Source organism: Phoenix dactylifera, chromosome 6, assembly GCF_009389715.1.
Source record: "Phoenix dactylifera cultivar Barhee BC4 chromosome 6, palm_55x_up_171113_PBpolish2nd_filt_p, whole genome shotgun sequence".
Lineage (NCBI taxonomy): Eukaryota > Viridiplantae > Streptophyta > Magnoliopsida > Arecales > Arecaceae > Phoenix > Phoenix dactylifera.
In genome coordinates this window covers 15,527,735-15,663,757 of record NC_052397.1, presented here as the reverse complement: position 1 = coordinate 15,663,757, position 136,023 = coordinate 15,527,735, and the positions used below count along the sequence as shown (strand labels likewise).

Here is a 136,023-nt window from a genome sequence, read left to right as displayed (position 1 = left end):
TCCGCTGCGGGGGGGTGTGCAAGTCCTGCAAGAAAAACCGGTGGCCGGGCTCCCCGGCGCCGGCCCTCCGATGCCTAAGTCAGAGGAGGCAAGTATGTGGAGAGAGCAGGGAAGAGAGTATATGGAGAAGACAGCAAGAATATTTGGATAGGATAAAGAAGACGAAGAGGATGATGTCCTCAATTGTGTCTATGCTTCCCGGCGGGTTCAGTCTCGGGGATCTGTTTCCGTTTTTTGTTTGTTTTTTTCCCCCCTTGGTTCTCCCAGCTTCCCTTTTATAGGAGGGGATTACGTTACCTGGGAGGTAACCGGGGGATTTGTCCCTGTCTGTGATAATTGGGCACGATTTGGCCCATTTATGGCATAGTGGAGAACAGGGCCGAATCAGACCGGAATCAGGGAGTTGTCACGGTCGATCGGACCTGTTGGAGTGGTTGAACCGCCGGCCGTAGCGGGCCTGGGGTCTGTGGATGGTAAGTGCATTTATTACCGAATGAACCGGCGGTCAGGTAGAGCCATGCGCTCTGATGGTTCAGTGATCCGGAGATCGTCTTGGGCCGTGTTCATTAAATGACTGAGTGCATCGGAGACTTGAGAGAGTCTCGTGCATTAATGGCAGGTCGTGCCGAATACCTGCGAAGATCTTATGCCTTGATGGCTTGGAGATAGTGGCAGGTCGCAAGCCGTAGGAGTTGTCAGTCCCTTGGACTTTAGGCGGAGGTTGAACATTTGGTTAAGGCATCGGCTCGGCAAGAGTGCCGAGCCGAGCTGGTCGCCCAATGGGGCGCCCTGTGGCGGGGTTGCTTCAAGTACTCCTGGTCGGCGCCCTTTAGGCGAGCACCTTCTAGCAGAGCGCCTTGGCGCTGTCTTTGGTCGGCACTTTCTAACCGAGCAGCTTTGGGTGGGGCACCTCTTGGCGCGCGCTCTGGTCGACGCCCTCTAGTCGAGCGCCTTTCTGGTCGGCATCCTTTGGCCGAGCAGCTTTCCGGTCGGCGCTCTTCGGCCGAGCGGCTTTCCGGTCGGCACTCTTTGGCCGAGCGCCTCTGTGGATATATGACTTAGGGTTTTTCCCCTAACAGCTATCTTGCGTTCAGGATGCGAATTCAAAGGGAGAAACGAGGATACAATTCATATCAATCGTGTGATTTTTTTGACTTTGCCAAACATTTTTCTGACTTACATATGCAGATGATCTAAATTGTTTTGGTCTACAAATCTACTGACAGGTGGAACAAGATTTAACCTAGCAGTTGATGGCACCTCACATTTAAAGGCATGTTTTCCAAAAAAAAATCTAGGATATAAATCCTAGATATTGCCGAATTAACGAAGGGGGTGGGGGTTAGCCAATGTTTTCCTAGATCAAACTGGTTCGACTCCGGTGAAGAAGTGTAGATAGAGAACGGACCATTGGTTACATTCTAGATTAATGGCCGAGCAGTACATTCAGAGGCCTCTTAATCAAAATTTATGGGACGGAAGCAGCTCCAATCACAGTTTCACCCAAAAGAACTACCTAGAAATCGTACACCTCCCAATCTAGCTACGCTTGATGGACACCAGCTCAAAATTGTAGCATTGGCACCTGACACATATCTAGATCCGTAGGTAAAATAAGTTGAAACTAAATGGGAAAATGAATTAGGCCAAGTCTTTTGCCTTTCTATAGTAAACCAAAGTCTTTTGCCAACATAATCCAACTAATTTGCACCCAAGAGGAATCTGATTTCCAACTGTACTGATACCTTGGGCTTTTGAGATGTTAATTATTGCATTGCCCGTCTAAGCGTCTTCTTTCCATCCTCGATTACAAACAGGCTAGGTGTTTTGGACTTGGCATGAGTACCTTTGAAGAGGAGGAGGGTGTTGTTCTTTCTTTCTTTTTTTTTTCTTTTTTTTTTTGTGCTAAAAATGAGAGTATTATACATAACGTGTACGGATATAATCAAGAAAATCAAAAAGTAGTACATTACGGAGTGTACCGGGCAACTCTGCTTCTCTCACCGAGAGATGGTCCGCCGAGTGGTTGGCAATAAAAAAGGCCACCCAATCTGCTGCCCCATTGATCTATCTAAACACGTGTTTCGCTTGGAGCACCATCCCACCACAAACCATGGCCTGGATATCTCTCAGCGGCGGATGGTAATCACTGACCCTCCCAGAAACCTGTTGGATTCACCCAATGACCGTCGCAGAGTCACCCTCCAGAAGGACCTCTCTCCTCTGCAAAGCACGCCGAACGTAGCATAATCCAGCCTAGGCCGCTCCGCCTCTGGTACCGAGGTGTTAAACAAGTGGCAGCCTCCCAGCAACAATCATCCTGAAGTCCGGACCCCTAACAACAAAGCCTGCACCACCCCTCCTACCTCCCTTCAGGCTACATCCATCAAGCTGCTCTTTTTAAAGCTTAGTTCAGCTATATATATACATGTTCAAGCATATCTTGGAAGCCACAAGGAAAAGCCAATTCCAAAGCTCAGAGGATAATTGGTTTTGGAAGATCATAATGGTCAAGGTAAAGCTATTTATATACATTATGTCTGATGGCTTACTGATTAAAGCTTGAATAACCTGGCTATTAGCCAAGGAAAAAGTAGCACCAGTAGCGGTAACACTACATGTTCGCATGTTAGTGTTTGATTTGTCATGCATTTTTTGAAAAGTCCAAATAGATCTCGTGCACTGCCAATCACATACTATTACACCAACACATAAATTTATGCATGTATTAAATTATCATTTAGCGAAAAGCATAAGTTGTTCATAAACCAAGGGCTAAAAGGGGTGGAGTCTCTTCCCTAGAGCCAACGGAGGTTCCATTTATTCTAATAGACATTTTCTTAAATGAGTTCCTTCCCTCTCAAGCCTATTGTTGGACAGAGGAACACATGCTTACTAATCTAGGCCGTCTATGCATTGCATGACGGTCATGATTGAGCGAGCCCTATGTAGTTTGGTTGCTGTGATTGGCAAACTGATCCTCTCTAATCCAACAAGAAGCTAGAGGGGACCTCAACACTTCTCAAATATTAAATATTATATTTTAAAGAGTTTTTTTTAGGAGGTGCAATGGTGGAAGTAAAGAAACACTTCCCCTAAAAAATTTATTGATGATAAAGATTATATACATAGTCGATACAAAGAGTAGCGAAAATAATAAACAATAAAGTGGACAAAAGTTTTCGGAGCGGACGAAAGTTTTCTCGAAGCTTGAAAGAGTGGAGCATTTTTGAAAGATGATTCGACGACAGTCATCGATTAGATCCAATGAAGTGTGAGTGGTATTGGCGATAGCCATCCGCTGCTCCGGAATATTTGAGCTATGGTGTGTGAAGAGATGGCCGTTCGGACAAAACATGTGTACCGTAAGACCAACGAGATAGTAAATTGGGCAGTCTTTTACGTGGCTAACCATTCTGGAGAGATTCTTTGATTGGAAAAGGACGATTTATTCGGAGAGCTGAAAAAAATAAAAAATAAAAAATAAAAAGGGTATTTTTTACGACACCCCATGAATAATTGAGTCCTTGTTAGAAAGATATGGTTGTTTCTTTCATGTCAAATCTGCCAGCAAAGTGCAACCCTAATCATCAGCTGGTCCCAAGATCTTTTAAGTGAGGGTTGAATATTCATAATTCTCCATTTTGTCCAAAGAGATTGAAGACTAGTTGGCCATCCTCTTAATTTGTGGTAGACTTTAAGAGAAGCAATACTTTTCGTGAAAAGACACATGAGAAATAAATGAGTCGTATTCTCCGTTCATGCTTCACACAAAAGACATCTTGTACTTGCTGCCCCCAATCCTTCCTTGCTAAAATATCTTTTGCGTGTAATTTGTTTTGAAGAGCCAACCACATGAAGACTTTGGCCTTTTCCAATACTCCGGCTTTCCAAAGAGGGTTGTAGAATGGATATAAGATGCCTCCATTATTTTGAAGAGTTAATTAAGCTAAGTAGTCCATACTTTGAAAAGTTTATTAACATCCAATATATGATGTAAAATTAGACTATAAATAACAAACACTTGATTGTTATCTGAATAATAATAACAGCCTCAAATTGAAAAGATACATCTTATTTAAAAGCAAGTATAGATACCTAATTACCATTAAAAAAAAAAGTATAGATACCTAAATATGTTCTAATATGTTATTACTTTTATGTTTTCAATTGAAAAATATGTTCATGTAAAACTAGTACACATAAATATATACACACGCACACATGTATGCATTATGTATACTACTAGCAGCATGTATGCATGCATGTAATACCAGATAATTTAGCAAGCAAAGATTGATTTTGATGAGGTCTAGAATAAGAAACTTTATTCTCACACCTAACTAGAAAAAAGTTTCACAATTTTGCCTTTGATACCATACCTAATCCATTAATCGTTGGCTTGGAGTCGGGTTGAGGATGAGATCTAGCTGAGTTGGATGCTAATATAAAAATGATATCTTTAATTTGACTTCAAAGTCAATTGGACTTTCAATTTGAGATGCTTTGCCCCTTTCTTTTTAGGCTTGCACATGGGCCAGACCATGGATCAGGTTTCGCCAGGTCGCCAGAGGCCCGAGCCCAGCCATTGCGCCCTTGCCCCCGGTCAGAAAGACACTTCCATCAAAAGATTCTTGCGTATTGGAACCACAAAGTAAGAATACAAATTGCACCTACAACGAAACCCAGATTATACGCCCAGCCCCCATATGCGAACCATTCCACGGTCCACGCTGAGTAGCTCTACCCACCAAACCGTAGGTCCGACACAAATGTGAAGGTCGGTTATCTTTCAAGTCAAAGTCAGCTGTCTTACAAAAAGGAAAAAAAAAGGGGGCCAAAATCTCCGCCGTAACTTTGCTCTTTTTTTCTTTTTTTGGGGTAAATTTGGAACTTTGCTCTTTACCACGCGCACTAAATGGGTGGTTCTATATACACCCCCCCTATTGCTCAGGACACCCCCCAAAAATTAAAAAAAATTAAATACTCTCTACCCCCCCCCCCCCCCATTTGCTAAGGACACCCCTAAAAAATTAAAAATTCCTAAATTACCCCCCACCCTCCCCACCCCCTCACCTAAATTGCTCTCTACACCCCCCAAACCCCCCCCACCCCGCTCTTCCCCTCCAAAACACTCGCCGGCTTCTCCCTTCCGCCCAAAAAACCTCGCCTCAAGCACCTCGCCGGCGGCCAAACCCCCTCCGTCTCCCCCTTCTCCCTCTCGTCGTCGGTCGGTGCATTGCACCTCGCCAACGCCCAAAACCCCCCCGTTCCCCCTTCTCCCTCTCGTCGCCGGCATTCTCCCGATCTCCGACCACCTCGCCGGCTTCTCCCGGAACCACCTCCCCGGCCATCTCCCGAGCAACGAGCACCTCGCCGGCGCCTCCACGACCACCTCGAGGTAGCTCCCCCCGCCTCCAGTGCTCCGTTCGGCACTGGATCGCCGAACAGAACCCTTCTGTTCGGCTGAACAGTGCCGAACAGAAGCCTTCTGTTCGGCAACCCTCAACCGAACAGAAGCCTTCTGTTCGGCTGCACAGTGCCGAACAGAAGCCTTCTGTTCGGCTGCACAGTGCCGAACAGAAGGGGGTGTATGAGAAAATTTCAAGGGCAATATGGTAATTACACTAAAGGTTAGTTTGGGTATTTTTTTTTTGGTTTTTTGGGGGTGTCCTGAGCAATAGGGGGGGTGTATATAGAACTACCCGCACTAAATCCTTCTGGTCTCTGCGCGATTATTATTCCTTCATTTACGTTTTTTTTCTCAGCTATCGCCAGTGAAAGAATCCAGCGAAATAGAAACCAAAGTTTCGGATTTGGGGAGATTTTATTCGGTTTTATTCTCTGTCGATCGATTGCATCGATTTCTATCCTTTCTTTCGTTGCATCTTGAGGTACTGCATCACTAATTTTTCGTCTCATTTCTCAAATCCTTTCGAAATGATCGGTTTTTTTTTTTTTTGGGAGATTTGAGAACAGAATTATTGATGACCGTTAACCAGTGGTAGTTCGAATGGATTCTGTCCGTTATTTTGGTAGATTTGGTTCCACTTTTAGATAGATTTGTTGGGATTTCGGCAGCTAAGAATGTGTTCTATAAATAGAAATATCCAACTTAGGAAAAGGGAATTTAATTCATATGGGGTTTATCTTTCCCGTGGATTTCTATTCTTCTTCTTTTTCTAACTATCTTTTCTTTGCTCTGGGGTTTTTGTTCTCTGAATTAGGTATTTTTGTTTCTTTTTTGATTTTTTTTCTAATATCTTATATTAATTTATTTTTTTTTAAAAAAAAATATAACTGCATTTGTTCTGAAATGGTAGTTAAGAAGAATTTTCTTCCTTTGCTTACAGGTATCGGCGGAACGGGCAATTCTCTTTCAGCAAAACAAATTGTACTTTTTTGTGATTAAATTGTCATCTTCCGCAAACTGATTGAATTTTAAGGAGAAGAGAGGGTTCAGGGCCGCCGGAATCTCAGTTTTCTGCGATCAGAACATCCTCTCTCATTCGAAGTTTTGCATTGATTTCTTAGTACTTTAGAAAAAGAAAGGAAACAAAAGATATTCATAGCCAGTTTACAGAGTTGGAATTGGAGAATTGCTGCTGGAGAGATTGATTGGAACAGGGAAGGGAGTCCGGGGTTATGGGATCTGTTTGTTCCTGCTTGCACATCGAAGATTTCGAAGAATACACACATGACAATGCTTCAGTTTATAGACACTGCATCTGTTTCAGATGCTTGGCTCAGCAGTTGATACATGCAGTATGTTTATCCTTAAAAAAAAAGATACATGCAGTATGTTTATCCTAAAAAAAAAGAGACATGCAGTATGTTTGAAGTTTGATATCATTTCTTAAATTTCCTTGATGTTGGGGTTTTGCATGATATTGGGAACTTAGAAACCTTCTTGTCACATTTTAAGGAAAAAAATTAGCATTGCAATTAGCCTGCTGCCTGTTCTTTTGCCCTGAAAATTTACCAATTGTTACTTGTTTTTGTCCAGGACTTTTGGCTGAGTTTGACAGGATGACAAGTAGAATGACTGGTTGAAACTTTCAGACATTTAAGATGAAATTAGTATACAGTTCTTACATGCATAAACTTTATGGAGTATCATGGTTTGTTTCGTCATCTGTGTTCCAATACTTCTGCATTGTGATAAAAAGAATACAGGATTGAACTTAAAGCAAACTGGAACTATATTAGTTTGAGGGTCGGATACAAGACATGACCAACAAAGAATTTAATTATGTTCTGACGAGCAGTGACTAGTGGAGACGCTTTTATACTTGTGAGGTTTGGTCCCCACAAGCAGGTGAGGGTATACTATTATATATTTTCTATCTAGTTGCTTATGAAAACATCTGCATAAGCGTAACATCGTAAAACTTTCAAGAGCTATGAATGTAACCTCCAAATCTTATTTCTATGCACTTATCAATTTGTCTTTGTCATGAAAGTGTGTGGCATAATGTGGAAGATTATGAATGGTCCATCATTAGTTATATACTCTTCTTGTCATGAATCTGGAATCAGGTAGCAGAAGACTAATGTGGGTAAAGAGTTTCTTAAATCACTTAATAGTGTAGATTGTCCTTCGAACTTAGAAGAAGCCATTAGAAACTTAGAGGTTTTATTTTTTTCTAAATGCTTTTAAAGTTTGAAAGTAGTTAATCTATCCATTCTGATAGCTTTGTCTGTCAGAGATCTCTTGTCCCTATTAACTTTATGATATTCAGTTATAACACGCCCTGAGTTGCCTTCATTGTCTTTTCTAAAATTTTCTGTACGATATTTACTTGGTAAGATATGAATATGAGTTATTTATGGGAACGCTGAGGATTTTTTTGCTCTCTGATGTTAACATTTATGCTTGTTACAAATGCACTATTGGTATCACAAGGAGGCTGCTGTTGCTTACTACTCTGTAAATAATAGAATATGTGTTGTTGGGACAGTGAACTAAGTGAATTGTACGTCAGGACTATAGCAGTTTCAGGGGATGATATTCACAGAATTGGATATGCCTTTGTTCGGGACATGGGTGGAGTTGAGAATTGATTGAACAGGTAAGTGTTTTCGCTGTCTACATTCATTTTACAAAAGATAAAATGATGGTTGAGAATGCCTGAGATAGGAATACGTAGATAAATTTCACATGCAGATTGTTGGTGGTAACCATTCATAAATTATCCTTGAAAGTTCAGGTGATATCTAATAAACTATTTTCATTGCACATACTTGATTGCGGAGCTATAGAAGTGCTGACTAGGATATGCATTTCAAAAATGAGGATGCGAAGTTTTTCAGTAAAACCTGAAAATTGAAAAAGTGATAGGAGTCCTGCACAGGTGCTAGGGGTAGCAGTTGTAGAAAATAAAGTGAGTGAAATTATTAGAAGTTAGTGAGTGTTGGTTAGTTGCAAATTTAATTTGAAGGTTTTGAAAAAGAGGAGCAGACTAAAGAAGGCATAGATAGAAGTAGTGGGAAATGAGAATTTTATGCTTGTTGAAAGGAGTTGACCTTTGATAGGATTTGATATCCGTATACAACCTGCAGAGCCAATTGAAAACATTGAAATTTAAAACAAGTAAAGGAGGCCTACATGGTAGGTTGCACTGGATGAAGAAAATGTTTCACTATGACTAGTTAGAACAAAGGGAATATTTGTCATAAGGTGGATAGCTATTGAGGCAAATTTCCATGTTGGCTGAGAAATACTAGAGGTTAAGATATTGTGGGTGGTGCATCTTGTTTGGTGCTATTAAACCTGCTAAATCTGATATCTGCTTCATGAGCCAAGTTTGCTACTTTATAGATAGTTGGGCTGGTCTGTATGGTACAATCCTTGATATGGGGCGGTACACGTGCGCAGAACGCCTTGATATGCCTCAGTACAAATGCAAGAAAAAGGAAAATGTGTCAAGCATCACTGGGCGTCGATACATCCAACAAGATAGGCCATAATACCTGCCTGGTTTGCCTGGTACCAATGTGTAGAGGCCCCTGTTATACTGGTCATGGGGGGCATGGTGCTAGAATGCATGAGTTTTGAACCCTTGATTTACTATCAAAACTATGAAGGAAGCCATGGCCACTGCACCAGTGGAGTACTGAAGGCCAGAAGCATCATAATTTCTTATTCAAAGTAGGTGGGAGCTGCTAAGTGCCTAGGTATAGAGATGGCTATCCCCACCCTCTGGCTTGCCCAACTTTTGATTGAAGATGAGCCAAAGGGTCTTGTGAACCCAAACTGAAGGCAAAGCTGCAGAACTGGATTCAGACCTGATATGACTTGGAGTAACCAGTCATGCCTTTATATGTTTTTCCACTTTCTGATTATTATAAACTGTGTTGATATCTGTAGAACGCAAATGCTTATAATCTATAAAGTTTGCTCCTTTACATCAAACTAACCCCTTTGTATAGATATTATGAGAATTGATTATGTAATAATGCCCCCTAATTTTGGAGATGCCCATAAAATTTTTTTTACTAGGATGAACGAATTCTATTTCACATTTCAGTTGGTCTTGAATGCTCAGCAGAATATTTTGCAATATACAAAGCATACTGTTCCTGTTTTTTTGGCTATAATCTATCCAACTTTCGGTAATCTCTTCAAATTTTCCTTTTCTCATAATTTAGTCTTGGTTGACATGCAGTGGTTCTTTTTTTGCCTCCAGTTTTGTGTTTTTAGTACATCGTGGTTGACAAAGAAACCTGTCTTCTTTGTTTGGAATTTTGTTCATTCATCTATGATTGGAGTCCAGCATGTCTGATGCATGTGCAGTTTATTTTTATTTGCTGAGCCCAGCCTAGGAGAGGAGCGGGAATCTAAGTTTTTCTTTTTCTCTTATATTATATTCGTAGGGCCTGGCTTGAGACTTTGGGGCCGGCCTGCTCAAAGCCTTTCCTATTTCATATTAGTAGATGTGAGATCTATTATATATTGTTAACATAAATAGACTCTTTCAGATCGTGGCATTTGCAGGCCAAATAAGGGCTAATTTTATTGCTGCCTCCTAGTGAATTGTGACAGATGCGAAGAAACCATTACTGACATATCTTAAAGACATTTACATGACTGGTGATGCTGATTTGCTGGGTTATAAACATGCATGAGAAGAACAACTTTTGATTTGGGTTTATATGGACAAGAATAATTTTTCGTATTAGGCAATATGTTCTTGTTCTAGTCAAACCCATTATTACCATAGATATGCAGCATTTGTGCGAATACTTACTATGCTTGGGTGTCACAACACTTATGATGTTTCTATCATTACCTGCTGCAATCTACTTGTGGTAACCAGTGTGATTACCTTTTTTTAGAGAAGTAGCTAGTGTGCTTATAGATGTTTGTGGAAGTTAAACTTGCCTGGAGGGAACATGGGAATTATATCTATCCATTCTTGCAGGTCTTGAATCTCATGTTTGGCAGAATCCTGCATCATGATTGGCTACTGTCTATTTAAAGTTACACTTGCCATAAAATTCAGGCTACAACTACAAACATTCAATAACTGTCTATCTAAAGTACTTTACCTCATGTTTCCAATGGTTATTGAAATCATCATATTTTTATCACATATAGGCACTCCTTTTAAATGTTATAAATAGGTATACACTTGAAGAATTGTTTTTCCCTTTGCTAATTCACATGAAGGAAGGATACATTTCCACATTTTCACTTGAAGACCGTTATTGCAATTTTGTTTTATATCTTTTTGAGAACAAGCACACTTAATTTATTTCAACGGTGCTCATATTGTATCTAAATTTATGTACCTTTGTGTCTCCTTACATTTGTAGCGGTAGATAATAAATTATATCCTTGACGTGGACAAATTTAATATCCATAATATGTGAACTTGGGTGATAATATTATGGTAGTGAATAAGCTGGGCGGGGATATTACACAATCTGGTGTTGAATTTAGTGCCATACACTGTTTTTGATATTTAAAGTATCTTGAAAAATGGACTACTTATTTGAAATTTATGATATGCACGTGGTAAGCTGTCTTTTTCTTTCATCTTTGCAGTACACGGCTTTATTTCGAAGAGGGGAAGTGCGTGCTATCCCTTCGTCCAGGCAGGGGACTGCTCCTTTAGCTTCTGCTGCACTAGTCACAGATGATTCTATACCGGATACATACTGCGCTCCTCCAAGGCCTTTACCTTATGATGATCCTAGATGCTCACGGCCACAATATGATGGACTTATCTCAAGGCGTGATAAGTCTTCAAGCCATTTCCATGAGGAATCTGAACCACTGAGAAGAAATAGTAACGATACTGAAATAGAATCAAGGAGCAGACTAGACAAGTGGCATGGATCTAACTATGAAGGGGGGTCCAAGTTGTGCCATTCTGAGTCCTCCCTGAAGCACCCCTTGACAGAAGACACAAAGGGAGCGACTTATTTTTTTCCTTCATCTGAAGATGAAGATGTGTGCCCAATATGTCTTGAAGGTAGATAACAGCAACCCTGTATTATATGGTCTCTTTACGAGCTAAACTAAAGTTTTTCTTATGTGACATCTCGTTTGTCAGCTCTATCTGCCATGTCCAAAAGAACAAATTTGATTTTCTCTATTCTATTGATAATGCAAATTCAAGTTGTATTCTATAGGACTAAGCAGTAGAGTAATACATGGACTAAGGAAAATATATACGAAATACTGACATGAAAGGGTCACACAAGGAGCAGATCACACCATATGTCCCTAACTGTTTTGTAGTATGCTAGACCTCAGGATCACCGCACATATGCTGTTTTGTTGGGAGCTTTTAATCTCTGAAAAAAATTATCCTGTTTAGCTTTTTTCTTTATCTGGAATTCTAAGCTTCTTCACTAGATTTGTATTAATAAGCCCTTCAAAAATATTAACTCATTGTTCAGCAAAAAAATATTAACTCATTCTTGTGACAAAGGCAACATCTTACTCTAGAGAGACCTTGCTGATGAGATAAATCTTGCCATACTGTAATGATAAGGAGGGATTTTGAGATTCAAAATCAATTCATAGTGAATACTACAGAATCTTTGGTCAGGGAATGGCGTCAGAAGCTGCTACTATGTGTTCTAATTACTAAGTCCTAAAACTATTTAATGACAAGACTTATAATATTTATATTGTAATGAGTATTGACTTTATGGATTAGGATGTTATCCATCACAGTTTGAGAAGGTTTCATGACCAGCTCTCAACTTGATATCTATGCCTTCATTTGGTGTCCGGTTCTTGATCAAGGCAACGGTAGGCAAGAAAGCACATGCAGCTAACCTAGAAGGACAATCGGTGGATCAGACAAAGGTTTGTAGTCTCGGTATCAAACTGTGTACAAGTAGGAGACCGGTAAGGTATGGTACTATGCCATATTGTATTGTATCGGCGCACCAAAAAATATATTTTTTATTTCAAGTTTTAAATCGTTCTTTATTTACTTTTGAGTGCAAAAATAGTGTTCTATGAGTTTGCTTTCAATGTTTAAATATAATATACTTAATTTCTTATGTTACGTGTCTAAAGAATGGTGTGATTGTATAATAGACATGAAGAATTTTAAAAAAAAATTGTACAAATTGTTGAGGGGTGGCAATTTATGACTCGACCTAGCATCCTAACCTGCAATCGACCTACATTAAGCAGGTTTAGGTTTTAGCATAAATAGGTCCAGGTCATAAACGGGTCGCCCCACCTAGACTTGTTAATTAAATGGGTTGCTTTTAGGTTGAAACTTCTAACCTATTTAGCCCATTTAGACCCGTTTAAAGTGGGTTAGGTCATGAACCAACCTGTTTAATCCATTTAAGACTTGCGCAACTTGTTTAAAACCCATTTAAGCCATATAAGACTTGTTTAACCCATTTAACTTCTTTAACTTGATTCAACCAGTTTATTAAATAGCTTATGTGGATCATGTTGGGTTGCCTGTTTAATAAAAAGGTTAGGTTTGGAATTGGACTTTTGATCTGTTTAACAAACAAGTCGGGTTTGGGTTGGCAAATTTTTGACTTGACTTGCATCCGACCTGACTTGATAGCCACCCCTACCATTGCATAGATCTGACTAATGAAATCGTGCCCAAATATAACATCTCGTCATTATTTCTCTGTATGTTTCAATATCTGTCCATTTACAGGATGTGACAAGAAAAATGGAAGCGAGAAATATCTAGATCAGAGGAACAACTCACCCTTCCACTCTCTCCATCTCTTTCTCCTCTCCTCCTCTCTTTCTTCTCTCCTACCTTGAAACAGAGGGGGAAAAGGGTTCTATATTCCTTTCTCCTCCAATTATTGAGGCTTTGAACTGGTAAGGGGCCCTAACCATGCCAAACTGCTTGGAACCGAACAGTTCTGGGTAGTTCGGCTCGGAAAAAAACCAGTTTACACTGGTTCAGGCAAAATCCTGTACCAAGACCATTAACCATCCTAGTTCGAGGTTGGTATGGTATGATACTGACTGAACTGAGTGGTTCGCCATGGTATTGCAATCCTTGGATTAGAAACCTACTGTAGTGGCTACATATATCAGGTTGATTTTTTCTTGTAGAGGAGCATGCACTATCATTAGGACTTTCAGTCCCTATGTGGATATCCATTTACCACTTTGTTGCCATATTGTAGAAGGAATTACATCTTGTTTATAAATATGAAGTCCAATAAATATTTATGGACTCTTGCTGTGCTAGGATGTTGGGACTTATGCACATGCATTATTAGATTCCAAGATTTGCTTGGTGACCATGACATCCACTATAAAAACTGCTAGAGCGATTTTACTTGATGGCTCTCTTGCAAGTACTTCTGATGTCTTTTATGCCCTGTTGCTAAGCTAATTGAAATGGGTAACATGTTTGTGGTTCTTTTCTTAATGTTCCACATATGCAAGTGATAATGTATATCTGGTCTTTATGGTTCTATTTTGGAATTATTTGTGGTATTCATTTTTCAAACCGGTATGGCATACATTGTACAACCCAAACAATCCAAAACAAGAAAAGCAATGACATGTTTTTATTCCAAGATCTGCAACTCCATGCTATACATTTTTAGGTAAGCCTCTTTTCCTGCACTTAAAGTTTCCCCCTTTTTATCTATGACGAACAATCATGACCAAATTGAAATATATCTGAAGTTTAATTTTGTGACTTAATATAAGATCTTGATCTTCTATCAACTTGAACCTTTAGACTTTTGATAGCTTTGCATTGTCGAAAATCCTTTCATTCTTCTCATCCCAGATATGCCCGATGAAAGCATGAAGAACCCAGCTTGCTCTTGTAAATATGATATTGTCTTTAGAAAAGAAATTCTCCAAATCTTACCAAGACTTCCTTGAGCCGCCGCTTCCCGATCTTTGTAGTCTCATAAATAATTTTCTATTTTCTTAAAAAATTACAGTATTCTGCACTCTTAATATTTAAGATGTAAGCATCCAAGGAACCATTGTTTTAAAGTATATTAAGATGTAAGCATCCAAGGAACCATTGTTTTAATGTATATAGCATAATTACTCTGTTGAGAGACGATATGAGGCTTGTTTTACAAACCTTCCCTCGTGACTCATGCATTTGCTCTTGGTTAAACAATATTTCTGGCATCTCATGTACTTACTGAAATAATATAAGCCCACGTTGATCTATGCAATTGGTTATTTTCATGACTTTGTTGTCTTATTCATTTGATGTTGGCTTTGGAACATTCCATGGTACGATGTACCTATTGGTGTCGGTGCATACCAGGCGTGCTATGCCATATCGGCAGCGGACCCATACGTAGAATGAGGAGCGTATCGTGTCGGTATGCCAAATTGGCTGCCGCACTAGGCATCTCGACATTATATCAGGATGGTACCGGTAAAGAATTTGATATCGAGATGGCAAACCTTGGTACATTCCTTAATTTTCTTTTAGTTACACGTCAATTGCCTACACGTAGCACAATACTACCTCCAATTTTTGGGAACCACACCTTCATCTATTTTGATTTCTAATGCATATCTAATTGTGAAAGATGTTCTTCTCTCATGGTTCTTGTATCCATCCGTAAGATTTAGTAAGAAATGAACTAGTCTTATATTTGTTTCGGCTTGATATACCTGACATCAGCTGCCAGCAGGTTGATTTTTTTTCTAGAAGTTCCTGTGGCAGGTTAACCTCCGGGACCCCCATTTGACCCTCCTGATATGGAAACCATAAATTAGCATCATCTTCGTGTTTAAAAAAGATCCGAAGATTTGATTGATTCTTTATTGCAATGATGTCTAAGCTTTGTTGTATGCGAAGCTTTGATTGATTCTTATTGCAATGATGTCTAAGCTTTGTTATATGCGAAGCTTTGATTTATTCTTTATTGCAATGATGTCTGAGCTTTGTTGATTTTTTGTAGTTGTACCTACTGTTGATGGACTCAGAGCATAATGCAGCATCTTTTTGTTTCCTCCTTAACCAATGTCATTTGTAATAGATCTTACAGACCTATTTATGTTTGTATATTAGTGATACAACATGTTATATGCCTCCCCTGTATCTGATCATTTTATTACTTTTGTTTAGAGCTTCAATTATGCCTGTTCCATAAGCTATTAACCAAATCCGCAGCTGGTTTCTCCTGGGTTGGCTTGCATCTATAAGGGTTGCTACTACTAATAGTATTAATGTGTGTTTTCTAGTGATTTTTATAAAATTTCTTTTTAAATTTGTCCAAGTCAAACTGAAGCCTACAGGTACTGTGAGCCTCTTTCTCCCCATCATTTTGTATTTCTTTCATATGTTCCTTAATAAGTAGCTACCGTTCCGACGCGCCCCTGACCCTATCTTTATTAAGACGTCCCGTTCTCTGGCTTGTGAGGAAGGTGGATACCTATGAGTCTGCGGCAGGCTCTCTAATAGTATTTATTTTACAGTATAAGGCACATGTACTTTACAGCATTGCTATTGAATTGTCCAGTTTTATTAAGCAACCTTTACCTAGATGATTTTTTTTAATATTTAATATCTATTTTCTTCGTAGATGCCAATCCGGGTTGGCCAAGAAGTGGGGTTTAATTTTAACTGCTGAAAATATATGTGCTTTTGAAAATATAATATTTTGTTTCAGAGGATAACAAATTGCCTTTTGTAGCATGTATTTGTGATATTGAAAGTATGCTCATTTGTAACTTTGTCGTAATCATTTGTTTGCAGAATATACTTCAGAAAATCCAAGGATTATAATGCAGTGCACTCATCATTTCCACCTTAGTTGTATATATGAGTGGTTCGAGAGAAGTGATGCCTGTCCAGTCTGTGGCAAGGTAACTGCTTTCTTTCTAGTGGTGATAATAACTATCAATTCCTTCATCTATTTGAGCGGTAAAGTTGTTCATTTACTGCATTTAAATTTTCAGTCAAGCAGTAGTTTGTAAGTTGAACACAGTCATAGCGTAGTTTGTAAGTTGAACACAGTCATAGCTAATGTAGCATGACAGAGAGCCAATGTTGTGAAAGAAGACGGCCATAAAGAGATTGGGTTGTAGCTCAATTCATTTTTTCACATATCTGATTTTTAAAAAATTTATATGGGAAATGTAGAATACAAGGTGACCAATTGTATGCTTTATCGTGGCAAATGGGTGGTATTTGTCAACAAAATAATCTGTAGCAATATTATGATTTACTTTTAGTCTTCTAGATTACTTGTGTATTTTGGTACATACACCAATGGCTCTATTAACGATGTGCATTGAACTTTTAAATCCTGTTCTTTTCTTCATCCAAGGCAGATACAGATTGATGGAGCAATGTCTTTCTACTAGCATTCTCATAGTAATCATATTTTATATTACCAACAATTTTTTTGATTAAATAAGTATACTGACTTAGCAAAGTTTAAATAGAAAACTTGGAATCTTATTGTAAGCAAGATGATCGCATTGTAAATTTTATACATGCCTACTCTTCAAGATTTTTGTCGCGTGCATATTGGTTATACATACGGGATTGGCTTTGTGGGTCCCAGAAAATCCATCCATGCAGAGCCCCTTTTGGAGTTTGACATCCGCTTTTATTTATTTATTTTTAGGCTCTATCTCTCATATGTGTATATATGCATGCTGTATGAATTTCTGAGTACCCATTTTCGCATGACCAAGTCATTTCTGCCTTCTTGTTCAATCAAACATAAAAGTTTTTCAATATTGGACTAAGTGCTGCTGGGTGACTGTGCAGACAAATAGTCTTATGCTGTTACCAGTGTACTTTCTAGTGGGTGACTGACCATCAACATTGGTCGGATTTGCTCAAGTTATCCAACATGCCAATAAAATTAAACTTGTTTTCAGAATTGGCATGCATTGAATTTTTGAAAGCTGAGTGTCATTAATAGTAATATTTGTGTTGTTTAAACCTTTGGATTTACAATATCGATTCTTTGATTTGAGATCCTTGTTTGTGTTTGAGAGATGCCATCCTCCTGCTGGCATCATAAATCTTAAAAATTTGGAATATTCTATAACTACTGAGTATCCAAATCATCGATGTTTGAGGAAATAATAGTATTCCTTTGTCTCTTGAAGACCAAATATATTGACATAGTCACGCTCACTATGACTGACAATCATACGTAGATATTGTAGGATTGATTACAGTATCCTTAAACTGTCTCTCTTTATTCACTGTCCACATTATTACCTTTATCCTCAAATTAAATAATGAAATGGTGATAAATCCTACTAAAATATCCAGGAGTTCATAATGATGTTGAACTCGTCTATGTGGAAAGGAAATAAATCTAGATATAGAGAAGATATGGGCATGTTGTTGAGTGGAGATTGAATTCGAGTAGAGAGAAGCCTCGAGACCTAGGACATCACTGTTTGGAACTATAGGTTAATTGTTGAAGTCTGAGTTCTGTTACCAAATGGCAGAATTGTCAAGATAGAAAAGTGGAAGACCTCTTCTATAGAAAGGACCTGAGCTTCCCTTGAATCTGCAAGAGGAGACTCACCATAGAAAATTTTCAGATTACATAATGCATCACCATTTAATACTCTAGTTGACTGTATTCTATTGCAAAGACAATTGGCTCGACTCCAAGACTTAAAGAATCACAGGGAACATGTTCTTAGATTTGCTAAATGTTGATTAAACAAATTGGGCATTCGATATGTTTGCCTAGTTGTTTGACCATTGTTGATGATGGGCCATATCGGTTGAACTTTGGTGATTAGTGCCTTCTACATCATTGCAGGGGTTCTTAATGTTCACTGGAGCTCCAAACATGATGATGCTTGTTAGGTAGGCAAATTAGGCCCAAAGGAGAGGAGATCCTGGGCATATAGTTGCTAAAATAGAAATATTTAGAAAGTGGTTATCTTCAAAATTATTGATTCATGTTCAGCATTGTTTTGAGTTGGCTATGAATATAAAAACAGAAAGGAATTCAGTATCCGGCGTCTAACAGCCTGGCTTTCTAATAACTGATACGAAATGTCTCAAATATTCTTTTGTTAATGAGTGAAGGCACATGTTTCATATCATTTCATTCTGGCATGCTGTTTTGTCGATTGGTTGCTCCTAATATATTTGTGCACTGGTTGTTTCTCGACAGATGATGGTGTTTAATGAGACAACATGATGGCAAGGTCAAGTTCAGTTGACTTGGAGGATAAACTTGTATCTGTGGATCTGTAAGTATAGAGGTGAATTCTGTCATACCCCAAAGGCTGTGTGTGTCTATATTTCAAGTCTGCTCTTCATTCAAAGGGCAGGTGGAAGTCATCATGTGTTTGCTGATTTGGGATGTGTTTTCCCTACTGCCCCAGTATATCTATATGCACATAGAAGCATGTGCAGCATATACAGTGTACAGAAAAAAAAAAAGTTTCCAGAAAATGGTCTTCCATAAGGAAAATTTCTTCCAAAGAGTTTGTGCTTTATATTCTTCACAATTTGGATAGCCACGGAAATGAAGAACCTGGTATCGCTTGCAGGAAACTTGATGCTTTGAGGTTGCCTTCAGAGTATTCTACAGCACGTTTGGGATTGTCTTTGGGGGCCTGAGAGGACATATTTAGCTCTCACTGGCATTAGTGCAGAAGCACTCATCTCATGTGGCATTTCCATATTAATTACTATAATTTGAGCTACGCAATGCAGATAATCCAATAAGGAGACTGTTGGTGGTGGATATGAAAAGCTGGGGGTGGAGATCTGCAGACTTCCACCCCTTGTAGTTCGTGTTACATGAAGAGATTATCACTACCTCTAAGTTTGTCTAGGGCGATGCTTCCGATATCGCCACCTCCGTGAAAGATAATATCATTAAATGTTTGAAATGAGTATACTTTCAATAGGTTCCATACTATGAACAATAAGTATATTTCTGAACATTCCGATTATTTAAGCACCAGCCATAGATCCAAGCTAGGTTCTACTTTAACAGCAAAAAGCAGCCAAGCAGCGAAAGAGAACACTCTTGATGATGTCCTTGATGTGTTCTATGTTTGTGGTAATAGCTGACAGCCAGTACTGCCTCCTAGGAAATAAGAAGGATCTTATGATAAGGGCACTGGCTCCGGTTCATATTAGGTGTGCTTGGTGTTATTGGGCCGGAGGTGTAAGTCACCCACCAACTACAAAACTTGCATTTTTTCCAGAAAATGTGCATTGTATCTTGATGCCTTCCTAAACTATTACTAACGGTGACTCTAATCTTGTTTTCTGATGTCTGTGACACTGTATTACGAGCTTGCTTTGGGTTGGCAGCTGCATGTCCAGGTTATATGTAGATAGGTTACAGAGTATTGCAACCAGCTGCTGCTGTACTCGGCCATAAGTTTTCTGGAGATTCTCATGACCGATATGATAGGAAAATCAAATGATGCAAACATGAATAGGTCATATATTTCATGAACAAAAGGTTTCTAGCAAGGGATGCAATAGTGCAAAATATGTGCAGCAATCATGCAGATCATGGTGTTTGATGTATTTTTCAGACTAAACTAGGAAAAAAACGGAAATCATCATATTTTTCATCTACATAACTTAAGGGAAGTTTTTTTACAGTGCAACACAGAATGCCCCATGAAAATGAGAACAGAGTAAAATTATTTCCTTGCATGCTCTGGCATATAGTATTTTTCTTTTACATTCTAATAATAGCAGTGATTCCTATACTCCCATTTATTCTGGTGAACATATTACACAAGAAACAATAGGGTTTAATGACTTATACATATCATACATGGATACCATAATTACATCCAGCTTTGAGTCCAAATTCCAATAAAGTTCCACAGCTGACTGGTATAATATCTTTTTGGAGAACATTGGAGCAGATTCAAATCTCAGAATAGCTCATATGGGATATAAGCTTACGTCCTATAGCTGGAAGGTCTCACACCATCATAGCATAGAGAGGTTTACAGGGGGGGATAGAATGGAGAATTCTCTACCCACTGACGTGGCGAAGCATCCAGCCATGCAAACTCCTGTTGTTCTCCTGGTCAAGCAGATGTATGACTTGCCCTCCAGCAGTGTCTAGCACATTTAGAAGAAAAAAGAAAGCTGCAAATTAAACTGCATTCAATGTATTCCATGCTTGCTTTTGCTGTGGTGAGAATTTGGTGGGCATCTTGGGGACGGGCAAACTTTTTCCTTTTTTTAATAAACAAAGAGATGAGAAGCATGAGTTGCATGTTCTTCTCGATGATCCTCTATTGATTGATGAAGAGTGAACAGGAAACTAGTCGACTTCCTTGCCTTCTGTTCCTTGGGTTTCAGGTGGTATTCTATTTTCTTTGTGCATGCAGCACGTAATCTTGTTCTTGGGTGGGTATGTTATGAGAAGCGCATCATCTTTTCTATAAGATTTGATGTAGCTCCTATATTTTCTCTTAGCCATATCTTAGGACAAGCAGTTTTGAGTTTGTTTTGCTCACAGAATGGTTTATCTGCCACCATTTTCTTAAAAAAGAATAACAGTGAATCTCTTAAACTGCATTTTAGATGCAAAACCAAATTCGCATGCGGATTACAACAGTTTCTACTTTCCATATCAAGTGTACCTACAGGGTAGAATAAACTGATTCCAACTATGCCATTTAAATGATGAACATACATCAGTGGTACTCACAGGCCATTGTATATATAGAGGTTTCAGCGCCCAAATGTTAAATGCAACATTTGTTGTGCATATTAGTTTGATCAGATAGAACGTCATTCTAGAGAATATTTGCCAAATATAATGTCACTTCCTCCTTTAGATCAAAAGAACTAGGCAGCATCAACAACTTAGATGTAAGATCAATGTCCCAACACAAAATATCAAAGACAGGGCGGGGACAAGATCAAAGACATCTCTCTTGTCGTCATAAGATATATGCAAGGAAGAATGCAAACACCTAGGAAATTCATGGCAATTTAACACCTGAACTCAACTGTATATAATATCAGACTAATGTTGTTTATTCTAAGTTGTTTCTTTATATTGTTTCAGTTAAGCAGTCATGCTTCTTATAACTGCTGTTTTAAAAATATTTCAATGTTCTTGAAAGGAAATGCCGGGATCTCCATATTTAAAATGTGCACAGAACTTTATCGTGGTTCTCTGTTTGGGATGAAGTTGTAGGCAATGCGACAGTTCGAGGCATGAGAAAGATTGGCTTATAGAGGTCAGCATCCGAGTGAAACAGATATTAGATTGCTGGATTCGGTATTGAGGGGATTCAAAGGTATGTGGGACTGCTACTCGTTTGATACCAACGGGGTGTGAGATGGGCTGGTTTTGATGTGGGATAGGAAGCAGAACTGAGTTGGTTTTGATCAATTGGGGCGAGAGATATGGGAGCGTGCCGGATGCAGTGCCGGATGGGAATGTTGCCGAGTTCAGTGATGGAGACCAGGATCATAGCTGGGTTAGATGGGTGAAGGTCCCATTCCCTTCTCTCACCTTTTCTTCTACACTTTTCTCTTGCTTTATTTTTCCTTGTGGGTGAAGGTCATTTCCTTTACCCTATTTGACTCTCTATATTCTTAATGAAATGATGGTACATATGTATCCTCTCTCTCTCTCTCTCTCATAAGAGGATGAAACTAACATTTCGAATAACATCCTTATGCTACCTTTAATAACATAAGACTACTAGCAGCTGATATGCATAATATGAAGGCAAACTGATTGCCTTAGTTATTAGGCCATTTTTTAAAAGCAAATCTAATAAAAAATACCCGTGATCCCAACTTATGGTCACTGTATGAGGTAAAACTTTGTAAACAAGCAGATGGTATTGTAACTTTTTTTTATTTTAAGTTTATAGCAAAACTATGTGAAAGCATGCCAGAATAAACAAGCTCGTGTGAGCAATGGACATTCTTTTTTCCGGTCTTTAAAATCGAGAACTTAGTCGAAAAAGTACCCGATGTTTAGGGTGGGAAGCGAGTCTGTTGTTAGGAAGGGTGGCGGTGACGAGGAGCTTGTCTGGGGTTGGCTTTGTGGTTCCCAGTGTGGGTGCTCGGTCAAAGCCATCGCACCATTACCCTCCATGAGCTGCTCAGAAACATTGCAGAAATCTGATGTCAGATCTTATAAACATAATTGTGTTGCAAAAGGAAGAACATCAACATGTAGGACCAGGTAAATGACAGCATACCCTCTTCTCCAGTATGCTGTTGTGCTCATGCAACGTCTTCGCCTGGTGTCAGAACTAATAGATAGTCAAATCGCATTTGGAAGACTAAAAGAATGGTAATTTCCAATGCTTTATCAAAATATTTACAACGTTGTCGCATAAGAAATCTTACATTCCAGATATTTTCATATATGCATATGCATAACAAACAATAAAATAATTTCAGAACACATTATACAATATTGATGAGGGCTTATTTTATGTCACATGTTGTGGTAATGGGAGAAATGTCATTGGCATCCATGATAGAGTTAGTTTGGGGACATGAAGGTCCATACTTCCCAGTCGGCCGATATGGATGTCAATTTGATTTGATCACAGAATTCCACGCAGTAGAATCTCCAGAAATCCGAAAAAGCAAATCATAAAACCTCCAAACAGATATTTAAATGTTGATATTGGAATCTGAAATTAGTGAAATTTAAATCATATAGTTTCATGTTTCCAACTCTCATGTCCCAGAGTTCTAGTCATAAAATTGAAATTATGAATGATTTTCATGATTAAAATTCTTTTGAATTTTCTTCAGGGATTTAATTCTAGAGTTCTGATTCTAAGGCTCTAATTATAGAGTTTCTGGTTTCGAATCTCTTCCAAGTTTTAGGACGTCAACTTATGGCTCTAATGGACGCATAGATCCCAAAACCCTAAGACATATTAGAAGACAAGACTTGATGGTTTCAGGAAATGAAACCCTGAAGTCTGGAAGTCCCAGAAAGAGTTAAAAAAAAATTGATCAAGAGCTCTGTTAGCTGAGAATTTAACGAGTTTGTTTTACATAAGACTTACCAAGTTACTAGTTTCACGATCTAGAACCTTAAAACTGAAAAGAAAGAAAAAAAACAATCTTCTAATGAAAACTTCACGAGTTCTGAGAGTTTCATATCTGTTACTCTGATTCTAAGGCTCTAATTATAGAGTTTCTGGTTTTAAATCTGTTCAAGTTTTAGGACGTCAACTTATGGTTCTAATGGACGCATGGATCCCAAAACCCTAAGACATATTAGAAGATAAGAATTGATGGTTTCAGGAAATGAAACCCTGGAGTCTGTCCCAGAAAGAGTTCAAAAAAAATTGATCAAGAGCACTCTTAGCTGAGAACTTAATGAGTTTGTATTACATAAGACTTACCAAATTACTAGTTTCGCGATCTAGAACCTTAAAACTGAAAATAAAGAAAAAAAATCAATCTTCTAATGAGAACTTCATGGGTTTTGGGAGTTTCATATCTGTTACTCTGGGACTGAGCAGGCGACATCTCGGTCTTAATTGAGTTTTATGGTATAAAAGAGAAGTGAAGAAAGAGAGTACCAAACTCATTCCATGGACCTAGAAATCATTTGCAAAGATTGCAAGTCTCACACTTATTCTACAATACCACAAGATTTGAGAAAAGGAAACCCACAAATTCCACTAGTCTCACACATAAAATCAAATTAGATAAAAGAAGTGTCTCTCATTAAGCAAAAACAAAGAAGAGTTTCCCTCTTCTCCTTTAGATTTATATTCCAACTTACTCAAGTTAACTTTTCTATAACAGCTTAAGAAAATCCAAAAATAGCAAAATTGGAATTCCTGTTTAACTCCTGGTGGAAATGTAAAGGCCTCCTAATAAAACATTCTTAAAGAATTGAAAGGATTACATCCCCAACTTATGCATAAAATAGAAATTGTATACGTCAGCCCTACAAAAACTAAAGAAAATTCTAAACCATTATTGTTATATTTTGGAGAAGAAGATAGGCAAGGTTTATTCAAATTCTAAGTTACAAGGCCTGTTGGGTTGGTGATATCAAGATCAACGACGTGGCCCATTACCATGTCTCATGTTGGAAAGTTAATTGGGCTCATGTTGGTCTTTACCAATTAAGACTTATTCTGTCAAAATGAAATTGAAGGGCCATATAAGGAAGATGCTAGTACTAGTCTCAAACATGAAGAAGAAAGGGCCCTGTACAAAAGAATATCCTTTACTATTGGAGTTTAACATTTTGAGATCGAACAATCTATCAGTACCGTATCTCATTGATAACATAATCTCCCGTGTAAGAAGTCTCCAGTCTCCACCGAAGTGGACTTTTGGTCATAGAAAAGGGCCAACAACCCTTTCTTTTGTTTAACATTAGACGATTCTATTTAATGGAGTCAAAAGCCCCTTAAGGAAGGAAATTCCACTGGAGTTTCCTTTTTTCTTTTTAAACATACATGAATATAGGGTGTAAAATGAGGATTCACACCTGCTGTCAAATTCAAAGGCTTACTGCAAAATAAAAAGAGCAAGTCATTTGTCATGTTTTCCAAGGTTTAAAATGCCAATATATATGAAATCGTATCTTTTGAAGATTTGTTGCCTGTACAACAAGTCACTCAAAATATATAGTTTAATATATTCATTTTTGGGACAATATGATGGTATGCAACAACTCTTGATAACATGTTTTTCTTTTCTTTTGTATCTAGCAATTTTGACTTTATAGACTGCATCAAGAAGTCTAGCATGAGAACTTATGGGAGCATGCGTTTAATTCCATATTGACTATACACTTGATAGATCTTGGGCACTTATAAAAGGCCAAAGAACCCAAATAATACTTTCTAGTTAGCATTTTGGGTGAGATCTTAAGTTGCTACAAATGGTATCAGAGCGCAGCTTATTGTACATCACAATGTTTGTTAGTCATGTGGGGTTTTTACTAGAGGATACCAGCATTGAGGAGAACACGATAGGATCGAGAAGGATTCAGTCCATGCATGGGCCTCCCTTATTCGAGTAGGAGCTAATCGTGATGAGAGCATCACGAGATTGGATAGTAGAGATTATCATAGTTTCACATTGATTAATAAAAAAGGTGTCATATGAGTTTATTAGATTGGGCCAATCCTTTTTCTAACACCTTAAGCTTTTGGACTTTGAGTTTGGGACAAATGGTATCAGAGCAGATCTGTCCTTGACTTATGTGAATTAGGAGATAGTGTAGCGCGGGCTCGGTTGAACTGTCCGCGAGCTGATCATGATATTTATGATTAGATTTGTGGTACTTATTGAATTTGAATAGATTTGGGCCCTTAGCTTGGTAAGGATGCTAGGGCTTAAATGAGAGAGCATGTGAGGACATATGTGGGCATGTCTTCAGTCCAACATCAATTATGTACTAGGTAGATCTTAGGTGCTTATATAGGATCAAGAAATCTAAATAACACCTTCAAGCTAGCTTTTTTGGGTGAGGTTTTAGGTTGTTACTTCAGCATTCTTCATTTTTTTTATTTTTAAATTCCGCAATGGCATTATTGAATTAAGTATGTACAAATCCTCTCTTTACAATATGTATGCATCGTAAGCATCTCCATAGTTGTGTGTGCTATTTATATATACATGCATGAGTCTAGGTATATATGCATTTATACACATACACATATATATAGATACAAACACACACATGGTCGGCGGAACCATCCCGAACTGCCCGATTTAGGACATCCTAAGCCGTACCGGCGGTGGATCGAAATGATTTTGGTAACGAAATCAAGATTGAGGAGGGAGAGGGAGAGGGAGAAGAAAAAAGAGAAAAATAAAAAGAGAGCAGGGGAGGGAGGGAGAGAAAGGGAGAGAGAGAGAGGAAGGAAGAGAGAGGCCGGCCGGAGAGCCGCAGAGGTGGGGCTCTGCCTCCTCAAAGCGCGGCTCCCCGACGATCCGCTGGCTCTCCGCCGGCCTTCCACGGCCTCCCCCTTCTCTTTTTTTTTCTCTCTCCAGTTCTCCCTCTCCCCCACCTCCACTATGTCGGGTATTGGGCCGACATGGCACGGTGTAGGGCCGTATCGACCCGTGCCACCGGGCAACTGGTCCGAGGTCTGGTACCGGCACAACAGATGTTGGACACACACATACATGTAGATATATACATATTTTTTCCAACATTTTAATGTGACCTTGCCATGATAATAGATGCAGTTAATAGAAGTGGGTCTAGGTTCTTTATTTGCCTCTAATTTGTCAAGCGACTAAAAAGATAAAGAAGAAAGAAATAGAGGAAAATGAAATTCATTGCTTGATCAATATAAATAATACAATGCAAAATATATAGCACATTCTTTTGTCACCTAAACCTCAAGTGGAAGCAAGACTTAGCCTGCTCCTTTAGAGATAGCAAGATCTCCACCATGTTTAACTTCTACTGTATGGGTCACCAGACATCTATCACAAGTAGGTTGAACCTCCACTCTATGGGTTAATCGGACTTCATATATGAGCAAGTAGAACCTCTATTTTCTGGGTTCCTTGACCTTCATGCATGAGTAGATTAAACCTTCATTTTAATAACTTTAATCATATTAGAGCGTGAATTGGAATGATCTAAAAAATTAAAACTTTTTAAATTCAATCTATGCATGTCTTCGATGTGTATATCATGATCAACAAAAAAAATTCTGAAATTTTACTCAAAGAAGAGGATTCTACATTTAAATATCCTAGCATATATTTTAGCATACTAGCATAATGGACATATTCGTTTTTACATCCATACGATGTATAGGTTAGAGATAATCAAAGATATAATTTTATTTATAAGTACTCCTGCAAATGTAGATTAGAAGCAGCAATGTAGATCTTTGATTTAAAACCATTAAATCTTTCATCGAAGATTTACCTTTAAATGTGTAGGACCGATCAATTTAAATTCTCTAATAACTTTAAAAAAAAATTAATATATTTTCTTTTGTATTGCATAGAGATATGTTCCTATACTCTTTCACCTTCCATATTGACTAAAATCTCATAAACCTGACTATATTTACTGAAGGCATACCTAATCAATGTTGTAGATAGTAGTGAAAAATAAGATGACTTGCTAGACCATTTCAAAATTGTCAGTGATGAATCTCGAAACAAGACCTAACAAACTGTATGGGTCAGGTTTGCCGGTGACCACATTCAAACAAATGACAACTAATGTAACACACATAAAAGATTGTATTTTGTACAAATATGATTGTGTCAAAATGTACAGTTGATTATTACATATTACATGTTGGTAAATAATAAATACCAATGATCGGATGCCGGAAAATGGAAATGGTAAAACAAAATATAACTTAAACCAAAAAATTGCATGAAAGATATGATAATAGGTGAAACTACTTAAGAGTATCTTTTCTTTGGATCTTGGAAAAAAAAATAAACTGCTGAAATTCTTTAGAAAAGCAAGGCACCAATTATGAAGAGCATCCGTTCTGTTTATGAATATTAGCATTATAATACTATGCAAGAACATTTAATATGATGAAGGAAAGTAAACTTGAACTGTCGTACGGAGAAAATAGTGCAAGCACTGTATAACCAAATCAAATAGCATAATGAAACGTCCAAGTTTTAAGAACTTGCATGATAAGCACCATCCTCATTGTTAAGGTAAGCATATTGGTTTAGATTGCCAGTTTGTGTTGGCAGATCGTGACCAGGTGAATTTTAATTATTCTGAAAACCCGGAGGAATAGTTTAGAGACATGATGAAGCTGCAATGTAAAATTCTATGAAACCAAAATCATCTAAAAGATATCTAACAAAGGTAGTGGAGCTTGCCTTTCTCTGAAGCTCAGCAATTGAATCAAATAGAAGCTGGTTCTGCAAAATAAGATAAAATAAAAGAAGAAGATCTAATAGCATTGACAACACGTATTCATCAAGTAAAATCATTAAAAGGCATTCTCCTACTGGCAGAGACATGAAATGCATGCATGGAAATCTTAAAGGTTCTGGCATCCACAGCCATGGTAGCAACTGAGAAATAAAGGATGAAAGGGAAGGAAGCAGTATTTATTGGAAATTTTGGATGGCTGTTACAATAAGATTAGTAAAATGAGAAAGATTAATTCACCCTTCTGGATCTTATATGTCTCAAAGCATTATCAAGCTGTAGCTCCAGTTGTTGAAGCTCTTTAAATGTCAAGGATTCAAGTTGTTCTCCCATGAGATGCCTGAACATATCACAATATGGAAACCCATGTCAGATGTTTGTACTACTGGTAACAGTGTTTGATGATCACCATCACCATACCTCTGACTTTTTTGTAGAGCCTCAGCCTTATACCTTAGTTCACCATAATCATGGCGCCATCTTCCCTGTTTAGCATATCCACGATGATGTTAGATATCTTGCAAATTTGATGGTTCTAAAGGAGTGAAGCATTAAGATAAAGTATTCCAGTCCACTCAATTTATTTCTCTTACCTCTGACTCAGGATCTGCTTCCACAAGGGCTTTTTCCGCATATGAATAACGCTGGTAGCGTTCAAGAATATTTTCCATGCTGTTAGGGGGGAAAAAATCAGCTCTTGGCTTCTATTTCTATTATCTGACTACAGATTTAAGATGTGGATTCAGTTCATCTAAGTGTCTGAAAATTCTTAGTCATTTCTTCCATAGATGCATTATACATATCATTTCTTAACAAGGTTGGCATTTAAAATGCACCCATGAAAAAAACTCCAATCATCAAAGATTTAACATTGTTGTTAAACTTATCCAAATGTACCAAGGTAGCAAGAAAAAAGAATAACAATATAAATTAAGTTTAAACATGGAATAGCCTCAGAGACATAAGCTGGTTATGCTTCCTTTCTAATGGTTCTCCATGATGATATCAGACAAACAAACTTGCCCAAGAATTTACAAACAAATACTAAGTTCAATACTTGATAGAGGAACAACTTGTTTGTATTCTTCATTCCATCATGAATTAATATCTATGTTGTTTCTATCTTCATTATGTTGCAGTGGTGGAGCAAGAAAATAAAGACAACGGAAGTTGAATAAAGATGCACCATAATAGAAAATTAAAGTTATAGTGCTTCTTGCTCGGTAAAGTGAAAACAATAGCTTACGTATGTGTCTATACTTATTGTTAAGATATATGCTATTTGATGTAACGTCCATATATATAATTATTGTAGAAAGTCAGCATACACTTTTCCATGAATAACACATTATGAGAGCAACCTCTCAAGTATATAGAAGAGAAGGAACAATTTGCGGACCGGAAATCAAGCCCTTGTGTAATGTCATACTGATCTAATAAATCAAACATATAACAAGCACAACAAATATTCCTCAATCAGTTACATATGGACCTTAAAAGTTCAGATATAGATAAATGACACAGGCAAGCCAATAAAGAAAAACTTCCAGCAAAAAAAAGAGAGAAAAAACAAAAGATCTTTAAATTTATCTTACCGCATAGGACCCTGGACAATCCAAGAAAGACGATATCCACATAACATCTCCCAGCAACACACCAACGCTAGGTGCCTTACAAGAAAAAGAAGATCTACAAGGAAGAGCCTCCTTAAATCTTCATTGTACATATTCGTACTATAATTTTCTGTCACTTTGTCCTTAGTTCTTGCAACTGCAACAACTCCTCTAAAATATTAATAATTTACTTTATCTAGAAACAGATCTATCTTAACATTCTCATTTCTTTTAGTTGAACTTATTTTCACGTACTTTTTTGTTGCCCAACATTCTGAGGCACACAACATGACAGGCCTTATTGTTGCTTTACAAATTTTTCCTTCAGCTTCATGGCATTCACTTATCACATAATAATCAAGATACACCGTTTCACTTCATCCGACAAACTCTAGGTCATTACTATATCTTTATCCATCTGTCCATTTTTCTGTATAATAGATCCTAAGTAACAAAAATGGTCATTTTGAGGTATCTTTTGGTCATCAATTCCAAATGGTATCATATTTTCATTTCTACTCTTACCAAATTTATATTCCATATACTCTATCTATGTTCTATTAATTTTTAAGATCTAATCCTCTAGAGTTTTCTTCATAAATTCAATAGAGTGTTTAAGCTAATTCTCCTTGGTGAATACGATATAGTTTGGAAATGATATACACTATGGTACATCTTCTTGAATACTTGTAGTTAGTTCATCCATAATTCTTGCAAAATATAAGGATAAAATGCACATAAGTTTATTATATGGATTTGGATATTGTGCTTCAATGACATTGAGATTAATTTTTTTAGGGAAAATTAATGGCTAGTCCGTCCTTGGACCGGACATTAACTTTTGCTTCCTGTGGACCGGTTTTATAACAACCGGTCTAGAGGGCTTTCGATATTTAACTATTTTCATCCACAGACAAAAATACCCCTCGCTCGTCCACTCTTTCCCAATTTCCATCCCTGAGTTCGACTCCTTTTCCCACCGGCAATTTGTTCTCATCATCGGACGAGATAACTGTTCTTCCCTATTTTCTCCTCAGAAAAAGTCGGCCACCAGCATCCCTATTTTCTCTTTTTTTTCCACCGTTAATCCATTTCTATCATCGGAAGAGAAAACCCTTCTGCTCTCCTACTCTTCCCATTCTTCCCTAGTTTTCCACCCCATTCTTCCCTAGTTTCCCACCCTTATCAGCCGAAGTATCTTTCCGACATTGGCTTCAACTTTCTTCTCCTGCAATCCCTAGTTTTCCACCCCAATTTTTTGAGTTCGACTCTATTTTCCCACCATTATTTCGACTGAGAATTGGGACTCTACGACATTCCGTCGACGGCTCTTTCAGAAGATTTCGCTAATGCTTCTGACTTCGCTCGACTCAATGGCAGCCGAAGCTTCACTCGACATAACTTTCCAAACCGTCCCTGAGTCGTCTTTGGAGCCCTTCACCAGGTATGTCAACCGTTATAGCATAATTTCTCTAATTTTATATCAAACACCAAATTGTTATACAGTATTCTAGATCATTTGTTTTAAAAGTATAAGAATGGTCAGAATTTGAGACAATAATAAATAAAGAGGTTGAGATAGCACATTTGACATATTTATTATGAAAAAATCATGATAATTCTTCATTGATAGCTATTTAGTGCTATTTCTGTTCTTTATTAGAGTTATAAAGATCATTGATTAACGCATGATGTTTTTCTCAAATATGTATTTCTAATTTTGAAATAATATTATTGAAAATTATTGTTTGAAATTTGTGATGTAGACATCTAAGATGGCTCCAATTCAAAGGAGAGGCAAAGCACCTTTTGTTGGCCCAAAAAATATGGTCAATGGAAGGTGCTACTTCAGTCACTTTGTCCATTTTACCGTCACCTTTATCGAGTTTATGTCTTAGGAGCAGAAGGAAAGGGTGACGACACTCCGTTTGAACATATACTAGCTTTTCCATATATCAAGCAGAGTAGGTCAGCCCTAGACACATTGCTTTTCTTCTGGAAAGACGAAGAGGAGTGTTTTTGGTTTGGTAAGGTGCTAGTGCATCTTGTAGGGAGCGATTTTGCACTCATCTTAGTTTGAGTGCTACGAGCAATGAAGTCGACGTGCATAGGGAGAGGAGGGTTAAGTCTGACCTCATCATCCGGTTTTTTGAGGGTGACCACTAAAAGATTGATAAAAATGCAGTAAAAAATAAATTATAATATCTTGTTGGAAAGAGTGGACGCTCAAGATGTAGAAGATTTCACCAAATTATGGGTTCTATATTTCTTTGTGACTATCCTCTTTTCAACTATACACTACTATATTCCTAAGGCATTATGTTCATATCTTGATGATTTAGACTGCTTAGGTTTATATAGTTAGGGTCTTGCTATTTTCGCTTTCCTTCGCTAGCAGATAACTAGTCTAGCCAAGAGTATGAGGATAAGAAACATCACCGGCAAGGGATCTACTAGGTATATGAATGGCCGCACGGTCGCTCTGGTGGTAAGCATTTTAATGTTTCTTTGTAATTTTATTTTTGAGATATATACTGACTTTAAATGTGATGCTTACATTGGTTTTTGGCAGCATAGGTTGTTGAGCATGCGAACAACCTTCTGAAAAGCCACCAGCCACCGTTCATGTATCCACATCTCTTGCGTTGGAGCAACGCCCCATTTCCTCACAAGGTGGACGTGATCGCCGAAGTTATGAAGAACTTAAAAAATTTAGGTTTGAATGTTCATTTCTAACATCATAACTATTTTAACTCGATGCAAAACTTAAGTTTTTGCTTGCATCAGATGATCGAAAAGCTCGAGCTTAGAGAGGAGTTGCGCCTTCCCTCGTGAGAAAGGCCACAAGTGTAGGCTCCGATAGAGATACCGATAGATGAGATATTGCAAAAGGGTGTGCATGAGATAACTCAGGTCTCTACATACTCTTACTTCTATTTGGCACATTTACAACCACTTGGCATGCACATATCATGTCTCTGCACATCATTAGTTCTTGGTAACACATACTTACAACTACTTGGAACCCACCCATTTCTATTTGGCATGCACCTTTCACTTGCTGGCATACAGTTAACTCCAAATAACACACACCTATCATGACTCTGTACATCACTAGTTCTTCGTAGCACACACTTACAACCACTTGGCATACACCTATTTTCATTTGGCACACAGTTAAACACTACTACAGTTAAACCTATAGTAGTTAGTTATTTCTGATAGACACTACTACAAGGTTCATCATCTCAGTACTGGATCCCATACCGGTACCAAATTAGCATTGTATTGGTATGATACGATACAGAATTTTTTCAGTATACCGAGTATTGGTATGCCACCTATAACGGGTACTCATATTGAACCAGTACAATATGGTATACCTTATACCATCTAGTTCGGGCCGGTACAGCAAATCATATACGATTGTATATGTATAAAATATATTATTTTCTACATTATATTGGGTTAATTGATAGATAGAATGCCTTGCATGCTTATAGGGTCAATTTCTATAAGTATGCAACTACTGTTCACACCCTCATATTGTGAATTTACGGTCAGAGACGTGACACAAGTGGAGTGCAGAACAACAAGCAAAGCGAGCGGTTACATGAATCCCTTAGCAGTGATTAGATGTCTCAAATAACAAGAAAACTTTAGGCAAAGACTATCCCTTGAAGGGAAATAAATGATGAAATATACGAAAGGGACATGAGTAGAGAAAACATGTAGGAATATGCCAAAACGATATTAAGGTTGGGGGAAGAATAAAAATTAAGTGGCACAATTGGACAATTAGATGTGTCAATAGTTGCTCACAGATGAAAAGAAATAATAGTTCTGGGCCGTCAGTTTCAGTTCTGAGCAAATGAACAGATTTAAACATATAGGAATTATTGTATTAGTAACATAGAAGAGTATGCTTTCAGTTAGGAAGAAGAAAAATAATGGAGAGAACTAATCTAACATAGGGTTTGATGAGAACATGAGAGAGAGAACATATGAAAAGATGATCACCAATAAACAACATCTAATTGAAGAAAGGGTTCTCATAGTTCCAATACCAACAAAGTAACTCCAGACGGGATATCAAGGATTATCTTTGAAGAGAGATCATGGAGGGGTTGGCTGGAACATTACAAGTGGCCTTCATTTTGCCTGCTATAATACTACAGAAAATTAGGGGTCTCGGTTCACTATTATAGTTCACAAGTATACCAATAACGGTCATAGCAGACACCGATACATAAAAGCACATTTTCTCATGATATGATGCCCTAAATGGAATCAGTCTCTCAAATTCTAAATGTCATGGTCGTTGTCACCTTATGAGGCTACAGTCCCATGCATGAAAACATGCCTCACGAACTGTGCTGTTGTTGTAGCGCGATGCTGTCACCTAAATTTATGAGTTCCAAGCAATATAAGTCGAGTCCCATGCATTACAAATAACTCAGTTACTATGTGCTGTAATGCAGCTACTATAGATGCTCCTTCCCATTTTTTTTAGATAATTACAAATGCTTTAATAACTCAAAAAGTCACTCACATGCGTGTAGTATGTGAAGACCAGAGTTGGGCCCGTCCTAGGGCCCAACATACTGAAGTCGGCAAGGGGTGCCGACTTCAGTTGAGTCATCGTGGGGGTGACCACGATGACCATGCCGGCCGAACGGCCAGCGGGATCTCCGCACACCCCCCTATCAACTCTCTCCCGCTTCTCGTTAAAAAGAGGTTGTGTAAGAACCTATATTTTTTTTTTTTGGGCTGGGGCCGACCCCTAGGCCACTGCGCCCGGGCCAGCCTAAGGGCCCCGGCTATTTAGCCATGGGAGTCTTCCTCTCCTCCTTCACCGAACTCCCCCAAATCCACCGGAAAAGAAAAAAAAAACAGAGAAAAAAGGGGGATCAAATCTTACCAAAATTGAACCAATTCTCTTCTATAAAAGATCCCTTTCCCCTCTTTCTAGGGCATCAATCGAGAGCTCTTTCAAAAAAAAAGAAGAGAGAGAGAGAGAGATCTGTGAGAAGCTTGGGTTGTTCGCCGTCGGGCCGGCCGGAGGAGTTCGCCGGAGGCGAGGTAAGGTCCTCCTCCTCCTTCTCCTTGTCTTTAGGCCACTATTTTTCTTGGGAATCTGGCCGGCAAGCCGCCGGATCGATGTGAACCGTGTTCTCCTATTTCGGTTTGCTTTTCTCTTCCATTCCGGCCGGCCATCGCCGGTCGTGGCGCACCGCCCGCACCGCCGGCGCCGCCAGTCATGGGGCAGTGTCGACCATGGGTCGCCGCCTTCAAGTTTCTCTGCCAATCGGGAGAAAGGAAGAGAGGGAGAGAGAGAGAGAACCATCCACTTTCCTCTTCTTTGTTCTTCTCCCTCTCTAGTTGCTCTCTTTTATTGCTATGATTTCTCCCTAGTTTAATTTAGGGAGATCATGGACTGTTGGTTAGTCCTGGGGTGATAGATACTGGTGGACCCTTAGAGGATCCATAAAGATTTTTGGGGTTGTCAGATATTTTGGATAATTTTTAATGATGACTTGATTCTGTAGGGGAACAATCTATTGGACGAAAGGACGCTGAGCAGGGTTCTGCATATCCGGATTTATAGATCGCCGTGAGGGCGGGTGATTAGTCTGTCTTAGTTAACAAAGGTAAGAATCCTTGTACGTCAATCCTGCATGATATAAATATTTTTGCATCATATATGTTTGATATGCTATGATCCAGACAAAACAAAATAGTTTTATATTTTATTATATTTTGATCGTGTTGGCTTGTGATTGGTAGTATGATGGATGCATGTATGTGTATATCTTATACCTATATAATTGAATTTATGAATGTGGTGGTATGAACTAACCATGTTATATTGGTTGCCTTGTCACGGGCCGGAAACGTGACCATGGTTAGTCTAGGCCGGATATAAGATGGAAAAAGGAATTGATGTGTGTATGTGAATTGGTTAAATGAGTAGGGACTTTGGGCTTATCTCGTTAGTATTGATTGCCCCATCACAGGCTGGAAATGTGATATTATCGATTGCCCCGTCACAGGCTGGAAATGTGATTCTATTGATTGCCCCGTCACTGGCTGGAAATGTGATACCATCGATTGCCCCGTCACAGGCTGGAAATGTGACACTATCGATTGCCCCATCACAGGCCGGAAATGTGATACTATCGATTGCCCCGTCACGGGCCGGAAACGTGACCGGGATGTAGCCCAAAGTCGGAAAGATAATTGATCCGAATCAAGTTAATAGAGAATGGAAAGAAAAAGCATTGAAAACATTAATTGAAGATTTTTGAGATATCGTATGGCGTATCACACTTGGGTGGCTGGATTTTTGTTGACATTTGACTTGCATATTTATACTGATTATTCGAGCTTTTGATAGCCGGTATATGATTTTATGATATGTGCATTGATTTGTCATGGCTTTCAAAATTCATATTATTATTGTGTTGGTATGGATGTGTAGGAATTCTTACTGGGCTGTAAGGCTCACCCCCTTCTTCTTTCTCTTTTCAGAGTTGCAGAATGCATAAACATGGATGGGTTGGGCGCGGAGCGCGAGTATCAGAGTTATTAGTTAGTTAGTTAGTTTATCTTTCTTTGATGTCGATGAGCATTTGAAGATCTTGTAATTGAACCAATTTGATTATCTGGACATGTTGGATTTGTCAATTTGAATTAATTAATTAGTTGTGGATTTATTGGATTTTTGTTTATCTTAGGCCTTGCATGATCTTTAGGGCACTGCTCTAGGGCTCATGCGGCCGGTCGCGTACCGGACCCGGGTGCTGGGTTCGGGGCGTGACAGAGTGGTATCAGAGCTTAAGGTTAAGGTATCCTAGGGTTTAGGCTTAGGTGAGTGTGAGTGGAAAATTATGATAGGAAAACTATCAGAGTCTTGGTTTATAATCACTTGAGATTGTAATAGAAATGATATTATAATCTAAGGTTTAAGACCACTAGGGACTGTGGCCTTAGTGGTATTAGAGTTTGAGGTTTAAAATCATTGGGGATAGTGACAAAATTAGAACCAAAGTGTAAGTTTAAGATCACCAGGGACTGCGATAGAATTGTGTCAACTCTTGAGGTTATGATCATTCTAAACTTGACATAAAGTAGCAGAATTAAATTCAATGCTTAGGTTTAAGATCCCTAGGCATTGTGATAAAATATAAAAGTACGGAAGGATTGGATAAATTGTCTCTGATCATGATACGAGAGGTTAGACCTAACGTAAGTATATGAAGGTTAACCATGGCATAGCTGTTATACCATATTTAGATATTGTGTCAATGATTTGGAAGTTCAACTTGATATGGGTGTAGATGTAATAGCACTTTTAGTTTTGCTGCTAACTTTTGGGATAGACTTTGTGCATGGATCTGTCATAGTATTGGAGTGAGCTAAGACAGATTTTTTTTTATAATATTAAAGCAGATTGTTTTTCGAGGTTAAATCTGTATGTGGATTATATCTGGTATTGGCATGTTGGATATTGCAAATAGGTCTATTTTCTATTGATGTATTTGATTATTTTGAGGCCATAGAGTATGCATATTGACGGAGAATTTTAATTATTTGAATTCTCATCTTTGGACTGGGCTACTGGATTTTATTTATAATTGTAGAAGACTATTTGATGTGTTAAATTTAAAACTCAAGCCTAGGTTTAAGATTTGAGCAGGGATCTTTTGTCATTGTTGATGAAGCCACTAATAAATGTCATATTGAGTAGAGACTTCGGTCATAAATCATTTAGAGGCTTTATAGTATTTAATGGATTAAATCAGAGTGCGCAGCGGAAGTGTGGTGGTTTGAGTTATTTTGAAACTGGTGAAGGACATTAATATTTGATCTAAAAGGTATTATGATGGAACACTTGAGTTAGTTTCTAGTAGAGGAGAATGTTGTTGATTCTATGGATGATCGAGAGGTAGCTATGTAATTTTACCAGTGGGCTCTTCTATTGCTGAGAACTTTTGGGAGAATCTTGGGCATCTTAAATTTAGCATTAACGGTTGATGATTCCTTGGTTGGTCTTAGACCTGAAATGTTTTAACATGAATCTCGTACTCCTTGATCGGTATTGTCAATCTAGCTAACTGAAAGGGGTTTGAGGTTTTCCTAGGATAGAGGTTGATCATTAAATTATGGGCAAAGTTAAGAAAAGAAAGAGGATTAAAGATTATGAAGACCATTTGACGATAAAGCCTTCTTCTATCCTTGTTAAGCCAATTATGATCTTTATGCGAAATTAATCAAGAGTAATTAAATTCTCGGGAAAAGAATTATGACATTGGGAGGTGGGCCTTCTTTTGAAGGAGATCAAAATAACCTGCTGTGTTATAGATGGAAAAGATCAAGTTTTGTGATGTCATGATTTTGTATGTCAAATCTTGTGAGCTTCCATTTTGAGAGGGAGATTGTTTAGGAGTTCGAGGATTATGTGACGGTTGCAATCTCTCAAAGTCTGAAACTTAAGTATGGTAATTTCGAGGACGAAATTTCTTTTTAGGGGAGGAGAATGTAAGAACCCATTTTTTTTTTTGGGGGCTGGGGCCGACCCCTAGGCCACTGCGCCCGGGCCAGCCTAAGGGCCCCGGCTATTTAGCCATGGGAGTCTTCCTCTCCTCCTTCACCGAACTCCCCCAAATCCACCGGAAAGGAAAAAAAAAACAGAGAAAAAAGGGGGATCAAATCTTACCAAAATTGAACCAATTCTCTTCTATAAAAGATCCCTTTCCCCTCTTTCTAGGGCATCAATCGAGAGCTCTTTCAAAAAAAAAGAAGAGAGAGAGAGAGAGAGATCCGTGAGAAGCTTGGGTTGTTCGCCGTCGGGCCGGCCGGAGGAGTTCGCCGGAGGCGAGGTAAGGTCCTCCTCCTCCTTCTCCTTGTCTTTAGGCCACTATTTTTCTTGGGAATCTGGCCGGCAAGCCGCCGGATCGATGTGAACCGTGTTCCCCTATTTCGGTTTGCTTTTCTCTTCCATTCCGGCCGGCCATCGCCGGTCGTGGCGCACCGCCCGCACCGCCGGCGCCGCCAGTCATGGGGCAGTGTCGACCATGGGTCGCCGCCTTCAAGTTTCTCTGCCAATCGGGAGAAAGGAAGAGAGGGAGAGAGAGAGAGAACCATCCACTTTCCTCTTCTTTGTTCTTCTCCCTCTCTAGTTGCTCTCTTTTATTGCTATGATTTCTCCCTAGTTTAATTTAGGGAGATCATGGACTGTTGGTTAGTCCTGGGGTGATAGATACTGGTGGACCCTTAGAGGATCCATAAAGATTTTTGGGTTGTCAGATATTTTGGATAATTTTTAATGATGATTTGATTCTGTAGGGGAACAATCTATTGGACGAAAGGACGCTGCGCAGGGTTCTGCATATCCGGATTTATAGATCGCCGTGAGGGCGGGTGATTAGTCTGTCTGAGTTAACAAAGGTAAGAATCCTTGTACGTCAATCCTGCATGATATAAATATTTTTGCATCATATATGTTTGATATGCTATGATTCAGACAAAACAAAATAGTTTTATATTTTATTATATTTTGATCGTGTTGGCTTGTGATTGGTAGTATGATGGATGCATGTATGTGTATATCCTATACCTACATAATTGAATTTATGAATGTGGTGGTATGAACTAACCATGTTATATTGGTTGCCTTGTCACGGGCCGGAAAGGTGACCATGGTTAGTCTAGGCCGGATATAAGATGGAAAAAGGAATTGATGTGTGTATGTGAATTGGTTAAATGAGTAGGGACTTTGGGCTTATCTCGTTAGTATTGATTGCCCCATCACAGGCTGGAAATGTGATATTATCGATTGCCCCGTCACAGGCTGGAAATGTGATACTATCGATTGCCCCGTCACTGGCTGGAAATGTGATACCATCGATTGCCCCGTCACAGGCTGGAAATGTGACACTATCGATTGCCCCATCACAGGCCGGAAATGTGATACTATCGATTGCCCCGTCACGGGCCGGAAACGTGACCGGGATGTAGCCCAAAGTCGGAAAGATAATTGATCCGGATCAAGTTAATAGAGAATGGAAAGAAAAAGCATTGAAAACATTAATTGAAGATTTTTGAGATATCGTATGGCGTATCACACTTGGGTGGCTGGATTTTTGTTGACATTTGACTTGCATATTTATACTGATTATTCGAGCTTTTGATAGCCGGTATATGATTTTATGATATGTGCATTGATTTGTCTTGATCCGGATCAAGTTAATAGAGAATGGAAAGAAAAAGCATTGAAAACATTAAATGAAGATTTTTGAGATATCGTATGGCGTATCACACTTGGGTGGCTGGATTTTTGTTGACATTTGACTTGCATATTTATACTGATTATTCGAGCTTTTGATAGCCGGTATATGATTTTATGATATGTGCATTGATTTGTCATGGCTTTCAAAATTCATATTATTATTGTGTTGGTATGGATGTGTAGGGATTCTTACTGGGCTGTAAGGCTCACACCCTTCTTCTTTCTCTTTTCAGAGTTGCAAAATGCATAAACATGGATGGGTTGGGCGCGGAGCGCGAGTATCAGAGTTATTAGTTAGTTAGTTAGTTTATCTTTCTTTGATGTCGATGAGCATTTGAAGATCTTGTAATTGAACCAATTTGATTATCTGGACATGTTGGATTTGTCAATTTGAATTAATTAATTAGTTGTGGATTTATTGGATTTTTGTTTATCTTAGGCCTTGCATGATCTTTAGGGCACTGCTCTAGGGCTCATGCGGCCGGTCGCGTACCGGACCCGGGTGCTGGGTTCGGGGCGTGACAGGTTGAGAGTTCTCAGAGGAGTTCCCATACCTCACAAGCCTTAGATCTATCCTCCCTTTTCTCATTTCTTTTGTTGTTAAGGACCGCCGGAGCCACCGTCGTCGCTGGAGCCGCCATCGCCGCCGGAGAACCCACTCGTCGACGGCCGGAGGTGAGAAAGACTATCCATTTACTGTTTTATGGATTTAAGAGGGGAAAGAATAAGGTTATGTTAATCAATTTCATGCCCTGTTTCGGAAAGACATTTTTTTTTTAGATCGGCCGGCCGACGGTGGCCGGTCGGGGTCAATCCGGCCGAAACCAGTTCGGCCGGAGGTGGGCGAACGGGAGCCGGGCTTCCCAGCCCCGGTCCCTCTCTTTCCTCCCTTTCTTCCTCTCCTTCTTCTCTTCTTCTTCCTCCGCTCGGCTTGTGACAGTGGGATGGCCGACGGCGGCGGGCCGAGCGCCGCCGCCGAGGGCCACGGTCGGCCGCCGAGGGCCGATCGGAGCCACCAGCCAAAACCCCCCCTTCTTCCTTTCTTCTTCTTCTTCTCCTTCTTCTTCCTCTTCTCCTTCTTTTTCTTCTTCTTCTTCTTCTTCTTCTTCTTCCGGCTGGGTGCTTTCCTTGCATCGTTTTCCGTGCCCTGTTGTTGTCTCAAACCAGACACAAATGAACTTTGGGTGTTTCCCCTTGCATCGAATTCCGTGCCTGAATTGTGAACCGGACTTGGACCGGGTTCAAACTGTGAACCGGTTTCATCTATGCCGTGAATGAGGTTTGATCCGAGTTGAATGAATGGGTTTTGTTATGGTCTGATTGAACCAGTGATCAGTAGGATGGATTGAGTTTGAGTTGAATCCGATTGGATCTGTGGGCTAGTTTGGTTTGGGTCTGAGATCTGATCTGGACCTGTAATCTGGTTTGGTTCAATTGGGCCCAATCTGTTTTGGGCCACAATTGGCTGTGGGTTTAAAGGGTTCTGATTTTGGGGTTTTGGTTTACCTGTTCTTAGGGTTTATGTCTGATCTTAGGGGCCCATTCTTGGATCTATGAACTTAAGGGTTTAAGAAATTAGAAATAGTTTAAATTATATTTCTTAGTTAATTAAATAATTAAAGTTTGTGTTTTAATCAGGGGTTCGTGATATCTGTGGCAAAAATTTTTAAGCGAGCCCAGGTAGGTGACCTATTGCTTTAAAGTAGAATTTTAACATGTATCTTGCATATGTTGATTTATTGATTTATTATTGGCAATATGTGTTAGAATTAGAATTAAATATTTAATTTCATAAATTGTTATGTGCTTTACTGTTGGGAGTATGATTATGACTTTGATTTGGAAAGTTGATTTATTGATTTTTAAAATCCGCGTGACTATAGTCTAGGCCCCGCCAATGGGATGATACGTTGGCCCTGTCGACTTGTGCTGAGGAACTAGTTCCGACACCGCGACCACCGGTGATAGAATAGTGGCGGCACAGGGGTGCGTTTTGCTCTTCGGAGCGGCTCGGTGGAGCGTGAGTTTGGCACCAGGGGGTGCGGCACAGTGGTGCGTTGGCTCAGTGGAGCGGCTCTTCGGAGAGTTGTATTGGCACTTCGGTGTAACCATGCCACTGGGTGATGTGGCCGTAGTCATGCGGTTGAGTTATTTTGAGTCTCGGATTGGGTTTACAGATTATTGTGTGGATTTTTGGATTTATGTGTTTAGCTGCTTTTATATGCATTATGACATGTTATATGATGACTTTATTGCATGATGTCGCCTACTGAGCTGTTAGCTCACTCCTACTATTTACATTTTTGCAGGTGATGATATATGATTATGGGGATTACGGGATGGAGTGATCATGATGTAGTTAGCTAGTGGATATTGACTTTCTCTTTTGACTTATGTATATATGGACATTTGATTTGAAAACTGGAATTTATTTTTAATTAGTTATTGATAGTTGATCTGATTTATCTGCCTTGCGTGCCTGCGGGGTCCGCCCTGTAGGTGCGCGGCGTCTGCTCGCGCCCCGGGCCCCGGGTTCGGGGCGTGACAGATCTATTGGTATCAGAGCATAGGTTAAAGATCACTAAGGACATTAAAACAGAATCATAATAAATATAATAATAAATAATAATAATTAAAAAAACTTAGGAATATAGGGACACATGTGAAGAAATGAGAGTGGGGTAGAAAATCTTGTGGGTGGGTGGATCTAACACTAATGATGTGTTATTCGGAAAAAAAAAAAAAACTTAGGAATATAGGGACACATGTGAAGAAATGATAGTGGGGTAGAAAATCTTACAGTGGATGGACCTAACCCTGATGTTGTGTTATTTGTGTATGTATCAGCATGCCGCCCCGCCGTGCACGTGTGGCACCTCGCCGCCTGATCGAGACTATCGGGAGTGATCCAGCCACTTCTCATCCGACTGAGAGAGTCCAGGAGGACGAGACTGATCAGACAGTACTGGATGGGCCAGATCATGGTCAGGAGAGCAGGATGGGAGGACCGACCCGGATGATGGAGCTGATCAGAGAGGTTGTTGGGTTTGTTCGGCAGCAGAGGGGACCACAGCAGCTATTTCCCTCTGCTAGTTCTTCAGATCAGGAGAGGAGTATAGCAGAGTTCAGGAAGTTGGCTCCTCCGGCCTTCAAGGGAACTACCGATCCCCAAGAGGCCGAATGTTGGATAGATGAGATGGAGAAGGCCTTCAGGGCCATGGGTTGTACTGAGGAGGAGAAGATCAGATTTGCCACCTATATGCTTCAGGACCGGGCTCATCATTGGTGGGAGTCTGTAGAGAGGACCATGATGCAGGATGCAGGATCTGTGACCTGGCCGGGATTCCGCATGGCCTTCTACTCCAAGTATTTCCCTTCCAGTCGTATCAGAGAGCTGGAGAGGGAGTTTCTGAGCCTCTCTCAGGGGAGTATGACTGTGGAAGACTATGAGGCTGAGTTTGATCGATTGTCCCGTTTTGCACCATCTCTTGTCCAAGACCCTAAATCTAGGATAAGCAGATTTGAGGAAGGACTGAGGCCTCGCCTGCGTCAGGGTTTAGCTGCTGTTCACTCGACTGATTATGATGACCTAGTTGACAGAGCTAAAAATATGGAGATCATCTGGAAGGAGACACAGGATGCTCAGAAAGGGAAGTCGAAGAGGACCAGGGACTTTGATTCTGACGGTGAGTGGCATCTGCGCCGACCTATGCAGTTCCGTCCAGGAGCAGGGCAGCGAGTTCCATATGGGAGGACTGCACCGGATCGCAGGGGGATATCAGGAGTGTGCTTCAGGTGTGGCCAGACTGGACATAGAGCTGTTGAGTGTCGTCAGACACGGCCTGGTATTGGAGCATGTTTCAGGTGTGGTCAGCAGGGCCACCGGATAGCTGAGTGCCCTCAGACTCAGACTGTTTCTAGAGTTTGTTTCGGGTGTGGTCAGCCGGGTCACAGGATTTCCAGTTGTCCTCGTACTAGATCTGCGCAAAGGCCACCGAGTTCTGTAGCTCCTCAACGACAGACTTCCTTCACTCCAGTACAGGCTACCCAGTCAGCTGTCCCCAGGCAGCAAAGGGGAGGAGGATCTCGTACCCAGGGACGAGTTTATGCGCTGACTCAGCAGGATGCTCAGGCATCCAACACTGTAGTGACAGGTACACTGTTGGTATCTTCCACTTATGCTTATGTGCTATTTGATTCTGGTGCTACGCATTCTTTTATCTCATCTTCATATGTGCATAAGTACGATTTACACTACTCTTCCTTAGAGAGGGAATTATGCATTAGTACTCCAGCTGGGGGTACGATGACAGTTAGTCAGATCTGCATTTTCTGCCCAGTACTAGTTGAGGGTAGAGATTTGAAAGCTAATTTGATTGTTATGAATCTGCATGATTTTGAGGTAATCTTGGATATGGATTGGTTGACCGCATATCACGCTACCATAGACTGTTTTCTGAAGAGGGTGACCTTCCGGATCCTGGGTATTGATGAGTTCAGTTTTATGGGTGATGACTGGGGTGTCTCTTTTCAGGTAGTGTCTGCTATGCAGGGCATAAGATCTCTTAGAAAGGAGTTTCCCATCTTTATGGCCGCAATTGCAGATTCTGGACAGTCTGAATAGAAAATTGAGGATATACCAGTAGTCAGTGAGTACCCTGATGTCTTTCCTGATGATCTGCCTGGCTTACCTCCTGATAGAGATGTCGAGTTTGCTATTGATATAATCCCTGGTACTGCACATTTGTCTAAAGCTCCTTATAGAATGGCCCCTGCTGAACTAAAGGAGCTGAAGGACCAATTACAGGAGCTATTAGATCTGGGTTTCATTCGACCTAGTGTCTCTCCTTTGGGTGCCCCAGTATTATTTGTAAGAAAGAAAGATGGTAGTATGAGACTGTGTATTGATTACCGGGAAATCAATAAGGTGACTATTAAGAATAGGTACCCTCTACCCCGGATTGATGATTTATTTGACCAGCTTCAGGGTGCTCAAGTATTTTCCAAGATTGATCTTCGATCTGGATATCATCAGCTGAGGATAAAGGAGTCTGACATAGCCAAGACTGCTTTCCGTACCAGGTATGGACACTATGAGTTTCTTGTGATGCCTTTTGGTTTGACTAATGCGCTAGCAGCATTTATGAACCTGATGAACAGAGTGTTTAAGCCTTTTCTGGATAAATTTGTGATAGTATTTATTGATGATATTCTGATATATTCAAGGAGTCAGGCAGAGCATGAGCACCATTTGAAGATTATTTTGGAGACTCTGAGGCAGAATCAGTTGTATGGTAAATTAAAGAAATGTGAATTTTGGTTGGACAGGGTGATGTTTTTGGGGCATGTTATCTCTAAGGAAGGAATTATGATTGACCCAAAGAAGATTGAAGCTGTGGTTGACTGGAGCAGACCGAGTAATGTGTCTGAGATTCGCGGCTTCCTTGGACTAGCCGATTATTACAGAAGGTTTGTGGAGAGCTTCTCTAGTATTGCCGGACCCCTGACTCGACTCACTCGCAAAGGAGTGAAGTTTGAATGGTCGGATCAGTGTGAGAAGAGCTTCAAGGAATTGAAACACCGTCTAGTATCAGCACCTATTCTGACCCTACCAGTTACCGGTACTGATTTTACCATTTACAGTGATGCTTCCAAGAAGGGTTTGGGTTATGTGTTAATGCAAAATGGAAAGGTTATTGCTTATGCCTCCCGACAGCTTAAGCCCTATGAAGAGAATTATTCCACTCATGATCTTGAGCTTGCAGCTGTGGTTTTTGCCTTAAAGATCTGGAGACATTATCTATATGGAGAGACATGCCAGGTATTCACTGATCATAAAAGTTTGAAATATCTCTTCACTCAGAAGGAGCTGAACATGAGACAGAGAAGGTGGCTGGAATTGCTGAAGGATTATGATTTATCTATACATTATCACCCTGGGAAGGCAAATGTGGTAGCAGATGCTCTAAGTAGAAAATCTTCAGAAAATGTTGTAGCCTTGATTACTACTCAGAGAAATATCCTGGAGGATCTTAGGAGGGCAGAAATAGAGGTATATCTGCAGGATGCTACCTTGAAGTTGGCAAACTTGCGAGTCCAGCCTACACTCATTGACAGAATTAAGGCAGCGCAAGTGGATGACTCTCGGCTTCAGAAGATCAAGAAAGATGTTGAGTCTGGATCTCAGCCTGATTTTCATATACATGAGGATGGCTCATTGAGGTTCATTGGCAGAGTTTGTGTTCCAGATGATCCTAGTCTGAAGAAGGAAATTATGGAGGAGGCTCACAGTACGGGATATACAGTGCATCCTAGTAGTACAAAAATGTATAGAGATCTGAAAGTTGTGTTCTGGTGGAACAATATGAAGAGAGAGATTGCCCAGTTTGTATCTCAATGCTTAACTTGTCAGCAAGTTAAGATTGAGCATCAGAGACCAGCTGGTATGCTTCAGCCCCTGCCGATCCCAGAGTGGAAGTGGGAGCATATTACTATGGATTTTGTGTCAGGGTTACCTCGTACCCTCAGAGGTAATGATTCAGTCTGGGTGATTGTAGACAGATTGACCAAATCAGCACATTTTCTAGCATTTAAGACTGGGATGACACTAGAGAGATTTGCAGAGTTGTACATTGAGCAGATCGTGCGGCTGCATGGAGTTCCAGTGTCTATAGTGTCTGACAGAGACTCCCGATTTGTGGCTCATTTCTGGGGCAGTTTGCACAAAGCTTTGGGAACCACTCTTAGCTTCAGTACAGCTTTTCATCCACAGACAGATGGGCAGTCCGAGAGGACCATTCAGATTCTAGAGGATATGCTGAGAGCCTGTTCTATTGATATGAAGGGTTCTTGGGATCATCATTTGTCGTTGGTAGAGTTTGCTTATAACAATAGCTACCAGGCAAGTATTCAGATGGCTCCTTATGAGGCGTTGTATGGTAGAAAGTGTAGATCACCTATCTGTTGGGATGATGTGGGGGAGAGAAAAATTCTGGGTCCAGAGATTATTCAGCAGACAGTGGAAAAGGTTCAGCTGATCAGAGAGCGACTTCGGGCAGCTCAAAGCAGACAGAAGAGTTATGCCGATATCAGGAGGCGGGATCTGGAATTTCAAATCGGAGATCATGTTTTTCTCAGAGTGTCCCCTTCTAAAGGGGTAATGCGATTTGGAGTTCGGGGTAAGCTCAGCCCGAGATATGTGGGACCATTCGAGATTCTCGAGAGAGTTGGAGCTGTTGCTTATAAGCTGGCACTTCCACCTGCCTTATCGGGGGTCCATTCTGTTTTCCATGTCTCTATGTTGAGGAGGTACATTGCTAATCTCAGTCATGTGATTGAAGTGGCACCTTTGCAGCTCCGCGCAGATCTTTCTTATGTTGAGCAGCCTATCCGTATAGTGGATAGGAAGGACCAAGTTTTGAGGAGGCGCACGATTCCTTATGTAAAGGTGCAGTGGAGCAATCACAGTGAGAGAGAAGCTACTTGGGAGCTGGAGGAGGAGATGAGAGAGAAGTTTCCTGCCTTGTTCTCGGATTGAGGTATGTTTTAATTTCGAGGACGAAATTTTTTTTTAGTTGGTTAGAGTGTGAAGACCTGAGTTGGGCCCGTCCTAGGGCCCAACATACTGAAGTCGGCAAGGGGTGCCGACTTCAGTTGAGTCATCATGGGGGTGACCACGATGACCACGCCGGCCGAACGGCCAGCGGGATCTCCGCACACCCCCCCTATCAACTCTCTCCCGCTTCTCGTTAAAAAGAGGTTGAGAGTTCTCAGAGGAGTCCTCATACCTCACAAGCCCTAGATCTATCCTCCCTTTTCTCATTTCTTTTGTTGTTAAGGACCGCCGGAGCCACCGTCGTCACCGGAGCTGCCATCGCCGCCGGAGAACCCACTCGTCGACGGCCGGAGGTGAGAAAGACTACCCATTTACTGTTTTATGGATTTAAGAGGGGAAAGAATAAGGTTATGTTAATCAATTTCATGCCCTGTTTCGGAAAGACATTTTTTTTTTTAGATCGGCCGGCCGACGGTGGCCGGTCGGGGTCAATCCGGCCGAAACCAGTTCGGCCGGAGGTGGGCGAACGGGAGCCGGGCTTCCCAGCCCCGGTCCCTCTCTTTCCTCCCTTTCTTCCTCTCCTTCTTCTCTTCTTCTTCCTCCGCTCGGCTTGTGACAGTGGGATGGCCGACGGCGGCGGGCCGAGCGCCGCCGCCGAGGGCCACGGTCGGCCGCCGAGGGCCGACCGGAGCCACCAGCCACCCCCCCTTCTTCCTTTCTTCTTCTTCTTCTCCTTCTTCTTCCTCTTCTCCTTCTTTTTCTTCTTCTTCTTCTTCTTCTTCTTCCGGCTGGGTGCTTTCCTTGCATCGTTTTCCGTGCCCTGTTGTTGTCTCAAACCAGACACAAATGAACTTTGGGTGTTTCCCCTTGCATCGAATTCCGTGCCTGAATTGTGAACCGGACTTGGACCGGGTTCAAACTGTGAACCAGTTTCATCTATGCCGTGAATGAGGTTTGATCCGAGTTGAATGAATGGGTTTTGTTATGGTCTGATTGAACCAGTGATCAGTAGGATGGATTGAGTTTGAGTTGAATCTGATTGGATCTGTGGGCTAGTTTGGTTTGGGCCTGAGATCTGATCTGGACCTGTAATCTGGTTTGGTTCAATCGGGCCCAATCTGTTTTGGGCCACAATTGGCTGTGGGTTTAAAGGGTTCTGATTTTAGAGTCTTGGTTTACCTGTTCTTAGGGTCTATATCTGATCTTAGGGGCCCATTCTTGGATCTATGAACTTAAGGGTTTAAGGGATTAGAAATAGTTTAAATTATATTTCTTAGTTAATTAAATAATTAAAGTTTGTGTTTTAATCAGGGGTTCGTGATATCTGTGGCAGAAATTTTTAAGCGAGCCCAGGTAGGTGACCTATTGCTTTAAAGTAGAATTTTAACATGTATCTTGCATATGTTGATTTATTGATTTATTATTGGCAATATGTGTTAGAATTAGAATTAAATATTTAATTTCATAAATTGTTATGTGCTTTACTGTTGGGAGTATGATTATGACTTTGATTTGGAAAGTTGATTTATTGATTTTTAAAATCCGCGTGACTATAGTCTAGGCCCCGCCAATGGGATGATACGTTGGCCCTGTCGACTTGTGCTGAGGAACTAGTTCCGACACCGCGACCACCGGTGATAGAATAGTGGCGGCACAGGGGTGCGTTTTGCTCTTCGGAGCGGCTCGGTGGAGCGTGAGTTTGGCACCAGGGGGTGCAGCACAGTGGTGCGTTGGCTCAGTGGAGCGGCTCTTCGGAGAGTTGTATTGGCACTTCGGTGTAACCATGCCACTGGGTGATGTGGCCGTAGTCATGCGGTTGAGTTATTTTGAGTCTCGGATTGGGTTTACAGATTATTGTGTGGATTTTTGGATTTATGTGTTTAGCTGCTTTTATATGCATTATGACATGTTATATGATGACTTTATTGCATGATGTCGCCTACTGAGCTGTTAGCTCACTCCTACTATTTACATTTTTGCAGGTGATGATATATGATTATGGGGATTACGGGATGGAGTGATCATGATGTAGTTAGCTAGTGGATATTGACTTTCTCTTTTGACTTATGTATATATGGACATTTGATTTGAAAACTGGAATTTATTTTTAATTAGTTATTGATAGTTGATCTGATTTATCTGCCTTGCGTGCCTGCGGGGTCCGCCCTGTAGGTGCGCGGCGTCTGCTCGCGCCCCGGGCCCCGGGTTCGGGGTGTGACATAGTATTATCATTGTCCCCTTTTAATTAGCATCGTGAAATTAATGTGCCTCGTAATGAAGCAAAGTGAACGGTGTAATACAGCTGAGTGAAGTTTTAAAGTGAATTTTTCTGAGTTACCATCGCATTGCTTTGAGTGAATGGCAGGCTCCATAGAAATTACATTCCAGATGCTCAAACGATCTGTATAAAGTCATTTATCATTGGTGAGCATCATTAATTATGCTTGTGATGCCAATCTATCAAATGTATGGATTGTTGTTTTGACATATCCTATGAGAAGATTTCCCTTTATATAATACTTTAAAAAGATAAAAAATTCCTGTCTTGTTCAATGCTTTCTGTAACAGTGGCAATGATTTCTTGCAAAGGGAAACTTATAAAAACATCCATATTTAAAGTACATCCAAAGATTCAACTCCAATTTTTTGGCAACCCTTTGAATACTTGTGCTACTGGCTTAGTTCAAAAATTGCTGCTACTATTGTGAATTTATAGACTATGATAGGCTTTGTGCTTCTCCACCAGTCATAAAACCGCATGGAACATATCACATCTACTTTGAGGTTCATAGGGTGATTCTAACACATTTTCCTGAATAGATAATTATAATCCAGCTTTGTATTTTCCTAAAGGCACTTCATCATCATAAAAAAATATTATACCACTCTCGTAGCCAACTTAGATTTTTCCTCGGACATACTGATATCCTCTTCCACGTTGAAGATTCATATCCAATGAAATTACATGCCCAAGTAAGAAACCTGCTGACAGCCGTAGACCTCAGATATCTTTCTGACTTTCTCAGATTGCTACTCAATCTTGAGCTTATGCTTGTTGAATAAATGATGACATAACCCCATCCAATTTACAAAATGAATCAAGAACTAATTGATGGTTTGTGCATTCTCATTCATCCAGTTTGTCTGCTACTATTGACATCATATGTAACAAGATCCTTGATATCATGATGCAAGGTATCTTAAAGATGATGTAACACTTGTTCTTCAGCCTCGAGAAATATCATCTTTCATCTAATCAAAGATACAACTCGAAACGCTGTCCTGATATCCAGGCTTACCATTCAAAAAATATGGCATGGCCAGAATATGAGTTCCCTAAGCCAGCCCTCCACCCATGATCATCATCATCCCCATCAATGCTTCTAGTTATCCAATGGGCTGATACCATGACTTTACTAACAAAGAGAAAAGGAGCCATAGTTTAGGGATCATGCTTTTGGGGGTACATTCCAACCATCCCTCGCCCCCTTTTTGTATTCTAGCAACGGCAAGTTAATGAGATTCCTCATGCTTTGCAAATGGCGAACTATCATCATCTCTCAGTTACTCAAGACACCTACGTCATCAGTAAGATACCTGGATCAGCTGAAGACTTGTCAAGAAAGGCATACTCTAAACCATGACATCTTAAATTACTAATATGCAAAAGCTAAGCTGCTAAGGTTTCACGAGCACTTAGAGATCCAGCTAGAAGAAACATTTATGTGAGGATGTTTGCTACTGTTCCCGGTTATGGTGATAGTCACACTTATGGTGCTCTAAATCTTCAGAAATAGGACAGACAGTCAAAGTTTCGGATACATTTTATTAAGCTGAATTTACCCTTGTCGATCTACCTAGCACCACAAAGAGCTTCAGTTCAGGAATTGATTCCGTAGCCATTGCCACAGTCGTTTCAACAGTAAAAGACTGGATACATGAATCCAAAAACTGGAAAGCAAGATGTATCTGAAGTTGCCGCTCCGAGGATTTCATTCGGAGTAAAGTAGTGCGCTCTGAAGATGCCAAAAACTAATTTCCTGAGCGAGCAGGTATCAGGAAATGAAGCCCCCAACTGAATCAGTGGATCTGAACTGGAGATCAGAGGCAAATTGATGAAGGAAAAGCACAAGAATATAGGACTAGCCAGGGTAGAATTAAGAAGATTGCCCCCAACTGAATCAGTGGATCTGAACTGGAGATCAGAGGCAAATTGATGAAGGAAAAACACAAGAATTAAGAAGATTCAAAGAAACACTCCTTGGTCGCAGATGCACCAGTAAATCTGGACCACAGTCACGAACTGAAAAGCCTATCCAAAAGGATAATTCTACGACCGTATCCCCCCACCTTTAACCCTAACATTTTTCGGGCTGTAAATCAAAGCCAACCAAACCATTAAACCACTCTTATAGGGGTATGGATAAGAAAGCATACCTCGATCATCATATCCAAATGTCAAACGAAAGATCGGTCACAATCTCAAAACCTGGAAACTGAAAATCTAGGACAGAAATAGTAAGTTCTGCAGCCTTATCAAAGTATTCACCTAGTATGAGCAGCGCGAATCGAGCGGCCTCTCTCTCGCTCGGAACTGCACCAGCGCCAGCTACCCGTGCTAAAGTGAGAGCCTAGAAGCGACCTACGCTAGATTACTAAAAATATTCATTAGCTATCCGTTCAAAAACTCGATTGGTACTTTCCGAAATTAGGAAACAAAACGGAAGCCAATAGAAATTGGAGAATCGAAGCACCCATCACTAGCAACGCGAAGGAACAATAAAAAATAAAAACAAAAATGAAAATAATGAATCAAGTTTTCCTGCACCTAGAAAGGATTTTTCGTATGCCGCTGCCAATTTTCCTCCAACGGCTCAATTTCCAACGCAGTGTCTTTTTTTGGTCCAAAGAAGCAATGAGACCCACTTTTCTCCCCATTTCTCCCCTCGCTTTTCCCTTTAATCGTGTAGGAAGATCAAATGCGATAGAAACTAATTGGTTCCTTAAAGCGCTTCAGATTTCACTCCTAAAAGAAACAACACCTTTCGCTAATCATCATTATTTCCCCCAAAATCCTCCACTATTTCGCCTCCTATTTTTCTCATCCTTAAATCTAAAACATCACGAACGAGAAGCAAGCATATCGAAGCAATACTACCACCCAAGATCAAATAGATAGCAAGAACAAACAACGATAGAATAGGAGAGAAAAAAAAAAAAAAGAACCCGGGGGACGATCGGGGGTGGGGCGTACCCGGAGTTGGTGGAGTATTCGTAGAGCTTGCCCTTGGTGGAGAAGACGATGAGGGCGACCTCGACATCGCAGAGCACCGAGATCTCGTGCGCCTTCTTCAGCAGCCCCGACCGCCGCTTAGAGAACGTCACCTGCCGGTTTATCTTGTTCTCGATCCTCTTCAGCTGCACCCTCCCTCTCCCCATCCTTCCTTCTCTTCTGCGATCGATCGCTAGTGAGAATAGAATCCAATATAAAGAGAAAGAGGAAACGGAAGAGGGAGAAGCATTCGCCTTTTTTCGTTGCTGCTCCGAGGAGGGCGTGTTAGATCGGGGGGAACAGCGGTTTCGACAAACCGGGGTGGTTTTGGCGGATGCGCTTTCAATTTCTGATTGGTAGATGGCCCAACGAGCGACACCCGTCCATTTCTCATTGGCTCAATTGCTGCACTGTCGTTATTGTCGCCACGGATTCGGCGCACGCCTCCCGATTCCGTACCAAGACGCCCTCGGATTCGTACGGCGCGAGTCTTCCCCTATCATGGCTACCAACAGCATAACAAATCCCCGATCATGTCCTGGGCCCACCTTCCGAGGTGGCGGAATTCTCTTCCGTGAGTGAAATTATCCGTTGCGCTATGGGTCGTCGTGCGGGGGGTCACGGCTGTTTGACGGCGGGGAAGGGAACCGCCCCTGTGGTTGAGAGGTTATTACGAGTTTGCCATCCCACGCACGGGAATCACAGGACCGAGTGGAGCTTTGACGGGTCCGCCAATGATGAGGGCGCCGGACGAGGTCGCCACGTTCACATGTCGCGTGTATTGTGATGTGGGGCCCGAATGCGGGAAAGGCCCCTGCCCGGGCGACAACCAAGGACCTAAACCATGTGAAGGGGAGGGATGGGTCGTACCATGAGCGAATGGCTACCTGTGCTCCCTTATCTTCTTGCATGATCTATGTGGTGCTCGGTGGTTTGACGTGGACAAGTGTATAACGCACGTATACTGCATCACTGGCTGCAATTTAATCTGAATCCATGGGCGTCCTGCTGCCCTTTTGGCTGTTGTTGGTGCTTTAAATCTGCTAATTGAGCTAAATTTTAAGTCACCTTCCTATTTTGACATTATATAAGAGCATGGGGTTTGATCTAGGAAACAATGAGCAGCAAATTTGACCATAATTTTCCGTATCATAAGTTGCAATGTTGCGTGCTTATCTATATGTATGTATCTGGGTATAGGTTTTATGACCTGGATCCCTCTTGCTTGAATTTAACTAGATCGGGAATTTGGCATCAATTTTAATGGTTTATGTCGGCCAAGTGAATCTTGGATATAGAATTTGCTCGATTGTACAATCCTACCATGTAATGTTCTCATCCTTGATTTTGTGTTATTTATTTATTTGAAAGGACAATGGATTGCGGAATTTTGCTCAATTCGATATTTGAAGGGAAACTTGCTTAAAATTTTCTATATAAGAGTATACATAGGTAACTCTCTCTCTCTCCATCCTATTCCTAGAACTAAGTAACCATGTGGCTTTGTATTCTGGGACCCATGAGTCAAATGATATTTACATGAACCACCTCTATCTAATGTGTTGAATATATAAATGGGACCATCAGCTTATGGTGTTGTATTAATTTGAAAAGATACGGTACCTCTCATGCTTCTTATTCAACTAATGTTGTGATGTAGTATTGATTTTACAGTACCTCTAATTGATGCTCTTTTTGTTAGTAAATTAAGTTTTATGAGCAGTCAATTATGCCACTACTATACCGCGCGCATCTAAAATGTTCTGCGTCCATGCCCTTTGCCAATAGAGACAATTCTCTAGTAAAAGTGGATAATTGGTATGCAGACACATCAAAAAATAAGATACTGCTTAGTTCACATCCTAATGCCAACATCAGTGGTAGGTGAAAGCCATAAAGGAGCATTAAGCAACACCCATTGGCCAAGTTGTGCTTCCATTATAGGCCTAGTTAACCAACTCGTGGCTTTGCCTCATGCCTCCATATTGCCTATTTGTCACTCCATGAAATTGGCATATGCAAGTTAAGCAATGGTTTGCATGACCTTATTTTGAAAATATTTCTTGTAAAATGGAATCTTGGATTTTTATCCTGTAAATCTTTCCCAAACAATAATACTACAATTCAGCATTGCCTTTGAAGATTCTAGTTCTTGTGGACATCGCAGTGCGCTGCTATAGTCAATATTCATTTGTCGTGAAACATGACGTAAATGGATTGATGCAATTGTTAGAGATTGGTGCAACTCAAAGATAGGTTGAACCATTTATTGCAAGCCATAAAATTGCCATGTTTATGGTAGTGTAACTCAATATTTTCCTTAATAAAATTGGCAACTATATATGGAGACTCCACTCGGGTCGGCAAACAATTCTTATCACCCATATTTATTATAATTTGAAAAGAGAGAAGGAAGAAAACTTCTTAGAGTTTTTTTTTACTTATGTTTTTTTTAAAAAAAACAATTTGTCCAAATTGCCTAGCATATGTATACGTACTACTACTTTTTCTATTCCACTTCGTAGAGTTTTTTTTTTATGGAAAAACTTCGTCTACTTAACGAGTTTCCTTTATTTATAAGGGTTAAGTAGGTCTTTGGAGTATTAAATAGGAGACGTGACGGGAGATCGTTTTCTCTCCTATTTGCGCTCCAAATGCGGCTTTATCCTTGATGGCTTTTACTTTTCAAAAAGCAAGGCTGGCTTCCTCCAGCCAATGTACCACGGGCTGGTCTTTTTTGCGTCTCCCTAAGGTACCATGGTTTATTAATATAGGACCATACAAACAATGGGGTTTTTTTGGTTTTTTATTTTTTATATAAAAGAAAAGTTATTTATATATATAAATATAAAAAATATTCTGATGATGTTATAAAGAAAGAATTTTTTTTTTGTTGCCATCCTGCCCATATTTAGCCCCTTCCAAACCAAATTTGCTCTAATATATCTTATAGTGTATATCTTTCACGCGGTGGTCGAACATATACGGTCCTAGAAATTGTGCTCGGCTAGATGAGGCAAGTTTGATGAAGTATGGGAATTCACCAAGAAAAAAAATGACAATGGCTATGATGAAGTTGAGGTAAGGCTTATAAGCAATGATGATATTTTAGATAGTAGCAGATAAGAAGGAGGTGGGGCTGAAGATGAGGTGCGACCATCAAAAAGATAATGAAGGAGGGTAGCAGCATTTATGAAGGAGTTGAAGTGGTGAGACTGAGGAAGGGAAAGGCAAGTGGTGTTCGGGAAAAAGCCAACCTTGATGGAGAGAAAGAGGAGTATGGTGACATAAGTGTACCTTTGTAGTTGTATCTTTCTATTTCACCATCCAACTAACAAAAGAGCGATACAAGCACCCATATCCTCAATTCTAGAAAATACAAGTATTACCCAATTTAACACACTCATAATATTTGTCAATACATAATTTACTTGTTATAAACTAGGTAGGGATTCTAATACATATTTACTCATACCCGATGCACATAATATGCTACTCGATATAGACTTATATTTTTGGCCGCAAAAAGCCAGCTCCTTGGTGCACACTTAATCTTTACTTGATGCATGCATACCTTTTCTTGATACATAATTATGTTCACCATCTAATCCTTCGATGCACACTTAATTAGTATTGGCTAATATATGTTCATGCTTAGCATAAGATGCACACATAGTTGCTAATTTATGTTCATGCTATTGCATATGGATGCTTACCTATTATCATTGATATTATAGTGGCTCCTCATATTCCCAAGCAGCATTGAATGATAAAGATCGGACTAGTAACTCCTCTAAATTTAGATGCAGTTTGTCAGTCAAGACTAAAGATGATGCATCAATTAGAAGCCCTCAAAAATCCTCCTCCATGCCATCAACAAAAGAATCAAACTTGAAAAAAATTTGGAGAAAAGCAAGATGTTGGAAAGAAGACCCTAACTAAGAGGAAACTAATCAAATCTTTATATTTGAACTCGACAAAGCAAACTGTAGAAAGATTGTTGCACGAGAAAAAAAGGTCATCATTTTTCCAAATCGACTATTAGACCTGGAGAGTCCAAAAATCTCCAGCAATGTCCTCCAAGACTTACCACTGCTTCTACATCTTCCACCATCATATATATGCTCCTTGCAAACATCACCAGCTCTTTGTTGGCCCTGACATCCACTCTCCTCAATGTCCTTGTGCACCACCCTGTTCACCTCCTCCTCCCCTTCCTCTCCTTGACAAGGAGGTAGATGAAGTGGAGGGTGATGCATCACTTGGAAACAAGACCACAGATGTAGATGTTTGTCAGTCTCTTAGTAAGTGAAGGGTGTGAAATAGAAAAATACTCTCACTGAAAGGCATATGCATCACCATATATAATATATGTCTGTGATCTCTTAAGAGGTATGTATCAGTGTAGATGGTATGTGTGTATTATTTTTTTTTTGGTGAAAACGGCAATTCATATAGTTCTAACATGAGTACATTCTGCCAAATTATAAGAAAGCAAAAAATACAAATGTGGCGGTAGCTCTACTGTAAAACTCACCATGCCACTTTCCTCCTCCTTGTCCTCCCTTACCACCCGATCCATCTCCTCCTTCCCTTTCCCGCTACTAAGGTTGATCTTCTCTTGAGCTATAAGAACTCTAGTTGCCTCCCTATTTCCCACTCCCATCACTTCAGCTCCTTCACGAACATCGCCACCCTCCTTCATGACCTCCTCATTTGTTGCATCTCATCTTCAACTCCACCTCTCTCTTCTATATTACCATATAGGATGCCATCCTTGCCCATGAGTCTTACTTCAACTTTGCTAAGGATGCCGCTACTCCTTTCCTTGATGACCTCCTATGCTTTGTGCAGCTTGTTTGGTCGAGTTGAGTAAGATTTTTGACACCATATATGTTTTAGATATTATATGAAAAAAATATGCTCAAGAGGCACAATTTGATCCAAGCGATGTTAAATGCCGGGAGACTGCAAAAAAAAATCTGATCTTTTTTTCTCGTTTTTTTTTAAAATGAAAGCCAAGCTTTTACTTTTCCATAAACTAAATAATATATTTAAAAAATTGAAAACATAAACTTCAAGCAACTTTTTTGGATGAAAAAAAGAGCTGAAAATTTGCAGTCATGTCGTTCTTAAAGTTTTATATGACAGTTGTATATTTTATTATCATTTATGATATGTAAAGGACTTGTTGAGACAAAAGTACACTAGGTTGGGATGCTTCGATTATTGGTGAGGTGGCAGGTCTTCATCGGCAAGATTGTGCAAAATAGCTAGATCCTGCTGATGAATGGATTCAATAAGTATCTAGATTCTAATCCATTGAATATTTCAAGTTGGGTTTAAGTGTGAGATTTTTAGACACGACCACATCCGATGCCAACAAATTAGCTAGATTGTACTTGTGGATATAATATTGATTTAATTTACACATTTCAGTTTCTAAGTTTTTGATAAGTAAAACTTTTCTATAACTTAATGAGAGCATGTTTGGATGCCCGTACTTGTCTTGAATTAATTCTCCGTTTAGTCAAACAATTTTACATGGTCAATTATCAAGTGCTTGTTGTTTAAAATTCAATTTTTGGATCATGTAATTGAATATTTCTATGATAAGCTTTTCAAAGTATTGATTTTTTTAGCTTGATTATTTATTTAATTTAATGGGAACCTACACTCATTTCGCATTGACCTAAACTTGGTGCACATAAGATAGGAAACAAATCATAACATATTGAACCTAAGTTGAAGTGATCCGATAGGAAAGATGGAGGTAATTCCTCATCCCACTCCACAAGAATCTTTTAGAAAAATGTAGGAAAAAAAATTGATGAAAGTAAAGTCTACATCTTTTTTTTTTTTGCATTGATGATTAATAAATAAAGTTGCATAACCTCTATTTATTTTATGAGGTTCGTCCTTGCAAAATTCGGGTAGAATTTCTCTTCTAGTTGGAGGAGGATATAACTTTTCCAAAAAATATATGAATAGTAGAAATAATCATAAAAATCTTAAATTTTACATAAGATAAATTTCGACTTCTATCAACTTTGCCTTTAGCCTTGCCACCTATTTCTTCTTGGATCGAACAATACGCCCGATCTAAGTCTTTCCTAAAGAGAAAAATTTTATTTGGCCGGCCTATTTCGGAGACCAAAATGGAACTTAATCAAGCATGGTACATCCAAGTTATAGCTTCAAGATTAGGTGGCCTCTTTCGCGGCAGACCACTCAAGAGAAGCCATATGGGTTGGGAAGAAGGAGTTGCCCAGAGCTCATTGTGATGTGTTGTCTTCTGATTTTTTTGGATGTATTTATACTAGATCTATATGAATCGTCTGCCTTAGCAAAAAAAGAAATAATCAAGCAATAGGAAAGGCATCAAAAGGAATATATTTAAAGAAAAAAAGAGAGGAAAAGATCAAGACCCCAAGCTTCTTTGTCACAAAAGTCCCTTTCCAAAAGAATAATCTTGTTGTCACAAGTCAACATCTCCTCATCGTCAAAAATCCAAAGTGAAATACTTTTCCCAAAGTGCAGGTGCCCTCAACTTGCATTCAGAACCGTAGCAGATGCTGCTTGGTTTAGCTCTTCCACTTGGGACTTGGACAGGAAGTGGGGAGGCTTTTATCTTGCTCGGATTTCACAGTCTGATGGGCCCAAATCAGGCATGGTTTGGAAAGTTCGGGCTGCCCAAATATAGTATGCTCTTGTCCTTAAAATTATATTTAACCGAAATCTAATACTATGCTGCTTGCCTGCGGTTCCGTGGCCCCCGCAAAGCCTGTCCAACCAAAAAGCTGCAGCTAGGAAAAGGGCTCAAGGACATTTTCCCTTTGGACAAGGCAATAGTCTTGATATTCTGAACTATCATATGGAATATAGAGAGTATAAAATTTTTATTGTGGATTTTTTTTTTAGGAGGGGAGAATGGTGAAAGGTTCTAACCTCATACCCTATTCTATACTTGCATCCTCCTGCTCATTCTTACCCTTGCCGAAACTTAAATTCCTAGATAGGTTAGGGCTAATGCTTGCGAAACTAGGGTACCAAGAAATAGGGACTTTTAAGGAAAGTTTGATGCCCTCTGGCATCGAATCCTGCTTGTTGCCTTATATACAAGAGGTGGTACCATCCAAACTAATATTCGACGAATACTGCAGGACAACTTTAACATATATCTTTAGATAATTGGTGGGCCCTAATGTTATGAGGAGATTAGCTTACACTATTCATTCAGGAGCATGATGATTGATATTTATCTGCCAACATATAGAGATAATTTGTCCACACTTCCTATAAGAAGAGACACCATAATTAAGGCTGCAAATGGGTCGGGTCGACATGAGACCCGACCCGATCCGAATTTTTGGACCCGCGGGTCCGGGTCCGGTCCTAAAATTGGACCCGAATCATTTTTTGGGTTGGGTCTAGGTTTACCGAACGGACCCGAAGAGAGAGAGAGAGGGAGGGGGGGGAAGCAAAAGGGAGTTTTTTTTTTTTGGTGGGTCATGGCACTATTGGTCCATCAGATAGAATCTCTCTCGATCTATTACATTGTTGATACCTCTGGTGTCTCGGTAGCTGGCTTTTTTATTTTTCCTTCTATTTTTTGGCTTCTGTTTTTTTAAACTTTTGCAGGGAGGAAGTGAGGGAACACTGAACTGAATATGGGTCATGTGCCAGTTTTCTGCAATGGAATTGGATTTTGGAAGGTCTGGGATTTTTTTTGCCCTCGTGAGAGGGGAGCTGGGAGACGCCAAGTTCCGTCCAATCAGTCATATGGCAAAAAATAGTGTGATATGAAATTTGGCTTGTAGACCGACTTTAGTTAGTAGTCATGGGTCATCTGTTCTGACTGGAGGTCAATTGCAAGTCTTTTAAGTCATGGGTCACCCAGCACCTCATAATTATGACATGACCATATTAAATTTACCTAAATCCTTTTCCAAAATCACAAAACAATTGGATCCGATTCGGATCCAGTTTCGACCTGACTTGGATCCGACTTGGACCCGATCCGATCCTCAACCGGGTCGGATCTGGATCCAAAATTAGGACCCGAACAAAAAATCGAATCAGATCGAGATAATTCAGGATCCGATCCGATCCGACCCATTTGCACCCCTAATCATAATATATGGATTGGGTTTAGTTCTGCAAAAAATATGTTTCAAGAAGAAACCACATCTAACTTGTCCATTCCATGAGATATCTCAAGAGAATATACCATACAATCTAACTCTGCCAACGCACTCAACAATGTACTTTCAACAGTGGCATCACCCTTCTTGCCATTTTTCAGGGCATGGGCATGAAGTTGTTTACCTCTCTCTAACTCGATCTCCAAACTGATCACATATACATAGCATTGTATCAGTGGTAATAGAACTTTCTCCAATGTCCCCCATTGCATTCTTTTAAACATATTGAATCATCTTTAAGAGCAACTTTTCGATGCTAATCTCCTAAGAGCAACTTTTCGAAAGCGAACCTTGATGATTTTGAGCTTACACATTTACCATACAATTTGTCAGATGAAAATCCATAATTGACAGCAAACTTGTGAATGTGTTTTCCCAGCTCTAGACGTTCAAACTCCACACAAGATTGCAAAGCTTCTTAGTCCTTTTGGGCAATATTTTGTTTTGGTAGTTGAGACTTTATGGCTGAGGTAGCTGCATCTCTCTTTTCCACATGTTAACAACATGCCCTAGCATATGACCCTCTTGTCCTGGACCCCCAGAAGTTGGGTCATACTTGATGGTCTGGTCCTGCAATCACGGCGGCGGTCGTTGTTGTAGGGATTCTCGAATTTAGTCTCACATCGACCGAGTAGTGGAAATGTCTGTACCTTATAATGGGAGGGCTCAAAGCCTTTCCTCCCGAGGTGCTTTTTGTGGGGCAAAACCGTAAGGGGTGGCTCCTGCCTCGAGGCATATCGTTAAACGAACTCAGGTGTGGTCTACGATCTTCAGAACAAACAATACCTCGTGGGGGGACACAGCTCGCTTTCCCGCTCGCGCTCGGTTGGGACTGTGCTGTTGCTCGGATCAGCTCGGCAACAGATGGCGCGCCAGGTAGGGGCCCCGATCGGCACAGGACCTTCCCACTAGGGGGGCTGTGTTGTAGGGGTTTCCGAATTTAGTCCCACATCGACCGAGTAGCGGAAATGTCTGTGTCTTATAATGAGGGGCTCAAAGCCTTTCCTAATGAGGCATCTTTTGTGGGGCAAAACCGTGAGGGGTGGCTCCCACCTCGAGGCATATCGTTAAGAGAACTCAGGTGTGGTCTACGATCCCTAGAGCGGACAATACCTCGTGGGGGACACAGCTCGCTTTCCCGCTCGCGCTCGGTTGGGACTATGCTGTTGCTCAGGTCAGCCCGGCAACAGATGGCGCGCCAGGTAGGGGCCCCGATCGGCACAGGACCTTCCCGCTAGGGGGGCTATGTTGTAGGGGTTCCCGAATTTAGTCCCACATCGACCGAGTAGCAGAAAAGTCTGTATCTTATAATGGGGGGCTTAAAGCCTTTCATCACGAGGTGCCTTTTGTGGGCCAAAACTGTGAGGGTGGCTCCCGCCTCGAGGCATATCGCTAAGCGAACTCAGAGTGGAAAATACCTCGTGGGGGACACAGCTCGCTTTCCCGCTCGTGCTCGGTTGGGACTGTGCTGTTGCTCGGGTCAGCCCGGCAACAGTTGTGATTCACCAAACCTCATGTATTGCTAGGGCCAGTGTCCCACATATAATATTGTGGCCCCGATGCATCATGTCTATCTTGCAATACATGGATGACCTTAGACAACAAATTTGAGAGGATCAAAACTTGATAAGATCTGTTGGTCGGTTTCTGTCCTCCCAAAACATCCATGGGGATGGAGTTTGGGTTTAACTTGAGAAGGAGACATATATTTATCAAAAAGAAAAAAAAAGCTAAATACCCCCAAAATATCATCGAAGGTTAGACGAAAACACCATCAAAACTTGTCGAAAGAACACTGATGCACTTTTTCATGATCATAAATTTTAGGTGGATTTTCCCACAAACTGAGGCTACAACAAAATGCTTCATTAAGCGTGCAAAGAGCATTATTTCAAAGGATAACACCTTATCATTTTTCCCTATGCTATACAACTTCACAACGGTAGGGTAGCATTTGGGTCAGGTCCAGGTCATATATGCATCATGTTTGCATTTTTTTGCTTCAGCCTTGGAGTTTTCTACATTTTTTATGGGTCAATCCAAGTTCTTTTGTACATGCAGATGGATAAATTCATGTCCCCTTTGAGAAGGACGGGGAACACCTACTTTTCTTTTTAATCCCTTCCTTTTGGTTGGAGTTCATATCAACTTGATACTTGAGGAGGCAAAGCTCACAGGGTAGGCTAGAATCTGATTCTCATCTGCTGTCCATATGAGTCAGTTTCCTTGACTAAGCTTTTCAGAATCTACAAACATCACTGGTCCAATGGAATCGATCTTTGTTCCTCTAAATCATCTAGGCAAGAAGGAGCCCTTGTTGTACCATTTTATTCACCACTTGTGGGAAAAATAGAAAAACGTCACCAGATAAAGCAACTGGTTGATTAGCTTGACAAAATTATTGGAGGTTGGTGCCAATGAGCAGGGTTTGAATCAAAAAAAGAAAAGCCAAAAAAGGTTGCTTAGATTATGCTGACTCTTAACCGAGATCAATGATTCAGACTCCAACTTGAACTCGATAAAACTTGGAGATTGTTTGGCACTTGGCAGTCAGGAGGAGAGGTTTTGGTACATAAAGGCTCATGAGATGATCAGGATATTAATTTTTATCTTATTTGAGAAGGGAATTGCAGATTCCCTCAACAAAGACTAAATAATTGCAGTTAAGGACTTAATCTTTTATCTCATAATCCATTAACATTCCACTAACATTTGTTTATTAGCCTAATATCAGCTCTCCACCTTTTTCATCAAAACTTAGACCGAGAATGACAGTATTTTCTTGAAGTCTAGTTCAATATAACACATATGGGAACGTTGATGTGGACATGCGGTAAAAGTAGAAAAGATTCAAGGAGCACTAGATATTGCACCTATTAAATTGATTTGGTTAACCTAATATCTAAAAAGCTTAGGCCTGGTTAGCATAGCCAGATTAGCGTAGCTCGATTAGCTATATGCAGCAAAATTTTTGCAGCCAAGTCCATGCAAATCGCAAGGCCTCGTTGGGTGCCAATTGTCGAACCAGATAGATGGCGACAGGTCAATACAATATGTCCAATTTGATTGCTTTGGACTCAACCCAAGTTATAATTTGGGTTCTCATCTCTTACAAGTTAGATGAGAGTTACTATTAAAAAAAACCCATATGTTTCGGAAGGCGACCAGAGCTGCAGATTGGGATGCTTCCTTTGCTGCCCACCATTCAGGGGAGATTCTTTGGACTGAGCTCGATTCTATTTTTTTTTTTATGTCGCCTTCTTTCTCTTGATGCTGAGAGTAGTGTTCATGCTAGGCTGATATGAATTACCGTTGTACCGAAAAAAAAAAGAACACTCACACCTCTCACTTGTCCTAAGCCAACACACTTAGGAAGAGGAGAAAGAAAAGTATGGTCAACGAGAAAATAGAGAAATACCTCATGTTTGATTGAAGTTTTCAAAGGACAGATATAAGAAAGTAATTTTTCTATGAGAATAAAATTTCTACATCTTATTTTATGGAAAAGAAAAAAAGCATGTGAGACGTAGGAAAGTCGCTTTATCTTTTAAATAAAATAGAGTGAGATCTTTTCTTTATTAAGGGCATAATAGGTATTTTATATAACTTTCTCATGAAAATATATGCTTAACCAAATATAAGCTAGCCATGTTTCTGTGGTTAACCAAATATGCAAAAACTATTTTTTTTAGGCATTATATATATGGGCTTGAACTTGTCGAGAAAAATACTCTAGCCAGATAAATTCTTCCTTCGGGCCAAACTAGTCCACCATGACCAACCCAAAAATTCTGAAGCCCAAAGGGTAAGAGGAGATGTGCTTGGCCCACATATCCAAATATTGGCCTGGATTGCGGTCCAACGAAATCACCTAGTTACCACCCTTTCAGGCTATGTTCTCGACTCCTGGGGTAAACGCTGCAGGCTAGTAGGACACTAATATGAAACATCATTGGTTTTTATGCTCGATATTTCTGAGATAATGAAGAAACAATTGAAACTTAAGAAAAATAAAAAAAACATATTCTACAATCTATATGAATTTTTTAATAATAAACATGTAAATCCAGGTTTCTAACAAAATGAACCTATATGTTACTGATCTTCCCATGTTGAGATTGAAAAAGATATTAACATGTTCTACTTTTTGAACAGGATCACCTATCTGAAATTTGAAACATATGGCTGTACAAGGCACCCAATATCCAACATCATTTTGATTTGAGAATTCCTATATATAACCTAAGTAATCTTTCAGCTGTCCACAGATTTTCCAGTTAAAGACCTGAATTTTTTTTTTTTTTTTGCTATCATCCCATAACCAAGGAACATTTGTTATAAACAGGATTTTGGTATAGAGCTTGGATTGGTGAACATGCTGAACAGTGAATTTATCTCAGGATCCACTAAATTCACGAGAATATATGAGAATCGGGTTACTAAAGTTGAGGATTCCTGGAAGAGTTCAGATATCCTTGTCGACAGATAATTTCTTGCATGATATTTGGGCAGAAGAGAGTAAATTAAGAATGCTAAGTTCTAGGTTCAAGCAATGGCACAAAATTAGAGAAATACAAGGAAAAGATCACAACCTATTCAAAAAACTAAGAGGGATTAAAGCAAGTGTTTGACCTTAATTTTAAACAAGCTGTCCATGCCAAAGAAAATAGGTTATAAAAGATATCACATCATCATATCACCATTACAAGCTCTTACAGGTTATACTCTGGAACAAGACACAATGGAGCCGCTGGGAGTGCTAGACGCATCCATTAACTAACATAAGCAACATATACGATCCCATAGATTGCTCAGAATGTTCATTAGAGACAGTAAAAAATTATTCATAATGTATCTTATTAATTTCTTTATAATATTATTTCAATACAAACTATTGTACCATTCCACATTCATCTAGCAACATATTTTGGTTCACTTTACAGATACAAAGACTCAAGATCTATTATTATCATAATGTATCTTATTAACTTCTATATAATATTATTTCAATACAAACTATTGTACCATTCCACATTCATCTAGCAACATATTTTGGTTCACTTTACAGATACAAAGACTCAAGATCTATTATTATCATATCTTCATATGAGACTTTTAGGGAAAGGAACATCAGAGTAAAATATAAAAACAGGAAGGAAGAATTGATCAGGTAGCATTTTCAGCTGTAGAGGTAGAAAGTTTTCAAGTTCCAGAACTCGTCAAATCCACCAGGGAAAGTACCCATTAACATTCTGGGTGGCGGCGGCTTCAGTGTTCAATTGATCTATACAAACTGGATGGTATCTGCACATATAAGATCATCCATCATGCAATTAGCAAACCAAGTAATGGGTAAATGTACTGGGTTTAGTCTGCCAAAAAGATCTACTGTGTTTAACAAGAATGAGTGTTACCCAATTTGCAGAGAAGGTTCACATCCCAGGGGTTGAAAGAATCCCTGCGATTGAGGAGGTTCACCACCACATGGGGCATTCCCCACATCATTTGCTCCATTTTGCCATGAAAGTTGGAGGGGATTATTTGTACCTTCTTCCAGCTTCCATGAAAAAGATCAAGATTATAAAGTGACTTGGATTACCCTTTGGAGCTCGGATTTTTTGTGTAAGAGAACAAGCAACATCTTGTTTCATCCCTAAATGACAGACTCTCAAGGTAAAAGCCAAATGTTGCACACACAGAGAGAGAGAGAGAGAATCTTGCATTGAGAAGATGGATTACCTACAAGAAACTTTAGGCAGCCAAGATTAAAGGAACAAAGAAAGAAAAAGATGGTGATTTGAAAATTGTTGGGGAAGCAAAAGGTAAGAACACTGACCTGAGTTATCAGATGACTCTAAAAGCTTCCAGATTATTAGTGTTTTTAACTGTTTATACTAACTAAAAGCGTGATGGCATATCAAAAAGGTGAAGAAAGAGATACTCCCAGAAGATACTGCTTTTTAAGCTTGCCATGACAGTAGAAGTATTCCATACTTTGCGTGCCTCTCAAAAGGAAGGAGGATCATCCATTATCCATCCAAGAGAACAGTAATCTTTTTTGTCAACACTTAACAATGTCAAAGGAGTACAATTATAAGAAGACCATCCTTATGCATCTGTTCTTATTAAAGAGCATCAGTTGAGGTCTACATGGACTCTCGGCAACATTGCTCCTCACCCTAACCTCACAAAAATGAAATGCTTGACTAATTTTATTTCATCTAGTTAATTCTTTATTGCTTTGTTTACTTGTATGCGTTTATTTTTTCTCAATATCTATATCGTCTGCGATTCTATGTAAATAATTATTTTTCAAAAATTTCAGAAATTTTGTTCTCTTTAAACTTAATATGCATTGCACGTCTCTGGAGTATCAACAAAAAATAAGGGATACTATCGTGCAGTGGATGGCAAGCTCAGTAACTAATCAAGGATGGCTATAATTTGGGACATAATGGTTGTTGGCAAGAATATGGCATTAGTTATCAATTTGATGAATTATGATACCTTTCTTCTCAAGGCTTTGTTAGCTTCCTGCAACATTTGTTCCTGCATGAAGATAAATTTTGTTGACTCAAAAGTAAGGAAAAGAAAAGAAAAGACAAGAAAGAAAGAAAGTGCTGGCAAGGCAGAAACTGAGTCAAGGTTAAAGGTGCCCAAGGAAGTTACCTTGCGCTTAACATCACATAGCTGATCAAGCATTAATTGGGTCTGCAAATGTTCAGGGAACATGTTCAGAATCATAAACATCATTTGGACTGAAAAAAAAACAGGAAATCTACATGCATATCTAAACATAATTTTGGCTCCTCCAGTCCCTGTTGCGGACATCACTAAAAAACAGCAAAATATCGTTAGAACTCTTTTGCAAGTACATGTTATATCAAGGAAAGCGAAGTACAGTAGTGCATGTTATACAAGAAGCTATATTCCGCCTGCATTCCTTTAAACGCAGAAAAAGGAAGCAAAGGGAGAAGATGAAAAAGCTTCAACAAGGTTGCTCCAGCAATTTTTGTTCCTTTTCATGAAGACTATATTGTAAATACATTCAACTATAGGTCATCTAGGATTGCAAGCCTTTCTACTGAAAAATAATATCACAATAATAGAGATATCAAAATCCTAATTACAAATCATCAAAAATACAGTTCAGGGTGGACAGCACCACGTAGGACCCTGGACCTGTTCCAAAGAAATGGAGGGTTGGGATTTATTCGAATCCAACGTAGTTAGGATCTTGCCACTAGAATTCCCTTCAATTTACTACGTAAGTTCTGCTCAAAAGTGACTAAATATCCTATTTAAACAGCACAGAAGCTTTAATAGTGTCAAAATTTCTGATGACCAAGTCACACATACAAGAGTGAAGGAATTGCAATTTCTAATAACTAAGTAAAAAATTCATTACGGTGCACCTTCATATGGAAATTACCTACATAGGACTGTTTTGATAACCCAGGATATAAGACTTAAAAAATGCTTGCAAACAAATAACAACAAACCCATTCGTCTAAGGGGTTTCCCATATTTTTCGCTTTTCATTTCATGTATACAGGTCACAAGAACACATAATAATGATCATGGATATGAAGATTTTAGGGCCAAAAGACCATGTACGATGAGTTTCCCTGAAAATCAAACGCCACAAGGAAGGGATCAAGAACTAAATCATCAAAGTGAATGAACAATTTCATTTTTCATTTATCATGACCCTCTTCTCATTACCTTACCGCTATTCCTTCTATGTAAATATTGCAATATAAAAAGTTGCCAATAGCCTTTTGACAAAAATAAATAATTTATCATAAAACAAATCCTAATACTAGTGAATACAATATACAAGACAATCGCATTTTGTTTAACTTTTTAGCTATTTATAGACGTACTAGAAATTAAACAAAATTCATAATTACCTTTGTTGATCTGATGTGCTTGAGAGATATCTCTATTTGGTTGTCAAGTTGCTCGAGCTCCTTTACACTTAATGGACCAAGGTCTTCACCAAGAAGATTTCTAAAACATCATGGTTAAAATTACGATTACAATCTCTATACATGACAAGCAGAATGTATATACAGTTATTCAGATTACAGAACTACAACTAGCAGAGAATGGAAGTGAGAGCAAAGGAATTCACCAAAATATATGTTCAAAAGACTACCTTTGAGAACGCTGTAGAAATTCAACTCTAGCTTTCAGCTTCAAATATTCATGATAACTGTTCTGCTTCGGAACAGAGAAATAGTACCTAGTCAGCAATCATAAGCCTAAGGATAGATGCAAATTTTCTGAAAATATGTATATCAAACCAACTTGAAGTTCCAGCATACATGATATAACGTATTCTTGAAGAAAAACAGAAATTAATTACATAACTAATAATAACTTGTATAATATGGACTATCAACATAATAATATTCTCTTAAGATATTTACACTCAACAAATTACATGATGTAACTGCAAATAGGGCAACAATTGTCAATGTCATTTAAAGATATCCGGGTCAACCAAATAGCAAAGACATAGTAAACAGAAATATCACATATGTAGACATATTTTATAGAGGTATTGTACAAACTTGACATAGTAATTTCCTACTAAGTTACAATAACATTTCGATCATGTTATTGTGAACTCACAGAAACCTGTGTCTCCTTTGGAGGAACTATTGCGTCTGATGCATTATAGCTGCACTTCTGGTACCTCTCAATTGTCTCGAGCATACTGCATGATGGTAGAAACTGAATTCAATTAACACTAAGGTCTTACATGATAAATATAAGCAAAAGGCAAAACACAACATAAAAGATATCATGCATGGAACAAACTGACCACAGGGCTGAAAAATCTAATAAAAAACAAAAAAGATAATAGAGAAATTACTCTAGCAAATTTGGAACTTGTGAAGGGGAATTCCAATTATGAGATGATAAACGTTTGAATGACGCTGTAATAGTGGTTCAATCAATAAAGTTTGAAGTACACACTGCTTTCTTAGGGAACTAATAATTATGCAAAATCAGCAGCCAAACGAGGCAGAAAGCATCTGAAAATTTGTATGGTAGCAAAGAGAAACAATTGAGGAGAAAAAGCAATTGTACACGATCTAATTCTGAAGGATTTAAAAGAACACTTCATTGCCACCATGATATATTTGATTATCATTTGCCTCTTGCTAATAATCCTGAATGCATGCATGCCACAAGGGTTCAGAGTTTATCTCCTTGTACTTAAAAGCAAAATGGAATGCATCAAATCTAACCATATGATTAGAGTGCTGATGAAGATGCCAAGAGATAAGTCTTATGAATAACCGGTGCAGGGATGCCAATTATATACTGATACTGAGCATTTAACCAAAAGACTAAGATGGCTTTGTGAGGAAAACTATAACAAAATAAATTAAAAAATGACACAGTTTTGGTTTGGTCCGACTTATAATAAACAAGCCTTGTCCCATCTGGATGGTCTAGCTTCATGAATCAAGGTATGACCCATTAAAGTATGAGAATATTTTGTGATGAGCAATGCTGGGGGAGTCGCCCGTTTTGTGCCCATAAAAATTCTTCATGCTATGTTGCATGAGAGGATTGGTGTAACTTGTAATATAAGGCCTCTCATGTTCTAGTGCAGGTGCCAGAGTCCCAATTATGGCCCAAGAATATAGATAAGGTACTCCTGAACCAAGATCTCCATGGCCTCTTTACCATCCTTGTCTCTATACATTCTAGGAGATAGATTTTCTTCAATCCTTTATTTCATCCAACATCCTCGCCAACAGGATCATCAACAGCTTATTTATACTCAAAATTATGCTTGCTTATTAAGAGCTCCTTGTTTGAAGCACGAAATTTCTTGACACAATTAAAGCACTAAAATCTTATTAGTGGGACTTGACTTCTTGTAACAATGTTGGACCTCATCCAAAAAGGCTAGCTAAAAAGTGATATATAGATTCATTGGCTCTGTATAAGTATTCAAGATCTATCTAATGCATAGCCGATGTGGGACTAAACATATGGCTGCATGGATCCTCACATACTTCCCTCCCCACCCCGCATTTAAGTACTAGCATCCTAGCCAAGCTAAGAGTCCAAATTCAGTTAAATTTAATCACAAGTACCACAAATCCAATCACAAATATTACAATCATCCTGTAGTTAATCTAAATGGGCTCCACTATAATGTCTCCTAGTCCACATGAACCATGGGTTGAATCCACTATGATACTATTTGCAACAACTTAGGACCTCACTCAAAAAGACTAATAAAGCTTGAGCACTACAGTTTCATGAGGATTTGACCTATGAGGTGCATCCTTTTCGAATTATGGATAAGAAGGACCATGTCTTGAGATATTGTACCATCCTACATGTCAAGATTCAGTGAAGCAATCATTTTGAGATGGAGGCTACCCTTAATATTTTGAAGGCCCCAAAAATATTAATTTTGGGGATATAATTTCTTTTGATGGAAGGATGTGAGGCCCATACTTGACTCGGTCGGTCGGTCGACCGAGTCGATTTGGCGATCTTGTCAAGTTAAAGCTTGAATTTCTAACCAAGCAAGATCACTGCTTGGCCAAGCTAGGAGGCTGAAATCCCCACCGGAGTGACACATCCAAAACTGCGATCTCTAGGAGGACTTGGGCTTGACACCATGCATGTAATGACTAGCGAGGGCGAAGAAAAATGCCTAAAATCCTCACTCTGTTCCCTCTATTTTTGTCCACCTCTCCCCTTTAGCTCCTCTCCTATGGATGCTCAAGATGTTGGGTGCTCATTGAAACCTATCGCTTGGTTGGTGATAGATCCCGAGGCGATCTCAGTGACCTTATTTCAAAGCAAGGCATCCTATTGTGCTCCCTTATCTCGAAGATCTAAAATTGTTCGGACCTCTTTCCTCGACCATCTCCCCTCCCTGCTACAGCATGTGCCAAAGACATCCATGCCAGATCTTGCTGTCTACCGAGTGGTCAACTTGAGCCATTCCCTAATAGTCCTATTTCACGGTTGAGACCCTTATTCAGTGGCCATGGATCTAACCTTTTCCTAGTTTTGAGATGCTTGAACCTCTTTTTCATAGGTCTTCATCTCTTCCCCTCAATGTTAGTTAACCACCGGCATGTGTACCAGACTTTGTCGCTCAATCGGTGGTTGACCGAGTTTTACAACAATGGATCCCTTTTTTCCATGTTTTTCCCCTTTGGCCATCTGACCCAGTTGGCTGCTGCCATAGTCGGTCCCCAGATTCCACCACCGTTGTGTCACAGTTGAGCTTGGCTCCTCCTCTCACTCACTCTCCCCCTTTCTCTCCCTCTTCCTCTTCTATCAATAAAATAGAAGACCCTCTTACCCCTTCTCTCTCTCTTTCAACCTTTTCTCTTTGATGCTAGTTTTTTTCTTAGTTTCTTGCGAGGGCCTTCTGCCAGCTGCTCTCCATTTGGAGTCGATGAATTAGGCCATTAACATCTTTGGCTATGCCGCCCCTACTGAGATCTGACTCTTGCTCTTGATCTAGTCGGTTGTCACTCAGATCTAAATTGATTTAGGGATGCTGGACATTGCCATCTAGCTAGCCTTATCTCAAATCTGAATAGATTTGAGGACAATCAACATCTTCACTTGACTAACATTATCCCTTCTACTTCTCCCATACTCTATTTTCTCCTTAATCCAGTGATCTTAATTTTTGTAGAGGTGTGATTGTCTGGACAAGGAGCGGTCTAGCATGGGTTCTATACTTGAATCTTGATCCTAATTTCCTCATTTAATTAATTCTGAAAAAATTCAATTGAATTAGGTAAGGCTAGGGAAAAATGTTTTATATAGACTATTTTAAATAGCATGCATTAGGATGAGGATGATTACTCTGATTTTTGCATGAATCATGGCATGATTATATTTTAATGTGGCAAGTGTAATGTGTAAAATTAGTTAAAATAAATAAAATCTGGCATAATCTAGTGTTTAATACAAAAAGGGTTATTGGATTAACCACATTAATGTGGATAGCCTCATTATGGGAAGAAATATGGCATTGTGGATAGCCTCATCATGGAAAAGAATGTGACACCTGTGGATAGCCTTGCTACGGCTTGGAACATGATATTGTAGATAATGCCGCCACAAGAAGGAACATGCTATTATGGTTTGTTAGCCATAGGCCAGAGTGTTATTATGGCTAGTTCAAAACTTTACAAATATTTGGAAGTCTTTGTTGTGCAATCCCAGGAAGCCTAACTTTGTTAATTTGATGCTAATAAGATGCTTATTTGAGGTCATTATTGGGGTAAAGTGCTATTGATCGATATGTCGAGTTTAATGACTAATAGATCGAAATTTTAAATATTGAATAATTTGGTATATATATGTTATGACCACTATCTCTACTTTAATGCCATTCTATCGGTTATGTTCATTATTATGCATCATTTGTATTGGTGTGTGCATGTGGGAAGAGGGGATTCTTACTGACGTAATTAGCTAATGCCGGCCTTTTAACCTTCTTTTCAGAGCCACAAAATGCTTAACACTCACTTGAAGTTTAGGATTCAGCAGTGCAAGGTGGAAGCAAAATAAATATCTTTGATACTATTGGATATTCAAAAATTGCATTTGGATTATTTTTGTTATTCAATAATAGTGGAGCTAATGTTCTATTCTAGAAATGATGAATTATTTGTGATAATTTTAGTCATCTAGCATGCCTTGCATGTTCGCTAAAGTTATACTCTATGGAATATGCAGCCATGTCACGTGTCAACCCAGATGATAGGTTTGAGATGTGACACTTCTAAAGAAGAATATTATGGGGGATAAATTTTCTTTTGCAAGTATGCTAGCTCAACTGCTTGGATGAAAGAGATTTTCCATTTGCTTCCCATCACTAATACCTACAAAAAATATAAGATGGTAAACATACTTTTCTAAGTTGGTAAAAAGCTCATACTAGGTAAATAAGTAATCGAGCCCCTACACAGTGTCAACAACAGTTCCCAAGAAATTTATGTATTACTATTTATAATTTTCTTTTGAAGAAACATACATGACTACTTATAATTTACTTATCTTGTTAGGAACCATTGATGTGATTTTTATTGACTAGCTAAAGTAAATCATCATGGCAAATCACCTAATATAAATGTTTCTCTAGACTCCTTCCCAAAATATTCAGTAACATTTCATTAGAGAACAATAATTTTTCATATCCGGTATAGTTTCTGACCTTGAAACATCATAATAATCAGTTCACTTTCAATTATATTTAATTCCTTAAAATATGGTCAATTAGAACCATCATATCAGACAAAATATGTTGTAACTCATGTCACATTGTAAGCTGAATCAAGTCAATGTTCTTTGGGAATTTCCAATGTTTATTTCACTCATTTCATCTCACTAGTAACTTGCTTGTTATTATGTTATATACCTTGAACAATTTTGATCATCATCAGTTTGGTTAACCCTAATTTTCTCTGTACAAAAAACTATACTCAACACTATAAAACCATCTTAATCCCCAAATGAAGTTTGACGTATGACCATCTAGTATATACTTTATTCAAGAAGTATATATCCATACAAAAATCCATATAAATGCTCAAGCACTTTATAGTTATTATCAATCATGACATATGCTAGAACCATCATCACAAAAAAAAGAAAAAATATAGTCCGAAAATAGGATAAAATGGTGTGTAAATGATGAAAGATGCTTCACCACACCACTCCATTCTCCACTCTAATTTCCGACATGCTATGATTGATGGGATAAGATGTGGCCTGCTTATCACCCACATGACCCCTATATATTGCATCAATCCCCAATTGCCACAAGAGATTGGTGCTCATTGTAGAGAATAGGGTGGTGCTGAGAAACAACATTCACAAATTAGTACTTTTTTAATGTAGAGTAAAAATAGCTTCAAAAGACAAAGTCGGAACACCATGTACACTTGGATGAGATGCCATCTTTCATACCTCGTTTACCCAATCTATTTCCGATGTTAAACAAGAAATTGACATTTCGTTAATGCATACCCTAGAGCATTCATGGAAATGGTGTGAATGCGATTTTTAGTACTATGATGATGGGTGATGGTGGAGAGCTAAGTCAGAGCTAATTAATGGCCCTCATTGAGCCCAATTTGTGAGCTTTGATTGAATTTGCCTGGAGGCCTAGGCTTTAGTCTAAGTGAGGTTGACTTGGGTAGGTTTGGATAGCAATTGAGAATTAGCCCCTTTTAGTCTTGGAAAAATAAAAAACAAAACACTAGTTTTACCCTATGGCTAATTTTGATTTGTTAAATATTTAATTGAAGATTTAGTGTTGAGGGCATACTCTAACTTACATCAAAAAATCATGTATTTTAGTGACCTCGTGCATATGCATCAAGTTGTTCTAAAATTACTTTAAATGACAAGATGCAATGTTGTTATGGTTGAAAGCACCCAGAACAGTTTTCCTTTTATGCAAAACATATTGGAAGTTTTTCTTCTTATTAACACATGGATACTCTAGAGTCATATATTTTGTAAAGAAGCAACTGCAGCAGAAAATTTGATCTAATCCTGCATAAATATCTCATGCCAAACTCACCATTCATGTGCATATTTAAATGTCATTTATTGCATGTTCAAATAGAATTAATTTGTTATGTAAAACATGAATTGCCAAGTCAAAATTGAGGTTTAGGTTGACGATATCAAAATTGAAATCTTAACAGATGGTGTCAACTAGGCGAGCCTTATAGCAAAATATGTTGTAAACCTTAAATTGGCAATAGCTTGATGGAAGCTTATATTAGCACCATCTAGCAAAATACATTGTAAACTTTAAAGTTAGCAATAGCTTGAGGAAAGCTCATCTTGATACCATCTTAATCAATATCAATTTCGAAGCCCACAAGCCTAAGTTCTGAAATTCAAGATAAAAGTAACTAAATCATAAGTTTTGACATAAATATGTTAGTGACTTTCTACTGTTGGGGTAAAAGAATACTAAGCAGCAACCAATATAGCTAATCTCTCCACATAAAGAGCCATGGCAATGGAGACACACGTACATAGCTTTGCCCATGGATAGTGCTAAGGAATCATAATATGTTCTTGAACTTGTCATGATTAGGGCTGCTATCTTCTTTGTCATCTTCCATATACGGGCAATATCGGCAACCTTGATCGGTTTTCTCTTTGATATCTATGCATGACTATTATTTGAATTGGATTTTCCTAGTGCAAGCCTTGTTCTTAGCATAAAGCAGAACATGTAATGTCAATCTAAATCCAATTTGTTTCTGAATTTATCCAAATGCAATGACAAATTCTGGCATCAGACTGATACTTGTATTTTTATTTGTATCCACCAAAGAAATGTGGGTATTGATATGTTTCTACATGCATGTTCTATTTATGCATGGATCTACTTTTTACTCCTATAGAACGATATTTGAACTTGTGGGTTGCAGCCAACAACTAGATCCAGCATTTAAAGCCAAAGTATGTATTTTTATGGAGTTATTAAGGTCACTAAGTATTATAAGTGGGTAAAGCATTTCTTTCTTCTTCTTTGAATAGTCAATTGATTTTTTTTTTTTAAAAAAAAGAAAGTATAAGATAAAGTTGGAAGGCTTATGCTTTGTTTGAGTTAACTTAATAAAGTATAATAACATTCCGCTCATAAGATTTATATCGTCTAACTTTTACATTGATATTGTGAATATCCAATTGTATGTATATTCATCATGAGAAAAAAAATGAATGCTAATTTTAGCAACCAGTTAACATCCACATCCATAATGATATATGCCAAACAAAATTCATATTGGCCAAAGGAAAATAGATATGGACATGGATATACTATTTTCAAGTCCCTATTCAATCCATGATCATCCCTTTGTTTTTTCACATACTTTTAATGGTAATGAATCATTATTTGATCACAAGGCAGGACACAATTTAGATAATAGTTTGGTGAAATATCTTGCATGTTTTCAAAAAAATTATTGGCTAGTAATACTTCATAATTTTTTATTTTTCATACATTCAAAATGATATAGTCGTTCAAGAAATTTATAGCTGCCAGCAAATTCTGTTGTATTTTGGCTATTTCAGGAAAATAGTATGACCATACTAAGTATTTCCAAAATCCACAAATGGTCTCCCTAACATATAATTCTAGTCCAAATTGAAGATATAACCGGGACTCCTATCTTTGAAAAATCTTTTCATCAAGTTAATACTACGTGTGGTTTCTGACCTGGAATGATAGGCCATTTGAACTAGCCCAAAACAAATGGATCTACGAGAGGGGTTCTACACTAAGCCTGGGTTTGAGTTACTTGAGATCAATCTAAATATAAATAAGTGAGTTTCAGGATAGACACTAGGGCTCAACCTAGGTCTCTAGGATATTCGTAATAAAGTAGGAGGAAATGATCCAGCTAAGGTTGAGGTGATCAGAAATATCATACAGTTCATTGCTCAAAAAAAAAAAGCCAGAATACTGAGAGAAAAGTGGGGTGGAGAACATATTTAGGAGTAATCATGTTTTGTTCTCAACTTTAATTCCTTATCCTCCTCTTTCTCACATTATTTGAAACTCTAATCCTATTTTTATCTTTTCAAGCTATATAACAAACAAGTGAAGTCTCATTCGAGCTGGCCAGCTGCTATGGATTCAAATAAATTAAATGGGTTGGGCATGGGTTTATTATTTTCAACATTATTATAAATAGACCTAATATGGTTGAAAGGTTCTTGACTGAGACTCCAAGAATGCACCTGATTCAGAAAATCACACGATCATTGGTGAAACAGACTGTGTAGCAATATTTCATTTTGCATGCCAAGCAACATGACTGAAAAGGATACTATAGGACATGTTACAAAACACTAGCAGAAAATTAGCAACAACAACATCTGAAGTTCTTACATTTCACAATAACATGAAACACATTACTGGTATCACCTCACAAAACAGGTAGTAGAAAATAATGAAGTAAACCTGAATATTGTAAGATCGAGGAACAAGCATTGCAAAAAATTTTAAGTACATAGCATAAAAATAAATGATAACAACTACTCATAAAACAAACATTAAGGATAAGATATATTGTGAAACTTAGGATTTTGGAGTTCTCTCTAGATTTTGATTTTGCTTTTTTGATAGGAGTTTTGGTTTAGTGCTCCACTGGATGGAATGAGAAGAAGGTAGAGACCTCCCCTATAAGGAGAGCCTCATTCATTTTCTCAGCCAAGCTCCATATAAGGCCTTTCTTTGTTAGAAAAGAATCACGAGAAAAACTTCACTATTATAAATATCTCAGATACAATAGATTATATGATATATTGTATTTTCAAGAAAGAGGGGGAAAATAAGAAGAGGAGGAGGAGGAGGAGGAGGAGGAGGGAAAGGAGGAGAAACGGAGCGAATAGGAACCAACTAATGATCCACTCTAGAAACTATGAAATTTTATGGACTACATACAAGAGATTATAACACAAAAGCCTATAAATCAAATCAGAAAAGATCGAAGCATACCTTAAGAGCCCTAAGCAGCTATTAATGATCACTGCAACAATACTTATGAAAAAAAAAACACAAAGATGAGGTAGATCTTTCTCTCCTTCTCCTCCTTGATGCCTGTCTCCTCAATGGGATAAGTGCCCCCTAAGAATATAGAGACCTTGATGCCCTAGGGTTTCTCCACAGACAGATATATATAGGAGTAGAGTAGGAACCTAACCTAATTAGTAATGATAATGGTTCCATCCATTACAGAGCCTATTAACTAAATCAAGCCTACATCAATGCTTATCACACCACATGACTCAGACAGTAGAGTACAAAATAACTATATGATCACAAATTAATTATGTGCTTCTTAAATATTCATTCCGGCGATAACTTAGTCTATATTATGTAATAAATTAAAATATAATCAATCCATAATCAATAGAAGCCCACCTTTATGAGAAATTTCAATAAAAACAATTCAAATATTTAAAATCCTGATTGGTTCAGTTTTAGGCCGAGGATGCATCAGTTGGACATATAACTTTTGGAACAATAACTATTGGTTTCTTCATCTGTTTATTCTGTAAAGGAAAAATAGACAACAAATAATTTCTTCACTTCACCCCAACTGATATCTAAAAGTCTGATCATACACTATAAACGGAGAAGTGATTAAAGCTGGGATAATACACAACAAATATCTCTTTCTCTCCACTCACACATATGCGCACGCACACATAGAAACAAGCCACCGGAACCCTCTTCTATTGAAGTTATTCTTGCTCTTTCCTATTCTAGATAGGGTGATTTGGTTGCCAAGATCTTGAAGGAGCAGTCTTTGAAGATAATGAAAGTGCTAAACAAACATATATAGAAACAGAATTTTCATGGGGCCATTTGCATCTATAGTGAAAAAACATTATCTTAATTAAAACGCTTAAATTAGTGTATCTTATCGAACAAAATTCTTATTTCTCCAAGTATCTTTCTTCAATTTCTTCTCTTTCCACTTTCCATTTCACTGCCTATTTCCCAACAAGCCACATATGTCTTCATAAAGGCACTCTGAGATAAAAATTTAACCAACTTCAAAGTCAAATCTTAGAAAATAGACATTCAAGAGAGTGCTCAATTGTACCAAGAAAAGAGGGCGTCAAGACTAATGTGCTTTGTACATACGTGCAAAGCAAAACATCCTCCTTATGATCCAAAGACTTTCAATACTAGCAGTAAGAGTCCCAAGTCGTTCATGTGTGATGGTCATCCTCCATGACCATCACATCGCCTACAAGGGTAAAAATCATACCCTTCAAAAGCAGGAATTCGCAAGGAACAATCCTTACGGCTCCATTACCTGGCATCAAGAACATCTTTGATTTTGCTAATTAATCTCAAGATGCCAGTTTTAGCCCATAAAGATCTTAATATGTATACCATATGGGGAATATTTTATGAGACTGTACTAGAGACAACAAATATGTATTCTCAAAGAGGTTTATATATTGAAGGCATTGGAACATGTCTTCATAACACTAGCAATCACTGCCACCAAGAATCAACGTCTTGTCATTGGATTTTGCCGCTAAGATTTCATATGGTTCACTTGTTTCAACATTGTCAAACTCAAACCATGCACTGGTCAAAAGTGTCATCAAACGTAAGCTTAAATATTTACCCCCCAAAAAAACACGTAAGCTTAAATATGTACACCCACATATTGTCTATTAGTAAATGGTTCTTCCAAAGCAAAACCCTCTTGGAACTCTTCTTTGTCCTTGGGATCTAAATCATGGTCTGCAAAAGATGATTTTATTCTTCATTTCCTGTTCCTCACAATATTTAAAATCTAAAGTGAACCAATTGAAAAAATAAAGTAATCAATTGGTTTGATTACTTCTACTAGAAATACTCTGTATAAGGAGTTGGATTAGGAGAGAATGATGAAGAAACTCTTAAGGAAAAACCTACTTCTCTAAATGATGGTGAAGTTATACATGAGGAATCGCTTCTCTAGACATATGGGGGGAATGAAGAGTGTCAAATAACAAGGATAAACTAGCAGGTGAATTATTTAAAGAGAATTAAGATAAGATGAAATAGATTTTAGGAGATATATGGGACAAACTTGAATAAAATTATATTTCTTAATATTTTCAATTTGTTGGTCATGCAGTCAGAAATTCTATGGTCATCTTGTAGTTTTCCTTGAGAAAATGCATTTGATAAATGTGAAGATTGCTCAAAAGCATGGAGAAGAATGAAATCTTGTTCTTTCAAAGGCTCCATGCTAAGGATATCTGGTGTGCAGTGTATGACCACTCTCGAAGTGTAGCTGGACTACACGCTAGACTGTACGTTCAGGACTGCAGTATAACGATCAAAATAAAATAACAAGAAGAACAAATTTTGAGAAGGAATAAACACTCAAACCTTCACTAAACAAACAAGATAAAAAAGGAACTGATTTGGAGACAATTAACACACTAATTGCTTGCTTTCCCACTTTTAAAATGGTGGATAACAAGGATTTATATGGATACAATACATGACCTTTTGTATACCCTTACGAAGATGCATCACTATAACAAAAAGACACAAACATTAAATAAATACATAGACTCTAAGAGGCACCATTTAGAAATACTAAGAGACATGTTCTTGGAGTCCATTAATTAGTACTAATCAATGTTTTATTAAATTTCATTTAGTTTCCAACATCTGTGGGCCCTTTGATTATTTTTGTGTTACTCTTTAAAGTAAAATTAGGCAATCTAGTAACAATTCAGAAATGCTTTTGTTTAAATGAACTCTGGCAAATTGCAACGAAGAAGTGCATGCATGAGCCAACTTTACAATCTGTTTACATGATCCTTCTGCAATGACAATATGTTAACGCAGACAAATCTTCCAATAAATAACGCTTTTGATTTGCCAAAGAACACCCTAAAGTCTCTTTTAATTCTAAAGGAACAAAGAGGGTGACATTAGGAATATATTGTAAAGTGTTAGGTACGGAAAGAGCTCACTCTTTCATATGCTTTGTCAAGTAATTTCTTTGAAATGTTTAAAAATGGAACCCTATCATAGATCCATGATTCTTGGTCTTCCAAGAGATATCTTATCAGGAAGATCATAAGTGAGACTTTTCTCATGACATTTCTGGATAGGTTATTTGATTTTGTCTCAAGAAAAGGATGTTCAAACATATTGTGAAAGAAGAGACCAGCTAATGCAACTGAAGGAGTATTCCAATCACAAATAGATTTCCAAAGAAAGCTGATTCGACCAAGGTTTGAGTGCTGCTGATATCCCCTAATAAGATACCTCTCTCCATGACCATTATTTACTTTTATCATGGAATTACAGCTGATTCGACCCAGGGTTGAGTTTTTTTTTTGTTAAAGAATACATCGTGGCTACTACGATGGTGATTATCAACCAGTGTAATTAATGGTAAAACAAGAGGCATAATTTGATTATTCCCCGCTCATTATTTTAAACTTTGGGTTTGACATTGCCAAACAGGTCAGAGATTTAGATGTGGCAAAGAACAAGCTTGCCAAAAAGCAAAGAACCAGTAATGCAGAAATGAGAAAACATATCTCAGAAACAATGTGAAATTTTGTTGAATTTTTACATTCTACCCCATATATATTGGAGGTCTGTGTAACTATTCTATAGTCTCTAAGGAACCTTTAAGGGCAGATGGCATTTACACATGGAATGACATGGCATGCATGGATTGAATAGGGTAATCAAATCATATTAAATCCATGTTTATATCATATCTGGCTGCTCCATGTTTTCTCTATGTCGTGTTCCATTGCAAAGCACCTTTGCAAGAAATTATTCATCATAATATGTTTGAGCAATGAGATTGTGTGGAGCCAAGTCAGTGATTTCACAACCTCCATATATGTATGCCATTAGTATTATTAATTGGAGAAATATGGTGGAAACAAGTTGTATTCACATTTCAGCCAAAGAAAAAAAACCTAGAACTTCAACCTTTGGGTTATGCAGTCTGACCTATATCTTACAAAGTAATGGTCAGGTTAAAGCATGCAACTTCAATCTCTATGAGTATAAAAACAATTTATTGCCCTCGCACAGGAATTTTGCTGAACAATAAGTTTTCCCTCATATTTGTTTTCTAAAAAACTAATGGTAGCTTCATTATCAATCTGAAATAATTAATATCGAGTTTACTCCTTTTTTTCTCCAATACTTTTTCTATAAATGCCATAAGTTCTTATATAAGAATATGTAAGAAATAAAATACATCTTCTCCGAGCCACCATGGGGCCTTTCTAAGGGAAAAATGGAGCTTTATTCTAATACATCAAAATATCACATATTCTAGTCATTATAGCTATTATTCTGAACCTAGTCATGAGGAGACCGGAAAATTACAGACAAAGCACAGAAAACTTTAGACCCCCAGAATCAAGAGCAAGACAGCTCCTAACGGCCTCCCTGTAAGCCTTTTTAACCTCATTTTATTTCCAAAACGTTCTGAAAAAAATAAGAGAGACTTTGCGATACAACTTCATGGTATTTACTTCTTTTTTATTTGATGATATACTTCAGGGTATTTACTTAAAGTTAGCAATCTCTAGGAAATTCCTCCGCTAACAACTGACCATCAATCTTTTTAATTTAGCCAGAAAATCTGTTTCCCGAGCATTAGTTAGTGGAAGTAGTCTCCATTAACAACCTCCATTCTATCAGCAGAATTAAAAAAACAAAAAGCTTGTGCTTGCTGATAACAGTTTCTACTTTTCTTCTACTTTGTTTATTTATTTACACTTAAAATTATGGCTTCTTATAAGAAACGCCAAATTATTGGCATCATTACCATCAAACGTTATAAAAAAAAGGTTTGCAATGAACAAAAAATAAGGCAACTCTATGCATGCGAAACAAAAATAGGTGAATAAAAGGCACAAGATAAAATTGAAGCCTTAATTTTAGTGTAGCATCCGAGAACTTAATCAAATACTCACCAACAAAAGATGAGGACATAAGATCTCACCAACAAAATACAACAGTAAATTACAACTTACCACTGTCAAGATTCAAGAGCACCGCAAAAGTTTTTATGAGAGAGAGAGAGAGAGAGAGAGAGAGAACTGAGAAGCAAATATAACATCCAAAGATCTCAATTTTGACTAGCTTCCGAAAGGACTGACAAAAAGTACAGGACCCATTTTTCTTTTCAGAACCATGATCTCTTATTGGTCTACGTTTTTTTTTATTAGATTTCAGCTCTTGATGACATAATCCCTCTTCGGGAGAATTTATCCATATGATTCTGTACTGATGAAAGATGTGTTTACCAATAAACAAACAAAAAGAAAGAAAGAAAGAAATCAGCTGGCAAAGGCTGGCAAACACATTTTTCCTTGAATAAAAATAAGATGTTCAAATGAAACAGTACTCTTCGACCTCCATCAAATAACACACACTGCCGCAGTACCACCAAACCAAAACCACGGTCCAGTAGGCGTCCTGTAGGCATGGCGATTTCACCTGATTACAATGATAAGACACCAAAAACTATCACCTATTCCAATATCCGACCTGGACCTCACAAAGATAGAATAAAGTTCACAGAAGAAATCATGGCAATCAGCTTCAAGAACCCGCCATCCCAAGCCAAAAATTCACCAGATTTAGTGAGTTCGAAATTACTCTAAATTAATCTGCAGAACGAAACAAAACGAAATCCATATAACAGAAATTGTAGCAGAAATTCCGAGATCATCATCATGATCATCCAAACCAAGAATCCAGATAAACAAAGACGGATTGCAAAAAGCAAAAAAACAAAAGCAGCTGGGGTAGGAGCAGATCATTCCATATGTTCTAAATTCTTTCGAGTTGGATTCCAAGCTTCAGGTACGACGTACCTGGAGGTGCTGCAGAACTCAAAGAGCCTGCCGCGGTTGGAGAATATGATGGCGGCGACCTCCACATCGCAGAGCACCGACAGCTCGTACGCCTTCTTCAGCAGCCCGTTCCTCCGCTTGCTGAACGTCACCTGCCGGTTTATCTTGTTCTCGATCCTCTTCAGCTCCACTCTCCCCCTCCCCATTTCTTTCCTTCGCCCTCTCTCTCTCTCTCCCTCCCTCCCCCCTTCTCTCTCCGTGCCGGCTCGCACCGTTTTGTCTTAAAAAGCGTGTTTTTTTTTGGGTCTTCTTGGATGGACCAGGTCCAATGGACCAGTCCAATAGTCACTCGCCACGTTGCTCTTTGTATTTAAATAATTCAAGATTAAATTAGGGATGACTGTTCTTTACCGTACACGTGCCCCATTTGGACTGGTCCATTGAACCAGGTTCATGTATTAATTTCTCCTTGGTTTTGAGGGTGTCAGGGAAGGGGGATGTCGACGCCAACCTTAAACCATCAGGCTGTAAGGGCTGGACATGTGTCGAGAAGGCAATGGGTGAGAAGGTGGTGTGACGTTGATGCCCCTGGATTTATTGGGGAAATATAGGAACTAGGGGGGCTATCAATTAAGGCTAGGGCTCTTGGGCATACGACACGTTCTCCATGGTCATTATCCAAGCATTAACCAATCAACCTCGACAGCGGCAACAACATTAGGGGATGCCATTAATCGATTTGAGCAGCATTAGATGGAGCTTTGCATAGTTGCATCCACCCCTACTATAAAAATAACTTTTTACTTATGATATTTATTTTATATCATTAAAAATATTTATTTGCTGCATTACAACCTTCTTGCAAGTACCTTTTTATTAATAATATTTTATTGTAAATATAGCTATAAATTTATATTTTATGGTATATTGCTTGGAGTATTGGGGACTGCCTAATGCATAAATAATATAAAGGGTTCTTATAAACTCTTGTTGTTTAAGTCATAGGCTAAGAGTCAAATCCGTTCAAATACCAACATAAATACTATAAATTCAATTACAAATGCTATGATCAGCTTCTGTTTAACCTAAATAGCCATGTGCTGCAGTATCCTTTAGTCCACGTGAGCCATGGATTGATCTATTTTGATACCATTTATAACAACCCAAGATTTTACCCAAATAAATACTCAAGATTTACTAATGCATAACTAATTTCTTTTGGACTAAAGGCATGCCCATATAGGTCCTCATAGGTAACTGCATCTTTTTATCCTTGATGTCGTGCCTTTTTTAAGGGATTGGTCATTATTTGCAAACTTCTTGATCGAATAATTGGGTCACAAGTCATTATTTATTGGCATGTTTTTTCAATCCTAGATTGTTCATCTCCAACTATCAGCCCCATTTGCAATGATACACTTGGTTAAGCCATGACTTGCTGTGTCACCAACTCCATGCATCCAACTAAAGCACTGTGGTCCATGCCCATTCTTTTTTTCTTTCAATGATATAGACGAAAAGGATGTCTTCTTCATTGTCTTAGACTCAAAATATAAATCGTCTCGTTGCCTCTCAAAAACAATCAGCATCCTATTGGTCATCAAAACATCGTAAAATTGGTTCCATTGTAAAACATGTCCAAGAAAATAGAAACCTAGCATGCGATACAATTGTTTATGGTTTGAATTTGGAAAAACAAGTTGATATTCTTGCATTATTTTACCTTTTTATTGCTGTACCTTCATGAATCATAAGTTGCTCCTTCCTGTTACCATCTAAAGTAGTACTCATGTAATATGAATATGTAGAGGGCATGCAGTCACCCTGAATAATCCTAGATCATTGCATATAGGCTTACAGGACATCATCATAAACTTTCGAATTTCTCCTAAAAAAGAAGGAAAAGAAAGTTAACATCTGCATATTTAGAAACTGACAAAACAATCTAAATACTATGTACTCTTCTTCTTTTTTACTACCTCCCTATATGCTTTTCATTTTTTGAAGAGCTTGGTTTCCATATGTTGTCAAGCGTAAACTAGGTTTCTTCGGTGTAGGAAAACTGTAAGATTCATACATTGCTCCATGTTGATGTTTTACTGCACCATCGAGCACATGATGGTGAACACTAATCTCAAAGTTCTCCATGGATTGTGAATAGGTATGAAGCTGAAAATTTGCATGCAAATCTAATTTTTGGTCTTCTAAGAGAGTACAATTTGTCTTAAGGAAAATGTTTTGTGGTTGGAAGGTGAGCAAATCGACATTTCACAATTGTGTCGATGCTATTTAGGCACCAGTTCATCATTCAACCATCTATTTTCATTTTTTAAAAAGAAAACAACCACATATTAACTTCCAATGCTCGCATAAGTCATCGTACTATGATTTGGGTGTGGATCTTATGAAGGGATATGCCGAAGGTGAAATAGACCGATCATCTTCTTTCTTCTCAAAAATAACAAAGCTTTCTTTATATATCACAAAAAATCAATAACGATCGAGCATAACCCGGGAACGATAATTTTTCAAAATGCCTTAACTAGCAGCTAAGATGTGCAACATCATAGTGATCTCAAAATATCAAAAAAAAGGGGGGAAAAAGAAGAATAAGAAGAAGAACTTATAATGTAAAAGCTTCTTGCTGGTTGGTCTCATAATTTCTTCATGCATTGGTGCGACATGTCATGATTCGAATAACCTTGCATAAACTTGAGTGGACCATGCCTATTCTTTCATGGATCCTTGCAGAATAAACCTATCATGTGAGATCTGAGTAGTGCCCCATGGTTTCTCTTATTTATCTTCCTTCTATGCCTTCCATGTAGAAATTAGCATGAAATAATAAGCCTCAATCCTTGCTTAGCACTATAGAACATATTGTCATCTATAAAATTGGCCCAGTCACGCCAATACTTGCACCAAGTTAGTAATTTCCTTCAGAACAAGGAGAGCTGCAACCAACCAAAAAAAAAAGTCATATGGCTCTGCATGGAACTGGAAGTGTTTCAAATCCAAAGACTACTAGTTTTGACACCCTACCGTCAAAAGGAGATCAGTGCGACATGGGGGGCATGACATGATGCCCCGACGGCGGTGGGTAGGTGACGTTTCGGCCCCTGATTGGCTGTTGGAACGTGAGCCCCACCGGCACTCCTACGGTCCCAGACGGCTGGGGAGACCGTACGGCGACGATAAGGGCAGGGATCCATTATTAATTTTTATCACAATCATAATTTTTAATTACCACTATTGCATTAATTAAGGTTATGAAGTGTGATCGTTTTTCTTTCTTTCTTTTCTTTTCTTTTTTTTGCTTTTATAACAGAAAATTGATGAGATTATTTAGTCAAATAATTATTTATTGAGTAAAAGAAAATCAGTTATTACAAAACTAAATTAAATTTTAATTAATAAACCGGCATTTAAACTAGCGACCATCCAAATGATATAATAGTTATTATAATATTTTGGAGCCCTCTTCTATGTTATTGTGGAGAAAAAGATAGCAACCTAATTAGTGTTATTAGCAATAACATAAATAATAATCCTTATTGCCTTTTTATTTTTTATTTCAAAATATATTTTTTATATTAATTTTCTCTCAAAAGAATTTTATAGGAAACAATATGTATATCCACTAAAATATGATTTAGAAATAAAGCCATTATTTTTATTATTACCTATTATTTTTCATCATAATTTCATCATGGTTATTATTTTTTAGTATTAAAAATTTCTTATCACTCGTCATAAAGCAAATAATGAGTGTAGAGCCATGATTCAATCAAGGCTACTCTGCCATATATGGATGGTCATGATTGATAGAATGCCCTCTAGATTTCAATTAGAGATGTTAAAGGATCATAACTCCAATATAATTATTATCCTAATGAAATAATGGTCAAACAATAATAGTTATAATTTAAATTTTTATTGTTAATAAAAATATCGAGTAATGGACGACTTCCAAAATAATTATGATTACCGTTATATTATTGCAAGGCCATTGTTTTAAACTAAATCATGAATACCCTCATATATATCGAATTTTGCATGAATACTCTTCGAAAATTGATATTCTCATGTATACCCTCGTAAAACACTTGTTTTGTTATTCTACCATTTTTTTAATTCTTGTTTTTGCATATATATACTTAAAAAATTAACAGTTTCAAATTAAAATGACTAAAATATTCTTAATGGATAGATGTGCAAAAAGAAATATTTATAAGGTGATCATGATGGAAAACAAAAAAATAATTTTAAAATTTTATTTTATTTTTAATTAAAATAAATATGATTTTTATTAATGGTGTTAAAAAATCGTTATATTTGAAGTATTTGTGCAAAAATAGTATTTTATGAGGATAAAAAATAAATATAAATTTTAAGGAAATATTTATGTAAATTTAAATTTTTAAAAGGATATTTATTAGAAAAATTAAATTTTAAGGGATGGGGTTGGGTGCAGCTCAATAAAAGCATCTGGCTAGTGAAACGTACATGAACTGGGCCTTAAAATATAAAAAGATCTTTGGAGGTCAACTCAGTAGACAAGCCGTCATGATTGTACAGTGGATAGAGTATTATTCTTATCTTCTCACGGTCTTTTCACCTCACATCATTTCATCTCTCTCTCTCCCCCAACTTTTGTGGCCGAGAGTGGAAGTCAATTAACCTGTGTCAAATTGCACCATGTCGAAGTGGCGTAGTTCACTTATAGCTATATTAATAGGGGGGGCATTCCAACTAATCCCCACCCAAAAACTTAAACTATTTTATGTATTTATTGAGTTTTATCAACGAGAATAGTTCATTACTCATTAGAGTCAAGTCCTTAATTAAGTGGAAACATCTAAGTTTGTACTAAGTAAATCAGCATAGAGTGGTGCAATCTTTTTGATATATAGTTCAAGAGCAATAACTTTTGATGTTGGTGTGTTGATTTAATTTCAACCCCCCAACATGCACAAGAGAAACTGCATTTGGTGCTTTAAGAATCCACAAGTTTGAGATTATGGGTTGAAGCTTGGCTAATCATTTCAAAATGAAATAATTAATTAGAATAGAGAGAAGGGTTTGTGGCTTATTATTTCCTAGATGGAGGATTAAATTGTGCCTTTTGACTTAACTCCTCCGGTCTTCTCATGTAAAATCCATGATATATTTGAGTGCTGGGAAATTTATGAAAAAAATAAAATGGATATTTAATGACTTGGATCATCTGTTAGTATATGCCATACTCAAACTCTCATTTTCTTTTTTCTTTTTTCTTCATCCAATATAGTTAATATTGAAAAATTAAAGTTTAAGAGTTTTTAATATAGTTCGAAGTTAATGATATTGTCTATGAATATCCTTTTAGATATTATGAAGTTTATCTCAATGTTGAAGGATGGCCGCCTAATCTTCAGTCTCTATGGACTTTTTGGAGGAAAAGACACATTCAACCAGTCTTGGAAAGAGTATGAGATCAATTGTTGACGTTAATATTTTGGCGTATTTGGCTTGAGCAAAATAAGAGAATCTTTCTTTGTCGGCAAACATCCATTTTTTTCAATCCTTGAAAGAATCTTTCACTCTTTTCATCTTTGGAAACACTTGGGGTCGGAGAAAATGATTAAAGGATACCGTCAAATTTGGACTCATGTATCCTCTTTAGCTTCACCTTAAGTCTTCTATCAGTAGATCAGAAAGCCATCTAATAATTATCATAGAGTCTCTTTCTAAATAAATCTATGAAGCCCTTAATATGCACATAGCATAATTTAAACCTTTCCAAGTTGCATGTAACTCCACCATTTTACCTATAGCATCAAAAATTCTAACATCGCATGCATCTAGTAGCATACCACTAACACTTCTTATGATAAAGCATGCTCCACCAAAAACATCTTTTTCCATTATACTTCCATCAACATCCGGAAGAAATAGGGGGTGGTGGCTTGCAAGAGAAGTTAAAGATACAGAAATTGCATAGGGAGAGCCATAAATTGCCCCTACTATCAAAGATCTCTTTACAATAGTCACATGAAGAAATCTATGGACATGGATGGAGGCTTTAATAGAATTAAAGTAGCACCCTCTCATATCTTGGAAGATGCGATTATTCCTTACCAACTAGATATTATTGGCAATATAACAAATCAAAATTGTTTCTTCGATTCTACCATTACTGAAACATCTTTCTCCACTAGGGTGTAAAAAATCATCAACAGAAAAAGATGAGAAAGATGAATTCTAGAGTGGGGCTTGCCTCCAAACTCGAGATGCTACATGACATTAAAGTATAACATGAGATAAGGATTCCTCAACATCCGGGCATATATCACAATGGCTTGGTATCCTCTTGTAGCCTTTCATATCTTACTTCTTTTTGTACATATACTTTCTTTAAATTAATAAATTTAAGCGGGGGAAGTACCTTACTTCCTCCACCTTGCATCAAAAACACAAAAAAGAATATCTTCTTGGATATTGAAACATGAAGGCTTAAAAGGTGGAATTGGGAGTAGAGCAATAAGGTACATAAGCAAGGGAGGCAATGGAATATGTACTTGGTTTTTTCAAAAGTGAATCAAGGCTTATACATCTTAGTCTATATCATCTACTACTTGTCATCTAAAATGGGACATAAAGGCTACAAAACTCTCACTACTGCCTAGCAATGTCAGTGCAAGCAATTCCTATCTCCATTCCATCTATATTAATCGTAGATTCACAATGTAATTTGATTTGATGATATCTTCTTCTAATACCATCAGTATTTGAAACTCCAACCCGGCTATCCAACAGATCATTCTCCATGAAGACAAAGACTGCAGCTGCTTTCATAGTGGAATCAGAATAGGCCAAAAGAACTCATGCTTCCCTAATGGCTGCCAACCTGAATGATTCAGTTCCATGGAGCACAGAAGATAACAACAACCAGGGTGGGCACTTCATATGATGTCGAAGCCAAGCGTGGCAGGTAACAGCATCATTCACAAGGATCACAGAATCAAGAAGATGGCAAGGGACACGAGACCTTCCAACGCAAAGCAAAAGCCATATATATGATGGTCTCATTCCAACTCCCATGAAGGGCGAAACCAAACCAGTGATCAAGCACACTGGTTGACATTTTTTGCTGATGTCTTCCTATCCAAAGGATGATTGATGAATATTAGGGTTTCGTAAATTGATACAGAGCGACAAAACATGGCAGTTTGTTGGCCTTCTTTTGTTATCAAGGGAATTGCTCTGGAAAATAGAGGTTAAGATGTCAATTGAATGCTTTAATAGGAACAACAATGGAACAAACGCTGCCTCTTTCCAAAATCAGTGAAACCATTGCTAATCACAAAGCATTAATCGATTAATCGGTGAGAAACATCTGGTCAGATTCTAATATACATTCCAGCTAGCAAAAATTTTCTTTAGCTGGTGAACAGCGAGCGAAGCAGATAACACTTATATGTTTCTATCACTGATCATTAGTTTTTACAATATCTTCTTGTAAATTATTCTTTTTTCAAATAACAACATTCGAGAAACCTGAGAAGCTAACAATTTATTGTAACCATTATAATGATCAGTGATGATGGTAGCCACTATAACTGGATCACAGTGTCATCAAAACCTTGACTTGCGATCGTAATCTCTCAGTTTCACTCCTCTGTCTATGTTTCACTGTCCCTCAAGTTTGCTGTTTGCTGCCTTCCTTTCAGGAAGGGAAGCTTTAGATGCTGGCATATAACTGAGTAAATCCATTGCCTAATGTGTCCTGCAGCATGAACCAGCAGGAAACCAGCAACCTCAAATCACAGTTCAAATGTGTGCCTTATAATACATAATAAATAAATAATATAAAGAAAAATAGGTGGCTAGATAGATAGACATACAGGCACAAGTTTTCTCCTGCTTACAAGATTACAACATCCATAGAACTCCTTGATAAATGGCGACAATGTAACAAACATAACAAAAGCCTCATTCCATTCTTTTAAAATAATTATTTAAGAATCATGTTTGTATCACCATGACATGCATCCCTAGAATTTTGGAAGTTTAATATTTTGCAACAGAGTACAATTGAGTGCTACTACAATTTCAAGTACTAAAGCAGAATCTCCAAGATTACACTGTAGCAAAGGGGTTGGTTGCTTGATCTGCTTCGAAGAATGCATCAGAGATGAATGATTGATCACATGGTTTCAACAAATAAAGGAGATCCAGTATCATAATCCAAAGAAGCCTGCATCAACCCTAAAATCACCCTCCTGTCGTAGATTATAGCAAAACATAACTATGAAATATATGAGCTTAAACATAAAGATAAGGCTCTCTAGTTAGAGGAATGCATAAGTAACATGTCACAGTATATTGATGGATATTAGAGAAATTGCTACAAGTTTTGGAAGACAAGTCTTCGCATGCACTTGCAGGACCCAACGATTTTTCGGTTGACTAACCAACTTATCAGACCTGAAGTGTAGCTTTCCCAGAAGATTAATATCAATTGGATGGCTTCTTACGAATGCGTTTATCGCATGCCCTAATGAATGTTGGAGACATTCATTCCATGAAACATCAAAAAATATTAGGGCATTAGCTAGAGCGTACATCATGGCCCCGTGAGGTTTTATCATTTGAGACATACATATTTTACTGCAGTTGAAAGAATATCGAAAAACATCAGAACAAGTCATACAAAATTACTGAAGTGGTTTAGCATCAGCTAGATCCATTAGTAGCAAATCTTCTGGTACATAGGAAACCAAATCTTCATTTTTCATAGGACCGGATTAAACTAAGCTAACTAAGTAGCAGAAAAATTTGAAAATTTAGTTAACTTCCAGAGACGCGCACTGGCCTGGGGATGATTGCTCTGATAATATTGTCCTTCTTTTCTCTAACTAAACAATTGCCTTTTAAAATTAGTGATTAAATTGAACAAATGAGATTAAATTGTGTTCCGTAAACATCTGCATTAAATATGCCATATTAAGTTTACATAGTGATCGGATACTTTCTGTTACTTATTGTTAGTTAATTATTAGTTTCTTTCCCTCATTTCAATCACTAGTTTCCATAATTAGCACATTTTTCTCTCACTAAGACTATAAAAAAATTAAAATATCTAATATATCCGGAACATATTGGGTAAATGCTCACCATTTTTAGTGCAAATATGCAATGTTGGTTTACTCACATCATTTGGCATCTTTGAGTCAACAAAAGTTACACTCAACTGTAAACTCACCCATTAAGAAAAGGAAGGAAGGAAGAAAAATAATCTATCAGGTAAAACATGGTTACAAGATCGCTTTTGTATACTCTGTTTATATGTGCTTTGCTGATTCATGAACCTCTTGCCATCTGTCCTCTGATGTCTCCCCTCTGAATCAATCTTATTGTCCAATTAGTATCCAAAATACACCACCCATTTTCCAGGGTCCTTTACCAGTATGATGGGCAAGATGCACAGCTAAAGGCCTGCTATTCAGAGAGCTCTAATCTTTTACCTGATAAAACTCCTATAAAATGTGTTTTGCAGGGGAAAAAGAGCCCTCTCAGTTCATTCATCAAACCTTTACTTGCATGCTGAAACAATTTAGCATGTGCAATATCCTTAAAGTCTGCAATTCAACCCTGTTATATATAACTACAATGGTCTTCTAAATCTTTAGAGCTAGAGTTGCAAACTATGAAAGTTGATGTCCTCTCTTTCATCACAACAAAAATATTTGTTTCCTGTATCTAATCCAATCCTAATTAAGAAAATAACACAAACCACCTGAAATCCTCAGAAATTTCAGGAGCAGAGCAAGTATGGAGATAATGCATATCCTTGAGAAGCTGAAAAACAATGTATGGAAACAATCTATAGAAAGTAAAAAGACAATGCTTGCAGTGGCCTGCATCTTATAAATTGGAAATCTGTGTGCAGAAGCAAGAGACAAGGTAGTTCAGGGGTCATTTTGATCTCAAGGATTTCAATCTTGCTTTGTTGAGTAAGTGGGGGTGGGGATTTCTGTCTTTAGATTCGGATCTTTTCTGTAAGTTGGTTAACTGGAATTGTTATAAAAGGAGACCTGGTAGAGGTTTGAGCAATGTTGCTTCACCTTTTTGGAAAAGGATGATAGAATCAAAGCAACTTTTCTTGTGCAGCCTCCAATTTCAATTAGTTGATGGTAAGAAAATCAGGTTTTGGAAGGATGTGTGGATTGAAGTCTCTACCCTTGCTGAAACACTTCCTAAACTGGTTGGTTTAGCCAAGGAAGACAACCTTTTTTGAATCAGATGGAAAGGAAAACTTGTCAATGCAGATTGGCTACTAATTTCAGAGATTTCGTTACTAATTCTTTCAAAGGCGACTACCTTTCTCTCTTCAAAAAGATCCAAAGATACTCTCCTAACTCCATTTCTGATCATCTGCTTTGGAGATCGGTTAGCTCCGAAGCTCTTCAGGAAGGAGTTTATAGAGATATTTCAACATTGGAGGTATGATTTCAGCATAAGCAAAACCAATGTGGAAATGCTGCATTCCAGACCAGGTCATATTTGTCAATTGTTAGCAGTTCACTATCCAATTCTCACAGCACAAAATCTCAGAACAAGGAGTTCAACAGCATCAAACTTCTGTGTTCTTTGCAATCTGCATAATAAAATGGTGTATCATCTTAATCTTCATTGCAGATTTACTTGAGCTACTGCAAAAAGATAGGCAACGGTTTTAGGACAGTGGAATTTCCTTAGACAGCGAAGGAATTATGGACATCCAGTAGGAAAAGAGAAATCAGTAACAAATGGAATTATGATCGAGCAAGTCAAGTTCCTAGCCACTGACTGGACAAGGTTTGCCAATCACAATCCTTCAGCAGTTCAGACCTACTTATTATACTTGAAAACTTAGCTATGTGCCTTGATAGGGGCAAATTTATGTTTTTTGTTCTCCTTCGCCGTTCTTCTCTTTCTCCTTTATTCTTCATTTCCTTACTCTTTTTTCTACTCTTCTTCTCCTTTTTTTGTTTTTCTTGGGACTTCTTTTAGGCTACTAGTCCTATCTTTCCTTTCCTCAATGAAAGCAGTTGAGCGCCTCACTCGACCATTTTCCTCAAAATGAAATTAAATTACAAGACCACATATGGAATTAGGATGCACTTTATAAAGACACCATATATATATTCCATGTCAGACCCTTACAGTGAAAAAGAAAGCGAAGTATGTACTATGTAGTTTCCAAGCAGAGCCTTCTGCCTGCAAAAGTTTCCTAAAGCAGAGCCCTCTGCCTGCAAAAGTTTCCCAATGAATCATAATTTCATCTTGCAATTTCTTGCCAAGACTTTTACATGACTTGTACCAGACGCATTAAACAGAGGCTATTTCTCTTGCATTATCCCTAGAAATCTTAGTAAAAAAAAAATGTCAGTAATCTTCTATTCTCTCTGTCTGCCTCATGCAATACAACTTTCTCTCAGGGAAAGACCGTATTTTTTTTGGTTATTACCTAGACAAGAAATCTTGCTCATGACAATGATAAGGATTTTTCTACAGCTTCACCCTTTGTGGCTGAATTCTACAACAAATTACTCAGAAATAACATAGGGAGATTCTTGATGACATTAAATAATTAAAATCAAAAACCAATAAACAAATGATAAAATACAGGAAAGACAAGTGAGATTAAGAATTTTAGATCAGCATTAAACAAAAAAGGATCACGAAATATTTTACAGACTATTTTGAAAAACTCTGTAAATGAAACAACATATTCTTAATCCTTCATCAATTAGATAATTTAGAAGTATTTGGACGAAATCATAATCCCCCTCTTGTAGCCAAATGACTAATCTTGGTTTCGTATTCATAAATTTGCTTTTGTTTGTGAGCTCCTCTTTTTATGTCCAGTGTACATGCAGCCCATTAATATACTACATCTACCTTCACATATAAGAAACCAATGGATGGATCAAAGCTAATTAATGGTCAGAATAATCCATAGATGGATCAAAGTTAATAAATGGTCAGAATTATCCATAAAATTGGAAACTGTCTTTTCTCTTGGACTTTTTTCTGTATTTGTTTTATTTTAAAATTATTGTTATTATTTCTCTTCTCTGGAAAGGGTGCACAATATGAGGAGGAGACCCTCCTATTACGTCATTCAAGAAAATAGGCAAGGACTATATTAACTGCAAAGGAAAATAAAGAACCTTGAGCTATGCAGTATCAGACTTATTTGGGGACCGGGTTCAATTTTCGCTTTTTGACAAATTGCTTGGACTCCTAAGACAGATGCAGTTCCTCTAGTTAGAATTTACCTTTTTCATATGTTTAATGTCTTCCCAAATCTAGGCAAGCATTGGAGAGTGGCTGTCTAGTTGCATTATATGGTATTTCTCTCAAGCTGCCAACCAGCCCTCCCTTGTCAAGTTGTACTCCAAAGACACTTATACCAATTCATAAAGATTGTTGGTCAAAATTAAGATTGAGGATTGCTCCGCAGAATCCTTAATCAACTAATAACTAGATATGAAAGATTTTATAACTTGATATTTGTTTACATGGAGAAATTTGGACAGTAAGATATAATCAGTAAATCTGAACACATTTTTCATCTAATATATTGCTTAATATATCATTCAGATAAAAAGCACTTCCAAAAATTGTGTTAGACATAATTTACCATAACATAAATGGAGTTGCTCAACTACAAACGTTTGAGCTTAGTAATACATTGAAAAAAGCATAGAACATTTTTTCTAGAGAGAAGAAAGTACGTGTAGATGTTCACAAGTCTAAGAAAAACAAGAAGAAGACCTTAGCTTTCAGGGTCACTCCGTTGATAAATTAATGAAAACCTGGAGCAATCAGGACATTGCATGCGCCCTTTAGATTGACATTTCTTACATGGTATCAACTGTTTTGGCATGCTTCCATCTCCAGGTGGCTCAAAAAAATCATAAAGCATGCTGAAACCAAAGGGCCCTCCTTTTTTGACCGAACCCACTCCTTTGCATTGTGAGCAAGCTATCATCCTCAGATCACCACATCTCTTGCACATTCCCAGAGAACTGCAAAAAAGCACTCCAAAATAGGAAATCAAGGAAACATGTCAAGTAAAGAACTTTATCTATTGATGCATGTATAGTCATAGCCTGGTTTGTGCAGCTATAGAGTAGATGGCTGCTCACACAAATACGTGTGGTGCATTTCATGCTTCAAATATATTAAAAGGCATCGAAGAGTGTATACATAGAAAAGATGAGGTAAACAAACAAATGTTGAGATCAATGCTGCCTACTTATGTGGTTCCGCTTCCACGTATACTTATGATTAAAATGAAATGTTTCGCAAAAAAAGAAATGAAATTAAGCCAATTGGTCATGAAATCACTATCAGAACAATATACAGGGTACTTGGCTATATTGGTTATTAATACTGAGGAGACAAAGCATTTCACCATAAATGGTATTTTCTTCATCACCAGTAAACAAATCCATTTCCAATCTCGAACAAATCAAAAATATGAATTGAACTGGATCTGCGACCCGAGCTGTAAACAAACCAACTCAAAAATGCAAAGCTGATATGTTATTGGATCTCTGAGTCATTTCCTACTCAATTCAGACATGAATCAGGATTGGATGGTGTCAGAACCCAAACCAACCCACCTAGCTTGCAAGCCTGAACACTGATAGTAAAATGGATAGACAGGTGCATAAATAGGACCAGGAAGCTAATCAATTATTCATGCTCTCCAGCACTTTTTGGGCAAATTTACTCTTTTTCATGACAACAAGGATGCAAGAAATCATGTTCACAAGTACAATTAGATGGAAAGGGAACTCCTTTTAGAGAGAGAGAAAGAGATACCTTCTTTGAGAGGAGGATATGAAGGCATCCACTCTAGGGGCGGCGATGGTGGCGCAGAGCAGCAGCGCGCCGACTCCAAACCCGGCTATTTCGCTGGCTGTGAGGTTTTCCATTCCCAATCACCTCAAGTCTCTAATGGCCATGCACACTGCATGCTGAAAAGAGGACAAGGAGAGAAAGGAGGGTGGCGAGGGAAAGGTCGAGAGACGACAAAGGGGCGAGGGTCGCGGGGAAAGGATGAGGAAGATGGATATTTCATTTTTGTTGTAAGATAATTTAGGAAACTATTTAAACCAAAGAAAACTCTTAGAGCTCTGGCTCGGTTGGTTAAGCGCCATGCCCTCGCACCGACTGGTGCAGGTTCGAGGCTTCTTGCAAATTTAATTATTTTCGTTTATGGCTTCATCCGTCAATTTCTCTTTCTGGTAGTTCAATATTTTTTATTATTCACCTAATTTGTCAATGATACATGTAAAATTCATGCATAACTAAGTGGGACCATATATTATAAGCATGGATGAAAATAATAATTCTATAATAAAAATTAATATATTTTTATATGATTAATAATTTATAGGACAAATAAATATATTTTTATGAAATACAGTAATATGGAATATATAAATAAATAGTTTTAGTATTATATGGTGAATAATTTTGTATTTTTATAAAATATTAAATAGGTTACTCTTGGATGCTTGGAAATCTTTAATCACCAAAATATAGCATATTAAATGCGATGATCTTAAATCATCGGGGATTAGATTATTCTGGGATAAGAATCACCCATGTTAGCATAATTTTAGCGATCACGTAACAACCTGCATCGCCCATATTATTTTTCTTTGTTACCGTAATTCTGTATCAACCTATATTATTTTTTTAGTAAAATCTTATTAGAGTGATTTTAGAGATCATATAACAACTTGTACCATCCATAATATATATATTTTTTTTAGCGTGATCATATATCAACCTATATTATTTTTCTTATATGGAGTTTGTACATGAGTATATATAACCCTTGAGATATACCGAATATAATAGAATAGAGAAATAAAATTACTTTTCTTTTTCTCTTTTTCTCTTTTTTTTTTATAAAAAATTTAAGATGGTATCAGAGCCACCGATTACCTAATCTACGGCCACCATCTCTTCCGCCTTTATTATGGTCGTCGTTGCTATGTCTAAAAGCTTTAAAGACTCCATTGTCGATCTATTGATATCTGTTTCCGGGTGAATCAACATCTGAAGATCCTCTATTTTTCGATGGATTCGCAAATTCTCTATTTCTCCATAAATCTTCTATTTTCTAGTGAATCAACATTTGAATATCTTATACTCTTTAGTAAATCTATATATTCTTTATTTTTGGTGGATTAATACTCGAAGATTCTTTGATTTCTAACGGATCTATAGCTCCTCTCTACTACTTTTCTTCTCAACTTCAGATCTTCGGTTGTCTCTCCTCACTGTCGCCTATCCCTTTTCTCTCTATCTCTGATTTTATTTGCTGCCTCCAACTCTTTCACCATCCAGTTCGAGGTCTTTTGTTCATCTTTTATGGTGCCTTCGTCTACGAGGATCGTCGACCTTTGATTGCCTTTTCTTTGAGCTATGTCTTTGCTGTAATTGCCATCTTCTATGTCTCCTTCTCGCTGCCACATCATAAGACAAGTTAATTAGCCACAATGGTAGACACATCAGTTTGTCACATCAATCAGAGACGTCGACAGACACTAGTTTGCTATGTTAGCCAGTAATGTCAGTAGACGTATTAGTCTACTGCATCAGTTAGTTACGTTAGCATTGCCAAACATATCAATTTGCTATGTTAGCTTCCTGATTTGCTGCATCAGTTTCTAAATTACGATGTCAGCTTTTGTTCTGCCATATAAAATTCTATATTTTTATATTAGTTTGACACATCAGTCTGTCATATCGTTTTCTGAGTTGTTATGTCAATTTCTAATCTACTATATCAGTTTCTGAGCTACTATAATAGCTTGTGTTCTGCTATGTCAATTCTTGACCTACCATCACATCAGCTTCTGAGCTACTATGTCAGCTCCGAGTCTATTACGTCAGCTTTTGAGCTGCTACTTTAGCTCTTGATCTAGTACATAGTTTCTGGGTATATTCGTAATCTAGTTTTCAAACTCAAATTTGCACCTATAGTACCATTTCAAGTTTGAGGGGGAATGTTAGCATAATTTTAGTGATCACGTAACAACATGCATCATCCATATTTTTTTTTATTAGCGTGATTTTGTATCAACCTATATTATTTTTTTTTTGGTTAGCAAAATCTTATTAGAGTGATTTTAGGGATCATATGACAACCTGTATCATGCATAATATTTTTTTTTTGTTAGCATGATCATACATCAGCCTATATTATTTTTTTTATATAGTCTGTACACAACTATATATAACCCTTAAAATATACCGCATGTAATGGAATAGAGCAATGAAACCATTTTTTTCTCTCTCTCTTTTTTTTTCTCTTATTTTTCTTTTCTTCTGCAAATATTTCAACAACAACGATCTAAAACCACCAAAAGCTGGCTCCTTATTCTCATGGGAAGGGAAATATCCTATTGAAGATGGCAAAGATGGGACTTGTGAGGTGAAGAGGCTCAATGCTATCTAAGTTGTATGGAGCAGAGCAAAAGGAAAATAACTATTCCTGAACGTTTACTGCCTCCAAGCATTCTAAAAGTCAACATTGGCTGGCCTTCCGAACGAAAGCAACCATACATGTACCCCAGAAAAGAACGAAAGCAACCATACAAAGAAATGATAAGAGTGACTCCCCAAACTTGGCTTGGATTAGCTCTGCCAAAGATTCGTGATACCTTGGCCCTCAAATGGCGTAACAGGGCCATTGCTTGTTGTGGCAGTCAGCCAGGAGCTTCACACTGTTTCTTTTGTGGGCCTCTCAAGGTTTGGAACATGTGCCAAAACGTAGTGTGGCATCGTGCACGCCACTTGCTGCCATCTTCTTTTGATTCCATAATTTCTTGTTAGCTTTAAGTTAGCATCTTGACTTATATTAATTTGACTCCACAACCCTTGATATACACATGCATGCATAAACATCGATATGTCATGCATGGATGTCTTTAACATTTTCAATTAACATTGCTCCAAGGAAGTTTGGGGAAGCAAAGTTGATTCATTTATCAACACATCGGGTGCAAGGGTTTGCTGGTTCAAACTTGACCCGTTCGAAAAATTAACTAGCCAAGTTCAAATATTTTTTTTTTTTTTTTTGAAGCTCTGCTTCAAAACAACTGAGCTTGAACAATGGCGCAATTCGAAAAATAGTAGAGAAATCAGGCTTGGCTAAGTTCAAGCTCGGCTTAAAGTTTGGCTGAACCATGCTGATCCAAAGCTTAGCCCGAGCTCGAGCTAAGCTCAAGAAGCTCTTCCAACATACTGAGCCGAGCTGAGCAGCTTGGCCTGGATTGTTTGCACCAGTATATGGGGCCACTACAGTTAAAAAGTGTACTCTTTATCAATTCTACTTACACACCCATTATTCTTTGGTGTTGCCCCTGTTTATAACCAAAGTAGAAGCGATGTACTACGTGGTTTGAAGGAGGGACCCGGAGAAATGTAGATAATTGGATGCCTTGAATAAGTTAATGCTTGCCTATTGAAAATCCACAGGAGACAATATTGTGTGATGGAGGGATAACATGATGCTACAATGCTACAATGCACAGCATTCCAATCATGGTTGCCTGCGACGGCCATTATCACGGTTTAAAGCTACAATGCACATACTGACCGGATAACATGATCCTTATCTTTTGCTCAAAACACACACACAATGCCTGTCGTATATAGATGTGGAAGTTTATAGCAATAAATTATCTATATTTGAATCTAATGTTTGCTTATGAAATTTAATCGATAAATTCTTTTTTGACATCTTTTTTCTCAAGAAATAATTCTGAAGAATAGCACTGCAAATTGTGAATCAAGCAAAGCCATCTTTTAACATACTAATGCTAAATTAGCCACCATAATCTGAAAGAAAAAAAAGAAGGTTACTGTTAAAGTTGTTTTCTTTTAAATTTTCAGTTAATGGTTGCTTATAATATTATGCAAATTTCGGAATTAGACCATCATTCATCATAGCTGTTACAGTATGGTCAGAACCTTGCTTTTAAGGTATAACTTCTCTGCCGAAAGAATTATCCAAGAATTAAACCCAAAACAACATTCAAAGAAATAATCAGAAGGCATATTACAATGTATGCTTGAAAGAAACCTTTCAGAACCTGTACTTTGAGATCTTCCCAGAAACACCTCAAGCCTTGAAGAAGCATGTTTGTGTTTCTCATGTCTATCTTTTTTTGCATCAATATGTTGTATTTTGTTTTTTTGTTTTTTCTTTTTTTTGAGAGAGAACGGGAGGCCATGCCACCCAACTTCAGGAAGCTGTTTACAAAAGAACTCTGGAGGTTCAGAATGTACATGGAAGGAATAAAAGGTTACAAGGTTGTAAGAATTTTGAAGAAAGTTCTAACAAGCAAAACTACTAGGAACAAAGCAACAGCAAGGAATAGAGCTGAATTGTGATCAGGAGAAGTAGGCTTCAGTGTGTTTCTCATGTCTATCATTCTTCTCCCTTCTTCCTCTTCCTATAACATGAAAATGTTTTTCTTTCTCATATTTGCTGCAAAATGCAAGCTTAAGGTTTTAAAACAACCTCCCTTGGTCACATTTATGTCCCGATCAGCTCCCAAAAAGTGGAGCATCTTCTTCACAACATGAGACAGAGATGGCTTTGGCTCCTAGAAAAAGCTACCTAGCGGATATAAAATCCAAAAGAAGTTAAAAGAATAATGTTCTCTTGTTGACATATTTATGAAACCCAATCAAGCCAAAAATCTCCTCCAATGAAGCCTGGCCAATAAACCAAAGGAGGCGAAACTCATTTTTCCTAACATCTTCATCACATGCTAGGCTGTAACACTGTTCAAGATCACACCTTGCTGCCTTTTTCCTTCTCTCTGTACTGTTGGGCAGCATAAATAGCGTTAGGTTGGTCTCTCATCAAGCAATTCTCAAGCATGCATTGTTCTAGTGGTGGTGGGTGGAGTTAAAAAGTGTTGTCGCCCCTCACCAGTCTACCACTCTCCTCCATTCCAAAGGCCACCTTCATTTCACCAGTCTCTCTCAAGCCTCTTCCACTATCTCTAGCCTATAAGAACCATCCGACAACCCCGTGCAGGGAATCCACACATCCATGTCCTTGTGCACCCACTCCTCTAGGATGTCCTCCATCGGGCTGTCAAATACTGACAACAGCGTCCGCTCCAGGCGAGCTCACCGTCGGCATGACTCTGGTGAGCTCGATGTCTTTGAGGCAGTACGCTACTTTGCCGGTGCCATGGACGAAGTTGGTCTCGCCGGAAGAATTGGTCCTCAGAGAGTCATTAGGGAAGACAGGGTGCTTTGGAGGGAAGAGAGGAAAAGTTTGGACACACCAATGACGACCATACCTCCCCAAGCGTGCCAAGGGGTGGAGAAATACCATTCCAAGGAGAGGAAGTGTAAGCAACCAAGCTCCCCTGGTACTAGGTTGGCTAGCTTTCTAAACTCTATATTTAACCAAACTGGTTCTAAGAGGAAATCCAAGTCTTGCACCACCGCCAAGTCATCGAAGGATGGAGAGTTAGAAGAGAGGCCTGGAGGGAGGAGTAGGAGGAGGAGTTGCCACTCCCGGAGCACCCCTCCTCCTCACACCAGCATCCCAGCAAAGTCGCAGGAGGAACAGTGCAGAAGCTATAAGTTGGCCCATGGCCAGCCAAAGGTGGCAACTTTCTGTCCACAAAGAGAGGTTTGGGATGAGAGAAGGGTACAAGGGGAGACTTGGCTAGCTGAGATAGCTAAGTTCAGTGATAGACTTCATGACAAAAGCAAGGTTTTGGGTGGTGGGAAGCTTGATGTGGCTTGGAATGAAGGGCTGTTGGAGAACAGATGGGTGTTACATAGAAATAAAGAGGGGTTCTTCGAGAAGCATGGGGAATGTGGGGATGAGTTTAGAAGAAAGGAGGAGAGTATGGAGGATAATGGAGGAGAGACTGACTCCAGCTCTGATCTTTTTGAGCTGAAGAATATTGAGTTTGGGGAGTTCTCAAGTGGACTGCCCTTCTATGGGACCACAGAAATGGAGATAGTTGAGAGAGGATCTTCCATTACTAGTGTTCCCTTTTAAGAACCTATATTCTCTGCCACTCTTTTGTTTCAATTTTTCTGACTTATTTTTTTTATATATGGGGATTGGTTGTGATCAGATGTATCTCTCTGGAGTGAAAATAGAACAGAAGAAGCTTCTGTTGTAAAGCTAATATTGCTTCTGATGATCTGCTTCTTCTGTTGTTCATGATTATACTAAAAAGTTACCTTTTATCCTTGTAAAGCGCTCTCTCTCTCTCTCTAACACAATTGGTGCTGCTATATCACATTGAATTATCATTGCTCCATAGTGATGGCATGGAAAAAGATTTGAGACCTAAAAGGTGGAGGCAATGAATGGTGCTCTGATATCTTACTCATTTAATGCTTCTTGTTAGCTTAGATATAAAATTCAGCAGTGACCAAGCCCCAAATTTGCTAATTAATAATAGTTGGATCTCACTTTTCATTACTGAACATGTTTTAGTCAATCTAATTATGGATTGAACATAGGATGATACATAGATGGAGATGTCAATGTCAGAAATGATGATTAAAAGAAAGGATATATTACAGAAAACAAGAAAGCAGGAGGGGGGAAAGTCCTCCAATAAGCAATGCTTCTTTTTCTTCTTTTGTTAAATCAAGGCAACTAAAATCTATAAAAGTTGTAGAGATTTAAAAATTACAGCTAGACAATGGATCCTTCCCCACTTTCTCCTCTTCTTGTAAAGCTGCACCTTTCCCATCACTGGAAGTGGAAAAGTTGGGTTGGATTGGATTAAGTCTGACTTGACCTAGATCCAACCCAAATTGGCTTCAAGTTATTGCATCTTATGAGATGTAAAAGAAGTTCCAACCCATGAGTCGATAGGTTTGGGATGGTTTCTTTCTTAATTTTGAACTTTTTAAGGCATAATGATTAAGTTTGGTTATGGATTAGGTCTGGGTCAAGCCAAATACTGGTTGGATCCTGCATTATAATAGTCCCCGTTGCACCTCACCTTTTCCAAGACAACAGAATTGATAATCAAGCAAACAATATCTTTGTGAAGCAATAATTTATCAATGTTTGGTTGATCTAGGAAATTGTTAGATCTCAACACTACTGAGAGTGAAAATGGAAAGTACATCTATCTTTTGGTGTCCCACAACATCTGTATACATAGACTCAAATTAGGTCGTCTCATGAAAGGAAACAAAAAATTGGAAGTAAGCTTGTGCAGCAGTGAAAATTCTATTAATGTGGGGTCTTTCAAGTTGTTTTTCACAGTGATATGAGAGAGAGAAACAAAGGGAGCATCGATGACAAACAGTGAGGAGAAGACCACTTCATTTGTTATTGAATGCAGCCATAGATTGCGGGGGACAGACTTATCATTTTAGAAGAGGGTGAGATGTTCCTGTCTCGCACGCGTGCATGTCTGGAAATCTAACAGATGGTTAAAAATCTATACACATTTGAGGAACAGCAGAACATTTCCTTTTGAGAGTAAACAGCAGACATGTTCCTGTTTCTACCCTCTTCTCCATGTCAGGTCTCAGCTGGAAGTTAACCAAGGAGGAGTAGTGATGAGAAGAACATAAAGCTAATTAACAAGAAGAGATTACACTCCATCCTGACAAAAATAAAATGAAAAATACAACTGGATTTCCTCACTGAAATCCTAGCTTGTTGGAATACTCTAATAGCAATAGCAGTCCTGAGAGAGGAAATTAAGTCCAGCTAATGCGGCCAAAACAATCTGCTAGCTAACTTGATTATATCTTCTTCACCTGAAAATTTGTTTCTAAAGATCATGCACTATATACCTTTCGCTAATTCTCTCCATACAATACATATAATTTACGAGGAAAGATGAGCTCATGAAAACAATACATATGACAATAATTTGCATGAGAGCATCATTGTGCTAATAACTAAGTCAAATGTCTACCACTTGATTCATAATAAGTGTTAGCTAGCTTGCTTTGCAAAGGAGTAATGCATAACTTGTCAGTTAGACAAATCTTTTCTTTGATGATCATTATAGGACTAAAAAATATAAATAATACTTTTTTGATGAGTTTCTAAATTTTTATAAATTGTATTAGAAAAGATTTGATTCATAGTCCATATGGATCATTGGATCATGGGTCTCCATGCAAGCATGGGTTTAGTTCCACACTGAGACAGCTTAATGCATTTGGGGGCCTAAAGTAAACTCACTAAGAGAGGTCTTATTCTTTTTAAAAAAGTGATAAAAATTTTTTAATAAGTACAAAATATTTTAAAAATTTATTTAAAAATAATTTGTCTAGCTTTTTAAGATGCAAATTTACTAATCAAATTTTTGTACTTAAAATTCATTAAACTTTTGTACCATTTTTTTCATACCCACGTCCATATTTTCTATTAGACATTTGAAGCGGTGCCGGAAACTGGCGAGTAGAGTTGGAGAAGAGGCCGAAGTCGCAACAAGAACACGTATGAGTAGCTGAAATCCTGAGAAGCAAAACAATCCTGAATTCAAACTTCAAATATTAGAAAAAGAACAGAAAAAGAAAATATATTTCATTAGTAAAAAATATTTTTTTTGGATGAAGAAATTGATAATCAAGAAATTACTATTTTTGTGACTGATATTTTAGTTCAAATAACCATCCTAAATCCTCTTCGGATGAGAGCTATGGCTGTTCTTGTCTTTTGATGCCCACCATGGTTGCATCACAGGATTCACATTGCGTCAGAAAATATGGGTAACTGGATTGCAAATTTTTAAAGAAGAAAGGATCAACGTGAAAACATTGGAACGTCAGGGGGCAACTTGAAAAGACTATCTTTTCTTGTATTCTCAAGTCGTAGAGGGCAGAGGGCTTGCCTGAAAAATAGAGAAGGAGCCAAAGAGGGCTTGTCTGGGTCCTCTGGGAGAGAGAAGAAAGAGAGACTGGTGGGAGACGCCGAAGAGGGTGGAATGCCAGATCCCGGCGATGCTGCCGTTCCCGCCGCCGAAGGAGAAGAAGTCGCCGGCGAGGGCTTCGCCCAAGAGGCCAAGAACAGCTACTTCCGCCTGCCGGCGCCAGATCTAGAAGCGTTCTTCGCAGGTTCGCCCTCGCGAGTCGCGCCCCGGCCCCGAAGTGAGATGTCCTGCGGCTCCTGCCGAGAGAGGAGAGTCTCTCTCAGAAATGAAAAGCCTCTCTCTCAGCTCTCTGGCTCCCCTTCTTTCTCTGGAGAGGAGAGAGCTCCGAGAAGCCGAGAAGGAGGGGGGAGAGGAGAACAGCCAGAAAAACTGAAATGCCTGTGGGATTTGGAACTGTTTCACAGGTAACCTTTTTGGAACTGCGGTGGGCCTTTCTTGGGCCGGGGGCCGGGTCCAACTTGGCGACTGCATAGAAATGTCTATACACGCGGTCTCCCGCCGCCTCGTGCCCCCAAAATCTAACGCGTCGGGCAAGCTGGCTGAGAGCGATCCCCTTCCAAGCTCGAGAGCGGATTTCCAGCGAGAACCATGCAGGTACTCCGATTTCTCCTCTGAATTAATCTGTGGTGTTTTGGATTAATGCCTCTTGAACCAAAACCCTAGGAATGTTCCCTCCTTTGCTAGTTTTTGTGGGTCGATTAGTTTCTTTTTTGCTTAACTTTGAACCCTAAGTCCTCACTGGAGTTGAAAGCGAAGGAAAAATATGAAGAAAATTTATAGGCTTGAATTGAATAGTCTAAATCAGGCTGCTTGCCCTTCTAGGGCTTTTGTTTTTATAAATTTAGAAACCCTAGTTCGTAGTTTGGTACTTAAAGCATAGAAAAGGCCTTCTCTTGATAAATATCAACAATTGTTAGATGACTAAAACTAGGTATTGAAATAAATTTTAGGATTTGATTCGTTATTATTTATGCTTAGCTTAGTTTCTTTCAGTATTATTGTCTCCTAGTTGTTGCATCCTTTTGATACATGGTTGGTTGTTTGTCTGCTATTCTGGATTATTTGGCTACTCTGCTTCTAGCTGAACTTGTTGATGGATCATATATGCTTCGGCATTAGTCATATTTAATACATGTGAAATATGGCTATAAATTTGCAAGGCTGTTTAGGGTGGGAGTATATCTGATTCTTGGTATTGTTGCGAACAGTGCGAAGTTATTTGACTTTTTCTTAAGATATGATTAGTTAGCTTACATGGGAAATTGACAATCAGCCAACTGTTTATTTCAGTATGTGAAATAAGTAGAATCACTTGAAACTCTAAAGAAAATTCACTCCTTCAGTACAGATTGGATGTAAACCACTTGTGAAATATTTATTTTTGTCATTTTTTAGTTTTTCAAACAAACAAAGCTGCACTTCTTTTTCTATTTTTAACAATTAAAGACACTCTGATTGATAATATATCTTTGCTGAATATGGAGCTCCAATCTAGCTGTCATATGCATTGCAAATTGTTCTTCATGATGCTGGTAGATGGAGTGAAAATATGTTCTATTATTTTTTGGTAGTTAAGAGCACTCTATTTTGGGGTGTACTGAGACAAGTCAGGGAAAAAAAGTAAAGAAAGATTAGTGTAAGGGGAAGTTTAGAATAATTATTCGAACATGAGCCTAATAGAGTGAAAGGAACTTATATTTTTTATGGAGGAGGGAATAAAATGAATTAATTTGAGAAATTAAGGTAGGTAAAACAAACTGTTATAGGAAGAAAATAAGCAATGAAGAAGCAAAAAAAACAAATTATGCCTTCTCTTTCTCTCTATAAATTATTTTTCAAAGGGAAGGTTGTACATCTGAACTAATTTAGATCCATCAGAAGGCAAAATTTCAATAAATCTTACCTCTGCTTTTCTTTTTTGTTGGTAACTGGGCAAATCCTATAGAAATTGACCAAGTGGAAATTGCAGCTGTGAAAAGCATTGACGTGGAGGAGATTTTCACAGTTTTCTGTGGCAAATTTGGTGAATGTATACAATATACATCTATATGATGACTTTGATTTTATCTTGCTTTCTGGATGTAATTATGTGTAGGCCAAATAAATATCTCCCAAAGCATTGGATTAGTCACAGATAATTGGCAAATGTCATGGTTTGCAGGTCGCAACTTGATCTGTATAGAATTTCACTGAGAAATAAGATGGATGAAACTAACACATATATGAGTGCTTTGTAGATTTATCTCAGGGGGGAACCTAAAGAAACATACTATTTTACCTTTGTTAGATGAGGCACTAGGATTGAGATTTGGAGCGAAATCAGTTTATTTCCTATTTCTTCCACCTAATGAGTGGATTTTCTGAATACCTCTAGCTAGTCTACGTATCCAAGAAACATATTATAATGATATTCTGTTTTGTTCTTCCACAATTGGTTTCCAATTCTTGATCATTTTGCTTGTCTTCCATGGAGGACTGGTGGATGATTTTTGTTTGGGCTATGTGATTTTTTCCAAAAAAAAATTAAATGTGAGGATTCTATAGATGAATCAACTGAAATTGAGATAGTGAAATAATAAGTTTATTTGAATACTAGGAAAAGGAAACAGGTAATCCTTGTGGCTTCTTGATTAATTTCTGAGAAGTAGAAACAATAGGTAACTCAATAAAGGATAAACAACTGAATATAATTCTTTCAACAGAGAGTGCTAGAACTGAGGTATAAGAAGAGAACGAGATAAAGGCAAAGGTGCAGGGTTAGAAGGCTCGTAAATGAGATTGAGTGCAAAATTCCCTGTAAAACTAGTTAAGACAAGTGACAAATCAACACTCAATAGGCAATTTTCTTTTAGGTAGATGAAAAATTGGTAGATAACAATGTGATCAGTTTTACAACCTATATTAAATCAGTATCAGTTCAAATTTTCTATGGTTTGGGATGGAAGAGGCTCAAGTGTCATCATGGATGGCTAGGAAGGAGGAGGCTTAACCTTGAAGTTTAAGAGATTAAAAACTTATAGGAGAAAAAGAAGTTTACATTGAAAGCTTGGAGAAAGTATCATCCTATAATTCCAAACTACCACTCTGCCCCTGCTCTTATACAGTCTTCAACACTTGATGATAATGGTTGAACCTTCTTCATCCTTATCAATCCATGATATTTATAAACAATTTGGATCAAAATTGTCACGCCCCGAACCCAGCACCCGGGTTCGGTACGCGACCGGCCGCATGAGCCCTAGAGCAGTGCCCTAAAGATCATGCAAGGCCTATGTTTAACAAAATTCCAATAAATCCACGATTAATTTAATAATTCAAATAGACAAGTCCGACATATCCAAATAAACAAATTAGTTCAATTACAATATCTTCAAATGTTCATCGACATCAAAGAAGGATAAACAAATAAACTAACTAATGACTCTGGTACTCGCACGCTGCGCCCATCGCATCTAAATCTAAGCATCCTGCAACTCTGATAAAGAAAAAGAAGAAAAAGGGGGTGAGCTTTACAGTCCAGTAAGAATCCCTACACATCCATACCAACACAATAATAATATGAATTTGAAAGCCACGACAAATCGATGCACATTTCATGAAATCATAAACCGGTTATCAAAAGGCTCAAATAATCAATATAAGTATGTACGTCAAACATCAATGAAAGTCCAGCCACGTAAGAATGATATAGCATACGATAGCTCGTAAATCTTCATTAAAGTTTTCAATGCCTTTTCTTTTCATTCTATATTAACTTGATCCGGTTTAATTATCTTTCCGACTTTGGGTCAAATCTCAGTCACATTTCTCAGCCTGTGGTGGGGCAACCAAATTATCACATTTTCAGCCTGTGGCGGGGCCTGCACATTATAGTTCCACATTTCTAGCCTGTGATGGGGCCTGCCAAAGTATCACATTTTCAGCCTGTGGCGGGGCCTGCACATTATGGTTCCACATTTCTAGCCTGTGAGGGGGCCTACCAAAATATCACATTTTCAGCCTGTGGCGGGGCCTGCACATTATAGTTCCACATTTCTAGCCTGTGAGGGAGCCTACCAAAATATCACATTTTCAGCCTGTGGCGGGGCCTGCACATTATAGTTCCACATTTCTAGCCTGTGAGGGGGCCTACCAAAATACCACATTTTCAGCCTGTGACGGGGCCTGCCATAATAACAAGATAAACCCAAAGTCCCTTTTCATACAATCCAGTTTACATCCACACATCAATTCCTTTATATTTATTTCCGGCTTTAAACTAACCACGGTCACGTTTCCAGCCCGTGACGGGGCAACCAATATCACATAGTTAGTTTAGAGCACCACATCCATCAGTCCAATTATGTAGGTGTAAGTTATGCGCATGCATGCATCTATCATTATACCAATCACAAGCAAAGACGATCAAAATACAATTTAAATATAAAAATCATTTTGTTTTGCCTGGATCATAGCATATCAAACATATATATATAGTGCAAAATATTTATATCATGTAGGATTGGCGTACAAGGATTCTTACACTTTGTTGAAAACTCAGACAAACTAATCACCGTCCTCACGGCGATCTATGAACCGGAATGCGCAGGACTCCGCTCAGCGTCCTCTCGTCCAATAGATTGTCCCCCTACAGAATCAAGACAATATTAAAAATTATCCAGAGTATCTGACAATCCAAAACCCTCCATTGACCTACGACTATCCAGCAATCCTTACAAACCATGGTCTCCTCGTATCAAACTAGAGAGAGAAAACTCCAATCTAGAGAGAGAAACTGGAGAGAGAAATAATCCAAGTAGAGAGAGGAACTAATAAACAAGAGAGAGAACCTAGGAGAGAGAAGAGAGGAGAGAGAAAACTCTTCCTCCTTCTCAAAATAGGGGGAACCGATCCATCTCCCTCTCTTCTTGGATCAGGGTGGCACAGCCACCAAGGTGCCCATCCTCGGCGACGCCGGCCGGCCAGTGACGGCCATCAACTGCGGCACCACCGGCGACGGTGGTCGGCCGGCGGCCAACCAACGAGGGGAAGGAAAGGAGATGGGATCACGAGGAAGGAGATCTCGGTCCACCTCTTCCCATCCCCTCTAAAACCCTAGAAATCCCTCTCAACCAACCCACAGTCCCGATTCAACCCCCAAGACCATAGATCCGGCCAACCCGGCGGCCGGCGGCGGCGAAATCCGAAAGAGAGGGGCCGAAACAGGGGTACCCTGTTTCGGATCCCTCTCCGACGGCTTCACCGGCCAAAAACCCCTCCAACGCCCCCAAAATCCAGAACATGAAGCATAAGGAAGGGAGCCCCACTTACCTCGGTCCGACGGCGTGCTCCGGCGACCTTTCCGGCGAGGAATCAGCGGAGAAATTGTGAGCAATTTGCGGAGGGTCTTCACCGAAGGAAAGAGGAAGGCTTCCCCCCCCCCCCCCCCCCCCCGCGGCCGGCCGGATCTCGGACCTCTCCGGCGCTCGGTCTCCTCCGGCGAGTCGCCTCTCCAACAACGCCGCCGCCTCCTCCCCCTTTGCACCCTCCCTTCATCCACCACGATCGTGCCTAAGGCACGATCGTAATAAGGGGATGGGCCCGGTCTTTTCGGGCCGGCCCGTCCCCCTTTCCTTTTTTTTTTTTGTTTTTTTTTTGTTTTTTTTTTCAGGGGTATTACATTCTCTCCTCCTAAAAAAAATTTCGTCCTCGAAATTAACTTACTTGAAGCCTCAAACTTTTAAAAAAATATGCATCCGTTATATCATCCCCGAGATTTCAAATAGTCTCCCTCTCGGAGTACCTACTCACAAGATTTTGACATACAAAAATTACAGCATCTCAAAACTTAATCCTTTCTATTTACCACACATAGTAGGTTATTTTGATCTCCTTCTATTATTAGCATAACTCTTTTAACAACTCTGAGCTGTACGAAGTCGTTCTCTGATCACTTACACATTATCTATGGTCTATTGCACTATCTCTGGGCCTAATAATTTTCTCTCGCCCACATCATCCTAATAAATAGGGGATCCATGTTAAAACATTCCAAGTCTAAGACCAACCAAGGACTCATCAACCATTAACGCTAATTTTAAGATGCCCAAGATTCTCCCAAAAGTTATCGACAATAGAAGAACCCACCGGTGAAAATTACATAGCTACCTCTAGATCATCCATAGAATCAACAACATTCTCCTCTACTAGAAACTAACTCAAGTGTTCCATCATAATACCTTTTAGATCAAATATTAATGTCCTTAACCAGTTTCAAAATAACTCAAACCACCACACTTCCGCTGCGCACTCTGATTTAATCCATTAAATACTCTAAAGCCTCTAAATAATTTATGACCGAAATATCACTTTGCATTAGGAGTAAGAAAAATCCAAATTTTAGAACTTTAATTGAGCAGAACCTCCAGATCTCTCTATCCTCAATTTATGTAGAGTATACTAACCATTACTAACACTCAAGCCATTAATCAAGTTTAAGGTCACGACATGATCTTCACAACCGTTTTAGAATTCAAAATATCTAGGTTTAATTTAAAATAAGTTAACCTTGGATTTCCTCAGCAATTCGATTAGACAATCTACGTTGATCTTCTTTCCAAAAAGATTTACTTCAAATTCAATGGGTTAGAAGTCATTGAGCCAATACACTATGATTAGAAATTAACTCTATCGATCTCCAGATCTTTCTTCACCAAGATTCTTAACATCCATCAAAAATGCTACATATGATAATTTATGTAAGCATCTCATGACCGAAGTCTCTACTCAATATGACATTTATTAGTGGCTTCATCAACAATGACAAAAGATCCTGCTCAAATCTTAAACCTAGGCTTGAGTTTTAAATTTAACACATCAAATAATCTTCTACAATTATAAGTAAAATCCAGTAGCCCAATCCAAATAGGAGAATTCAAATAATTAGAATTCCCCCGTCAATATGCATACTCTATGGCCTCAAAATAATCAAATACATTAATAGGAAATAGACCTATTTGCAATAGCCAACATGCCAATACCAGATATAATCCACATACATATTCAACTTCGAAGAACATTCCTTTCAATATTATGAAATCTTCTTAGCTCACTCCAATACTATGGAAGATCTACGTACAAACCCTACTCTAATAATTAGCAGCAAAACCAAAAGTACAATCACATCAAAACCCATATCAAGTTTGAACTTTCAGGTCATTTAAATAATATCCGAATATGGTATAACTGATATGCCATTGTGGACCTTCCTACACTTATCTTAGGTCAAACCTCTCTTATCATGATCAAAGATAATTTATACTTTCCTTCCACACTCATCGAAAACCAAAACCCGATGCATATATTTTATCACAATGCCCAGTGATCTTACACCTTAAGCACTGAATTTAATTGTCATGTTCCAAGTGATCATAACCTTAAGCTATAATATATTTCAGTCACAGTCCCTAGTGATCTTAAACATATGCTCAGATTCCAATTTATCACTATCCCCAATGATCTTAAACCTTAAACTCTAATGCCACTAAGGCCACAATCCCTAGTGGTCTTAAACCTTAAATTACATTATCATTCCTGTTACAATCTCAGGTGATTATAAACTAAGGCTCTGATAGTTTTCCGATCATAATTCCCCACTCACACTCACCTGAACCTAAATCCTAGGATACCTTAACCTTAAGCTCTGATACCACTCTGTCACGCCCCGAACCCAGCACCCGGGTTCGGTACGCGACCGGCCGCATGAGCCCTAGAGCAGTGCCCTAAAGATCATGCAAGGCCTATGTTTAACAAAATTCCAATAAATCCACGATTAATTTAATAATTCAAATAGACAAGTCCGACATATCCAAATAAACAAATTAGTTCAATTACAATATCTTCAAATGTTCATCGACATCAAAGAAGGATAAACAAATAAACTAACTAATGACTCTGGTACTCGCACGCTGCGCCCATCGCATCTAAATCTAAGCATCCTGCAACTCTGATAAAGAAAAAGAAGAAAAAGGGGGTGAGCTTTACAGCCCAGTAAGAATCCCTACACATCCATACCAACACAATAATAATATGAATTTGAAAGCCACGACAAATCGATGCACATTTCATGAAATCATAAACCGGTTATCAAAAGGCTCAAATAATCAATATAAGTATGTACGTCAAACATCAATGAAAGTCCAGCCACGTAAGAATGATATAGCATACGATAGCTCGTAAATCTTCATTAAAGTTTTCAATGCCTTTTCTTTTCATTCTATATTAACTTGATCCGGTTTAATTATCTTTCCGACTTTGGGTCAAATCTCAGTCACATTTCTCAGCCTGTGGTGGGGCAACCAAATTATCACATTTTAAGCCTGTGGCGGGGCCTGCACATTATAGTTCCACATTTCTAGCCTGTGATGGGGCCTGCCAAAGTATCACATTTTCAGCCTGTGGCGGGGCCTGCACATTATGGTTCCACATTTCTAGCCTGTGAGGGGGCCTACCAAAATATCACATTTTCAGCCTGTAGCGGGGCCTGCACATTATAGTTCCACATTTCTAGCCTGTGAGGGAGCCTACCAAAATATCACATTTTCAGCCTGTGGCGGGGCCTGCACATTATAGTTCCACATTTCTAGCCTGTGAGGGGGCCTACCAAAATACCACATTTTCAGCCTGTGACGGGGCCTGCCATAATAACAAGATAAACCCAAAGTCCCTTTTCATACAATCCAGTTTACATCCACACATCAATTCCTTTATATTTATTTCCGGCTTTAAACTAACCACGGTCACGTTTCCAGCCCGTGACGGGGCAACCAATATCACATAGTTAGTTTAGAGCACCACATCCATCAGTCCAATTATGTAGGTGTAAGTTATGCGCATGCATGCATCTATCATTATACCAATCACAAGCAAAGACGATCAAAATACAATTTAAATATAAAAATCATTTTGTTTTGCCTGGATCATAGCATATCAAACATATATATATAGTGCAAAATATTTATATCATGTAGGATTGGCGTACAAGGATTCTTACACTTTGTTGAAAACTCAGACAAACTAATCACCGTCCTCACGGCGATCTATGAACCGGAATGCGCAGGACTCCGCTCAGCGTCCTCTCGTCCAATAGATTGTCCCCCTACAGAATCAAGACAATATTAAAAATTATCCAGAGTATCTGACAATCCAAAACCCTCCATTGACCTACGACTATCCAGCAATCCTTACAAACCATGGTCTCCTCGTATCAAACTAGAGAGAGAAAACTCCAATCTAGAGAGAGAAACTGGAGAGAGAAATAATCCAAGTAGAGAGAGGAACTAATAAACAAGAGAGAGAACCTAGGAGAGAGAAGAGAGGAGAGAGAAAACTCTTCCTCCTTCTCAAAATAGGGGGAACCGATCCATCTCCCTCTCTTCTTGGATCAGGGTGGCACAGCCACCAAGGTGCCCATCCTCGGCGACAACGGCCGGCCAGTGACGGCCATCAACTGCGGCACCACCGGCGACGGTGGTCGGCCGGCGGCCAACCAACGAGGGGAAGGAAAGGAGATGGGATCACGAGGAAGGAGATCTCGGTCCACCTCTTCCCATCCCCTCTAAAACCCTAGAAATCCCTCTCAACCAACCCACAGTCCCGATTCAACCCCCAAGACCATAGATCCGGCCAACCCGGCGGCCGGCGGCGGCGAAATCCGAAAGAGAGGGGCCGAAACAGGGGTACTCTGTTTCGGATCCCTCTCCGACGGCTTCACCGGCCAAAAACCCCTCCAACGCCCCCAAAATCCAGAACATGAAGCATAAGGAAGGGAGCCCCACTTACCTCGGTCCGACGGCGTGCTCCGGCGACCTTTCCGGCGAGGAATCGGCGGAGAAATTGTGAGCAACTTGCGGAGGGTCTTCACCGAAGGAAAGAGGAAGGCTTCCCCCCCCCCCCCCCCCCCCCCGCGGCGGGCCGGATCTCGGACCTCTCCGGCGCTCGGTCTCCTCCGGCGAGTCGCCTCTCCAACAACGCCGCCGCCGCCTCCCCCTTTGCACCCTCCCTTCATCCACCACGATCGTGCCTAAGGCACGATCGTAATAAGGGGATGGGCCCGGTCTTTTCGGGCCGGCCCGTCCCCCTTTCCTTTTTTTTTTTTTGTTTTTTTTTGTTTTTTTTTTCAGGGGTATTACAAAAATGAAGCCACCTACCAGCTAGAAATTAATAAGTGCTCACACAAGAACTAATCACTGGGAAAATTCACTCGTTTTTTTTTGTGACCTTCACTTTTTTTGTACCTTATATCCCTTGACACCAGAATTAGGGGATCAAATGCCGAGTCGGAGGTAAGGAGATAGCACAAGTGGAATCAGGTAAATGCTCTTTTCCCACAAGGAATCCACCAAGAGGATAGGAGCATAAGATGAAAAAGGAGAACTCCAACTCCACTGCCAAATGCTGAATTTTCATTCAACTTGTCAAATTTATCACCATATATCTTATTCCATACAAAGTGCCCCTATATATAGGCATAGACATGAGACGTGTCCCCATCTCTATGCAGACAAAATAAAACAATCAATTCACCCTTGACTAGAAGGGATGAAAGTGCAAAATATGAAAAAAGACATCATGAAGTACTAAGAGATGACACATAATACTAGAAGTTCACATGAAAAACTAAAAGACGTTAATCAAACAATTAATTACTTATAATTAATGATAGGAATCATAATTAATGATGGCTTAAATAATTTGGAGAAATTCAAATGCCAGCTCATGGGACATTTTTTGTGTCATCCCTTTTTCTAATGGCTTACCCAAGAAAAACATGAAAAAAATAAAACGCTCTTAATGATATTAAAACTCATAAGTATGTTTATTATGATTTCTTTTTACCAATATACCATTTTCTGAGTGCTGGGACATAGACCGGAAGGTTATGATGTATGACCTTAGTGTTTCCCTGTTACGATCATGCACATCAACTTTTATGTATCTTTATCTACATGTATCACTTCATAAAGGACCTTATAAGTATCTATATTGCATTGGAGACATCCAGTTTTCTTTATTCAGTTGTTGATTGGTCTTTCTTTTTCTTTTTCCCATTGATAAAGTAGGATGAAAGCATCTGCCCAGTGTTTAAGTTGCTTTTCGACAGTCCTTGTTCCATAAGAGTCTGCTTAGGTTCCCACCAAGTCTTCGAGTGCACCAAAGCAGCTGCTTTAGGGAGCTCGTTGTAAGCCTGTTATCATATTAATTCTTAACCCATGTCTGGAGGTAGATCACTTTGTGAGTGTAGTATTTCTCCTTCGACATATCGGGCTACTCTAGTTTTATCATCACAGGGTTGATGGTTATCTTTATGCATTGATTTCAGATGTTTTTATTCACACTTTAGTACTTATGCATAATCATGCTCTACCATGAAGTCAGAATTTTGGCTTAAGATAAAACTAAATTTTTTGCTTACAATATGTCTGAACTGATTTTTTTTGTGTTGTTCTCAGGCCAGCGACAGGTTTAACATTAATTCTCAGCTTGAGCATCTTCAGGCTAAGTATGTTGGTACAGGGCATGCTGACTTGAATAGATTGTGAGTTTCCAAATATCGATAAATCATCCCTTCTTACCTACTTTCGTAAATTTGATTAATTTATAGATCTAAATTTGTTTGTCCCACTTTTTCAAAACAGTGAATGGGCAGTAAACATCCAACGTGATAGTTATGCATCATATATTGGCCACTACCCCCTCTTGGCATATTTCGCCATTGCTGAAAATGAATCCATTGGAAGAGAACGCTACAATTTTATGCAGGTATGGCATTCTTAGATATTATTGCTATATAATTTTATATATTATATAGACCTCATATGTGTTTGTCTTCCATCAGACCACCAAAATAATAAAGTTTAATATGTGGGTTTGCAGAAGTGTGAAAGTAGTACATATAACTTAATGATGTGCTGATTCACATATGAAAAGTTTAGAATTTAAGTTGCTTCTCCTTTTGTTTGTTCACTATTTGAGATAAATACCTATCAGACATGCATGTTCCTTTCCTTTATAACAAGGCCCTAAAGTTCACAATGTATTTGCTAAGTGTATCATTTCAATGGAAAAGCTTGAGCAGGATTACTGTTGCAAAGCACCCTTTCTTAAGATGCTTTACAAAAGTTGGTATTATAGTGACACAATATATGAGGAAACCTTTATAATGATGTCTCAAGTGATCATTGATATTTCACTGAGATTCTTAAATGTTTAAAAGAATAAATGCAATTTTTTTTATATATATAGCAATATTTATTAGATCATTCTAGAACCTACTATATTTAATTTTATTTTAAAGATAGGATTTTCTCAATCATTATGAACAGAAATTTGGTGAAGTAAGATATTTCGTGTAAATAGTTTGCCATCTATAAGAATCTTGCCTATGAAAAATTCCACATGTGCTTTATATAAATGCCAAGGCTTGAATAAACTTTAAATTTAGCATTCCGTTTCCCTTAAATAACTGGAGTTTGTTTATATGTTTTCAAATGAGTCTGCAGGAGTCAAGCCATGCACTTTAGTCCTGAAAGGATGTTCTTCGGGATTAAGATTTTCATGAGGATACATATGATAGCAACAACAAGAACATGCTTGATAAGGGTTATTCCTACCAATGTGGTACATGAGAGTAAAGCTTGGCTGTCAGTGAGCTGAGCTTGGAGATGGCCCATGATGGCTTTGTAAAATTTATCAACTTACGTAATAATACTTGGTTTTTCTCTTCTAAGTACAACTCTCCATGAAATCATTTTCTGAAGCTTTTCTCAAAAAGATGAGTACTGATTTTAAAGTTTTAGTTGATGCTTTTATGCCTGAGGAAGACGGATAATAATAATTTCCAAGTGAAACGGTCTTCTGAAAGTGAGGTAAAAGAATGTCCAGGTAGGTTGGTGATTTTGGTGATCTTTTTGCCTGGAGACATGCTATGAGGGTGACTTAAAGTGCCTTTTGAATATGTTGATGTAAGGTGAGGGAATCACTTTGGTCTCAACTCAAATTATGGTAAGCCATTAACTTCATTTAAGAATCTGAATGAAGTGATGCACATCATGTAATATAACATACCTCAATTATATGATATGTATTTTTATGCATTTTAACATATTAATTTTCCCAACTACCAATTCTATGAGTTGATTCTTGTGAATTAAAGGAGTCTTTCTTAGTTTCTAATCCATATGGCACTGTTATTCCTTTGATATTGCTTGTGCTGGCGCTCCTTGAATTGCATTAGTTGTGATGTCTGCCATGTATATGACTTTAATATATAGGATGAAATGATGCACTTTTGTTACGGAACCTAGGTGAATCTTGCTATGTAAAGTTTTATTAAGATATGCTATTCCTTTTGATGAAAAAGAACTAAAGATGACTTGAACCATTCTGGAAGAATGCAAATATCCCCAAATTTTGTGCGCAAATAGTTCCTTTTGTTTTGCTAATTTGAATTGCATGGTAGTTTACTTCTTGATCTTTCTTACAGAAAATGCTGTTGCCTTGTGGGCTTCCTCCCGAGAGAGAAGAGGATTGAAGTATTTTCGAAGCAAGCACTGCAGCAAATACTCTTCCATCGTATATTAGCTTTGTTTGAAAGAGGAGGAGAAAGCATTATTATTGCATCTATATCGAACATGATGACAATGTCTTTTTAGTGGACTCTTGGGTTTACATGAGGGATGTGGACTTCAGATAGTCTGTACTCGTTTAGGTGGCACTTTGTTTTGCTTCTGTTAGGATTTCTGGTGAACCTGTTTCAGTGAGATGGTTAAGTTTGCTTGGTTTTAAATGCTATAAACGTTAGGTCTTGATTGTGTACGCAGCATGGCGTTTTTATTTAAGCAGGTAAGCCATTGAGAACAATTTTTAACAGTTTTTTGTGTGATGGTTGAGGAAGAACTCTGTGCTCTGCTCGGCTCCTTGAAAATATTGTCAAGCAATACTTGCTGGACGTAGGTACTATGCATTGCTCCACGCTGATCAGCTTTTGAGAAGTCTTTTCACCTGAAGTTTTATCAGATTATCTTGCAACCAAAGCTCTAAGAGTTCACCCAGGTCATCCCTACCGAAAAACCTCTAATCTGATTTTTATTGTAGTTTATTTTATTTTTTATTGGGGCAGTGCCTGCTGTGCTAATAAATCTGGCAGCTTGTTCAACATAAAATCTCTCCAGAATTTAGTACTCAGCATTCAATGAGGGGTGGCAATCAGGTCGACCAATTGGATTAAAAAAAAAGACAAAAAACTTGTCAATCCGAACTCTACCTATATATTAAATGGGTCTAGAATCTAAATATTGATAAGACTATTTTATTAAATAGATAATCTAATCTACCAGTTGGATTAAGTTAAATGGGTAAGTATTGCCATCCCCAATTCAGCCGGCACTTGATGCTGGCAGGTTGTCAATGGTTAAAAAGTCTCGTACCACAGTTATTTTAATTTATCACTTCATTCAGTAAGTTTCAAATGTTGTTTAAAAAGGCCATTCTACCTTTTCTTTGGTAGACATTTGATAACGATGACAACTAGTTCAAATCCAACTCTCTGCTTTTACCATCTTCAAGCTTCCTTCTGAAGTGAATGCATATGGTAAGAGGTCACTGGATTGCCCATAAGCTCAGGACTGCTAATTCTATAGTCTTAACCTGAATTGTTAGTGTTGGGGGGAAAACCCAAGTCATGCCTCCTCGGAGGCGCTCGACCAAGGAGCGCCGACCAGAGGGGCGCCCGACCAAGGAGCGCCGACCAGAGAAACAACCCCGCAACAGGACACTCCGCAACCGGCTCGGCTCGGCACCCGTGCCGGGCCCATGCCTTAGCCAAATATCCAATCTCCGCCTAATCCTCTAAAGGATCTGACAACTAAATACATGACTCCACTGCAATCCGCCACCATCCCTAAGTCATCAAGGCACGTGATCTCCACAGGCCTTCGGCACGCCCTATCATTAATGCATGAGACCCCCTCAGGCCCCCGATGCACTCAATCATTAAATGAACACGGCTCAAGACGATCTCCGGATCACTGAGCCATCAAAGCGCATGGCTCTCCCTGACCACCGGTTCACTCAGCAATCAATGCACTGGCCATCTACGAACCCCAGGCCCACCACGGCCGGTGGTTCAACCACCCCAACGGGTCCGATCAACCGTGACAGCTCCCTGATTCCGGTCTGATCCGGCCTTATTCTCCACAACGCCATTAATGAGCATGATCGTGCCCAATTATCACAAAAGAGGACAAATTCCCCTGTCACCTCCCAGGTAACATAATATCTTCCTATAAAAGAGAACCTGGGGGGAAAGGGAAAAACAACACAAAAAAACGGAGACAGAAACAAACATTCTCCTCCTTTACTCCCCACATATTAGCCCCCTCTGACTTAAGCTTCGAAGGGCCGGCGCCGGAAAGCCCGGCCACCGGCTTTCTTGCAGGATTCTCCAGGAGGACGCCACCAGTCGACGCACCGCCACCTACTGTCCCGGCAGCGGAGCTCCTCCCCTCTCGGTTCGCGGCAGCCCCCAGGTCCAATTTCCAGCAACAGTTGGCGCTAGAGGAAGGGTCCGAGTTGCTGCCATGAAACTAAGAAGTAAGGGGGCTTCCAATGCCTCTCGACGTCCTCCACCTAGTCCTGGACACTCTGTCCAGAACTCGCCGCCTCCGGCCGAATCAACTCCTCAAGTTCGGCCGGAACAGTTTGATGCCCTGGTGCAATAGGTGCAGGCCTTGGCTACCGCTGTCCAAGACTTGCAACCCAGGGGCATCCCGACGGCACCGCTCCCTCCGGTTCCAGTTCAACCGGAGCCTCCTACAAGCGGACTTCCCCTTCAAGGTCAGGACTCTCAAGTCCAGGCCTCCCTCTGGAGAGAACATCCAGTTAGAGGCCCTGGTGGCTGGCCACAACCCTCGAAGGTTGAGTCGGTTCCAGGGCAACTTGCACCAGAACGAACCGCTGCAGCGATCCCCCAGAATGATAAACTCGACAAGAAGGTCGAGAAACTGGAACGCCAGATCCAGGCACTCCACGGAAGAAAACCGGGACATGATGGTGACTTTGAGTTCACCACAAAGTCCCCCTTCTCCCAGCAGATTGAAGACGAGCCAGTCCCGCCGCGGTTCAAGATGCCCCAGGTGGAGCCTTACAACGGCAGGGCTGACCCCCTTGACCACCTGGAAGGTTATCGGGTCTTAATAGCCCTACAAGGAGCCTCGGAGGCCATGATGTGTAAAGCTTTTCCAGCAACACTCCGAGGACCGGTCCGGCTTTGATTTACCGGGCTGAAGCCGAGTACTGTTTCCTCCTTTGAGCAGCTCGGCACGCAGTTTGCCAGTAATTTTGCCGCCAGCCAGCCCCAGCGGCGGACATCGGACTCCCTCCTTGATATCAAACAAAAGGAGGGAGAGTCCCTCAGGGAGTATTTGGACCGGTTTACCGCCGCAACATGGAAAGTCCGGGAGCTTGACCAGTCGATCGCCATGTCAGCACTGAAGACTGGAGCCCGGTCTTACAGGTTCCTCTTCTCTATCGAGAAGAATTTTCCTGCGGACCTCACCGAAATGCTTGTTCGGGCGCGGAAGTATGCCAAGGCTGAGGAAGCCGTGGCTGTTAGGCGGAGCGGGGCCGAACAGACCCCCAAGAAACAGAAAAGACGCCACGAGGAGCGTGGCCAGCCCAGAGGCCCGTCCCCGCGCCGAGTCAAAAATCCGCCCCGCCTAAAGAGTCCACCCCGACTACGGGGACCGCCTCAGCAAAGGTCACCATTCCGCCCGAGGTTTCCACCACGGGCCCGTGCACCCGAAGGGAGGTATGAAAACTACACTCCCCTTACCGCTCCTCGGGCCGAAATCCTCATGGAGATTGAGGGTCAGGATTGCATCCGGCTCCCACCTCCGAAACGAGATTTTGGAGCTCGGCGTGATCCCCGAAAATATTGCCGTTTCCATCGGGATCACGGCCATGATACTGAGGACTGCTATCAGCTCCGGAACGAGATCGAAGCGCTCATCCGCCGAGGGGTGCTCGATCGATTCGTGCGAGGCCGGCGTGAAGAAAAGAAGCCAGCCGAAGGAGCCCCATAGCCTGAAGGTTTAAATGCCAACAGGCCCATCGCCGGCACCATCAACACCATCCGAGGTGGGGCCTCGATTGGAGAAGCTTCAGGGGAAGGAACCTCCTCGAAGCGCCTACGCGCCTCGGAAGCCATCTCTTTCTCAGACGATGATCTGGAGGGAGTTGAAACTCCCCACGATGATGCTGTGGTCATCTCCATGATTATAAATAGATTTGATGTAAAACGCATCTTAATCGATAATGGAAGCTCGGCGAATGTTTTGTATTTTGATGCCTACGGTAAAATGGGGATGACAGAAGAGCAACTACGGAGGATGCATGCTCCGTTGGTCGGATTTACTGGGGATTCAGTCCCAGTAGAGGGCGAGGTCGACCTCCTGGTCACGGTCAGGCTCGCCCCCCGTGAAAGTACCGTGAAGATGAGCTTCCTTGTGATACGCCTGCCCTCGGCCTACAATGCCATCCTCGGAAGACCAGGTCTCAACGCCCTCCGAGCAGTGGTCTCGACTCGCCACCTGCTCATGCGATTCTCCACCAGCCAAGGAGTCGGCGAAGTTCGTGGGGACCAGATGGTAGCAAGACGATGCTACATGGCGACCCATGAAGCAAAGCGACCAGCTGAGGTGCCCGTCCCAGCAACCGACCAGCCTTCAGCTAAAACTCTGGAGGCACGAGTCAGCCCTCAGAAAAAGCGGGTAGAGCCTGGTGAGCTACTAATCCCAGTTTCTTTGCGCGAAAACTTTTCCGAGCTAACCGTGCAGGTCGGCTCTGGCCTCAACTAGTGCGAAAGGGACCGCCTCGTCAACTTCTTGCGAGACAACATGGACGTCTTCGCATGGTCGCCCGCGGATATGCCGGGGATAGATCCAGAGATCATGGTCCACCGACTCCAAGTAAAGCCAACCTGCAAGCCCGTGCGACAAAAGAAGCGAGGCACCGCCCCGGAACGACAACGAGCAGCAGCTGAAGAGGTCGACAAACTCCTTGAAGCTGGCTTTATCCGGGAGATATCCTACCCGGAGTGGCTCGCCAATGTGGTCCTCGTCAAAAAAGCCAGCGGAAAATGGCGCATGTGCGTGGACTACACCGACCTGAATAAAGCCTGCCCAAAGGACAGCTTCCCACTCTCCAACATCGACCAGCTCGTGGACTCCACCTCGGGGCACGAGCTATTAGCATTCATGGACGCCTTTTCCGGATACAACCAGATCCGCATGGCGCCAGAAGATGAAGAAAAAACGGCCTTCATCACCGACGGGGGTACCTACTGCTACAAAGTAATGCCATTCGGCTTAAAGAATGCCGGGGCAACTTACCAGAGGCTGGTCAACCGGATCTTTAAAAACCAAATAGGCCGAAACATGGAGGTCTATGTTGATGACATGCCGGTGAAAAGCAAGGTGGCGCAAGACCATGTGGCCGACCTTGATGAAGCATTCTCCACACTCCGAAGGTACCAAATGAAGCTCAACCCAGCCAAATGCGCATTCGGAGTCACCTCCGGCAAATTCCTTAGTTTTATTATTACACAACGGGGAATCGAGGCCAATCCTGAGAAGATCCGAGCACTCCAGGAGATGACGCCTCCGAGGACAGTCAAGGAGGTACAACGGCTTACGGGCCGAGTTGCAGCCCTCGGGAGATTCATCTTCCGCTCAGCCGAGCGCTGCCTTCCATTCTTTGCGGCTCTTAAGAAGCCGAAAAACTTTCTATGGTCGAACGAGTGCCAGCAGTCTTTTGAAGAACTCAAGCACCTTCTGGCCTCCCCTCCCCTGCTCACAAAGCCTCAACAGGGTGAACTCCTCTACCTGTATTTAGCTGTTTCCCCTGTAGCAGTAAGCTCGGTCCTGGTCCGAGAGGAGGGCAAGCTCCAAAAATCAGTATATTACACCAGCCGGGTCTTGAGGGATGCTGAGACCCGATACTCCAAGCTGGAAAAGACTGCCTATGCCTTGGTCATTTCAGCTCGGAGGCTCCGGCCTTATTTCCAAGCCCACACAATGGCCGTGTTGACCGACCAGCCAGTAAAGCAGATCCTGCAAAGATCAGACCGCGCAGGCCGGATTACTAAATGGGCCATCGAACTCGAAGAATTTGACCTCGAGTACCGATCCAGACCGGCGATCAAAGCGCAAGCACTCGCCGACTTCATAGTCGAGTGCACCATACCGGACGAGGTCGAGCATGAACCTGAGCCTACACCAACGGAGCAGACCCCGAGTTTGGCATGGACTTTGCATGTCGATGGCTCTTCAAACTCGGGGGGGTAGCGGAGCAGGTCTCATCCTCACTAGCCCGGAGGGGGTGGTCGCTGAGCAAGCCCTACGCCTCGAGTTTCCTGCTTCCAACAACATGGCGGAGTACGAAGCACTTGTCGCCGGGCTCAAGCTAGCCAGAGAGCTAGGAGTGAAGGATCTCAAGGCCTTCAGCGATTCTCAGCTCGTCATCAACCAAATCCTGGGTGACTTCGAAGCTAGAGACCCCACAATGCAGAAATATCTTCAGAAGATACGGGATCTCGCCTCGACCTTGAATTCTTTCCACATCCAACATATTGCCAGGTCGGAGAATCTTAGGGCCGACTAGCTGTCAAAGCTGGCGTCCTCTCGCATGAGCGAGCTCCCCAAGACGGCGGCACTGGAGTACCTCCAAAAATCCAGTACGGAGGAGCTCGAGCAGGCCCTTTATATTGAGTCTGAGCCAAGCTGGATGGACGAGCTCATCAGCTATCTGCAAGACGAAGTCCTCCCTAGTGATGAACGAGAGGCTCGCCGAATAAAGCGCTCCGCCACCTGGTACATATTGCATGAGGAAAAGCTCTATCGGAGATCTTTCACCTCTCCCCTCCTCAGATGTCTCCGCCCAACAGAGGCTGATTATGCAATGCGCGAAGTCCATGAAGGGATTTGCGGAAATCATCTGGGAGGACGAGCATTGGCCCATAAAATTTTGCGCCAAGGATACTATTGGCCGACACTCCAGAAGGATGCTGTGGACTTCGTCCGAAGATGCGACTAATGCCAGAGAAACGCCAATGTCCAACGCCGACCTTCGGCTCCTTTAACTTCTATCAGCTCCCCTTGGCCTTTTGCCCAGTGGGGAATTGACATTCTAGGCCGTTCTCCCTGGCTACCGGGCAAAGAAAATTTCTGGTCGTCTCCATCGACTATTTCACAAAGTGGGTGGAAGCCGAGCCTCTTGTTCGGATCACCGAGCAGAAGATGCGGGATTTTGTCTGGAAGTCAATAATTTGCAGATTCGGGCTCCCCCGCATCCTCATATCCGACAACGGCCGCCAGTTTGTCAACCTCCATTTCAGAGAATTCTGCTTCGAGCTTGGCATCGACCACCGCTTTACCTCGGTCGCGCACCCTCAGACGAATAGAGAAACCGAGGTAATAAACCATACTATTTTGCAGGGGCTCAAAGCCAGGCTCGACAAATCCAAAGGACAGTGGGTCGAAGACCTATACAATGTCCTGTGGGCTTATCGGACTACATTCCGTGTCCCTACCGGCGAGACTCCCTTCAATCTAACGTATGGAACGGAAGCTGTCATCCCGTTGGAGATTGGGCTTCCTTCTCCGAGGGTAGAACTCCATGATGCCGGCTCCAACTCCTCACAGCTTAGGAACAACCTTGACCTGATCGAGGAAACAAGGAAGGCCGCCCGAGTTCACATGGCGAGGTACCAGCAAAAGACAGCACAGTACTACAACACCAGGGTCAAAGTCAAATTCTTCAAAGCAGGGGACCTTGTCCTCAGAAGAGCCGAGGCCTCCCGACCAACCGAGCAAGGAAAACTGGCTCCAAATTGGGAAGGGCCTTACCGAGTCACGCGCATCCGCCGGCCCGGAACTTACAAACTAGAGTCTCTAGATGGGACTCCCATTCCACGAAGCTGGAGTTCTAAAAATCTCCGCGTGTACTACCAGTAGAACCCCGAGGGGTCCCCTACTATTTAACCATAAATTTCATTTTATGACGGCTTGTGCACTCGTTCGAACTCACCAATTCTCTTAAATTGTCTCATGGTACCAGGCTTGTTCTCCATCGACCAATGAGCTCGGCTCGTCCTCCATCGGCCAATGAGCTCGGCTCGTTCTCCTACCCCGACCACGGTCGGGATGCCCCGATACTTCGGGATGCGGTCTCCATCGGCCAACGAGCTCGGCTCGTTCTCCATCGGCCAACGAGCTCGGCTCGTTCTCCTACCCTGACCACAGTCGGGATGCTCCGATATTTCGGGATGATGGAGTACCTACGTGGACTCCCTGAAGATGGTCGTGAGTTCGTGATGCGGTCTTCATCGACCAACGAGCTCGGCTCGTTCTCCATCGGCCAACGAGCTCGGCTCGTTCTCCTACCCCGACCACGATCGGGATGCCCCGATACTTCGGAATGCGGTCTCCACCGGCCAACGAGCTCGGCTCGTTCTCCATCGACCAACGAGCTCGGCTCGTTCTCCTACCCCGACCACGGTCGGGATGCCCCGATACTTCGGGATGTGGTCTCCACCGGCCAACGAGCTCAGCTCGTTCTCCATCGATCAACGAGCTCGGCTCGTTCTCCTACCCCGACCACGGTCGGGATGCCCCGATACTTCGGGATGCGAACTCCATCAACCAGCGAGCCCGGCTCGTTCTCCACCGATCACGGAGCTCGACTCAATCTCCTGTTCGTGATCAACGAAGAGTCCGTGATTGACAACAAACTGGATTCTTCTATCTTACCGGCGTCCCCAAAGAACGGACCCCGAGTAGAACGTCTTCAGCCGCCAGGCGAAGTTCATAGCCTCGGCATAAGAACGCTCACGGTACCAGGTACCCATTCAATTAATGTCTTTACATTATCTCATTTATTTTCATTCTCGGATTCTTCTATTTTACCGGCGTCTCCAAAGAACGGACCCCGAGCAGAAGAGCGTCTTCAGTCGCCAGGCGAAATTCATAGCCTCGGCATAAGAACGCTCACGGTACCAGGTACCCATTCAATTAATGTCTTTACATTATCTCATTTATTTTCATTTTTGGTTAATTAATTACCTAAATGAACCCCCGACCGGCGTCGAGGTACCTGGTCGGGCCAATCATTGCTCGGCCTCGCCCCTCCTACATGCATCGTCCAATAGCAAGCTTAGTTTAAACCGTCAGCTCGAGCTGACGGGTGTTCAACCCGTTTGTCAAAAAAGAAAATCCGATCATCCGCCTCGGCAACCCGAGGTCCGGGCTCAAAGTTCGCTAAAGAATCTTTAAGTCTAGTGACCGTAGTCCTAGGGCTCGATCGAATTCTGAGCTAAGCTCGAAAGGACCCCCGAGCCCAAGCACGTCCTAGACATAAGCATCGCTATATTACTGGTCTTAGGACCTACGCTCGGCTGTGCCAAGCCTAAACGCAAGTCCAACTATGTGGCGGACGAAGTTGGGGCCGTAGAGCCCAACTCCTTGGAGCCTAAAAGCGGATCCAAATGAAAGAGATCTAAGTCAACCAAAAATCAAATCAAAGCACAAGTCAAGCTGCAGGTTGTAACAAATATGTATATTCATTTCAAAAAAGCCCATAGGCTAAGTACAAAGCTCGGGCTCGGCCTTAACAAGTATAGAGGCCATCCCGACTTACAAAAAAAAAAAACTATACTAAGGCTCGGGCTCGGCGACTTCAGGAATCGCCGGCTCCGCGATCAAGGCCTCTTCCTCGGCAGCCTCGGCAGTACCAGGAACAGCCTCGGAAGCCATCTCGGCGACCTCGGGTACAGCCTCGGCCGCCTCGGCCGGACCCTCCTGGTCGGCCCGCGGAGCTTCTGCCTCCGCCTCCGACCTTTCGACCCCTGCTCCCGGTTTAAGCAGGTTCAGGTCAAAGTTCGGAAGGAGCCACCGCAGTTGGTTGCGGAAGTCCTTGAAACCTTGGATCAGCCCGTTCACGCCTTCCTCTTCCAGAAGGTCACGGAACTCCTCCGACTCGCGGAAGAGCCTAACTGCATTTTGGGCCTGCTCCCGAGCCTCGTGGTACGCGGCTTTCCGCTCGAGGTTTTTTATTTCCCGCTCGAGCTCTAAGGTTTTGAGGCGGGCGTTCCCCACCTCTTGCTCGCGGGTGGCCAGCGCCAGCTCGGCCTCGGCCAAACGAGCTTCCACGGCGCGCACTTCAGATCTCGCCAACGTGTGCGCGCCCTTCTCCTCTTCGAGCTCGGCGGTCAGAGTTCGAACCTCGTCCTCGGCCGCTCCCACCCTTGCTTGGAGCGTCTGGCGCTCGGCCTCGGACGCCAGGCACCTTGCCTCGGCCTCCTCGTGCCCCGCTGATGCCTCCGGGCTCGCTCCCGATAGTCTTGCACGATGTGCATCAGCGTCTCCGTCTCGTGCAGATGCTGTAAAAAAGAGACGTGAGAAACGTGAGAAACTAAAAATAAAACTTGCATAACTGCACAAATAGGAAGACTAACTTACTCGGACGGCAGAGCAAAGAGTAGAGTCCATGAAAGTGCCGTAGTTCATGGACCGAATTTTGGCCTGGTCGGCCGGGAGCAGCGCGACCTGGAATACTTCGCGCGCTACTTGGGGATTATCAAGGCCCGAATCGCCCTCGAAGACCGACCAGACGGGAGCGTAAGGCACCCGCTCCCGTGAGCCCGACAAGCCCGGAAGGCCGACCTCGGCTGGCCCAGGCGGAGCCGGCCCCATAGCTCCTTGGCTGCTCCCCGGCTCGGAACTAGGGGGCTGGGGTCGGACAGGCGGCCGATCTGACTGCCGCAAAACTGGAGCAGGGCGCGCGAGCGCCAAATTCGCTGAACTTCCCCCCTGGTCGGCGATTGAGGCTTCCTGCCGACCAAGAATCTGTGAAATTGGCGCCGGGCACGGGAGCGCCACCGTAGCTCCACTAGAGCCCGCACCCCTGGAACCCGCGCCCTCCCCCCGACCAACTTTGGAGTGCGCGGGGCGAGGAGCGCCTGCCTCGACCGCTGCGGTCGCCGAGACCTTCGCCTTCTTTCTCGGCTCGGTCGATTCCCCCGAGAGCTCGGCCGCCCTCTTTTGGAACCGGGCGTACAAAACTTCGCTCTTGGTCACCATCTTTGCGATATCTACAAGGACGGGCAGGATTAGAATACAGAACTATAACAAAATGAAAAAGACACCCTACTGTTACCCTTACCCTGAGGACGCACCGAGCTCAGGCCAACGTTCACTAGAGCGTCCTCACTTATGAGGCCGCTCAGTAAAATACCGTCCCCGAGGCTGCGGATGGTGTCGATGATCCCCTGCTCGCGCGGAGAAAGCTTGGGGACTTTGTTAACGGACCTGAGTTGGGTCGGCCCCCACCTAGGGTCAAACCCCCATGTCCGTTCAGAACCTAGAAAGAAGAACTTCTTCTTCCAATCATGAATGGACGAAGGAGCGCCCTGGAAAAGTGGCCGGCCCGCCCGAAGGGCAATGTAGAGCCACTCTCCGTCTCCCAGATTCGACTTCAACATAAAAAGTTGCCGGAAAACGTTGACAGAAGTCGGAATCCCGTACGCTAAACACAGCGACAGAAAACCGACCACTGTCCTCCAGGCATTCGGAGCGAGCTGCGCCGGAACCAACTGGTATTCCGTCAGCAACTCGTTCACGAACCCGTGAAGAGGAAATCGTAGGCCGGCCCAGAGTGCCTCCAAGTATACTCCAATCCGGCCTACCGGAGGATTGGTTACCCGATCCCCCCGCCTGGCGGGCTCCAAACGGAACCCTTGTAGAGGAAAAAACCATTCCTCGGTCATTTTGACCTCCAGTACACCCATGGTGGACTCGACTTCATTCGGACCGGAACCCATTAGGAGGAAGGAAGAGAAAAGGTTCGAGAGGAAAAGGGACCTATAAAGGATACCGGAGAAAGGAAACTTCGGACTGAGAAAAGCTGGAGAAAGGAGACAATAAGAAAGGAACAGGAGGCCAGGTGAGGGTTTAAATAAAATCCCTCCAACGGCCCAGATCAGCGAGAAAAACGCTGCACCCCGTCCGGATTACGATGCATGTCGGCCCAAAAGACGGAGCGCCGCATTTAATTCGGGCTGACGCTTCGAACACAGAAGCGCCCCGTCGGATCATGCGGCCCTATCATGAGCCCACAACGCGAGGACGCTTCGGAGAAGGCGTCCCAATAATGAGGCATTTTCGGAAAAGAAGAGACGCCGCCCATTAGAGGCACCTCGAAGCGCCCAATAATTCGAAACGCGCGATAATTTAAAATTTCCACAACTCATGATGACCCAACTAAAACTACTTCCCACGCTCAAGCTGGTAACCAGCTGGAACTCGGAAGTCGGGGGGTAGTGTTGGGGGGAAAACCCAAGTCATGCCTCCTCGGAGGCGCTCGACCAAGGAGCGCCGACCAAAGGGGCGCTCGACCAAGGAGCGCCGACCAGAGGGGCGCTCGACCAAGGAGCGCCAACCAGAGAAACAACCCCGCAACAGGACACTCCGCAACCGGCTCGGCTCGGCACCCGTGCCGGGCCCATGCCTTAGCCAAATATCCAATCTCCGCCTAATCCTCTAAAGGATCTGACAACTAAATACATGACTCCACTGCAATCCGCCACCATCCCTAAGTCATCAAGGCATGTGATCTCCGCAGGCCTTCGGCACACCCTATCATTAATGCATGAGACCCCCTCAGGCCCCCGATGCACTCAATTATTAAATGAACACGGCTCAAGACGATCTCCGGATCACTGAGCCATCAAAGCGCATGGCTCTCCCTGACTACCGGTTCACTCAGCAATCAATGCACTGGCCATCTACGAACCCCAGGCCCACCACGGCCGGCGGTTCAACCACCCCAATGGGTCCGATCAACCGTGACAGCTCCCTGATTCCGGTCTGATCCGGCCTTATTCTCCACAACGCCATTAATGAGCATGATCGTGCCCAATTATCACAAAAGAGGACAAATTCCCCTGTCACCTCCCAGGTAACATAATATCTTCCTATAAAAGAGAACCCGGGGGGAAGGAAAAAAACAACACAAAAAAACGGAGACAGAAACAAACATTCTCCTCCTTTACTCCCCACATATTAGCCCCCTCTGACTTAAGCTTCGGAGGGCCGGCGCCGGAAAGCCCGGCCACCGGCTTTCTTGCAGGATTCTTCAGGAGGACGCCACCAGTCGATGCACCGCCACCTACTGTCCCGGCAGCGGAGCTCCTCCCCTCTCGGTTCGCGGCAGCCCCCGGGTCCAATTTCCAGCAACAGTTAGAAAATAATTGACTTTAAATGCTAATATTATAATTGATAAGCTTATTGAATCAAGTTTGGATTGGGGCTAGATCTGAATTGATAACCCAATTGATGATCCAATAAAAATATGTGGATTCCAGAATATAGAAAAGCTGTGTTAAAAGATGTTTCATATGTGTCAACACATGCACTACACAGCATGAGTTAATTAAAATCCAATTTTTGATTTTGACAAAAACCATCAAATGTAAGATATCTAAAATCTAGAATAATAAAAGGCCATAGTTGGCTTATGGAAACTACTTGGCATCTTAACAAGCTCAAAAATTCTGAGTCAAGTTTGTCAATTGAACTATAGAAGCAACAAGATTGTTCATGACCCTTAGCCCTTGACTGTTCCACAAATCCAACATAAGGGAACAGCTTACTGCTATAGTAGAAGGACGTTATGCATATCATGAATGAATCATGATAATTAACTGGGGATAGTTCCTTGTGAGACCAAAATTATGATATCAGTATGCCATAAATTATATTGTCAGGATATTATGCAGAAACAACCTGTGCCATTATATTCAGTGGCTAAAAAGATGAAGGGAAGGAGAATATCCTCAGGAAAAAGATGAAGCGAAGGAGAAGAAAAGAACATTCAAGGATTTGGGAGAACAAAACGAGATAGGTGGAAGAGGTAACTAAGGAGCTAGTCCTAAAAGAAGGAAAAAGAATTTGACTGGCTTTAGGATAATTTTCTAGATTTGACTAACATCTCTATCTCTAGATCCATGGATTCAAGGTAATGTCCAAAGACTTCAAACAAAATAAAAAAACATAAAAAGCATGGTTTTGTTTTACGAGAATGATAATAATTATGAAAGTTGGAACTCTACAGTCACTTGGAGACACCAAAATCCAAGTGACCCTTGGAGTCCCTCAACCTTTGACCGAAGTAGGACTGACACAACTTTAAACCACAGCTACAGAAATCCTCTACAACCCTATAAGCAGTCAAGTTCCTATGATCCATTTTTCACCAAACTCTGATTCCATTTAATACTTAGACATCTTTTTATCCTTTTAATGCAAAAATTTCCCACATAAAGTTAGCCAAAATGAAGGTTAATGTAGTAATCATCTTAATCTTCATGAAGTAACAATGTCCAGGAAGAAGTTAAAACCACTAGTTTAGACGAAAATTCAATTAGAATTAGCTGTAAATATGGCTAAAAGTTGACAATGAAAGTGAAACCATGTTACTAATTACTCCTGATGGAACAAAACTATAGCATTATAACTCTTCACTTGTTCATATTAAAGAAGACCAGGCATGTCTTTTATAGCCAGTCTCTTGAAAAGAAACGGCAAGAACTTGAAGAACATGGTTAAACAGCTCCATCACAACCATCATGGAAGACACTGACCATGATACTATGACTATATCGAAATATCCTATGGTTGCTGATGCAGATGCCGGGACAAGACCACATTAGGTAAGGCAATGGAAAGAAAGAGTGGCGGACATGCTTATGTAATGTGAAATGATATAGCTTCGGTGATAATCAATTGAATATGAAGGGCATTTTTCTGGATATGAATTTATGAAAGAAATTTATGTATGAGTGTTTCTTTGTGATACCTAATCGAAAGAGAAGAACATGATGATGGAGAAAAGCTTTCCAATGTACACATCTTACTTTAATTTGCATCAATGTACACCTCTTCAGAATCTCCTTATGAGCTTCACCCTTAGTTTTATCAAATGACTGTTATGATGACCTGACATATTTTGAACAAACACAAGAGTTCTACCTGAATCTCCCCTCAGGAAATCTTAACTTTTCTCGATAATGGAAGATCACTTAATCTTTTATAATACCAGTGACAGTCCTTTATTTTCAATCTCTCTCTCTCTCTCTCTGAGTATGTGTGTGAGAGTGAGGGAGAGGAGAGGGGAGGGGGGGTGGGGGGAGAGGAGGAGCAAGTGACTGAGTGAAACATCAATATGGGTTCCAACTCATAACATCAATTACTGCATACTACTATGCCAGCGTTTCATATAACATAGGGAAGATTTCCATCAAAAAAC

General features: G+C 39.9%; 6 protein-coding genes and 4 long non-coding RNA genes across 21 annotated transcripts in view; 3 read left to right on the top strand and 7 right to left on the bottom strand.

Annotated features, from left to right (window-relative positions):
* The first annotated feature begins 5,713 nt into the window (after window positions 1–5,713).
* On the top strand, window positions 5,714–19,387 carry LOC103722308 (E3 ubiquitin-protein ligase At3g02290). 5 transcript variants are annotated; one of them, XR_005512265.1, is made up of 6 exons: window positions 5,714–5,894; window positions 6,354–6,765; window positions 11,051–11,480; window positions 12,174–12,325; window positions 16,203–16,312; window positions 18,607–19,387. XR_005512265.1 is itself a non-coding variant. In XM_039127562.1 (6 exons), the coding sequence occupies exons 2-6, from the start codon at window positions 6,646–6,648 to the stop codon at window positions 18,631–18,633; spliced, it is 834 nt and encodes a 277-aa protein (XP_038983490.1). In that variant the 5' UTR covers window positions 5,714–5,894; window positions 6,354–6,645; the 3' UTR covers window positions 18,634–19,387. The 5 variants fall into 5 exon arrangements, 2 of the variants coding, with proteins under 2 accessions (XP_038983490.1, XP_008811040.3); XR_005512263.1 differs by lacking the exon at window positions 12,174–12,325 and adding an exon at window positions 7,962–8,072; XR_005512264.1 differs by lacking the exon at window positions 12,174–12,325 and adding an exon at window positions 7,007–7,318.
* Window positions 10,791–16,203, bottom strand: LOC120111094. The gene is made up of 3 exons (XR_005512266.1): window positions 15,846–16,203; window positions 13,028–13,031; window positions 10,791–10,802 (listed from the first exon to the last, which is right to left on the bottom strand). It is a non-coding gene; the product is annotated as an uncharacterized LOC120111094 (long non-coding RNA).
* A 695-nt stretch (window positions 19,388–20,082) lies between the features above and the next one.
* Window positions 20,083–53,343, bottom strand: LOC103722307 (truncated transcription factor CAULIFLOWER A-like). 2 transcript variants are annotated; one of them, XM_008812817.4, is made up of 9 exons: window positions 53,306–53,323; window positions 53,034–53,231; window positions 28,914–28,992; window positions 28,741–28,805; window positions 28,561–28,660; window positions 28,266–28,307; window positions 22,649–22,690; window positions 22,415–22,545; window positions 20,083–20,537 (listed from the first exon to the last, which is right to left on the bottom strand). In XM_008812817.4, exons 2-9 carry the CDS (start codon window positions 53,216–53,218, stop codon window positions 20,504–20,506), a joined length of 678 nt encoding a protein of 225 aa, XP_008811039.1. In that variant the 5' UTR covers window positions 53,219–53,231; window positions 53,306–53,323; the 3' UTR covers window positions 20,083–20,503. The 2 variants fall into 2 exon arrangements, with proteins under 2 accessions (XP_008811039.1, XP_008811038.2); XM_008812816.4 differs by having other exon boundaries at window positions 53,034–53,343.
* A 12,873-nt stretch (window positions 53,344–66,216) lies between these two features.
* LOC103722306 (agamous-like MADS-box protein MADS2) lies at window positions 66,217–84,919 on the bottom strand. 4 transcript variants are annotated; one of them, XM_008812811.4, is made up of 8 exons: window positions 84,689–84,919; window positions 69,896–69,980; window positions 69,417–69,481; window positions 69,169–69,268; window positions 67,925–67,966; window positions 67,763–67,804; window positions 66,670–66,812; window positions 66,217–66,559 (listed from the first exon to the last, which is right to left on the bottom strand). In XM_008812811.4, the coding sequence occupies exons 1-8, from the start codon at window positions 84,871–84,873 to the stop codon at window positions 66,475–66,477; spliced, it is 747 nt and encodes a 248-aa protein (XP_008811033.2). In that variant the 5' UTR covers window positions 84,874–84,919; the 3' UTR covers window positions 66,217–66,474. The 4 variants fall into 4 exon arrangements, with proteins under 4 accessions (XP_008811033.2, XP_008811034.2, XP_008811035.2 ...); XM_008812812.4 differs by having other exon boundaries at window positions 69,417–69,478; XM_008812813.4 differs by having other exon boundaries at window positions 69,902–69,980.
* Window positions 84,920–92,621: 7,702 nt separating this feature from the next.
* LOC120111093 lies at window positions 92,622–98,794 on the bottom strand. 2 transcript variants are annotated; one of them, XR_005512262.1, is made up of 3 exons: window positions 98,531–98,794; window positions 97,475–97,728; window positions 92,622–92,931 (listed from the first exon to the last, which is right to left on the bottom strand). It is a non-coding gene; the product is annotated as an uncharacterized LOC120111093 (long non-coding RNA). The 2 variants fall into 2 exon arrangements; XR_005512261.1 differs by lacking the exon at window positions 92,622–92,931 and having other exon boundaries at window positions 97,312–97,728; window positions 98,531–98,676.
* Window positions 98,795–103,320: 4,526 nt separating this feature from the next.
* On the top strand, window positions 103,321–104,983 carry LOC120110967 (protein BIG GRAIN 1-like E). The gene has a single exon (XM_039126999.1). It carries the CDS (start codon window positions 103,794–103,796, stop codon window positions 104,763–104,765), a length of 972 nt encoding a protein of 323 aa, XP_038982927.1. The 5' UTR covers window positions 103,321–103,793; the 3' UTR covers window positions 104,766–104,983.
* Window positions 104,984–108,148: 3,165 nt separating this feature from the next.
* On the top strand, window positions 108,149–121,635 carry LOC120111091 (uncharacterized protein At4g14342). Of its 2 annotated transcripts, none has more exons than XM_039127560.1 (4): window positions 108,149–108,219; window positions 119,115–119,200; window positions 119,301–119,424; window positions 121,148–121,635. In XM_039127560.1, exons 1-4 carry the CDS (start codon window positions 108,214–108,216, stop codon window positions 121,193–121,195), a joined length of 264 nt encoding a protein of 87 aa, XP_038983488.1. In that variant the 5' UTR covers window positions 108,149–108,213; the 3' UTR covers window positions 121,196–121,635. The 2 variants fall into 2 exon arrangements, with proteins under 2 accessions (XP_038983488.1, XP_038983489.1); XM_039127561.1 differs by lacking the exon at window positions 121,148–121,635 and adding an exon at window positions 120,165–120,237.
* Window positions 110,940–112,979, bottom strand: LOC113461125. The gene is made up of 3 exons (XR_005512260.1): window positions 112,936–112,979; window positions 112,148–112,252; window positions 110,940–111,100 (listed from the first exon to the last, which is right to left on the bottom strand). It is a non-coding gene; the product is annotated as an uncharacterized LOC113461125 (long non-coding RNA).
* Window positions 115,448–117,564, bottom strand: LOC120111092. The gene is made up of 3 exons (XR_005512259.1): window positions 117,445–117,564; window positions 116,657–116,761; window positions 115,448–115,609 (listed from the first exon to the last, which is right to left on the bottom strand). It is a non-coding gene; the product is annotated as an uncharacterized LOC120111092 (long non-coding RNA).
* A 14,294-nt stretch (window positions 121,636–135,929) lies between the features above and the next one.
* LOC103699529 (protein DROOPING LEAF-like) overlaps window positions 135,930–136,023 on the bottom strand; it is a 3,928-nt gene continuing 3,834 nt past the window's right edge. For both annotated transcript variants that reach the window (XM_039127558.1, XM_039127559.1), the window contains one exon: window positions 135,930–136,023. This exon is cut by the window's right edge and continues 141 nt beyond it. The gene's annotated coding sequence lies outside the window, so the exon portion shown is untranslated.

What these genes read in the sequence shown, in the direction of transcription:
- LOC120111091 (XM_039127560.1), top strand. An exon ending in CATGCTGACTTGAATAGATT is followed by an intron (nt 119,201 to 119,300) that starts GTGAGTTTCCAA and finishes TTTTCAAAACAG; the next exon opens with TGAATGGGCAGTAAACATCC. An exon ending in AACGCTACAATTTTATGCAG is followed by an intron (nt 119,425 to 121,147) that starts GTATGGCATTCT and finishes TCTTTCTTACAG; the next exon opens with AAAATGCTGTTGCCTTGTGG.
- LOC103722307 (XM_008812816.4), bottom strand. Translation starts at nt 53,218, where the DNA reads ATGGGGAGAGGGAGGGTGCAGCTGAAGAGGATCGAGAACAAGATAAAC. An exon ending in GACATATAAGATCCAGAAGG is followed by an intron (nt 28,308 to 28,560) that starts GTGAATTAATCT and finishes CTTATTTTGCAG; the next exon opens with AACCAGCTTCTATTTGATTC. An exon ending in CTTCCCACCCTAAACATCGG is followed by an intron (nt 20,538 to 22,414) that starts GTACTTTTTCGA and finishes TAAATGTGCTAG; the next exon opens with ACACTGCTGGAGGGCAAGTC.
- LOC103722306 (XM_008812811.4), bottom strand. Translation starts at nt 84,873, where the DNA reads ATGGGGAGGGGGAGAGTGGAGCTGAAGAGGATCGAGAACAAGATAAAC. An exon ending in AGCACATCAGATCAACAAAG is followed by an intron (nt 67,967 to 69,168) that starts GTAATTATGAAT and finishes GAACATTTGCAG; the next exon opens with ACCCAATTAATGCTTGATCA. An exon ending in TATGTGATGTTAAGCGCAAG is followed by an intron (nt 67,805 to 67,924) that starts GTAACTTCCTTG and finishes ATCTTCATGCAG; the next exon opens with GAACAAATGTTGCAGGAAGC.
- LOC120110967 (XM_039126999.1), top strand. Translation starts at nt 103,794, where the DNA reads ATGTCCTTGTGCACCCACTCCTCTAGGATGTCCTCCATCGGGCTGTCA.
- LOC103722308 (XM_039127562.1), top strand. Translation starts at nt 6,646, where the DNA reads ATGGGATCTGTTTGTTCCTGCTTGCACATCGAAGATTTCGAAGAATAC. An exon ending in CTCAGCAGTTGATACATGCA is followed by an intron (nt 6,766 to 11,050) that starts GTATGTTTATCC and finishes TCATCTTTGCAG; the next exon opens with TACACGGCTTTATTTCGAAG. An exon ending in TATCGAGATGGCAAACCTTG is followed by an intron (nt 14,907 to 16,202) that starts GTACATTCCTTA and finishes ATTTGTTTGCAG; the next exon opens with AATATACTTCAGAAAATCCA.